The 144,179-nt window shown below is 40.5% G+C and overlaps 2 protein-coding genes and 1 pseudogene across 38 annotated transcripts; 1 reads left to right on the top strand and 2 right to left on the bottom strand.

The window, feature by feature from the left end:
• Positions 1-25,294: 25,294 nt before the first annotated feature.
• Positions 25,295-27,594, bottom strand: LOC141407667 (serine/threonine-protein kinase tousled-like 2 pseudogene; annotated as a pseudogene).
• A 9,191-nt stretch (positions 27,595-36,785) lies between these two features.
• ZNF248 (zinc finger protein 248) lies at positions 36,786-66,684 on the bottom strand. Of its 16 annotated transcripts, none has more exons than XR_012417584.1 (8): positions 66,632-66,684; positions 65,064-65,161; positions 64,925-64,966; positions 45,827-45,953; positions 45,448-45,543; positions 40,854-40,942; positions 39,064-39,144; positions 36,786-37,365 (listed from the first exon to the last, which is right to left on the bottom strand). XR_012417584.1 is itself a non-coding variant. In XM_065520572.2 (7 exons), the coding sequence occupies exons 3-7, from the start codon at positions 64,937-64,939 to the stop codon at positions 39,115-39,117; spliced, it is 357 nt and encodes a 118-aa protein (XP_065376644.1). In that variant the 5' UTR covers positions 64,940-64,966; positions 65,064-65,161; positions 66,632-66,684; the 3' UTR covers positions 36,786-39,114. The 16 variants fall into 16 exon arrangements, 13 of the variants coding, with proteins under 13 accessions (XP_065376644.1, XP_005565065.1, XP_073857568.1 ...); XR_006689603.3 differs by lacking the exon at positions 66,632-66,684 and adding an exon at positions 65,804-66,226; XR_012417583.1 differs by lacking the exons at positions 65,064-65,161; positions 66,632-66,684 and adding an exon at positions 65,804-66,226.
• Positions 66,685-78,372: 11,688 nt separating this feature from the next.
• On the top strand, positions 78,373-117,349 carry LOC102139307 (zinc finger protein 37A-like). 22 transcript variants are annotated; one of them, XM_074001455.1, is made up of 7 exons: positions 78,373-78,514; positions 80,702-80,760; positions 102,498-102,628; positions 102,900-102,995; positions 104,982-105,199; positions 112,765-113,007; positions 113,482-116,550. In XM_074001455.1, the coding sequence occupies exon 7, from the start codon at positions 114,368-114,370 to the stop codon at positions 115,652-115,654; it is 1,287 nt and encodes a 428-aa protein (XP_073857556.1). In that variant the 5' UTR covers positions 78,373-78,514; positions 80,702-80,760; positions 102,498-102,628; positions 102,900-102,995; positions 104,982-105,199; positions 112,765-113,007; positions 113,482-114,367; the 3' UTR covers positions 115,655-116,550. The 22 variants fall into 22 exon arrangements, with proteins under 22 accessions (XP_073857556.1, XP_073857553.1, XP_073857562.1 ...); XM_074001452.1 differs by having other exon boundaries at positions 104,982-106,462; XM_074001461.1 differs by lacking the exon at positions 112,765-113,007 and adding an exon at positions 100,507-100,604 and having other exon boundaries at positions 104,982-106,462.
• The last annotated feature ends 26,830 nt before the right edge of the window (positions 117,350-144,179 follow it).

Here is a 144,179-nt window from a genome sequence, read left to right as displayed (position 1 = left end):
GAGCGAGACTCCATCTAAATTAATTAATTAATTAAATTAAAAACCCACCTGGATGAATAGAAGAAAAGTTTGGAAGGCAGATGTATAGTGAGGTGTATTTGGGAATGACTAATTTTCTCCCTTTCGGAGAGCTCTTAAAAAATGTATACTAGGGCTGGGAATGGTGGCGCATGCCTGTAATCCAGCATTTTGGGAGGCTGAAGCTGGAAAATCACTTCAGCCTGGGAGTTCAAGACCAGTCTGGGCAACGTAGGGAGACCCTGTCTCTACAAAATAAAAAGTTAGGCCGGGCACAGTGGCTCATACCTGTAATCCCAGCACTTTGGGAGGTGGAGTTAGGCGGATTACGAGGTCAAGAGATCAACATGGTGAAACCCCATCTCTACTAAAAATACCAAAATTAGCTGGGCATAGTGGCACATGCCTGTAGTCCCAGCTACTCGGAGGCTGAGACAGAATTGCTTGAACCTGGGAGGCGGTGGTTGCAGTGAGCCAAGATGGCACCACTGCACTCCAGCCTAGTGACAGAGTGAGGCTCCATCTCTAAATAAATAAATAAATAAATAAAATTTTAAAAAAATTAAAAAAAAGTTAGCCAAGTGTGAGTGTGCACTCCTGTAGTCCCAGCTACATGGGAGGCTTAGATTGGAACATCGCTTGAGCCCAGAAGGTCAAGGCTGCAGTGAGCCATGACTGAACAACTGCACTCCATCCTGGGCAAGAGAGTAAGACCCCACTATCTAAAAACAAAAATGTGTACTGGAAGCATACTTTAGCTCTGACAGTCAGGTTCCCACGTTGAGGTTGAAAAATGGCCTATGTTTTTGTTTTTCTTATACTTTGTTATTTCCTTTTTTTTTTTTTTCTGAGATGGTGTCTCACTGTGTCTCCCAGGCTGGAGTGCAGTGGCATGATCTCAACTCACTACAAGGTCTGCCTCCCGGGTTCACATCATTCTCCTGCCTCAGCCTCCCGAGTAGCTGGGACTACAGGCACCTATTACCACGCCCGACTAATTTTTTGTATTTTTAGTAGAGACGGGGTTTCACCGTGTTAGCCAGGATGGTCTCAATCTCCTGACCTCGTGATCTGCCTGCCTCAGCCTCCCAAATTGCTGGGATTACAGGCATGAGCCACTGCGCCCAGCCTTTGTTATTTATTTCTACAGTATTTTATTGGCCATTTATTATGCTAGATGTGAATACACTGATACAAAAATGTGAGTAAAACCTTGGCAGTTTTAGCACACTATTAGTTTCAGGTATATATGTTTTCAATATATTTTGTATGGGGCTTTTTCTGTTTTTCATATACCAGTTGAAGAGGTGGAGATTAGCTTCTGGCTTATCTGATGAACTTGAAATAGCCACCCCACAATAGGGAGGTGGGAGACAGATGGATTTCAATGGGATGTCATCATTATGAAAAGCATATAACCTTCTCCAAATAATTAAAAGCAGTAACAAAAGACAAAAAGAAGAAAGACATTTGAATAAAAATTAACCTTATAAATGTAATAAACATTCTAATTCCTTTAACAACAAAAGATTAGGAGCATGTTGAAAAAACCCAGTAGCCAACCTAGGTCTTCAGATGTTTGACCAGCCATAAGACAGTTTTTCATTTTCTAATCAACAGTTTCCATATTAAAGTGCAATATAATAAGTGATAAAAACTGGAATGAAAAATTAACATTAACTACAGATTAAAGATTTTAAGAATCATGCCTTTTAAAGATTAATATAAATAAAAAACCTTAAAAATGTACAATTTTAAAATAAGTGTGTGAAAAAATACAATAAATGTGTATCCAAAATTGTACCAGAGTTATTAGAAAACCAGAAAAACTATAAACCAACTACGAAATCAAATTAGTAATCAAAATCTATCTTTAAAGGTACAGAAAACACAAAAGGTATAATGGACATCAAAACTTAAAAAAAAATTTCTCCTGGCAAGTAAGGTGTAGGAAGAAACTTACATAACAGGATAGTGAATATAGACTCCAAGCCTACAGAAAGTATTCCAGTGTTGGCCGGGCACAGTGGCTCATGTCTGTAATCCCAGCACTTTGGGAGGCTAAGGCAGGCAGATCACGAGGTCAAGAGATCGAGACCACCCTGGCCAACATGGTGAAACCCCATCTCTACTAAAAATATGAGATTTAGCTGAGCGTGATTGCGCACGCCTGTAGTCCTATCTACTTGGGAGGCTGAAGCAGAATTGCTTGAACATGGGAGGCAGAGGTTACAGTAGGTTGAGATCACGCCACGGCACTCCAACCTGGCGACAGAGCAAGACTTCGTCAAAAATAAAAAAGTATTCTAGTGTTTGCTAACACTTCCTGAGTTATCTCTGAAAATCAGGTGCAAGGTAAGGATGCCAGCTGTCACTCAGTAAGACCAGTAAAAAGGGTGAGACAGGACAAGACGAACCTAATGGAGAATTAATTAAGGACGAATGGAAGAAAAAATACACAGACATAGTAATACATGTAATGATAACTGTGGCATTATAATTCACTGGAGAAAAACGCTAATAACTAGGGTTCGCTGCAACTGGTATTATGTGGAAAAAAGTAAAATTAGATTTGTCTTCATATTATCTACAATAATGAGTTTCCGATTGAGTCAAGACTTAAATATTTTTCTAGTATTAAAAAATACTAGAAGTAGGCCAGGTGTGGTGGCCCATGCTTGTTTTCCCAGCACTTTGGGAGGCTGAGGTAGGAGGATTGCTTGAGCCCAAGAGTTCAAGACACACCTGAGCAACATAATGAGACCCTGTCTCTGTTGAAAATAAAAATAAAAAAAGAAAAGAAAGAAAAAAGAAAACACTAGAAATAGTATATTAATTTAAAAATTTTAAAAACTTTTATTTTAGGTTCACGGGTACATGTACGGGTTTGTTATATAGGTAAGTTGAATGTCATGAATTTTGGTTTACAGATTATTTTGTCACCCAGGTAATAAGCATAGTACTCCACAGGTAGTTTTTCGACATTCACCTTCCTCCTATCCTCTACCCTCAAATAGTCCCCAGTGTCTCTTGTTCCTTTCTTTGTGTTCATGTGTACTCAATGTCTAGCTCCCACTTATAAGTGAGAATATATAGTATTTGGTTTTCTGTTCCTGTGTTAGTTCACTTAGGATAATGGCCTCCAGCTCCACCTTTTGTTGCTGCAAAAGACATGATCTCATTCTTTTTTATGGCTGCATAGTATTCCATGGTGCATATGTACAATATATTCTTTATCCAGTCTACTATTGATTGGTATGTAGGTTGATTCCATGTCTTTGCTATTGTGAATAGTGCTGCAATGAACATACATGTGCATGTGTCTTTATGGCAGAATGACTTATATTCCTTTGGGTATATACTCACTAATGAGGTTGCTAGGTAGAATGGTAGTTCTGTTTTAAGTTCTTTGAGAAATCACTAAACTGCTTTCCACAGTGGCTGAACTAATTTACATTCCCACCAACAGTGTATAAACATTAAACAACGTTTTTTCTTTTTTCTTTTTTCTTTTTTTTTTGAGATGGAGCCTCGCTCTGTCACCCAGGCTGGAGTGCAGTGGCATGATCTCAGCTCACTGCAACCTCCGCCCCCCAGGTTCTCCTGCCTCAGCCTCCCAAGTAGCTGGGATTACAGGCATCTGCCACTACGCCCAGGTAATTTTTGTATTTTTAGTAGAGACGGGGTTTCGCCATATTGGCCAGGCTGATCTCAAACTCCCAACCTCAGGTGATCTGCCCGCCTCAGCCTCCTAAAGTGCTGGGATTACAGACGTGAGCCACTGCGCCTGACCTAAACAACATTTTTTTGAAAAATATCATTATATTGGCTGGGCATGGTGGCTCACACCTGTAATCTCAGCACCTTGGGAGGCCAAGGCAGGCAGATAATGAGGTCAGGAGATCGAGACCATCTGGCTAACATGGTGAAACTCCATCTCTAAAAAAAATACAAAAAAATTAGCTGGACGTGGTGGCATGCACCTGTAGACCCAGCTACTCAGGAGGCTGAGGAATGAGAATCCCTTGAACCCAGGAGGTGGAGGTTGCAGTGAGCTGAGATTGTGTCACTGCACTCCAGCCTGGGTGACAGAGCAAGACTCCGTCTCAAAAAAAAAAAAAAAAAAAAAAATCATTATATTGAATTAAATAAGAACTTTAAAATAAGATTTTAAAAACTCAAATACAAAAAAATCAACAGATCAGCCTAGATAAAAACATTCTCATAAAGCCAAAGGCACTGCATAAGTAAAATACAAGAGAAAAACTTGGAGAGTTGGTAACAAATATAATACACAAAGAATTATTCTCCAAAATATATAGAAGAGCCTTAAAAATAATATAGAACCTTATACAAAAATTAATTCAAGATGGATTAGAGACTTAAATGTTAGACCTAATACCATAAAAACCCTAGAGGAAAACCTAGGTAGTACCATTCAGGACATAGGCATGGGCAAAGACTTCATGTCTAAAACACCAAAAGCAACGGCAACAAAAGCCAAAATTGACAAATGGGATCTAATTAAACTAAAGAGCTTCTGCACAGCAAAAGAAACTACCATCAGAGTGAACAGGCAACCTACAGAATGGGAGAAAATTTTTGCAATCTACTCATCTGACAAAGGGCTAATATCCAGAACCTACAAAGAACTCAAACAAATTTACAAGAAAAAAACAAACAACCCCATCAAAAAGTGGGCAAAGGATATGAACAGACATTTCTCAAAAGAAGACATTCATACAGCCAACAGACACATGAAAAAATGCTCATCATCACTGGCCATCAGAGAAATGCAAATCAAAACCACAATGAGATACCATCTCACACCAGTTAGAATAGCGATCATTAAAAAGTCAGGAAACAACAGGTGCTGGAGAGGATGTGGAGAAATAGGAACACTTTTACACTGTTGGTGGGATTGTAAACTAGTTCAACCATTATGGAAAACAGTATGGCAATTCCTCAAGGATCTAGAACTAGATGTACCATATGACCCGGCCATCCCATTACTGGGGATATACCCAAAGGATTATAAATCATGTTGCTATAAAGACACATGCACATGTATGTTTATTGAGGCACTATTCACAATAGCAAAGACTTGGAATCAACCCAAATGTCCATCAGTGACAGACTGGATTAAGAAAAATGTGGCACATATACACCATGGAATACTATGCAGCCATAAAAAAGGATGAGTTTGTGTCCTTTGTAGGGACATGGATGCAGCTGGAAACCATCATTCTTAGCAGACTATCACAAGAACAGAAAAACAAACATTGTATGTTCTCACTCATAGGTGGGAACTGAACAATGAGATCACTTGGACTCGGGAAGGGGAACATCACACACCGGGGCCTATCATGGGGAGGGGGGAGGGGGGAAGGATTGCACTGGGAGTTATACCTGATGTAAATGACGAGTTGATGGGTGCTGACGAGTTGATGGGTGCAGCACACCAACATGGCACAAGTATACATATGTAACAAACCTGCACGTTATGCACATGTACCCTAGAACTTAAAGTATAATAATAATAAAAAATAAATTTAAAAAAAATCAAAAAAAAAAATAATATAGAAAAATGATTCAAAAATAGTAATCTGTTCACAAAAAAACATAAATATAGGATATATAAGCTCATTAGTAATCTGAAAAATGCATATTAAAATGACAGGGTTTTCACAGAAGTTACATTGGCAAGAAGTCTAAAGTCTGACAACACCAAGTGTCAGCAAGGAAGCAGAGTGAGTGGCAGTCTCACGTGTAGTACCACAGATGAAGGGAGGGAATTGTTCAAGCAGAGCTATGTTAAGGGCATGCAGACCATTCAGCCTTCTTCTGGATACTCTGAATCTTATCTCTGGATGAAGCAAGACCACTGAAAAACTGTCCACTTGAACCCCAATGTTTTCTTCTCCTGAAAGACTTTTCTTTGAATTCTCTTTTGCTGTCAGAAAGATCAGAGGCAAATCTGCAGCTCAACTTGGATAATCTGGGACATTACAGGACCTGCATGTATCGAAAACTGACTTTGCTCAGTTACTGACCTGCTACTTTATAGTTTCCCTGATGTTGAGTTTTATCTATTTCTATTTTCTTCTGTTTTAATTTCTGTCCCCTTATAAATCTCACAAAGTCCATTGTAAAACAAAGTGAGAATAAACAACTCACCTGAGGTCCGTTCGTTTCTTCTTACTCATGGAGAATGGAAGAGAATTATAAAGGTAAAACTGGAGAAGAAGGAAAGAGAATGAGATCCTGTGCAGCCTGGCTGCCATGCAGCACACAGACTCACCTGCCTACAAAACTTGCATGCAAGGCCCCTGGGGGCAATGTCCCTTTAACCCTAAGAACAGGAAAGACCCTGTGGAGTAACACCCACATGTCCATGCTGACTCTGACAGGTCACCAAAAGTTTAGACATGCAATTCTTCATTAAATCAGTGTAAATATTTCCTACTGATTCATAAAAAATGCATGTTCCCCTCCCATTGGCTAAAAGAAAAGTTTAAAACAGCAGACAGTCAATTAAGCAAATTACAATACAGAAAAGAAAGACTGAGCCGTCATTAAAACACTGGAAAAAATGCCCTGGCTGTACTGTTTCTCAGCCTTCTTAATGATAGCACTTGTCCCTTCAGTTAGAAAATCCTCCTCAACATTTCCAGAAAACAATGGGGGTGCTTTAATTGTTTATTTCAACTCAGTTGCAGTTTCTCAAAAGGATCTTTTAATTTTAAAAACTTGATGTGGCTTAATTGTTTAAGACTGGATGGCACTTAGACTTTTTTGTTTTTTGTTTTGAGACAGGGTCTGGCTCTGTTGCCTGGGCTGGACCACAGTGGCACGATTCACAGCTCACTGCAGCCTTGAACTCCTGGGCTGAAGCTCAAGTGATCCTCAAGTCACAGCCTCTTAAGTAGGAGGACTACAGGTACGCACCACCACAGCCAGATAATTTTTTTTTTCTAGAGACCGGGTCTCACTATGTTGCCCAGACTGGTCTTGAATTCCTGGGCTCAAGCAGTCCTCCCACGTTGGCCTCCCAAAGTGCTGGGATTACAGGCATGAGCCACTGAGCCCAGCCCTAATGAGTTATTTTCTGAGTATGCCACTAACAAATGACATGATTAAATAAGTCATATCTTCTAGGCCCATTTTTTCACCTTTATACAACACTGTCACTTGATTTTTGTAACATCAGAATAGGAACAATGATGCATCTCTACAGGCTTCAAAGACAGTGAGTAGACAGGAAGGGAGCAGCAGGGACGAGTTCCCCATCTAGGCGATGCCTTCCCCAGACTGTGTTCTCACAATCCTCACAGTGGGCAGTGACATGTCCTCTCCTGTGCTGCCTGCCCCTTGCTCACGCTGGCAGCTAATCTCCTCCTGAAAGCCCATTCACTGGACAGTCTGCCATGGTTTCCGCATGTGCTGACATCACCAAGTGTTACTTAACTGTACAGGAGCAGCAAGAATGTCTTCAGTGAACAGGCAGTTCCGGACATGTTCCTTCCTGGCCCTTTCCACTCTGCTCTCAGGCTCTGCTGAAAGGTCTCAGATCAGAAGTGTGACCCTCCACGTGGGTTCTTAGGAACTACTCCTTGTTACCTCAAAAGCTTCTTTGTTCCAAGGATGCTGGGACAAGGGGACAAAGTAAATTCAGTTGGAATCTTCAACCTGACCTTCAGATAACATACTTTCTCTGGGAATCAAGGCCTGGGCCATCTACGAATTCAAACAGAATCCCTCAAGGACAAATGCTGGACAAGGCTTACCTGGCCTAGAAACTTCAATCATACTGCCTGACCCTGGAGCTCAGAAGAAACATCAAGAATCCCAGAAACACACGGGGCCACGTTTCCTGTGAAGGCACATCAGTGCCCAATGCTGTGAATAACGATGCTGGGTTTTAGACACGGTGGATAATTAAAAAGAACAAGGAGACATGGAGAACAGAGTTCAAACTAGGTTTCTGCAGCTGCTGGTTATATGATCTTGGGTAAGTCAGTTCACCTCTCTAAACTTGTTTTCTTTTCTTTTTTTTCTTTCTTTCTTTTTTTTTTTTTTTTTTTTTAGACAGGGTCTCTCTCTCTGTCTCTGTCTCTGTCTCTGTTCACCCCGGCTGGAGTGCAGTGGCGCCATCTCGGCTCATCGTCGCCTTCGCCTCCCCGGCTCAAGCGATCCCCCCGCCTCAGCCTCCCACCCGTTTGCATTACTTGAAGCCCACGCACGCCTCCCGCGACAGAGACGCCAATGCCCCTGGACCCTCGCCCAACCCTCTGGGGCTCACCCGCCCCTCCCTGCTCCCCAGTGGTGTGGCCCAGCCCCTGAGGGGAGTCAATTTACCAACAAGTGGCGGGAGTGCGCGCGCGCAAAAGGAGCACCCCCCCCCCGCGCCAATACCAGAAAAAAAGTATATTTCCCATAAGCCTGTGCACTCGCTCCTGCTCCCTGGGAAATGTCAGCGTTTCCAATTTATTTTAAAGGTTTCTGTTACACGGTGCCCTTCTAAACACCGCCAAGTTATGGATGCGAATGTGACTACTGACATAACAAGTCAAATGCATAGTTTTGTATTGGATATGGTGTAAGCAAATCAACTGTAAAAGACATTTTAGGAACAAATAGGATAATTTTTATTAAAATTGAACTATTCATAATATTAAGAAATTATTGTTATATTTACTGGCTGCGATACTAATATGCATTGTGGTTCTGTAAAAAATGTGCTTAACTTTTAGAGATGCAATACTTAAGAATTTCAAATGTTTTGTGCAAAAAGTAACAACAAATATAGCAAAATATAGGGTTTAATCTAGGCAATGAAAATATGCCACGACTGGGCGCAGTGGCTCATGCCTGTAATTTCAACACTTTGGGAGGCCAAGGCGGGCAGATCACTTGAGCTCAGGAGTTCCAGACAAATTCGGGCAACATAACAAGACCTCCTCTCTACAAAAAATACAAAAACTTAGCCGATCATGATGGTGCGCTCCTGTAATCCCAGCTACTGGAGGTGGGGCAGGCGGTGATGGGCACTGAGGTGGGAGAATTGTTTGAACCCACGAGGTGGAGGTTGCAGTGAGCCAGGACGGCACCACTGCATTCAAGCCTGGGCGACAAAGGGAGACTCTGTTTCATAAAAAAAGAAAAAAGAAAAAGAAAAGAAAATGTGTTCTGTGAAATAATAGGCATATTATTTCTACTTTATGTTTGAAGATTTTCCTCAGAAAAAAATCCAAATGAATTCTACATACACCAGTTAGGTGCATAGAATACCCATATGTTTTAAGACTAGTTTTCCCCATAAGAATATACCTTAGAAATGACACATCCTTAACATATACCTACAACCACGGTAGCATATTATTTAATATTGTTTTTTAATTTGGGCATTAATTTGGATATTTCAGAGTGCAATCTACTATATTAACTGTACCTGAGGGTGGTGGTTTGAATATCTATCTTGTTATAACATCAAACTTCAGTTCATAAATTGAAGATTTTCAGGAATACTTTTTCAGCCTTGTAACTAGCATTACTACTTAATTACTGAGTAGAAAACATAATTATATATTATTGAAATGATTATTTGAATTATAATAGTGAATCTTATTTATTTATTTATTTATTTGAGACAAGGTCTCACTCTGTCACCCAGACTGGAGTGCAGTGTTGCGATCTCGGCTCACTGCAACCTCTGCCTCCCTGACTCAAGTGATCCTCCCACCTCAGCCTCCCGAGTAGTTAGGACTACAGGCACCTGCCACCACACCCAGCTAATTATTTTTTAATTATTTGTAGAGACAAGGTCTTGCCATGTTGGCTAGGCTGGTCTCGAACTCCTGGGCTACAGTGATCCACTCACCCTGCCTGGGTTGCCCAAAGTGCTGGGATTATAGGAATAAGCCACTGCATCCAGCCTGATATTAATAATGTGAATCTTAATATCAAGGATGAGTTATCAAATAAAGTTTCCAAGTTCATAAAATGAGAGTATGGGTCATTCATAAGCATAAAGTAATGGAGTTCATTCTTCTTTAATAGCTAAATAATTTTATAATGATAATAAACATTATTTATACTTTATTTTGTATATCAGCTTATAAATTCTGATTCATTACAATTTTATTTTAATTTGGAAGTGTAGGGTCCAGCCCCACAGGGTCGGTGGGTTTTTCTCCCCGTGTGTGGAGAGGAGAGATTGTAGAAATAAAGACACAAGACAAAGAGATAAAAGAAAAGACAGCTGGGCCTGGGGGACCACTACCACCAAAACACGGAGACCAGTAGTGGCCCCGAATGTCAGGCCGCGCTGATATTTATTGGATACAAGACAAAGGGGCAGGGTAAGGAGTGAGAGCCATCTCCAATGATAGGTAAAGTCATGTGGGTCACGTGTCCACTGGACAGGGGGCCCTTCCCTGCCTGGCAGCCGAGGCAGAGAGAAAGAGAGGAGAGAGAGAGAGAGAACTTACGCTATTATTTCTGCATATCAGAGACTTCTAGTACTTTCACTAATTTGCTACTGTTATCTAAAAGGCAGAGCCAGGTGTACAGGATGGAACATGAAGGCGGACTAGGAGTGTGACCACTGAAACACAGCATCACAGGGAGATGGTTAAGCCTCCGGATAACTGCGGGAGGCCCTCCAGAGGAGGTGGAGGAGTAGAGTCTTCTGTGAACTCCTCTGGAGAAAGAGAGACTCCCTTTCCTGGTCCGCTAATAGCGGGTGTTTTTCCTTGAGACTGACGCTACCGCTAGAACACGGTCCGCTTGGCAACGGGCGTCTTCCCAGACGTTGGCATTACCGCTAGACCAAGGAGCCCTGTGGTGGCCCTGCCCGGGCGTAACAGAAGGCTCACATTCTTGTTTTCTGGTCATTTCTCACTATGTCCCCTCAGCTCCTATCTCTGTATGGCCTGGTTTTTCCTAAGTTATAATTGTAGAGCAAGGATTATTATAATATTGGAATAAAGAGTAACTGCTACAAACTAATGATTAATGATATTCATACATAATCATATCTATTATCTATATCTAGTATAACTATTCTTATTTTATATATTTTATTATACTGGAACAGCTCATGCCCTCAATCTCTTGCCTCGGCATCTGGGTGGCTTGCCGTCCACAAGAAGGAATCATATTATGTCATTCTGTGTTCCACTCCTAAAAAAAGATATAGTTACTAAGTTGTATTAGGCCAATGCTCTCACTTCAACACCTGGAAAAAACACTAGACAAATAATAACAGTTGTATTTTTTGTATTTTCAAAGACGTCGGAGAGTGGTAGAAGTAATGAGGATAACAAAAATTCAATTCTAGAGAGGAGGAGCCCTGCCTGGGCACTCTGAGGATTTCTAGCTTTTTCTTCACTAGGTCATTTACCATTTCTCCACATGAGCTGAACCTAGGCAATTGTACACTATTGAGTTGCCAATGTAATTCAATGGGAAAATAGGATCTGTACAATAAATGATGCTGGTACAATTTAATATCTGAATGCTAGTACTAATGAAAAGAAACTGGGGATAGCCAATTAGTTTCAGATAGAGCAGACTTTAAAGCAGGTTATCAGAGATATATGATACATGCTCAACCAATCAGAAGCAGCCAACTAACTTACATAACTAGGGACTTTCTAATGGAATAGACCAAATAAGGCAACTGTACAACTGTAACCCATCAAATATTTTATTTCCACATTCACTCTGTAAAAACCTGTCCCTTATGCTTCTTTTGGTTTGGTGTTTCTTGATTTACAAATTGCTGTTTGCTCAAATAAACTCTCCAAAATTTTTCATCATGTCTCAGTTTTTCTTGTAAGAGGCGTATATAAGGGATCATTGGGTCAATATGCATGATGGAGCCATTCTCTGGGATAGGGAAATTGTATACAAATATTCTCACTTAATAATACTCCTTTTTATATTTTTGCATCATTGTAAAAAAAGTGTTGGGTGGTTACCTACACAACGTTAAGAATATTCACCAATAGCATATTATATAGAGAGATACACACACACATGCATATGTGTGTATACATACATATGGTACAGTATTCAGATTTTTGCATTTGCAGGACAAATATGAATACACACAGTACAAACATGTACATTTGAACATTTGTGTACAAGCATTTGAGTATCTGTTTTCATTTCTCTTGCGTATATTTCTAGGAGTAGAATTGTTGAGCAAGATGGTAAAATTATGCTTAACACTTTCAATCTGAACAATATTGCATTGTATGAACATACTACAATTTGTTTATCCATTCATCCATCAATGGACACATGGGTTGCTGTCACTTTTTGGCTTTTGTGAATAATGCTGCCATAAACATGGATGTGAAAATATCTTTCAGATTCTGCTCTCAATTATTTTGAGTATATACTCAGAAGTGGAATTGCTGGATCATATAGTAATTCTATTTCTAATTTTTTGAGCAACTGCCACAATGGCTGCACCATTTTCCACAGCAGCTGTACCATTTTACATTCCTATCAACAATGCACAAGAGTTCCAACTTCTCCACATCCTCAACTACACCTGATATTTTTAATTCTTATCTCCTTTCTTTCTCCCTCCCTTCTGTCTTTTGATAGTAGCCATTCCATTGAGGATGAGGTGGTATCTCATTTTGGTTTTAATTTGCATTTCCTTAATAACTAGTGATGTTGAGTGTCTTTTCATATGTTTATGGGCCATCTGAATATCTTTTTTTTTTAATGTCTACTCAAGTCCTTGGCCCATTTTTTAATCAATTTGTTCATTTTGTTGTTGTTTTTAGGAGTTATCTATATATTCTGAATATTAATCTCTTATCAAATATGTGTTTTGAAAAATTTTTCCCATTCTGTGTGTTGCCTTTTCATTGTCGATAGTGTCCTTTAAAAAAACATAAAGGTGTTACAAATTTTGATAAAGTAAAATTTGTCTATATTTTCTTTTGTGGCTTGTGCTTTTGGTGTCATATCCAATAAATCATTGCCAAATCCAGTGTCATCAAGATTTCCCCCTGTGCTTTCTTCTGGGAGCTTTACAGTCTTAACTCTTACATGTAGGCCTTTAATCCATGTTGAGTTACTTTGAGAATATGGTGTTAGGTAAGAATCCAACTTCATTCTTTTGCATGTCAATACCCAGTTTTCCCAGCATTTTTTTTTTTTCTTTTTTTGAGATACAGTCTCACTCTGTCACCCAGGCTGAAAGGCAGTGGCCCAGTCTCTGCTCACTGCAAACTCCACCTCCAAGGTTTAAGTGATTCTCCTGTCTCAGCCTCCTGAGTAGCTGGAATTACAGATATGTGCCACCACGCTCACCAGCATCATTTTTTTAAGACTGTCCCTGCCATTGAATGGTCTTGGTACCCTTGTCTAAAACCATTTACTCATACTTTTGAGGGCCTCTTGGCTTTCTATATTTTTCATTGTTCTATACATCTGGCTTTATAGCAGCACCACACTATTACACTGTTATGATTTATAGCTTTCTAACAACTCTTAAAATCAGGAGGTGTGAGAGCAGGAGGTGCGAGATCTCCAATGTTGTTCTTTATTAAAATTATTTTGACTATCAGGGGTCCCTTTGGATTCCATATAAGTTTTTGGATATATTTTTCTATTACTGCAAAAACACCTTTGGTATTTTGATAGAGATCGCACTGAACCTGTAGATTGCTTTGGGTAGTACTATATAATATCTTAACAATATTAAGTCTTCCTATCAATGTACATGAATCGATTTATACATCTCCATTTATTCTTTAATACAATTCAGCAACATTTTGTAGTTTTCAGTGTACAAGTCTTTTGCCTCCTTGATTTATCTTTTTTGATGCTATAGTACCTAAAATTGTTTTCTGAATTTCCTTTTAGGATTTTCTATTGTTAGTATATACAAACACAAATGATTTTTGTGTGTTGATTTTGTATTCTGCTCCTTTGCTGAGCCTATTTATTCTAAGCATTTTTAGTGGATGGACTCTTTAGGGCTTTCTACATATAAAATCATATAAGAACACACAAAAAAAATTACTTCTTTCCAATCTGTATGCCTTTTATTTATTTTTTATTGCCTATTTGCTCTGGCTAGAACTTCCATATTATGCTGAATATAACCTTTCAGTCTTTTACTCCTGAGTATGACATTAGCTGTGTATTTTTAATACATGGTTTTTATTACATTAACGTAGTTTCCTTCTATTTCTGTGTGTTGATTTATCACATGTGGATTGCTTATCATGAAAGAGTGTTGAAATATGTCAGTGGTTTCTCTCTTCATCAATTGACATTATGTTTTTCCCTCCATTCTATTAATGTGATGTATTACATTAGTTGGCTTTCATATGTTGAGCCATCCTTCTATTACAGAAATAAACAGAAAAAATTCCTGCTTGGTCATGGAATATAATCTTTTTTCTTTTTTTTTTTTTTCTTTGTTTTTTTCTGAAACAGAATCTCGCTCTGTCGCCCAGGCTGGAGTGGAGTGCAATGATGTGACCTCAGCTTACTGCAACCTCCACTGCCTGGGTTCATGCAATTCCCCTGCCTCAGCCTCCTGAGAAGCTGGGATTACAAGCACACCCCACCACACCTGGCTAATTTTTTGTATTTTTAGTAGAGATGGAGTTTCGCCATGTTGGCCAGGCTGGTCTCAAACTCCTGGCCTCAAGTGATCCACTTGTCTTGGCCTCCCAAAATGCTGAGATTACAAGCAGAAGCCACCATGCCCAGCTGGTACATATTTTTAATATGCTGCTGAGTTCAGTTTGGTAGTATTTGTTGAAGATTGTTGTTCATAAGGGATACTACTGTTCATAAGTGTTAGTGTTCATAAGGGATATTACTGTGCAGTTTTATTTTCATATAGTATCTTTGTATGGCTATGATATCAAATTAATACTAACCTCACAGAACAAATTTGGAAATGTTCCCTTCATTTTAATTTTTTGGAAGAGTCTAAAAAAGACTGATGTTAGTTGGTCTTTAAATGTTTGGTAGAATTCACCAAGGAAGGCATCAGGTCTGGGGCATTTCTTTGTCAAGAGTTTTTTGATTACTGATTCAGTCTCCTTATTAATTGTGTACTTATTTCTTCATGAGTCAGTATTGACTTATGTCAATGATACTGTGTTCCTAGATATTGAGCCATTTCATCCATGTTATTCAATTTGTTATAGTAAGTTTTCTTAGTACTTTCTTACATTTTATTTCTGTAGAATCAGTCTTTATATCCCTGTCTTCATTTCTGATTTTCGTAATTTTTTTTTTTTTTTTTTTTTTTTGAGACGGAGTCTCGCTCTGTCGCCCAGGCTGGAGTGCAGTGGCCAGATCTCAGCTCACTGCAAGCTCCGCCTCCCGGGTTTACGCCATTCTCCCGCCTCAGCCTCCCGAATAGCTGGGACTACAGGCACCCGCCACCTCGCCCGGCTAGTTTTTTGTATTTTTTTAGTAGAGACGGGGTTTCACTGTGTTAGCCAGGATGGTCTTGATCTCCTGACCTCGTGATCCGCCCGTCTCAGCCTCCCAAAGTGCTGGGATTACAGGCGTGAGCCACCGCGCCCGGCCTGATTTTCGTAATTTAAGTCATTTTCTTAGTCTAGTTAGATAAGGGTTTGTCAATTTGGTTGATCTTTTCAAACAACCAATTCTTGGTTTAATTGATTTTCTCTATTGTTTTTCTATTCTTTAATTTTTTTTTGTCTCTGTCCTTATTTCCTTCCGATACCGTTGAGCTTTGTTTGTTTGTTTGTTTGTTTGTTTGTTTGTTTGTTTTGAGATGGAGTCTAGTTCTGTCACCAATACCGGAGTGCAGTGGCATGATCATGGCTCACTGCAGCCTCCACCTCACAGGTTCAACTGATTCTCCCACCTCAGGCTCCTAAGTAGTTGGGATTACAGGCACCTGCCACCATGCCTGGCTAATTTTTGTATTTTTAGTAGAGACAGGGTTTCACCATGTTGGCCAGGCTGGTCTTGAACTCCTGACTTCAGGTGATTCACCCGCCTCAGCCTCCCAAAGTGCTGGGATTACAGGCATGAGCCATTGCTCCCAGCCTTTAGTTAGCTCTTTTTCTGGGTCCTTAAGACGTAATGTTAGATATCTGATTTGAGATTTTTCTTCTTTTTAAATGCAAGCACCTATAGCTATAAATATCCCCTTTAGCACAACTTTTGCTGCATCCCGTAAGTTTCTGTATGTTTTGTTTCTGTTTTCAGTCATCTCTGAGTATTTTTCAATTTCCCTTGTGATTTTTTTCTTTTACTTATGAGTTGTTTAAAGGTATATTATTTAAATTATTTCCACAAATTTATAAATGTTCCAGTTTTCTTTTTATTATTTTCTAACTTCATATTGTTGTGGTCATAGAATATACTTTGTATAATATCTATATTTTAAAATCTATTGAGACTTAATTTGTGACCTAACATATGGTTTACCCTGGAGAATAACTAATGTGCATTTGAGAAGAATAGGTATTCTGTAGTAGTTGTTGTTGGATATAGTGTTGTGTATTACTTGATCCTAAAAGGGAGTACTGAAGCAAATTTTTAAATGCAGATCAGGTCTGGATAATCCTAGAGCAGACAAAGCCAGTTAGGCCCTAAAAATAACCTTAACCTTGATTGAACTGCAAACGTAATTTAATTTAGATGTCTGTTAAATCAAGTTGGCTTATTGTGTTTTTAAGTCCTGTGTTTCCACCTTCTATCTCACTGTTCTATCCATTATTGGAATGACATATTGATGTTTCCAACTATTACAGTAGAACTGTCTATTTTTCCCTTTAGTTCTGTCAATTTTCACTTCATTTATTTTGATGTTATCTTATTAAGTGCATAAATGTTCATTATTGCTGTATCTTCTTGCTGTATTGAACTTTTACTAACATACAATATCCTTCTTTATGTCTTGTGACCTTTTTGATTTAAGGCCTATTTTGTCTGATGTTAACATACAGTTGACCCATGAACAACATGGGTTTAAACTGCATGGGTCTATTATACATGGAGTTTTTCCAACATATTGGAAAAGTTTTTGGAGATTTGTGACAATTTGAAAAAAAAACTTGCAGATAAACCATGTGGCCTAGAAATAGTGAAAAAATTAAGCAAAAGAGGTATGAAATAAATGTATAAAATATATGAAGATACTAGTCTATTTTATCATTTACTATCCAGAAATATACAAATTTCCTATAAAAAGTTAAAATTTAATAAAACATGCACAAATAAAGACTGTACATGGTACCATTAGCAGTCAAGAGAAATGTTAACAGACGTGAAGAGGTAGTATTAAATCATAACTGCATAAAATTACCTGTAGTATATAGTATACTACTATAATAATTTCACAGCCAAGTCCTGTTGCTATTGTGGTGAGCTGAAGTATCCACTTAAAATATCATGTAAAGCTAATCATCTCTGTGTGAGCAGTTCATTTCTCCAGTAAACTGCATATGACAGTAAAAGTAATCTCTTACAGTTTTCACATATTTTTCATCATTTTTAGTGCATTTCCATAAACACTGAATAACACTATTGGACCCATATGAAGTGCCACTAGTGATGCTGGAAGTGCTCCCAAGATGCAGAGAAAAGTCATGATATTACAAGAAAAAGACGGATTGCTTAATATGTACTGTAGATTGAGGTCTGCAGCTGTGGTTACCCACTATTTCAAGATAATTGAATTCAGTGTAAGAACCACTGTAGAAAAAGAAAATTTATGAAGCTGTCACTGCAGCTGTGCCACAGGTGCAAAAACTTTGCACTTTTAGCAAAATACCTTGTAATCTCATATTGAAAATGCATTTTTTATGTGGCTTCAGGATTGCCATAAGGCATACCTATAGACTCTAATCCAATTTGAGAAACAGTGAAGTTATATGACAACTTAGAGCAAAAACAAACAAACAAACAAAAACATGAAGGATTTAAAGCTGGAGAATTTAAAGCCAGCAAAGAATGGCTTGATAGTTTTAGAAAGATGTTTGGCGTTAGAAATTTCTAGGCAGGGCGCAGTGGCTCATGCCTGTAATCCCAGCACTTTGGGAGGCAGAAGTGGACAGACTGCTTGAGCCCAAGAGTTCAAGACCAGTCTGGGCAACATGGCAAAACCCTGTCTCTACAAAAAAAAAAAAAAGGCAGGTGTGGTGGCATGACCCTGTAGTCCTAGCTGCTTGGGAAGCTGAGGTGGGAGGATTGTTTGAGCCAGGGGGGTCAAGGCTGCAAGTAAGCTGTGATCAAGCCACTGGACTCCAGCCTGGGTGACAGTGAGACCTTGTCTCGAAAAATGTAAACAAAAAATAAAAATGTCACAATAACAGAAGTATCTGCTTCTGCTGACCAAGAGGCAGCAGACAAGGTCCCAGATGCCATTAAGAAAATCACTGAGGGTTCGGCGCAGTGGCTCACATCTGTAATCCCAGCACTTTGGGAAGTCAAGGCAAGCAGATTCCTTGAACCCAGGAGTTCGAGACCAGCCTGGGCAACATGGCAAAACTCCTTCTCTACAAAAAATACAAAAATTAGCCAGGCATGGTGGCACATGCCTCTAGTCCCAGCTACTCGAGGGGCTGGGGTGAGAGGATCAATTGATCCCAGGAGGTCAAGTCTGCAGTGAGTCATGACCACTCCACTGCACTCCAGCCTGGGTGACAGAGCAAGACCCTGTCTCAAAAAAAGGAAGAAAGAAAATCATTGAGGAGGAAAGATATCTGCTTGAACAGGTCTTTAATGTAGACAAAAGTATCTTTGGGGAAGAAAAAAAAAGTGCCACAAGGGACATTTGTTATACTAAGGAAGAGAAATGAACACCAAGATTAAAGGCAGGAAGGGAAAGGCTACCTCTACTTTGGTGCAAATGCAGCTGGCTTTATGATTAGGTCTGCCCTTTTCTATAAAACTGCTAACACCCAGCCTTGAAGAGAAAAGATAAACATCAGCTTCCAGTCTTTTGGTTGCACAATACAAAGGCCTGCACAGTGAGAACCATTTTTCCGGATTGGTTTCATCCATGCTTTGTCCCTGAAGTCAGGATATACCTTTCTAGTAAGGGACTGCCTTCTGAAGCTCCTTTGACATTGAGCATGCCCCTGGCCACCCAGAACCCCATCAGTTCAACACTGAAGACATCAAAGTGGTCTATGTGCCCCCAGTGTCTCTAATTCAGCCTCTAGATGAGGAGGGCATAAGGAACTTTAAGTCTCATTACAATGGTACTCCAGGGAAAGGATGGTTAATGCTATGGAAAAGAACCTTGATAGAACATCATGAAAGACTGGAAGCATGACACCACTGGCACTGAAGATGGCATGACTGTCAAAGAAAAAGCCATAGAAGTCATTGACCCCAAAACAATAAATTCCTTCCGGAGAAAACTATATCCAGATGTTGTATATGACTTCACATAATTTATGACAGAGCCAATCAAGGAAATCATAAAAGAGATCGTGGATATGGCAAAAAAAAAAAAAAAAAAAAAAAAAAAAAGATGGTGGAAGCAGGAGAGTAAAGATTTCAATATATGGATCTTGGAGAAATTCAAGATCTAATAGACATCACACCAGAGGAATTAACAGAAGATGACTTGATAGAAATGAACACTTCCAAAGCCTGACTATGAGGCATAAGACGTAGAAGGCCGGGCGCGGTGGCTCAAGCCTGTAATCCCAGCACTTTGGGAGGCTGAGGCGGGTGGATCACGAGGTCAGGAGATCGAGACCATCCTGGCTAACATGGTGAAACCCCGTCTCTACTAAAAATACAAAAAACTAGCCGGGCGTGGTGGCGGGAGCCTGTAGTCCCAGCTACTCGGAGGCTGAGGCAGGAGAATGGCGTGAACCTGGGAGGCGGAGCTTGCAGTGAGCCGAGATCGCGCCACTGCACTCCAGCCTGGGTGACACAGCGCGAGACTCCGTCTCAAAAAAAAAAAAAAAAAGACATAGAAGACGTACAAGTAACAATGTCATAAAACAAATTGCTATTAGATAATCTGGCAGAAGGTTTCCAATTATTCAAGAATGCTTTTAACTTCTTTTATGACATGGACCCTTTTGTAATACAGGTGCTAAAATTAAAACAATAGGACTGTTACTGTATAGATACCTTTTTAGAAAAGCAAAAAACATCAGACAGAAATTATGGTGTAGTTCTGGAAAGTTATACCAGGTATGCTTGCCTCTCCTGCCTCCCTTCCATCTTCTCCACTTCTTCTGCCTCTGCCACCCCTGAGACAGCAACACTGACTCCTCCTCTCCCTCCTCCTCATAGGCCTGTTCAATGTGAAGATAATGAGGATGAGGACCTTAATGATGATCCACTTGCACTTAATGAATAAACATATTTTTATCTTCCTTATGATTTTCTTAATATCTTCTTTAGCTTACTTTATTGTAAGAATACAGTATATAATACATATACATAATACATGTTAATTAGCTATTTATGTTATTGGTAAGTCTTCTGGTCAGTAGGCCACTAGCAGTCACATTTTGGGGGAGGCCAAAGTTATGTGCATGTGCATGTGTTTGTGTGTTTCTGTGTTGGGGGTCAGTGCCCCTAACCCACCACCAATTGTTCAAGGAGCAGCTGTACTCACTCCTGCTCTTTTTACAACTTGCATGGGATATCTTTTTTCATTCTTTCACTTTTAACTCATTAATGTCTTTGGACACAGATCAGAACCTGCATCTCTTGTAGACAGTACTGTTCAATCACATTTGGTTTTATTTAATCCGTTCTGCCAATCTCTCTTTTGAAGCATTTAAGCCATTTACCTTTAAAGTAATTACCAAAAATGAAGGATCTACATCTATCATTGTGCTTTTGTTTTCTATGTCTTACAGCATTTTTTCCCCTCATTTCCTGAATTACAGTTCTTTTCTTTTTAGTAGATTTTTGGTACTAAATCTTTTAATTCCCTTCTCATTTCTTTTTGTGTGTATTCTCTATAGCTGTTTTCTTTGTTACATTTAACATCCTAAAGTCATAACACTGTAAATTAAATTTATACTAGCTTAACCTCAACAACACACACAAAAAAACTTGGCTCCTACATAGCGCTGTCCCCACCACTTTTTAAATTATTGATGTCACAAAATGACCTCGTTATACATTGTGTCCAGAGACACAAATCCTTTTTATGCATTAGTCTCTCAAATCATGTAAAAATCATCAAAAAGTGGAATTACCAACCAAAGTTACAGTAATACATCTTTGTATTACAACTGCCTGTGCATTTCCCTTTATCAGATATCTTCATTGCTTTTATGGCATTAGTTTCTGTCTAGTGTCCTTTCAGTTCAACCTGAAGGACTCTTTTTAGCTTTCTTGCAGGGCAGGTCTACTGCTATCAAACTCCATCAGCTTTTGTTTATCCAGGAATGTCTTAATTTCAGCCTCACTTTTGACAGAAAACTTTACCAAATACAGAATTGTTTGCTGACAGATTTTTTTTTCCCTTCAGCATTTTGAACATTTCAACCCACTGCCTTCTGGTCTCCAAGATCTGATAAGAAGTCTGCTAATAACTGTATTGAGGATAGCCTGTATGTATGTATGTTATGTATATGCTGCTTCTTTCTTGCTGCTCTAAAACTTTGTCTTTGGCCTTTGACAGTTTGATTATAATGTGCCTCAGTGTGGGCCTCTTTAATTTTATATTACTTGAAGTTTATTGTGTTTCTTCTAGGTTTATATTCATATATTTCATCAAATTTTATAATGTTTCACCAATTATTTCTCCAAATTATCTCTATGCTTTCTCTATCTGGCACTCCGAACAATGCATATATTCATCCACTTGATGGTGTCCCACACGTCTCATAGGCTTTGTTCATTTATTTTTTCAGACTTTTTTTTTTGAGACTGAGTCTTGGTCTGTTCCCCAGGCTGGAGTATAGTGGCGTGATCTTGGCTCACTACAACCTCTGCCTCCTGGGTTCAAGTGATTCTCCTGCCTCAGCCTCCCAAATAGCTGGGATTACAGGCACACACCACCATGTATGGCTAATTTTTGTATTTTTAGTAGAGACAGAGTTTCACCATGTTGGCCAGGCTAGTCTCAAACTCCTAACCTCAGGTGATCTGCCTGCCTCAGCCTCCCAAAGTGCTGGGATTATAGTCATAAGCCACCATGCCCAGCTTCAGTCTTTTTTATTTCTGTTCCTTAAATTTGATTTCAATGACCCTATCTTCAAATTCACTCATTCTTCTGCTTGCTCAAATATGCTTTTAAATCCCTCTAGCAAATTTGTTGTACTTTTCAGCTCCAGAATTTTTCTCTATATTTATTGATGTTTCCATTTTGTTTATAGTTTTCTTGACTGTCCACATCATCTTTTAACTCTTTAAACATCTTTAAGACAGTGTTTTTAATTTGTCTGGTAAACCCACAGTCTGGTCTTTTTCAGGGGCAGTTTCTTTTCTTTTTTGCTTTCAATTAGTCATACTTTCTTTATTCACCTTGTGATTTTTTTGTTGTTGTTGAAAACTGGACATTTGAAATTTATGGTGTGGTATCTCTGGAGATCAGATTCTGCTAGGCTTTTTGTTCTCATTCATTTAGTTTAAAAAAATAGTTACAGGGTGTCTGCATACTAAAGATTAGCCTGAGATGTAAACTGAGGCTCTTCTGAGTTCATTTCTAAGCCTGGACCTTTTCCTGGGCATGCATGGCAACTGTCTAAATTTTTCCTTATATGTGGTTGCCAAAGGTCCCAGTCCTTACATTTCTGGTTCCCAAAATGGAAAAAAAAAAAGAGAGAGAGAGAGAGAGAGAGAGAGAGAGAGAAATGAAGGGGAAAAGCACCAAGTCTTTAAATCCCCAGGAACTCACTTCATCTAAAACAATTGCACTAGAAAGAACCATTTCACTTTCTCCACCCTAGGCTCTGGGCGTGGCTGAGACATTTTGCCAAGGAGGTGGGGATGAGGGACAGGGGAAAAGTAATTCATTAAATCAAAAGAGCATCTCTCCAGTGAATAAGGGCAAGGGCTTGCAACAATGGCAATGAGTTGCAATAGCTGCTCACCTCTGTGTTTATACCTCCGTGTCTGCACCTCCATGATCAGAAGGAGCAATCAGTGACTAAAGCACGGTTCCCCAATATTTGCAGAACAGGGCCCTAATGCCTATCCTGGCTTCTGCAAGCTGCTTCAGGAACACATACAAAGCTGCTGGGGGTAAGTGATGGGTAACCACTACCATGTTCAAAGCTAAAATTAACCACATGTAACCACAATTTGCCACACAAGCCTTCCTACAGGAACAGCCTTTGAGGTCAGTATTGGAGGTTTGTTCTGGCACCACGGGGGCCTATGATTAGTCATCTCTTTCCTTGGTTCACCTCTGGTAAATATGTGGCCTATGTTTAGCTTGGATCTCTCACTGAAGCTGTCAGCTTCTTGTTTTCCATCAAAATCTTGTTTTTGAGTGCCCTTAGATTTGACCTTTCCTGTACACTCATTCAAATAACGTCAGTTCATTAGCAGAGCTTTTGACCTCTTGATTTTACAAATTGTTTTCCCCATTCGATGAAATCTCTGAGCCATGCCCCAGAGGCTAGGGTGGAGTAATTATTTCTAGGAATGATTATTTCTAGCATCCATGTTTTAGGAGAAGGGTGCTGGGTAGGGAGGGTAGGAAGGTGATGGTCTTCTTGGCTTTCCTCTTCTGGCTTGGAACCTCCACCCTACTGAGTCAAAGTAAGGGTAACTGGACCCCTATATTCTCAGGACACCATGCCTGAGATAGAGCCTGTGTCAAGTGAATGGGGTCTGGGTGGAAGGGAGTCCTGGAATTCTCCTCAGCTGTACTGACCTGCAATTTAGCCTCTTAAACAACTTGTAGATGTATAAGAAATACTAGCAGTCTGCCCCTCCCATGTAGATGCCACTGCCCTCAAATGGGAGCTGGGAGGCAAGGGAGCTCTGTTTTCTTGGCTGCACCCACCTAAAGTTTGTCATATTGACCTGGGAGGAAGACGGGGTGGAACTAGTTGTGGTTCAAATACTACAGATACTCACTATTCCTAATGCCTTTAAATTTTCTTGAATAAGTAGTGCTTAGTTGCTGTATTCCCTAAGAACCACTTCCAAAGACCTATTTGATTTTCTTTTCTTTTTTTTTTTTTGCATGGATGAACCTTTATTTTTTTAAAAAATAGCATTTCAAATAAATTAAAAGGGACCACCATCAAGTGTTCAAATTGTGAAGAAACAGTTGAAAACCTAGAGAGACTCCAAGTTGCAGTCTTCTAACCTCATTCTTTGTCCAATGGCAAAAACCCACACATCTCAGTACTCCCACTCATTTTTTCCCTACTGAGACGAGGGAAGCAGTTGCAAACAGGAGACCAGACGGAGGAGAAAGCTGCATCTGATTGGAATGAACATTGCCATGTACTTGCTAATACGGGTTTCACTTTACAACCAAATGTATTCTTTCAAAAATAAAAAAGGGGTGAGGGAATCTGTATGTTTTTAAAAACTGCAATTATTTAGGGATAAAACACTAACTCTAGTGCCTTTAACAGGCAACAGCATTTTTTTTCCTCCAAAGTCAAACACCATCTGCAGCTCAGCCTTTGTGCTACAAGCTTTTCAGAAGATGTTACCTAAACTTTATTAAAAGAAAAGAACAAGTTTAAATATAGACACGGGACTAGTGTGTATTTTCTTTCTTTCTTTTTTTTTTTCTTTTTTCTTTTTTTCTTTTTTTTTTTTTTTTGAGATGGAGTATCGCTCTGTCGCCCAGGCTGGAGTGCAGTGGCGTGATCTCGGCTCGCTGCAAGCTCTGCCTCTTGGGTTCACACCATTCTCCTGCCTCAGCCTCCTGAGTAGCTGGGACTATAGGTGCCCATCACCACGCCTGGCTAATTTTTTGGTATTTTTAGTACAGACGGGGTTTCACCGTGTTAGCCAGTATGGTCTCGATCTCCTGACCTTGTGACCCGCCTGCCTCAGCTTCCCAAAGTGCTGGGATTACAGGCGTAAGCCACCGCACCCAGTCATCTAGTCTGTATTTTCAAGTCCACATTCTTCATCTGAAGCACTGTATCAGGGACCCCCCTGAGTCTGCATGTTTTCAAATTCACAGTACATGGAACCAGTTTTTCTTTTTAATTTTTTCCTCAGTCAGAGCAGCCACACACAGTGGCCACTGACACCAGAACCTTGGGCGGGGCCTTTTCCTACCAGGCCTGTCCAGAGCTGCCCATGGTGTCTCCTTAAAAAGAATTCATGCAGTCATGCTCAATGGATGGGAAAAAAAGCAAGAAAATAAGCACCTGGTTCAGGTTTCCTCAGATCCATTCAAAATTGCTATGTTCCAAATCTGCTGCTAAATGCCATTTGTCCACTTTGTGCGTGTTGAACAGTCTGTGACCTTGGAGTCGGTCTCAATTCGAAGAACTGCTATTGGACGCCCCAAAGGTTGATGCAATAGCAGCTCCAGCAGGGCTACTCACAGAGACCAATTTTCAGATACGATGCAGCAAGTAGGGGGTCACACGCCAGTTGCTGGGCATCAATGGGGTCCTCTTTTCGGTAGGCCAAGCGTCGTGGAATAAACGCCTTTGCTTCAAGTGTTACTACTCATTTTGGTGGGAACTGCACTTCAGCAGCTTTACAAATAGTATTCTCTTGCAGGATGTCTTGCTGAGACTGGTTATGGCCAAAAGGCTTCCCTCCAGAAAAACACTGATAGAAGATCACACCCACCGACCACACATCACCTTTGAGATCTTTGGTGGTTCTTTCTCAACCACAAAACACTCTGGTGGTAAACAGCAATAAGTACCAGCACCTTGTGATGTTAGCTCCATGCCACCCACTGAATTGTAGCTATCATCCATGATCTTCAAAAGGCCAAGCTCTGTAATTTTTCTCTCTCCACACGCTGTACCATTTACTAAAAGAATATTCCCTGGTTTGAGGTTATAGTGTATGACGGGAGGTTTTCTTTTATTTAAGTACTTTAAAGCATTCACAATCTGCATGATAATGGACCGGGCCTCTTTCTGTGACATTAATTTGTGCTGTTTCAGATAGAAGTTCAGATCATTCCCCTCACAGTATTCTAACACTGTACAAAACGAATCAGTATCCAGAGAAAAGTAATCATACAGCTTAATTATTCTGGGATGATCCAGTTCTTTATGAATCCGGTATTCCCTACATACACGCTTGTGGTAATTCTCCTTTTTCTCCTCTCCAGTTTTTATTTAACTGGTGAATTTTTACAGCTATGTATCTTGGCTCTGTCAGTTCAAATGCCTTGTAAACTTCACTGAAACCTCCTCTACCCAAAAGACGTAACAACAAATATCTGTCATTTAGTGTTGGGTGATATTTAAATTGTGAGTTATTTTCATTATGTATCCTTTTTAGTTCCCTGATATATAGATTTCTAACCCTTGCTAGCCTTTCCAGCTCTGCGTGGATCTCTGCTTCCTCCTTTTTAAGATGACCTAACCTGAGTTTGAAGATTTCTTCTTGTTCATGGTATTCTGCTATGTTAACGTTTCATTTTCAGCTCCATTGGTCTTGCTTTTCCGCTGTTTCTGCTCACTGGTTGCAGGAGGGTCCTGACTCATTGCAGGAGGTTTCTGTTTTGCTAACATTTTCCATTGTATATCTCTTCCCTCTGTGAATTTATCCTTTCCTGTTGCTTGATAAGATTCTGAAAAGCATAACCATCTGTCCACTGTTCAGTAAAAGAGGTCCCTTGTCAGACAGTAGAAAAGTGGTCCAAACTCAAGTGGTCTTGCATGCTCTTATCTCTACATTCCATCTTCTCTTTTTGACTTTTCTATAAGGACTTTCTTGCTCATTGTCACACATCTATTTAATCTTCCTTGTATCTCTGTAGCATCTTTTGCTGTTCATCAATCTGTGTCAAATCACAGTTGGCTCTTAATAAATCATCTATTCTTCCCTCCTTCTTAAGTCAGAATTCTTAACTGTTTTCTAGTGCAGATATTTTTTCTATTGTGAGGTCGGACTGGGTCTGTCTGTGCCAGATGGAGATCTGTTTTTGGGAGCTGCAGGAATGCTCCGTGTTGCCAGATCCCGTAGATGAGGGACTGTTTTGCTGAGCTGAAACAGAAGTGAAGCAGAGGCCAGCTCCCCTTTGTGCCAGCTGCTCTGTGTCAAGCCGAGGTTTTGTTATCATTGCTGACATGAGGCTGTTGGCAGAGCAGACTGCTCCTCCATCACCTCCTTTGTGGCGCTGCCATCTAAACCACAGAGGGGCTGTTCTAGGCATCGCAGTAAGGGACTGGATAAGGAATGTTGCAGTGAGAATTGTGCAACTGGTGGAACACTTCTGTCAGGGCTGGTTCCTGGCCCGCTTCCCCCAGCAAACTCAAAGTAATCACTAATTTTATGTACACTAGTAGTGCCTTTCCCTTGGCTAGTTTCATATGGTTCAGCTTTTCTTTTCAGCTTTCGCTGGTCATTCTGCTTTTTCTCAGGAGTCTCTACTTCTTTATCACTCAAGGATCCCACACTGCATAAGCTCTGGTTGGAAGACTTACTATTAAGTGGTCCCTTTCGTTATATCTGATGTACTCTCCTTCATTTCGCCTTTTGTTTCCTGATTTTCCAACTCTTGAATATTTCCCATTCTTCTGTTTTGCAATATATTTATTTCTTCTTGCATCGATTTATTGTTTTTTCCTCTTCTTTTCTAGTTTTCCTTACTAACACCTACTGTAGTAAACCTGGCCTCCAATAATTCCTGCCGTTGTGGGTCCAGGCTATACAATTCTTCCATCACTTCTGGCTGGCAGAGCGTCTCCAGGGACTAAAGGTGCTCTGGGATCCCAAAGACCTATATAATTTTCATCAGTTATGCTCACTTTACTGAGAAGTAGGTCTACAGAGGTCCTCATCCTGCCATTGTGGAAGTCATGGTAACTTTTTATATTTATTGCCTCACTAGAAAATAAGTTCTATAAAAGCAGAGAGTTTTGTCTGTTTCATTTAGAAATAACTCCTAAGCAACTATGAAAATGACTTATACCTATTGGTTGGATGAATATATTTAGGATTTCCTTGGTTATCTTATTTAACTCTCAGAATAACCCCACAAAGTGGGTACTACTACCATTCACATTTAGAAAGGAAGAAACTGAGGTTTTCAGTAGTTAAATTACTTGTCCAGTCACACATGTGTTAAGTGTGGTGGATGTATATGCAGGCCTCACTGACTCCAAAGTCCGTGCTCTTGAACAGTGTGCTTTACTATGGACTGTTCACACCTCTCAGTCCAGCTCTTACTAGATGGCCTTTAACAACTCTTCAATCACATTCAAGAGCCTCACTCCCCAGTATAGACAGCTGCAGAGATGCAGTTCTTCTGGAATTAAGGCCTACACATTTTACTGAACATACTTGGCCACTTACACAGGGAGCTTTCCTCAAAGAAAGCAACAAATGCAACCACAGCCAACCCACTGCTCAGTCCCAGTCCCTACCCTTACTCCCTCTTCAACCCTGATCCTGGAGCACAGCCTATCATCAAAGGCCTTTACCTACATCCAGGACAGGCTTGAAAACCCAAGATGCTAATGGACACAAATGACAGTCATTTGGAGTTTTGGATCCCATCTACTATAAGCTAATCTCACCTTTTCTAACCACTAAATACCACCGAACTCCCCTCAAACCAATTCCAATTGTGCACAAACTTCCTTTCCAGTTCTCTGCCCAGAACCAGTTCTATGCCCAGAACCAGTTCTCCAAAGGATAAAGGCTGAAGACTGGAGCCTCAGTAATCAGCTCCCTCAGAAGCTGAAGACAACATAAGCCCCACACAAGGGGCTATGCCTTCCCCTCCCTGTGTCGTCAGAGGCCCAAATCATCACATTGCTGAATTTAGTGTCCCATGAGCCACTGTAGACACTCGGTAGCAATCATTCCAAAAGTTGTAATAAGTTGGTGCTGCTCAAATTAATCTCCTCTCCCTGGAGGCCTTGCCCCTTCAGAATCAAACAATGGACATGGTCTGGAGTCATCTTAAATAACAGCCTGTGTCTACGTAGAAAACTACCACAAACTGTTTATCAATTTCACTTGTGAACACAGAAAAAACATTTAAATAAAGCTGAAAACGAGACCAACAATTAAAGTGTCATCTCCATGACTGTTTTTTTCCCAGGTTGCAAAATATATCAACTTGGAAAAATTACATATATATTAAACAAAAAAGAAAAAAAATCAGAAAACATAATCTAAAAGAAATGATTCATCCTCTCCATTCACTTTAAGTGCAAAGTCTGACATTTTTACAAAAGGCATGATGCTTTGTGATAATCTCTTCACTGAACTATGTACCACGAGAATCTTCAGTAGTAAATATACATGTATTAAATACATATTAATAAAATACCTCTGTTATATTCATTATAATAATATAGTCAAGATCAGGGGTGTCCAATCTTGATCAGGGGTGTCCAATCTTTTGTCTTCCCTGGGCCACAATGGAAGAAAGAAATGTCTTTGGCCACACATGAAATACATTAACACTAATGACAGGTGATGAGCTAAAAAAATAAAAGTCACACAAAAAAAGCTCATAATTATTGTGGGAACTGGCCAGCAGTCCGCAATGCAACGGGGCTCTCTCTTTGCTCCCAGGCAGATCGGCAGGTCGAGAAATAACAGACACACACAAAATAGTGAAAGCTGGGTCCAGGGGGGTCACAGCATTCTGGTCCCGTGGTGCCAACAATGCCCTGGATATGCCAGCATTTATTATTGAGTTTAGTGAGGGCGGGGGTACGTTAGTGAGGGATTTAGGGTTATTTGATTATGTGGTGAGATGGTCACATGGGGATGAAGTAATTCTTTAACATAACATCTGTACAGAGAAGTACAGTATACAGAGATAAGAATTTACAACATAGTGTGCGCATCAGTAATTTCCAACAGAGCCTTAAAACAGGAACAGCAGTAACAGTTACAGCAAAAGCTCATTACAAACAGTTCATAGAAACAGGAGGTGAAGTTTAATTTCTAACAGAGCCTTAAAACAGGAACACGGTCTTTCCATAACCTATGATTAGCAAGATATTAATCAACAGTAACAGTTGCAGCAAAAGCTGGTTACAAACAATTCATAGAAACAGGACCTGAAGTTAGACAATCAGTTAGACCAGAAATTCTCAGAAGGGAGTATGAACCCTAAAGAGGCCTAGAAGAGCCACGGCAAGATAAGGGCATTTATAGCCCTATCTTATCCATATGGACAGATGCCCCCCATGCGCCTGTTTATAGGTTTTCCACGAGGGTCGCATTCCATTCCCACAGCTATAAACATCTGCTTTTCCGGGATAGGAATCTTGGTGTTGTGAAACCTCCCTGACTGCGCGTCCATTCATAGGCTCTCTGCAGGGGGAAGCACATCACGTGCTGTTGGCTCATTCTGACAGTACAACCTGGCATAGTCTTTACACAATCCCGCATGCAATTTTGAATTTACAATAATCAGAAGCATTTCATCTTTTATTCCGTAGCAACAGTTTCAGGGGGTCTCCCTACACATGATGTTTTAAGAAAGTTTACAAATTTGTGCTGGGCTGCATTCAAAGCCATCCTGGGCAACATGCAGCCCATGGGCCACAGGTTAGACAAGCTTGATCAAGATGCTTCCATGTGCTAAAAAATATCTAGAATTAAATAAATATGTGGTCTATGTGAAGGAAACTATAAAACTTGGTCAAGATGTTTACATGTTCTAAAAAACATATAGAATTAAATGTGCAGGCTATGTAAAGGAAACTATACGTTTATTGAATGACACCTTAAAAAATGCAAATAGTGGCCGGGCGCAGTGGCTCATACCTATAATCCCAGCACTTTGGGAGGCCGAGGTGGGCCAATCACGAGGTCAAGGGATCAAGACCATCCTGGCCAACATGGTAAAGCCCGGTCTCTACTAAAAATACAAAAATTAGCTTGGCATGGTGGCATGTGCCTGTAGTCCCAGCTACTCGGGAGGCTGAGGCAGAAGAATCGCTTGAACCCAAGAGGCGGAGGTTGCAGTGATCCAAGATCACGCCACTGCACTCCAGCCTGGTGACAGAGCGAGACTCTGTCTCAAAAACACAAAAAACAACAACAACAACAAAACAAAACAAAAAGCAAGTAACAGGAACTAATCATTTTTTTGAACAAAAAAAATTATGCACATTATGTCACAACATTCCAAACAAATTCTCAACAACGTTCTGTATTTTCAAATCTTTTGTACTGCTGCTAGAACAAATGTAAATTTTATGTGAAATAATGAGGGGGGTCGAGAATTTTGTGAAGATACAGACCAAAGCTTAACTAGAGATCTTTTTTTTTTTTTTTTTTTTGAGACAGTCTCGCTCTGTCGCCCAGGCTGGAGTGCAGTGGCATGATCTCAGCTCACTGGAACCTCCATCTCCTGGGTTCAAGCGATTCTTGTGTCTTAGCCTCCCGAGTAGCTAAGACTACAGGCACGTGCCACCACGCCTAGCTAATTTTTGTATTTTTAGTAGAGAGAAGGTTTCACCATGTTGGCCAGGTTGGTCTTGAACTCCTGACTTCAGGTGATCCACACACCTCGGCCCCCCAAATTGCTAGGATTACAGGCGTGAGCCACCGCACTGGGGCAAAGATGCATCTTTAACGGCTAGAATAAACTAAGTATTTCAGAGTCTGAAAAAAAAAATATGTAAAGGCCTAAGATCATGTAAGAATTCAGTATGTGATAATGGTGGCTATGTCAGTTTTCCAGAAAAATGGAACCAATAAGATGTACATATAGACAGAGCTTTATGATAAGGAATTGGCTCACCTGATTATGGAGGCTAGCAAGTCCCAAGATCTGCAGGTTGAGTTACCAAACTCGAGGCCCAGGAGGACTGGGAGTATTGTTCCAATCTGAAGGCTCAAGACCCAGGAAAAGCTAATGTTTCAATTGAGTCTAAAGGCAGGAAAAAGCTGATGTCCAGTTTGAAGGTCACTGGTAGGAATTCTTACTCAGGGGTGTTGGCACTTTTGTTCTATTCAGGCCTTCAATCAATTGAATGAGTCCCACCCACGTTCATCTGCTTTACTTAGTCTACTGATTTAAATGTTAATGTCATCCAATACCCCCTCACAGATATACCCAGAAGAATGTCAGACCAAGCATCTGGGCACTCCACAACCCAGTCAAGTTGACATATAAAATTAACCATCACAATGACATTTCAAAGTAGACAGAAATAGGCCTATTTAATAAATGGTGTTGGGGTAAGTGGTTCTCTCTGTAGATCACATGGTATGTGTAAATGTTTACCTCACATAATAAATATACTTCACATGGAATATAAAATTTAAACTACCAAAGCGTTTAAAAATTATAATGAGCATTTCTAATCTTAATGTTAAGACTGCATACCAATTGCAGGGGGAAAAAATTACTTAAAAGTTTTTTTTGTTTTGTTTTGTTTTGTTTGAGACGAAGTCTCACTCTGTTGCCCAGGCTGAAGTACAGTGGCGCGATCTTGGCTCACTGCAAGTTCCACCTCCCGGGTTCACACCATTCTCCTGCCTCAGCCTCCCGAGTAGCTGAGACTATAGGCACCCACCACCACGCTCAGCTAATTTTTTTGTTTTGTTTTGTTTTGTTTTAAGTAGAGACGGGGTTTCACCGTGATACCAGGATGGTCTCGATCTCCTGACCTCGTGATGTGCCTGCCTTGGCCTCCCAAAGTGTTGGGATTACAGGCGTGAGCCACTGCACACAGCCAAAATTACTTAAAAGCTTGAAGTAATTTGAAAACTTAAAAAATATATATATTCCCATAGATAAATTTTAAAGTATACCTCCCAGAAATGAGAAAGACTATCCTGTTGATATGTTGTTCATAAAGTAAAAAAAAAACAAGTTTCCATTGTTCCTGTAAAAAGGTAAACTATGTACTTAGATTGGTGAGAGCACATAAACCAAGAAAATCTTAATAATCTTCCATGACTAGCTATTATAAAATGATGAGCACCTCAGTTAAAGTGAGCCTACTGATATAAGCCAACATCAAGAAAGTGAAGTGTAATCAATATTTTTAAATTGTTCAATGTCTGTAGAAAATTTAGAAATTAAAATGTTTAAGAACTATTTTATCATGTCATATTAGTAAGGTTGGAATTTTTTTAACAACAAAAAAAAAAGAACAGCACCCACTGTGGCAATGGTGGGCCCACATTTCTGAACTTTTTCTTTTGTTTTTGAGACAGGGACTTACTCTGTCACCTAGGCTAGAGTGCAATGACACAATCACAGCTCACTGCAGCCTAAACTTCTCAGGCTTAGGTGATTCTCCCACCGCAGCCTCCCAAGTAACTGAGATTACAGTGCACCACCATGCCCGGCTAATTTTTTGTATTTTCTGTAGAGAAAGGGTTTCACCATATTGCCCAGGCTGGTGTTGAACTCCTAAGCTCAAGCATTCTTCCCACCTTGGCCTCCCAAAGTGCTGGGATTACAAGCATTAGTCACCCCACCCAGCTGTCACATTTCCAAACTTTGAATGGGAATGAAATCCATACAGACTTCCTGGAGTCAATTTCATTAGAACCCCTATTATCCAGAGAGTAGACTCTGAGAAATTAATTTGAAGACAACTTGGTGGTTGTGTGTCTGTGCAGATGGGGGGAAAAAAAAGGGAGAGAGAGAAAAAACTTGGACAAGCGTAGAAAGGTATATGCTCAAAGGTGTACCTCAATAATGTTCATTTGTAAGAGTAAAAATATGGGAAACTACCTAAAAGTGAGCCATTGGTAGGTGTAGATAAAATATTGTAGATAAATGATTGTTGAGAAATTTTAAGTAGTTGTTAAAAATGGTGAGGTAAGGGTAGGAAAACTAAGATGGAAAACTGTTATGTACTGTAAATGAGTTCACCATATACATTATACTTCTATTGTGTAAGTGTGTGTGTGTATCCTAAAAGGACACTGAAATATAAGAAGTCAAACCAAAAGCCCCTGACAAAACTAACACACATAACAGAAAGTACTATTTTCCCCACTCATTTTCTCATATAAATAAGTGGAAAAATGCATTTTCAGAGAGTATAACCCTATGACTTCTGTGGTAAAGTCATGTCAGTGATTTTAATGTCTATATTCTGAGTATTATTTCCTCATCATTACCTACTAAACTAACTCCCTGTTGTTTCATGGTTAAAGTTCTTCACAGCCTTTGATAGCATCTGACTGCTCTTCTAAAGTTATTGATGTTCAGGTATGTTTTTCATCACTACCACTAACATTACCAGTTTGAAAACTTAGGCAACATTTCTATAGGAACTTTAAAATATATTTAACTGTAATAACGTAACAATAATATGTGTACACATCACCAAATCATCTGAGAAAACTAAAAACCACACATAATAGTAGTATCAATTCATCTAAGGTTAATTTCCTGTGGCTGAGCTGATACTACTATTTATTTCTCTTTAGAAGCAATTAAAAATACAACTTACAACTCTCCAGTCATGCCTGGATCTAATTAAAGGCAAATCTCTTATGATTTTGTATGTATTCTAGCATTTGATTAATATTCTGACCATATTTCTTGATTTTTAATACTCAAATGTCCATAAAACTCCAGTATGTTATAATTTCTCTACAGGCACATATATATTGGTTACAGTGCATGGAAAAAGGCCCAGACAGAACTAAAAACCAAGTTACTTTAGGGAAGTGAACCAATATGTGAGTGAGGTGGGTTGAAGAGAACTCATCTGTCAAATTCCAAAGAATATTTATTCTCCCAATATCGGCAACTGGTGCAGACATCAGCACAGGGGAATCTAGGCCTGCGAAAGCTAAGGAAGTCCCACTATGTCATGGGCACCAGTCACAGCTGCCAAGTTTCTCCAAGTTCGTTTTCTGTTTTAAGGGATGTTATCAGAGATCCACAAGAATAGGGTAAGCCTTTACAAGGGGTCTGAGTTGAAGAAATTCTGAACTCCTCTCTTCTTTTCTGAGGTCCTGAGCTTCCTTTAGGGGATTGGTAAAGGGAGAATTTTTGGCTATTACTGAAAGCAAGCTTACGGTTAAGGCCCACTTTTGTAGAGAGGATAACTACCCCCATTCTGTAGATAAAGAAACCAATAACAGACAGCATTGGCCATACGAAAGTATGGACTCCAAACATGGCATAGCTTCATATTAGTCATCAATTCTCACCTTCCAAAGTATCTGAGACCTTGCTCTTCATAACTGCTGTCTAAGAGAAGACATTGGTTTTTTGTTGTCTGAAAGAGAAGCCTGGGAATGCAAGATCTGAGAAGAGAGGTAGGTTGGGAAAAGGGAGTTGGAGTTCCTCAGACAAAAGGAGGAGGTTGAGTGTGCAGTGTCCAGTCACTGGGTGACAGATGAAGACTCAGTGGAAAAACAGGAAGGAGAATAGGTAAGTCTTCCTCAGAAAAGGACAGATATGATGAAAGGATCCAGGGCAGTCACAGCTACAGTCTCTGGCTGCCAGCAGCAAACAGGGGTAGGGGTTGAAGGCATCAAGGATACCCATGGGCTGAACCCTACCAGAAGCAATAGTTCCACATTTCCCTGCTAAATACAGGTAGGGTGTGAAGTGACAGGGCCCACTAGACCAGAGAAAGGCAATTTCAAGACAGAAAGTAAGCCCAGTTCCAAAAACAGGCTCTTAGGAGTTTATCAGAAAACTATTTCCAGGCACTGGGAGTGATTAGTCATTTCAGAAATCACAAATCTATGACCCAGCAATTCTCATCCTGGTTTAAACATGAGTGCACTGGAGGATAAACTGTTGATTGTGAGATCAGTTTAGTATATGGGAAAAAGTATTTCTTTTAATAGAATGCAGTATAAGAGAAAATATCAACAAAGTACATTATAGGTAATTAGGGTAAGGATCTCATAAAACAGAATCTTAAGTTTTTGGTGTTAATCTTAAGTTTGCATGTGTTAGAGACACACATGTGAACACACTATTCTTCGAGATACTATCCACATCACTCCTCCCTCAAAGTAGCCTGCTCAGTGAGGTCTTTTCCTCTCCATCCTATCTAAAATCAAACCTTGTATCTGACTTTTCCTATTTTGATTTTTCTTTATGATGCTTATCATAGCCATCTTCTTTTCTTTTTTCATTTTTGTGTTGCAGACTGACTTTCAGTAGATTACAGAGCAAATGTACTTTGTCAACATGACTGCTGGAAGCAATAAGGACACAAACTCTCTGGTCTACAGTGACCTCCCAATAAAAATATTCTAGGATGGCTTGTCACTGGCCTCTTTTGTAACAAACTACTATTTCTGGATCAATACAAATGTGGAGGACATGAAGACATAGTACTCTGTGGAGCCAGGATTGGGGTAAATGCCACCCCGTGATCACTATGACAGGTTCTATTACTAGAAGAATGCAGAAAAGTTGCACTGAGCAGTCAAAAGCAATACTCATAACACATATTTAAGTACATAATAAAAATGTATCAAATTAACACAAGAAAGGGTGAATTAATCAAACAGTGCAGGGACAACTGGCTATTTATTTGGAAGGATACAGAGCTGCTTACCTTACACCACATACAATAAGAAACACCACAGGGACATATGAATAATGTAATTTAATATAATGTCTGCTTCACACATGTTGAAGGAGAGACATACCTGCGTGGTTCCAAAGGGAGTTTACTTATGCCAATAGGAAAGGAGAACAAACAGAAACACTTAACTTGCAACTAGTAGAGTAACTTTATTTCTAACACTGAGCCTTCTACATAGGAATTTACAGAAATGAAAAACACTGTGCTGCTTATTCTCCATTTCTCTTCCCAGATTCTCTCTCCACCCTTCTCTGTGCCCACCTGAGCTCTCCCGCAGATGTATCTGGTTGGTTTCTCCAAAGAGAGGCACCAGCAATTTGGCACCACAGTTCTGGTAGTAATGATGTCTCTTACAAGGTGGCCCCTCCTCCATGACAGCAGTTCTTACTGGGCTCTGGTAACACTGTTTCCATCCTTGCCCTTCAAGGCTCAGAATGGTAATGGCTTCCTGCTGATACAAGTCTCTGGGTGTTTCAGTGCCCCTTGTTTCTGGCCCACACCACTGTAATCAGTCTGCCATTAAAATCTTTTTAGTTGGAGAATTCTGTTTTCCGCCAGAAAGAACCATGGCTGATACAAACAGCCATCCGTATATTAACTTGTCAAAAGAAATAATTCTTCCCCCAATTACCATATAGAACATTAACACTTAGAAAAATATTCCTCTGTGCCAGCTGGAATGCCTTCAGCTCTTAAGTATCAGATAGCCCTAAGACCAAATAAAAAACAGTTATTGAGGGTTATACGAAGTCCCAGTGGAGAGCAGGTACAGAGAGCAGAGTAGCTCGGCAACATCACCTCTGAGCTGGTTTTTCCCACCTTGTACACTGTTATCTTCAGCCTACTGCCCTTCAGATACAAACGATAAGCCAATAGCATGTACAGACATGAAAAAGCCCAGTAGAAGAGACAAAGTCTCTTCTCATGTCATGACAATGTTGTATCAAGGAGATCTTTCCCAGAAGGACTACACAATAATTCCCAAACATCTCACTGCTCCCAAGTTCACCCCAACAAAATCATTAAAATGGAACTCCCATGATTAGCTTTGACTAATTTGGACTTACCACTTAAGTCATCTGGGAGAAGAATGCACAAAAATAAAAAATTTAGCTCAGCAAGGATGAAGTAGGGAATGGCCATCACATGGGCAGTGTCTATTAGAACTGCTCACCACTGTGTTCCAAGAGGGGGGCAAAGGAAACAACAGGACAAGGGAAGCAGAGACACTCTAAAATACTAATACACAGAACTAGTGTCACATAGGCCATGCCTAAACAGATACATAATGAAATAACAAGGGTATGAAAAGGGCCTTTCATTACATACCGCCACTTTTTATTTGAGGAGTGCAGTATTACTGTTTGTTAACCTTTGCATAATTTATGTAAAAACCATTCTTAACAGCATTTACATTACAGAATGACCCAGAGGTAGCTGAAAAACCTCAGAAAACTACTGTTTAACTTCTTTACTCAAGTGACAGTTCAATAATGGCCATATTCATGCATATATGCCAGGAAACAGTCAGAGGAAAGGTACATGATATAGTTCTTTGTGAAATAATATTTCACTAAAAACACATACTGGCCAAACTACAAAGGGACTCTGGTAGTATTTAGAGTAGGACGGATTCAGAGGTAGTTAAAAACCTCACGAAAATATTTTTGGCTTCTTTCTTGAAGATGCGGTTCAGCTGTAAATGGCCATAGCCATTTATTTACGTCAGGAAAGAGAAGGGGTACGCAGTTTGTATTGCCAAATACGTTTTCATATATACACAGTGATGTGCTGTAAATATTTGACAGCAGGTTATCTGAGAAAATTAAAACCCTGATTTATAGTTTGTCAATTTCCATGGTGTAAACACTCCCACTAAGTCCAAGCTACCAACAAGACAGCACTGCATGTCGAGTTGGGAAGAGACAGATGTGCAGTGCACACTATATACAGTATTTTCATCACACAGATTAAATAAGTAAAACAACAAAGGTAATAGTGAAATGTAGCAAAATAATTAGGAAGTGATGAGTGCTGAGTATTTATTACCTTTGTTTTTAATTTAACTGTAAGTTTACATATTTTAAATAATGACTGTTTTTAATAACTGGCTCACAAAATTCCTTAAAATTTAACAATCAGCAGAACTTTTAAGTCAGTATGAGGTTATACTAGCACATCACTATATTTAAGTATATGTGTAGAAATATATTTACATATCCATACAAACATATGTACATACACATATATATCAACCTATAAAGACACCAATGGTATTTAGTGTGGAAAATATTAACACATACCATAGTAGTTACTCAATTAAGGGTACGTACTTTCTCATCACAATCATGTTGAATTCCAATATACAAACCAAGCATACTCAAATTTATTATATTAGCATACTCACATAAGGTCTACAAACATCAGGGACTCTTCACATGTATGTCTAATGCTGTTGTCATTCAACTTTTACAAGCTTCAGATCCCACTGTGAATATGGGTATAAATGAATATTGTCCATTATATTTGCAATACAATTTTGGTATCACATCTGGAATACAACACTAAACAGCATAAATTCTAGATAAATATTTTCACCATATTACTTAGGTGAACAGAATTCCCCTCAGTACAAATTTTCTAATGAAAGGTTTTAATTTTTCTTGAAAGCTTTTACATATTCAAACAAGAAGTCATTTTCTACAAATGTCTGACATTCTTTGGCTTTCTCTAATCTCTTTTGAAACTGTATAACCAATTTCACAGGTGTACGAAGGCTTCTAACATTCAGGATGTTGAAAGAGCTTTCACCCTCGTATGAATTCTCTGATGTTTGGTGAGCACTGACCTCTGACTAAAGGTCTTCCCACATGCATTACACTCATACGGCTTCTCCCCTGTATGAGTCCTCTGATGTTTAGTGAGAGCTGATTTTTCACAGAAGGTTTTCCCACATTCATTACACTTATAGGGTTTCTCCCCAGTGTGAGTTCTTTGATGTACAATTAGGTTTGACTTCACACAGAAGGATTTTCCACATTCATTACATATAAAGGGTTTCTCCCCTGTGTGTGTTCTCTGATGGACAGTGAGGGCTGATCTGTGGCAGAAGGATTTCCCACACGCATTACATTCATAGGGTTTCTCCCCTGTGTGTGTTCTCTGATGTTCAGTGAGGTTTGACTTCACGCAGAATGTTTTTCCACATTGCTTACATTCATATGGTTTTTCTCCAGTATGTGTTCGCTGATGGTTGGTCAGGTGTGGCTTCTGGCAAAAGGCTTTCCCACATTCAGTACATTCATAGGGCTTCTCCCCTGTGTGTGTTCTCTGATGTTGAGTAAGGTTTGACTTCTCCCAGAAGGTTTTCCCACATTCACCACATTCAAAGGTTTTTTCTCCTGTGTGAGCTCTCCGAAGCTGGGTAAGATGTGACTTCTTGCTGAAATTGCTGCCATTTTCATTATAATCATAAGACTTTCCCCCCATGTGTACTATCTGATGTTTTAAGAGAGTTGACTTTTCCCAGGTTTTGTCACTCACTTTATATTCATGGAGAATCTTTCTTGTGTAAGCTCCCTGATGGATAATGAAAGCTGAATTGTCACAGAAGATTTCCCCATATTCATTATATTCATAAGGATTGTCCTTTGTAAGAGCTCTCTGATGTCCGAACCTTAAATTCATGCAGAAGGACTTCCCACAAATACTGCATCCATACGGCTCCATTTCCAAATGAGTTCTTTGAGATATATTGAGCTTTAAACTTTCAATGAAGGTTCTTCCACATTCGTTATATTTACAGACTGTCTCTCCCATCTGAGATCTCTTATTTGTAAAAAATGCTGCCTCATCATGGAAGCCTTGTCCATTTTTATTATACTCAAAAGGTTGGCCAAAACTTGGCTGACTGAGATCCTGGTGATAATTAATGGCATTCCTTTTTTGATCATATTTATAAGACTTCTCTCCAATAGGGATTTTCTCATGCCTAATATCAAGGAGCAATCTCTCACATACATTAAACTCATCAGGCTTCTTTCTGGAACAGTTCTTTTTACTAATAATTAAGCCCGAAATATTTTTCAAACTCATTTCACATGAGTCACATATTTTATAGGGATAATTTCTTAAAGAAACAGGGTCTGTGCCCAAATTGAAAGTTTTGCCTCCTTTGTCTCCATTTTCTACACTTACTGTTTTGTTGTGGAATAGAAGCTCCCAAAAATGGTCATCTTCATTTTCCTGGTTGCTCTTTAACATGTCATCAACTTTCCATTTCCTTTCTAGAAATGAGAAAAATAACCACATCTTATGAACCTTAGTACATTTCTGATGGAATTGGACTTTTACACAAACGCCCTATCATACAGTCAATTCTTTTGTTTTAAATTCAGTTTACTGGTGTGAACTGAGTTCAAGTGTACATTTTCATTACCCACCAGGGTTTAGGTGGAAAACATAAACATGCTTCAGTGGAAACAGGGAGAGGAAATTGGCAATGACATTTAACACTTTATAAATATAACCTTCAAAACTGAAAAGAAAAGGTGAAATAAAATTCACAGCACAGAGAACTAGAGTGGCTGATTCAGAAATAGAAAAACTCGGAGAAAATGGGGTGAACCCAACAGAGACAATGAACACTGAATAAAGAGATGGTGAAGATTAGCACACAAGGGGTTTCAGAGGATGAATTAAGTTTGGTGGAGACAAAATAGAGCTTGGTCCTAATCCTCTCACACACAGTTTTCTGGGGTAGAATTCCCACCAGAGTACACGCTTCTTTCTTTGAATCAACAAGAAAATTAACATTCTGAAAACATCAACTTCCTTGGGTTCAAAAGAATAGTCCTATATAGCCCAAGATCCAGTGTTTTCTTTAAGTTTTATTGAGAAGAAATAATTTTTTTTAACGCCGTAGGAAAAGCATACTAGGGAAGGTGAAATAAACTCAAGACATGATAAATAGGAGATAGAGATATTCTGAGAGCTGTTTTTTCAAAGAGCAGGAAATGCACAGAGAATGAGTTCAAGGGAGTTGTTTTTTTAAAAAGGAAATAGAGTGAGTGGTAGTGAGAAACATAAGAATTAAGTTCGGCAGAGGTAAAGCATGATTTATACCCTCATCTTCTCAACATCATGCAAATCTATTAAAAATATTTCTGTGCAGTTTGGCTAGAGATTAGACTCTCAGAAATTGCTCATCCCCAACAACATACCTTCCACTCAGCTAGAAACATTCTATCCTTATCTCTCCTTAGATCCTGGATATCCTTCAGTGAACTGCTACTTTAACTTAAAAACAAAAACTAATAATAATAAAATAATGATAGCAAAAATCTCTATAACATCTCTACCATTTTAAGGCTCCACTTGATCCATCCTTTAGAAGTTACTGTCTATATAATTCATTGTAACATAAAATAAATCCCTTGCTCAATGCTATTGCCTCTATTGTGACCAGAGTCCAGATCTTGGCAGGTGTTACTACAGTCTTGTTTCCTCTGCCCCCACTGAGCAAACTGTACATTATTCTTATAAAGCAACATGCACTGAATTATTTTCAACCTGTACCTGATCAGCTATAATACATGAGGACAAAATATGGGGATGTGTATTTAGAAAGAGTACTATAGAATACTTTCAGAATGTATGAAAATGAATGCTCTCTCCTAAATCTGGCTACACAGATAATCAACAAAGTAATTATCAACATATCCAAATTAGTAAGAGAGGCCCTTCTCTTTTGGAGAACAAAAATCTCAATACAGAAAGAAACCCTAAGCAACCCTAAGCTATATGAACAGGTCTGAGTTTTTGGCATACAGCCACTGGTGAGTTAATGTCATAAAATCTGGGCTATTTAAGTTTCAGCTAAAAATTAAGTTCTAACTTAAAACAAGTTAAATAATAACAAGCCATTACTATTCAATGTCTAAACACTTTACACACACAGTATGAATTACCTGAAAAAAGGCAAGGCAAACAAGAATGGAAGTTTTTCAATAAATGAGAAAGCATTTGCAAATAAAATTTAAGACATAGAATAGGATGGGATTTGACATAAATTTTAGGGAGCAGAAACAAACAAATTTAAGACAGGTAGCAAACGACTACACTATCATAGTCATTGAAAGGGAAATTTACTGAGCAGCTCCCTTGCTGTGATCTATTGAAAGTCAGCCCTTGACACAAGTGTTTAAAATTTAAAAAAGAAAAGAAAAGGAAATTTAATTTATTAATAAGCAGCAACTTTAGGTTCGTTTGTTAAGCTAAAGGAAGATAAATTGAATAATTTAGGCTAAAAAAAAGAGAAAAGAACCAACTAGGAATTAGAAATTAGACAACTAATAATTAGACTGAGTCAGGAATGAGAGAATACAGACATGGTTTTGCTTTTGAGTTATATCAATGAAAAGTGAGAATATAAAGGTATGTAGAAGATAGTTTTAAATGAAAAATAACAATAGGAACAAAGAGACCGGTAGGAGATATTAACAGGTTTATTAGCACAGCAATGCCATGGTTGCCATTCAAGATAGCAGTAACGTGGAAGAATGTACCTTATCTGACTACAGGAAACCAGGCTCTCTGGTTTTTGTGTAGCTCAGATTGTTATTCTTCAATATCCTCTATGGGATGAATTTAATACTTACCAAAAGCATTTTTGTCCCAGGACTACTCTCACCTACATACAATCACACTCTAGAAAAGGGGTTGGCATATAACTACAAGACAATGGCCCTTGAGCTAAGAATGTTTTTTAAGTTTTTAAAGGGAAAAAGCTGGATGAGACAGTAGAGAAAAGGGAAGAGGAAAAGAGAGGAGAGAGAAAGAGCAAGAGGAGAAAGAGAAGGAATAAGGAAAAGAAAGAAGATGAGGAGGAGCAGCGGTAACCACAACCATATGTGGCCTGCTAAGCCTCAAACATTTACTATCTGGTCATTTACAAAAAAGTCTGTTGACTTCTGGTCTTGAAGATCTCATTCTGCCTCATTCCTTTAACATCATCTAAAGTTGATGCCTTTCAAATGGATACTTCTACTTCTGGCCTCAACCATGTACTTACACATATCCAATCTCCTAGTCAAAAACAGCCTTGATTCTAACAGTTATCTCCAACTTCTGGTGTTCAAAATTAAATCCGTGATAACTCCCTTATACATCTCCTCTCTAATTTTTCTCTGTCTCAGTAAATGATAACCTAATTTATCTAGCTGCTTGAGACAAATTATCGGGGTCACACTTGATTCCCCTTTCTCTCATATACAATCTGACAGCAAATGCTCTTGGCTCCATCTTCAAGATATTTGTACAAACCTACCACTTCTCAGTACCTCTGGCACCTCCAACACAGTCTCAGCCACTATCCTCTCACCTCTGAAGCACATATGGTACCCTATCCCTACTCATGCCACCCATAACCACCCACCACACTATATACACTGCACAGATGTCAGAGAGATCCTTTTAAACTGTAAATCAAATCTGAAACTTAAGCTGATTTACATTTACTCAAAACAGTTTCTCATAGCACCAAAAGTAAAATTAATGTATCTACCATAGTTCATGTTACTTCTCATGACATTATCTCCCACCAGTCTCCACCATGCCCACTAGCTTCCAACCACAGTGGTTTCCCTCACAGTGTTCAAACATTCTAAGAACACATCTGTCTAAGAGGTTTGGTATCTTATGTTCTCTCTGCCTGGACTACTCTGAATCCACATAACTCACACTTTCATATTATTAAAGCCTCATCTCTAATGTGGGAACTCCTCAAAAAGGTTTTCTCTAACCTACTTGCCAAACAAGACTATACCGTCATTCTTCATCCTCCTTTCCCGTGTGAATTCTCTTCACAGCACTGACCATGACCTAACAGTGTGTGTGCACCTATATACACACACATATGCACATGGGTGTGTACATATATACACACACACAGACATGTGCACACACACGCATTTTTTTGTCCTTTATTGTAATACACACTAGGATACCAGGGACATTATTCTGTTAATTACCTAAAACATAACAGACATAGTAAGTGCTCATCATATGTTGTTAAATGAAAATATGGAAGGATTGCATGAATACCTGTCAGCTAACAAAAGGTGTCCAAGACAACAGAAGGAAGGCAAACAATTTTAAAAGATAAAGACAAACTAACCAAGAAAACATATCTAAAATGAAGCCAACTGGTTTGGATTATAGGTATAAGTAAAATACTTCAAAATGTCAAAAAAATAAAAGAAAGTTTTTTGTTGTGTTTTTTTTTTTGTTTTTTGTTTGTTTGTTTGTTTTGAGACAGTCTCACTCTGTCACCAGGCTGGAGTACGGTGGCGCAATCTCAGCTCACTGCAACCTCCACCCCCCAGGTTCACGATTCTCCTGTCTCAGCCTCCCGAGTAGCTGGGACTACAGGAGCGTATCACCACATCCAGTTCATTTTTCGTATTTTTAGTAGAGACGGGGTTCCACCATGTTGGCCAGAATGGTCTCGATCTCTTGACCTCATGATCCGCCCGCCTCAGCCTCCCAAAGTGCTGGGATTACAGACATGAGCCACTGCACCCAGCCAAGAAAAGCATTTATGAGTGAGAATAACATATGGAGGAGTGATTAAGGTAACAGGGATGTGGGCCAATTGTTTTTGATCATTTCCAAAGGTCTGGAGCTAAAAATAGACATTTCTAAAAAATATTCTAAAGGTGACAAATTCTAAACCAATTACCTAAGTTCTAATTTCCTCTGGCTTTCATCTGCCTTGAAATCACTAACTCACCTGGGTGGCACTGGCTTGGGAATCCTTTCTCTAATATCCAGGGCTCTTCTCCTTGCTCGATCTTAAAGACCACTTCTGGTTTAGTAATGCAATACCCTGTTAAGATAAAATAACACAGGACTGGAGCTAAATAGCTTTGTTTCAGGGGCTCTGAATACATGATGGGGAAGAAAGGCACGGCTTCACCAGCTATTCAAAGAAGGTGCACAAATGAACCAATCCCTGAGGAAGGAAGAGCACCTTTATGGTGGCCAAATGAGATCAGTCATCTCAGAGACTTCAATCTCAAGCTTTAATTTAGAAAACTACAGGGCATTCACGTTTCATCAACTAGTAAATGCATGCTATTGATAGTCATGTGGGGAAAAAAACTCCTTACCTACTGAGACAAGATTGCTATAATTTTCCAGGATCACATCTCTGTATAGTATCTTCTGAGCAGGGTCCAGCAGATACCACTCTTCCTGAGTGAAGTCCACACATACATCCTTGAATGACACTTGTTCCTGTAATAGTATAGTCTTTTTACATGAAATGGTCAGAACTAGATGATATAGAAAAGATTTAAGAGAACTAATATCTTTAGAGTTTACTAAAAAATGACAGATAGTTTACCTCCCTCTGTGCTATACTATATAGAAAACAAAATATCTTGTATAAATTGAGTTTTTATTAAGGGTCTGGAATTGTGCTAGGTGCTGCAAATCCTACTGGTGAAAACAGACAAACATGGTCCCTGTTCCCAGAGTGCTTATGACCTGATAAGGAGATACACAGAATAACATTTATTAAGTTGCACACTGCAGGAACTAGCAGTGTGTACCAAGGAGATTGAAGTTACAGAGGAAGTATTCGTTGTTTCATATTACCTTTTACATTATCAAGTTAACTGTCATCAAGGAAGTAAAACTTTGTTATTAAAATAATAGGACTGAAATGAATATGAAATGAATATGACCAAGCTCAGCACATATTGATTCAAGTGACTGCCCCGCAGTCTACATGCTCATCAGAGAAAAGGATGAATCCTCTCCGCTCAACAAGATCATCTTCTGGAGCTTCCACCAATGTTTCCAATGTTACTGTTTTTAAACACAATATTTGGCATCTAGTAAAAAACTTCAAGGTATGTGAAAAGACAGAGACAATAAAAAAAAGACAAAAGCAAACTCACAGGTGACTGAGATAGTAGAATTAACAAACAAGAACTTCAAAATGAATTAACATGTTCAACAAAACAGAAGAAAATATCAACAAAATAAATGAGAAAATGGGAGAAGTTCAACACATACATGGTATGTGTGTTATACAGAAAAAGGTTAACACAGCAAGCCTGAGACTACTAACCTTTGAAAGGTCTGCTACAAAAGATCACCGTTGATGGGCATTTGGGAGCTTGGATTTCAGAAAGGTTCTGACCTTAACCTTCTCTGATAAGAACGGCTCACTGAGCCTGAGCTGTTTGTATAAGTAATATGGTTTATACTCGACATGTGCATTGCTTCTGGGAGTCTAGAATTTGGGTACATGATAGGCAGACAGTACCTATGTGACCAGCCTCTAATAAAAATTCTGGGCACCAAATGTCTAGTGAGTTTCCTTGGTATACATTTTACGTGTATTGTCACATGTCATTGCTAGAGGAGTTAAGCGTGTTCTGTGAGACCCCATTGGGAGAAAACTCTAGGAATTTCGCTGATTTTGCTTTGTATCCTTTTACTACAATAAATCATAGCCATAAGTATGACTATGGATCTACAAGAAACAATACATCAGTAACAACAGGCACACCTAGCACCCCAATTTTGGTTTCTAATGCCATGCTCCAAAATATGCTGAGTCATCCTAGGGCATCATTAATAACCTGGGCGTGCTCTCAGACACCTCTTACACATGTATACACATACCCACACATGCACACACACACATACATACATAAAATGGACATTCTAGAGCTGAAAAGCACAATATCTGAAAGTAAGAGCTCATTGCATGGGTTCAAAATCATATTAAAGAAGACATAATCTGAAATATTTATGCATTTAACAAAAGACTATCAAAATACATAAGGCAAAAACTTGGAAATATACACCACAATTGGAGGCTTAACACCCCTGTAAGTACTGATGGATCAACAGGCAGAAAATCAGTAAGTACATAAATGACCCAAAATAGCACTATCAACCAACTTGATCTAAGTGACATTTATAGAATACTTCTTCCCAAACAATAAAATATACATTCTATCATTCTGTTCATGTTCAACATAGAACGTATTTTGGGCCATAAAACATACCTTAATGAACTTAACGCAATAGCTATCATACAAAAAACATGTTCTCAGACTACAATGGAATTAAATAAAACCAATAAGCAAGAGACGGTTGAAAAATCCTCCAAATACCTAAAAGCTAAACAACATACAACCTATAGATCAAAGAGAAAGTCTCAAAAGAAATTTTTTAATGTTTTAAATGAAAATACTCCTTATCGGCTGGGCGCGGTGGCTCAAGCCTGTAATCCCAGCACTTTGGGAGGCCGAGACGGGCGGATCACGAGGTCAGGAGATCGAGACCATCCTGGCTGACACGGTGAAACCCCATCTCTACTAAAAAATACAAAAAACTAGCCGGGCAAGGTGGCGGGCGCCTGTAGTCCCCAGCTACTCGGGAGGCTGAGGCAGGAGAATGGCGTGAACCCGGGAGGCGGAGCTTGCAGTAAGCTGAGATCCGGCCACTGCACTCCAGCCTGGGCCACAGAGCGAGACTCTGTCTCAAAAAAAAAAAAAAAGAAAAGAAAATACTCCTTATCAAAATTTATGGGATGCAGAGACAGTAGTTCACAGAGAGAAATTTATAGCATCAAATTCATGTTTAGCTCTGCAAAAGATGCTTCTACAAAAATGAAAAAAACAGACCACAGACTGAGAAAAACTATTTGCAAACACTTATCTAAAACGGTGTTAGAACCAAAATATGCAAAAGAACCCTCAAAACTCAATAATAGGAACACAAATTATGCAACTTGAAAAACAGGCAAAAGATCTGAATAGACACGTCACCAAAGACAGACCAATAGCAAATACACATACGAACAAATGCTCACCATCATGTGTCATTACAGAAACAAAAATGAGATACCATAACATTTATTAAAATGGTTAAATCCAAAACAATGACAATATCAATTTCAGGTTCAGATGCAGAATAACAGGAATTTTGATTCACAATTGGTGGGAATGCAAAATGATACAGCACCTGTGGAAGACAGTTTGGCAATTTCTTACAAAGCTAAACAATCTAAATTCGTCAGGTATAGTGGCACACACCAGTAATCCCAGCTACTCGGGAGGCTGAGGAAGAAGAATTGCCCAAACCGGAAGGCAGAGGTTGCAGTGAGCTGAGATCATGCCACTGCACTCCAGCCTGGACAACAGAGTGAGACTCCGTCTCCAGAAAAAGAAAAAAGAAAGAAAGAAAACCAGTGCTCCTTTGAAAACCAGCTGCTTCTAGGGCTGGGGCAGACCACGTATATAATGAGCCTGAAATCACTTCTGGTACCAGAAAATGAGAAAGTACTCAAACGAAAACACGATAATGGGCTATGTCAAAGGGACACAGGAACCAACTGAAAACACAGCCTCATGGCCAAGCTGAAGCAGTTGGAGCAACAAAATGAACAAGGTAGTGTTGGATTATAACCAAAGTATAAGATAACTAGCAATGAGTTCATACTAATATAAATAAATGATTAAATAAACACAAGAGAACAGACAAATCTCCTGCACAGAATTCCTAATAATTTATATGGATACTCTCCCATCAAGGAGGTGTAGCGTAATTCTCCAGTTCATTCCAAAGAGTACAGCTGAAAACAGAGGACAAAGGAGTAAATTTACAGTGGAGAAACATGACCACACTAACTCCACCAGGTAATCAACAGTGATACATCAACAGTGATAAATCATGCTCATAGCATTTTCCTTTGATATGACGTGACTGAATGACACTACCTCTGTGGTCTTCCTCTAAGAAACCCTAACCTCAGTCTAATCATGAGGAAGACAGTAGACAAATATCAACTGAGGGACATTCTACAAAACACCTGACTTGAACCCCTCAAAATTGTCAAGGTTATCAAAAACAAGGAAAGTCTGAGAAACTGTCACAGCCAAGAAGAGTCTAAGGAGACATGATGACTAAGTAGAATGTAGGCATCCTGGAACAGAAAAATTACATTAGGGAAAAATTAAGAAAATCCCAATAAAGTGGTCATTACTTAATAATATATCAATATTGTTTCATTAATTGTGACAAATGTACTACATTAATATGTTAATGATAGGGGAAACTGTGTTTATGGGATGTATATGGAAACTGTTTGTACTGTCTTCACAACTTTTCCATAAATCTAAAACTCTTCTAAAGCAAAAAGTTTACATAATAAGAAAAAAACATGTAAGAGTACAAAATTAATGAAGTGGAATTATGTCAGCATAATGGAGAAGTAGGCGGCACCAAGCTCAGGTCCCTCAGAGACATCAAAAAACAAGCAGAAACTATCAGAATAAACTTCGTCAGAATTCTGAATAGGTCAAAGGCTGACCGCAACCAAATAGACACCAAATCAGAAAGAAAAAAAAAAAGGCAACTTCAAAACGGTAGGAAAGCTCTGTGGCACTTCTACTTGCCTTTAACCCAACCCTCCTTGGCTTGGTGACAGCCTTGAGACAGCAGCCCGGCGTTCCAAGTGTGGGTCCCTGGTCCTTGATTCTAGAGGGACCAGAGCAGACTTTACTTACAAGGAATTGTTTATCTGTTCCAACTATGTGGGAAATACCTGAAGGACTGATGCAATATGCTTGTCTCTGTTTCACCTAACTCAGAACTCATTTAGCATAGAAAAAAAATAATCCTTGCTCTAAAACACTGTAAGGAGAACAAAATATCTGCAGTTGTCTGCAGCAGAGGATTATGGTTGAGACATATAGTATACCACTTAAGGCCTGAGAAGAAAACCTGGAGAAGGTATCTTTGGGAAATTTGGGCTTTCAAAAACCCCCACATATACTGAGAAATTTAGAAATCCGGACACATATCCAAGGCAGAATGTATACTCACAAGCCCTAAGAAGACCATAAGCTTTCACCTCCAGCTATTCTCAAGGTTCAGTGCAATCAGGACATGATGGCTAAAGCAAGGTTGTAAACAGCCTGGCTAAATGTTAAAGAGTACCCCAGCACAGAGTCAATGTGCAAAGACTGGGAGAAGTGTTTATTTGTTGTCTTTAGCACCAGGGATTCAAAGAAATCTCTGTAAAAACATTAGCTGAATGCAAACTAAGGAACAGAGACTTCAGTGACACACATAGAACGAGGAAACCAGACTATAAAAATAGCATGGTGGCTGAGCACAGTGGCTCATGCCTGTAATCCCAGTACTTTGGGAGGTCAAGAGGTCAAGACCATCCTGGCCAACATGGTGAAACCCCATCTCTACTAAAAAAAAAATACAAAAATTAGCTGGGCGTGGTGGCGCATGCCTGTAGTCCCAGCTACGCGGGAGGCTGATCTAGAATTGCTTGAACCCGGGAGGCAGAGGTTGCAGTGAGCCGAGATTGCAACGCTGTACTCCAGCCTGGTGACTGAGCAAGACTGTCTCAAAAAAAAAAAAAAAATAGCATAGTAAGGTACCTGAACAAATAGACAACCGCAGCCTTCAAAAATGAAAAACAGCAAACCTTGGGGAAGGGTAAAAATCTGATTTCCAAAGCTACCATATTAAAATATTCAAATGTCCAATTTCCAACAAAAAAGTAGAAGGTATTCAAAGACACAAGAATATAGAGCCTACTCAAGGAAAACAAATTCCTTCCTTAAGAAAGCCCAGATATTGGACTTAGTAAACAAAAATTTTAAATAAATTATCTTAAGCGTCATCAAAAATTACAAATAAATAAAAGAAATGAGGACAACAATGTCTGAACTAAGTTGGAACCTTTAAAAAGAAACCAAGTAGAAAATCTAAAGCTGAAAAGTAAAATGACTGAAATTTAAAAATCCACTAGAGGTTTTAACAACCCATTTGAGTGGACAGCTGAAAGAATCATGAATTGGAGGATATAAAAATTGAAGTAATCTGGTATGAGGAGCAGAACAGAAAAAAAAAAATAAAGAAATGTGAATAGAGCCTAAGGGACCTGTGGGACAACTTTGAGTGGACTATCTATCATACAATTACAGGAGTCCTAGAAGGAAAAAAGAGACAGAAATGGGAAGAAAGATTACTCAAAGAAATAAGGGATAAAAACTGCCCAAACTCTATGAATAACACAAATTTTACATCCACAAAGCTCAACAAACTCCAAGTAAGAAAAATTCAAAGAGATCTACTGAGGCACATTATTATCAAACTATCAAAAGCCAAATAACAACCACAGAGGTCAGACACCACAGAGACCAGAAGGCAGTGGGATGGCATCTTTAAAGTGTTAAAGAGGGGAAAAAACAAAAATGAAAAATCCTGCCAGCCAGGAATTTGTAAACCTGGCAAATCGATCCTTCAAAAATGAAAGATAAATTAAAACATTCCAGATAAAAGCCAAGAGAACACATTATCATAAACCGTGCCCTACAGAAAATACTAAATGGAAGGTTGAAATGAAAAGATCTTCATAACTCAAAGCTGTATGAAGAAATAAAGAGCTCCAGTAAAAAATTATGTAAGTACAAAAGCCAGCATTTTGTATTTTGTAACTCCAACTCGTAGTTTGTAACTCCAATCTTTATTTCCTAAAGAAGTGTACCACAAATGCATACACAGTAACTATAAATCTATGTTATTCAGCCACAATGTATAAAGATGTAATCTGTAGCAACAACAACAGCAGGAGAAGGCAGCTGTATAGGAGCAGAGTTTTTGTATGATACTGAGACAAAGCTGGTATTTAAACTAGATTGTCATAAATATGGAATGTTCACTACTAATCTGGTAAACACTAACAAAATATCTTAAAAAACACACAAAAGGAAATGGGAAGTAAATAAAAATATGCTACAAAAAATCAGCTAAACAGAGCAGTGAAAGAAATGAACAAAAAATTAGAAAGAAAAATATAGCAACTGGCAGAAGTCAGTCCTTCCTTGTTAGAAACAACTTTAACTCTCTTCTTTCCTTTCTTTCCTTTTCTTTCCCTTTCCCTTCCCTTTCCCCTCCCCTCCCCTTCCCCTTCCCTCCCTCCCCTTCCCTCCCTCCTTCCCTTTCCACTCCCCTTCATTCTTCCCTTCCCCTTTCCTTTCCCTTTCCTTCTTCCCTTCCCTTTCATTTCCCCTTCCTTCTTCCTTCCTCTCCCCTTTCCCCTTCCCTCCCCCTCCCCTTTCCCTTTCCCTTCCCTCTTTCCCCTTTCCTTCCTTCTCCTTCCCTCCTTCTCTCTCTTTCTTTCTTGTTTTTGGGAGATGGGGTCTCACTCTGTGGCTCAGACTGGAGTTCAATGCCTCCATCTAGGCTCACTGCAACCTCAGCCTCCCGGGGGTTAGCTCAAGCGATTCTTCCACCTGAACTTCCTGAGGAGCTGGGACTCCAGGTGCACGCCACCACACTGGGCTAATTTTTGTATCTTTTGTAGAGGCAGGGTTTCACCATGTCAGGCTGGTCTTGAACTCCTGGACTCAAGCAATTCACCTGCCTTAGCCTTCCAAAGTGCTGGGATTACGGGCAAGAGCCACCATTCCCAGCCAACTTTAATTCAAAATAGGTTAAATTCTTCCAACAAAAAGGCAGAGATTGGCAGAATGGATTTAAAAAAAAAAAAAAAAAAACTCATGAAAAAACTTAAGTCACATTCACAGAGTTCAGTGGATCTTAAATAAGAATAAATATAAGCTAAAACAAAACCAAAACAGAACTTTAAAAGCAGTCATATAAAAACCCAAAACATTATGAAAAGACAACTTTAAAGTGAAAGGAAAAAACACAAACAAACTCAAAGGTAGAATTCTATACATAGCAAAAATAAAAGTTTAAGATTACTCTGTTTATGATTTCCAAATATCTTTGGGATTTTTAGTAGAGACTGGGTTTCACCACATACAGAGTAAACATAAACAGAGTAATAAAAACCAACAGATATGCATTGTAAGAAACATCAAAGGGAGTTTTCATGAAAAGGAAAAATGACCCAAAACAGAACTATGAAAAGAAAGGAAATAGTGAAAAGCCTAGAAATGAAGCAGGATAAATGCAGTCAACATGTTTCAGAGTTACGGGTTTAGGTAGTACAATGAATAGTTTGTATTTCATTATATGTCAAAAATGCTCGCTTTAACTTCTAGGATAACCACAGAAGACTACCACAACACACCCAACAGAAGAGCAAAAATAAAAAATAAAATACCAAGTCTCAGGATGAATGTGTGGAGTAAGAACACGCATGCACTGCTGCTGGCAAAGTAGACTGGTACAAACCTTGGGCAGCTGGCGAAATCAACGTATAACCTTCGTGTACTGATGTATGATTTTGCCTGTAACTTCTGCTTTCCTGTAATGTACCATTACCTTTAAAAACCCTTGCTTATAAGCCAGGGATCACAGGTCTTAGGCGTTAACCACCTAATTCTCCTTGCCTGATGCCCTGCAATAAATGCCTCCATTTCTCTTGCTGCAAATCCCAGTGTCCGTTTTAGCTTTTTCTGTGTGCTTGGTGAGAGTACCCAAGTTTGATTTGGTAACAGAAAGAGGAATTATAGAATTCAAGTATCACCATTTTGCAATCTTTAATGAATTACTAAACTTAGACAATAATCAGTGACTTTCAAACATTACAAAAAGACAATGGAGCCAGGTGCAGTGGCTCATTACTGTAATCCCAACACTCTGGCAGGCCAAAATGGGAGTATTGCCTGGGCCAAGGAGTTCGAGACCAGCCTGGTCAACGGACCTGGTAGCAGGACCCTGTCTCTACAAAAAAAAAATTTTTTTAATTGGACAGGTATAGTGGCATGCACCTGTAGTCCCAACTACTCAGTAGGCTGAGGCAAGAGGATCACTTGAGCCCAGGAATTCAAGGCTGGAGTGAGCCATGACTGAGCCAATGCACTCCAGCCTAGGGGACAGAGCAAGATCCTGACTCAAGAAAACAAACAACAACAAACAAAAGGACAATGAGATGTTATGTGGCCCTGAGGTAAGTACACAACACAATCTATGATAAATTCTTACCAAAACCTAACCATCAGTCAGGATTAAGTTCAACTACTTAGAGAAAAATACAGGGATCACAGAAACACGTTAAACATAACCACAGTGATACAACAAGGAAAATCTTCAACAAATACACTGCAGTAAATAAAGATATAGAGAAGAAACATACAACTCACAAAACCTTAAAGATAAAAGACATTTCAACCATATTTGAATCCTGATTTAACAAATGTAAAAAAATGCAAAAACTGGAAAACACTGATTATACATTAAGAAATTTTCAAATTTTGTTGTGGTAACTGTATTGTGGTGTTTTGTTGTTGTTGTTGTTTGAGACAGGGACTCACTCTGTGGCCCAAGCTGGAGTGCAATGGCACAATCTCAACTCACTGCAACCTCCACTTCCTGGTATCAACTGATCCTCCCACCTCAGCCTCCTGAGTAGCTGGGTGCAAGCCACCATGCCCAGCTAACTTTTTATTTTTATTTAATTTATTTATTTATTTATTGAGACAGAGTTTCCCTCTGTCACCCAGGCTGGAGTATGGTGGCTCAATCTTGGCTCACTGCAACCTCCACCTCCCTGGTTCACGCAATTCTCCTGTCTCAGTCTCCTGAGTAGCTGAGACTACAGGTGCACACCACTATGCCCAGCTCATTTTTGTATTTTTAGTAGAGACTGGGTTTCACCATATTGGCCAGGCTGGTCTCGAATTCCTGACCTCAGGTGATCCACCCGCCTCAGCCTCCCAAAGTGCCAGGATTACAGACGTGAACCAACGTGCCTGGCCTTCATTTTTATTTTTGTAGAGATGGGGTTTCACCATGTTGCCCCGACTGGTCTTGAACTCCTAAGCTGAAGAGATCCACCCACCTCGGCCTCCCAAAGCATTGGGATTACAGGTTTGGGCCACCACACCTGGACAGTATTTTTTTTAAGTTTCTTGAACCAATTTTTTCCTCCATGTTGTTATACTTTATCAATTTGAATTTAAAAAGTTAGGTTCACTTATTCTATTTGTACTTAATTTTAGAATTTGCTTTTTCCATCTTTTTAAATTTTTTTGAACATGTGAAGCATTTAACATGATTCAAAAGTCAAAGCTATATATAATGATACAGCATCCACCAAAAGAGTCTTGATGCAGTAACATCATGTGGGCACTGAAGGCACTTAGAGCTTGGTTTCTAAATAACAGTTCACTGTAAAAGGAAGCACCACTCCAGGGAAAAACAACAGATTCCATGCCTGGGGCTGGGAGATACAAGGGAAGTTTGTGTATCTCTGTTCTTTTTTTTTTTTTTTTTTTTTTTTTGAGACGGAGTCTTGCTCTGTAGCCCGGGCTGGAGTGCAGTGGCCGGATCTCAGCTCACTGCAAGCTCCGCCTCCCGGGTTTACGCCATTCTCCTGCCTCAGCCTCCGGAGTAGCTGGGACTACAGGCGCCCGCCACCTCGCCCGGCTAGTTTTTTTTTTTTGTATTTTTAGTAGAGACAGGGTTTCACCGTGTTAGCCAGGATGGTCTCGATCTCCTGACCTCGTGATCCGCCCGTCTCGGCCTCCCAAAGTGCTGGGATTACAGGCTTGAGCCACCGCGCCCGGCCTGTGTATCTCTGTTCTAACAGACAACAATAAAGGCTCAAAGACTAACAAGGATATAGAGGAGCCACTTCGAAGGAGTTCCACTAACTACATGAGGACAATATGAACATCAAAAATAATAACAATAAATGAGACTAAAAAAAAAAAATCCATGAATCTGAAGTGATACCAAAAAAAAAAAAGGTATGTGTGTGAGTGGGGGTAGGCAGGAGCTCTTTTTTACAGAAGAAAGGGAGCTAGGCCAGGCACAGTGGCTCATGCCTATAATCCTAGCACTTTGGGAGGCCAAGGTGGGCAGACTGCTTGAGCCCAGTAATTCAAGACCACCCTGGGTAACATAGTGAGACCCCATCTGTACCAAAAAAAAAAAAAAAAAAATTAGCCAGGTGTGGCAGCATGCACCTAGAGTCCCATCTACTCAGGAGGCTGAAGTGGGAGGATTGCTGGAGCCCAGGAGCTCAAGGCTGCAATGAGCCGTTATTGTGCCACTGCACTCCAGCTTGGGCGACACAGAGAGACCCTGTCTCAAAAAGAAAAAACAAAAACAAAAAAAAAGCCAGCTAATGTAGAAGGAGTAGAAAATGTGAGAAATCATAATTCTGCAACCACCAGTAGAACAGGTGATTCGGACAAGTATCAACGGATGTTAAAAACAGTGGATGAATGAAAGGTTGTTAGGCATACTACCTTTGAAATGAAAACACAGTACATCACCTTTGTAGCATTCCAGACACTAATTTTTAACATGAAACAACTATGAAGATGTAATCAGAGGAGTTCAAATAGTCAACACTCTTGTAAAATGTCAATTTCAGGCCAGGTGTGGTGGCTCACGCCTGTAATCCCAGCACTTTGGGAAGCCAAGGCGGTTGGATCACCTAAGGTCAGTAGTTCAAGACCAGCCTGACCAATATGGTGAAACACCGTCTCTACTAAAAATACAAAACTTAGCCGGGCATGGTGGCGGGTGCTCGGGAAGCTAAGATAGGAGAATTGCTTGAACCCAGGAGGTGGAGGCTACAGTGAGCTGAGATCGTGCCACTGCACTCCAGCCTGGGCAACAGAGCAAGACTCTGTCTCAAATAATAAATAAATAAATAAATAAATAAATAAATAAATAAAATGTCAATTTCAGGCTGGGCATGATGGCTCATGCCTGTAATCCCAGCACTTTGGGAGGCCGAGGCAGGCAGATCACTTGAGGCCAGGATTTCAAGACCAGTCTGGCCAACATGGCAAAACCCTGCCTCTACTAAAAGTACAAAAATTAGTGGGGCATAATGGCACATGCCTGTAATTCCAGCTACTTGGGAGGCTGAAGCATGAGAATTGCTTGAAACTGGGAGGTGGAGTTTGCGGTGAGCCAAGATGGCACCACTGCACTCCAGCCTGGGTGACAGAGCAAGATTCTATCTCAAAAAACAAAAAAAAAGAAAAAAAAAGTCAATTTCAAGAAAGACAAAAGAGGCAGCATCTGCTCTAGATTATAGAAAATTAAAGGGCATGAGAACTGGACATAATGTGATATCACTCACTAGATACTGACTTGGAAAAAAATATAAAGTGTATTTTTTTAACATCTGGAGATACATCATTTCATAGTGTACACTAAGATTATCATCTCCATACAGGGAAAACATTCTTTTTCTTAGGAGAAACATGCTGTAGTATCATGGATGCCTACAAAACTTATTTTCAAATGATTCTGCAAAGAAACGTGGAATAGATAAGAAAACAAATGTAGTAATTAGTTAACAATTGGTTAATAGAGATGAAAAGTAGACACGTTTTCACTGTATTATACTTTCAACTTTTCTGCAGGTTTGAGATTGTTTTAAGTAAAAAAATGGGGGAGATATTTTTAAATGATTACTGTACACTTGGTTGGATATGGTGGCTCGTGGCTGTAATCTCAGCACTTTGGGAGGCCAAGGCGGAAGGATCGCTTAAGCCCAGGAGTTCAATATCAGCCTAGGCAACACAGCAAGACCTCATCTCTACAATTAAAAAAGAAAAACAAAAATTAGGCATGGTGATGCGTGCACCTGTAATCCCAGCTACTAGGAAAGCTAAGGCAGGAGAATCACTGGAGACTGGGAGGTCAAGAGGTTGAGGCTGCAGTGAGCCATGATCACAACACTGCACTCCAGCCTGGGCAACATAGCGAGACCCTATCTCAAAAAAAAAACAAGATTACTATATACACGTGCAAATTTTGTAGATATGGTTCCTCACCACAACCTCCTCCACTAATATCCTAGTTATTTCTTATTTTAAAACACTATCTCATTTTGGGAAACTTTAAAGTACAAGGGATTTAGGTAACAGTGTGAATTACTGCTCATTTTCTTAGCATGATTAATTGTATTGTGGTTAGATAAGTAAATGTCCTTATGGTGAAGAAATTCATACCAAGTTATTTAGGGATAAAGTGCTATAATGTGGGTAACTTATTTTCAAATATATTTCAGAATAAAATGTACATACAGAGGAGAGATAAAGCAAAAAAGGCAAAAATGTTAACTGATGAATCTAGGTAAGAATTATATAAGTGTTTATTTTGTTTGAAAATTTTCATATTAAAAGTTAAGAAAAAGGCCTCAGCTTTCAGAGATACTTATTGATATGTTTACCCAAAAAAAATTATCTTGAATTTGAGTCAAAATAATCTCAGCAGGAATGGGTCAAAGTAAAAGTGAGACAGCCCTGAGCTGATAACTGAGGAAGCTGAGAATGGCTAGGTACATGGAGGTTAATATAGTATTTTATCACTTTTGTGTAAGTTTGCAATTTTCCAAAATAAAAAGCTAAAAGAAGAATGCATACTTCTAGTCTGAAATACATATTTATCTATCCTAACTCCAAAAATATCAGTGAAGAAACATAAAAGAGGCAGTGTGCAGTGGCTCACGCCTGTAATCCCAACACTTTGGGGGGCTGAGGCGGGTGAATCACCTGAGGTCAGGAGCTTGAGATCAGCCTAACCAACATGGCAAAACTCATCTCTACTAAAATACAAAAAAAAAATTAGTTGAGCATAGTGGCATACACCTGCAGTCCCAGCTACTCGTGGAATAGGTAAGAAAACAAATGTAGTAATTAGTTAACAATTGGTTAACAATTGGTTAATAGAGATGAAAAGTAGACACGCTGAGGCAGGAGAATCGCTTGAACCCAGGAGGCGGAAGTGGCAGTGAGTCGACATCACGCCACTGCACTACATCCAGCCTGGGCAACAGAACAAGACTCCCCTCGAAAGAAAAAAAAAAAAGAATACAGCCAGGCACGGTGCCTCATGCCTATAAACTGAGCACTTTGGGAGGCTGAGATAGACAGATCGCCTGAGCTCAGGAGTTCAAGACCAGCCTGGACAACATGGGGAAACCCCGTCTCTACTAAAAACACAAAAATTAGCCATTCATGGTGGCCGGCGCCTATAATCCCAGCTACTCGGGAGGCTGAGGCAGGAGAATCACTTGAACCCAGGAGGCAGAGGTTGCAGTGAGCGGAGATCACATCACTGCACTCTAGCCTGGGTGACAGAGCCAGACAGACTCCGTCTCAAAAAAAAAAAAAAAGAATACTCCCGGGAAGGGAGTATTCCCCCCTCAGCAGAAGAAACATTTTGAGTAATTTCTGAAAGACACAGAATGGTAAGACCAAACAGAAGTCAGAGGCAGGAAGTCCATTTCAAGCACAGCCATAAGCTTGGAGATATTCTGGGTTCCTGCAAGAAACCTGCTGGATTTTTTACCAATTATGTTTCCTTATCAATTCACCTACAATCCTTGAATCGGCCTTTCCATTGTGGGAGACAGTAGTAATAGAGGACACATTTCTCAACAGTTGAGTGAATTCACATTAGCTACCTGTGCTGATCAAACTAGTTCTTCACTTTTAAATATGAATGGAAAATAAAGATTTACTAGATATTTGAGGAAAAGCAACAGCATAAAGCATACTCACCAAGATGACTAGAAATGAATGCTAAGAAACCAAATCAACATAATAGAAATGAAAAATTAATTCTAATATCTTCAAACAGATTTTTAAAACTATTCCTTCCATAAACCAAGAACACACTGCCATGGTAAGAAGCCTTCAGGGAGAAAGAAAGAGCAGTAAGAAATTAAAAACAGGCCAGACATGGTGGCTCACACCTATAATCCCAGCACTTTGAGAGACTAAGGCAGATGACCTGAGCACAGGAATTTGAGGCTGCAGTGAGCTATGACTACTGACTATTACACCACTGTATTCCAGCCTGGGTAAAAGAGTGAGATCCTGTCTCTAAAGAAAAAAAAAAAAAAAGGAAAGAAACTAAACAACACAGTGAAATTGTAAAATTTTCACAAATGGTGAAAACTTTTTAAAATTTCAAAGAACTGGCAGGGCACAGTGGCTCACACCTTGTAATCCCAGCACTTTGGGAGGTCAAGGCGGGCAGATCACCTGAAGTCAGGAGTTCAAGGCCAGCCTGGCTAACAAGGTGAAACTCCATCTCTACTAAGAATACAAAAAAAATTAGATGGGCATGGTGAAGGGCACCTGTAGTCCCAGCTACTAGGGAGGCTGAGGCAGGAGAATGGTGTGAACCCGGGAGGCGGAGCTTGCAGCGAACTGAGATCATGCCACTGCACTCCATCCTGGGCAACAGAACAAGACACTGTCTCAAAAAAAAAAAAAATTTTCAAAGAACCTTTAAAGATGTTTTAGAAATAGAATGAACGTGGAAAATAGTACAAAAGAGAAATAAAAATAAATATAAAGAGGTTCAGGGGGCTGGACGCAGTGGTTCACGCCTGTAATCCCAACACTTTGGAAGGCCAAGGGATGTGGATCACAAGGTCAGGAGTTCAAGACCAGCCTGGCCAAGATGGTGAAACCCCATCTCTACTAAAAATACAAAAATTACTCAGGTGCAATGGCAGGTGCCTGTAATCCCAGCTACTCAGGAGGCTTAGGCAGGAGAATTGCTTGAACCGGGCAGGCAGAGGTTGCAATGAGCTGAGATCACACCACTGCACTCCAGCCTGGGCGACAGAGTGAGAGACTCTGTCTTTGAAAAAAAAAAAAAAAAAAAGGCTAACAAGCGCACTTCAGGCTTGTTTTCCTCTACCCCAAATGCCCAGCTAAGGCAGCCTAAAGCTCCTTGTATACTAAACAGCCATCACATTACAAGTGAGCAATTCAAACTATAGCAACTCTCTTTGAACAGTATTTGCAATTCAACAAGATTTAGTAAGACAGAACGTCATAAATAGCTGCTAAATGAATGAATGACTAGATTAAGAAAGATACCAAAAAAAATGCTAACTTCAGGTAAAGGAAAGATATTTGCTGAAAAAATGGCAGAGTCAGTCAAAAAAAAATCTTACCCTTAAAATCAGTATCTTGATGAAATTCCTATCAAAATCCCAACAAGGATTTTTATAAGCACAGTGAAGCTTATTCCAAAACTTATAAAAAAGGCACAGATGCTAAGAAGAGCTAAAGCAACTATGAAGAAGAATAAAGTAAAAGGAATCACTGTGTTCAATATTAAACCTTACTGTATGGTCAGTCATCAAGATAACATGGTATTAGCAGAGACATAGACACATACACTAACGGAACACAGAAGATAACCCAGAAATAGGTCCACACAAATATACTTAAGTGATTTCTGACAAAGGTACAAAAGCAGTTCAGTAAAATTTTCACAAATTTGTTGAAAAAAAAGTTTTAACAATTGGTACTACAAGTAATTGTACATCCATAGGCAAAAACAGCCTCAATCTAAACCTCACACCTTATACAAGGTGAGCCACCACACCCGGCCAAGGCTGAGAATTTTTAAACTGACAAGGATATCATACCTTAGAATCAACTCCCGCCAAAATACTACAGGATAAAGACAGAGAAAATCAAACCAAGTTATATTAAGTAACAAGTGCTGAAAATCAAAACAAAAGAGAAAATCTCATAACCAACCAGAGGGAAAAAGATCAATTGCCTTCAACGGGGAGGATGATTTAAGACAAAAACAACAACAATCCAGAAGTCATCGGAATGGTATCTTTAAAGTGCTAAAAAGAAAAGGGAAAAAAAAAGCTCTCACTCCAGAATTCTGTCTTTAGTGAAAATATCCTTCAAAATGAAGAAATATAGACATCTTCAAACAAACAAACAAAAAAAAAGATGAGAGAATTTGTCACCAAAAGATCTGCACAAGAAACAATAAAACTTCTTTGGGGTAAAGGCAAATAACTGTAGATGAAGCATGATACCGCAAAAGGGAAGAAAGAGCACAGGAAAGGGCAATTATTTCAGCAAATACGAAAGCCTACCCACTCTCTAAAGTCGTAATACTAAAGATACCTTGTGGGATTTAGAACACAAGGAGAAGAAAGCATCAAAACAACAGTACGCATGTGGGGATGGAGTAAATGGAATGATAGTGTGGTAATTTAATTAAGTTCTTACATACAAGTAAACTCCAAATGGATTAAAAATTTAAACATAAAATGCATAAAAATATTAGAATACATGGGCAGATTCTTTATAATCATGACGTGGGAAGGACTTTCTAACTATGTCTCCAAATGCTGTCAGTCCAAAACCACAAGGAAAAGATTAATAAACTAGACAACAAAAATAACAAAAATAACCACATATTTCTGCATAGAGAAAAACACCATGAACAATTATCAAAAGACAAATGATATACCAAAAAATAATGGCTTACAACTCATATAATAAATAGGGGTAAAAGACATTGGGAGGAAAAAAGACCAGAAAACCCAAGAGAAAAATAGGCAAAAGATATTAACCATTAAGTTCACAGAAAAATAAATATAAGACACCCTTAGACACAGGAAAAGGTATTCAACCTCACTCAGTGAAGAAAATCACAGATGCAAACTATATGAAATACCACTTTTTATCTATCAGTTGCCCCTAATCCAAAAGTTGAACCACATATTCTATGGGAGGAGCTGTGAAGAAATAAGCATTCCCATGCATTGCCAATGGGAAAACAAAATAATACTATCCCTAGGACAGGCATGCCCACTAAGTTGATTAAGTTCTGGGAATTCATCTGATATATAAACATATACACACAAAATTATAAATGTACAAGATTATTCATTACAACATGGTTTGTCACAGCAAATGGCTGGAAGTAGTTAACTATAGACTTGAATTAGTATGCAATTGTGACAAAGAGAGAAAATGCCATTCATGTTCTGTCATAGAAACATCTGCATGCTGTTAAGCGAAAAAAGGAATAATGGAAAATAGTGTATACGTCAAGCATCAGAATCAGCTTAAGCTAGAGGTTTATCAGAACTTCAGAATCAAGGACCCCATCCATAATCCATAGCTACTAAATCAGAACCTGCATATTAAAAAGATTCCGGGATGCACAATCACATTTAAGTTTGATATGCCCTAGAGATAACAGATTCCTTTTTAAGTAAACTGAGGAAGCAAATAAGAATATACATACATATTTTATTTAAACTGGATAAACAAACACTGGCAAAGTAAACCAAAAACTAGAAAAAAAATAGACATCTTTGGTAGGGTGACCATGTATTCCAGTATGTCTGGGATTGTCCTAATATATGCCAGTTGTCTCTGCATAAGTATTTATAAAACCTCTCACTCTCAGTGAAAATGTATCAGTTTGAATGATAAATGTCACCCTACCTGGAGAAACTGCATGAACAGAGGGAGTGTGAATATGTATGTACATCTTTTGTTATCACTTACTTTTTAAAAAGTAAAAGTAATGTATTATTATGTTAACGTATTATTAATTCAAAAGCACTTTATTAAGGAAAAAAAAATAAGACCAGTCAGGAAAAACAGATCAAGAAGAACCTAAGTAGGCTAAGGATGGAAACACAAGGAAAAGCAATGCCTGGAGCAAAAAGAAAAGATGCCTTCATGACGACTAGGGAGGGAATCAAAGTTAGGAAAGGACAGTTCAGAGGGTGGCATTATACACACCAACAGAGGAGACTCTCCAAACAAAGACCATGGTTAACAATATATGCAGCAGACCAGGGAAGTAACACAAAGGCAAAAACATCCACTGGCCTTGATTATGATTTGGTGGCCTTTGCCAGAACTGATTCAGGTGAGTTTAGGTGAGGGAACAAGGTTGCATTCATCAGACTGAAACACAAATGAAAAACACAGAAACAAGTCGGAACTGTCAGTGATTCAACCTAGAAATAAGAACAAGCTGACACAAAGAGTTAGGGGAAACTGTTCTGAGGACTTGCAGTCCTTCCATTCCTCCACATCGTCAAGGTTTTATTCCTGGATCAAGCAGGACCATCAAACCTCAGTGTCTGGTCTCCTGAAAAGCATATGCACTGAGTTTTGCTCTGTAACTGTGTTCTTTGTTTCTACCAAGAAACACTTCTAGACAACTTACTGCATTTATTTCAGAATTTTTATTAGAACAATCACAGATAACATTACAATAATTTGGATAATTCTGCAAAATTAAAAATCCTGCATCTGATTTGCCAACTGCACTATTTTGGATTTGCTACTTCAGTTTTATTTCCCTTAATGTCAATTTTTGCCTATTTCTATTTTTCCATTTTCAAAACATAAATCCTTATAAACTTCAGAAATCCATTTTAAAACAAACTGGGAATAAAGAAACAAGAATCTCACCTGGGATTTGTTCATTTTCTGCTCTTAGTGGAGGAGGGAGAGCTGAAGGATTAGAAAGGAAGAATGTCAGGAGAGCCTTGGCCAGCCTTGCAGTTCGGAGATTCACCTGCCTATACAGCTCCACACACAAGATACTTACGTGTCCATGTGTGGCTCCGATATATGCTGAGCTCAGACATGACACTTTTCACTGAGTGAATGTAAATATTTCTTACTGATTTATTACCAATTTAGGTTCTGTGACACAGAAAAATTAAAAACATGAAAAGATGAGTTTAACAAGTAACAATAATCTAAAGGAAGAAACACTATGGGTTTGTCAAAATTCCTTGTAGGGAAAAAAAAAATTCAGGCCATATTGTTTACCTATTTACCTGTTAACACCATTAACGCCCTGAGGTCAGACAATGCAAAAAACCTCTAAAAAAAGGGATGCGGTGTTTAACCAAGTTTAAAAATGTTCTAACTTGCTAACAATTCCTCAAAAGGATCTTTTAATGAGAAACTGTGACATAGAGCAACAAAATAGGAAGCAGTGGCTAGGGAAACTGCAGACTTGACTTCTAATCTCAGTCTGCCTCTAACGAATGACAAGATCTGAACTAGTCACCTCCTCAAACTCAGTTTTGTTTTCCCGTTTTCAAATAAGATCAAAACAGATAACCCAAGTAGGACCTGCCTGCACTACCATCCGGCGGGGTATCAGGCCAGGAGAGGAGGAAGCTCAGCAGTTCATATGGATGTGCCGGGTGTTCGCGGAGTGGTGATGACAGCATTTCCTTCGCTGTGGCCGTGAGCCTTTCACCCGTCCCTACCCTCAGACTCTCCAGAGGTGACACTCCTGTTAGCCTGCGCGCCCACCCCTCAACTCCAGCTCACCTCTCTCTTCTTAAACTTGTCCCAGACCTTGCACCGGCACACAGACTCCGACGGCTTCAGGATACTGTGCCATGATTACACATAATACATAAACGAACGCGCAACGTGTAAATAATTACTTGGGATACGAGGGCGGTCAGAGCCAGAAGGGGCCCTGGTGGGCAGCTAGGCCAGCCCCTTTGCTCCTGCACTCCACCCGCAGAGGCCCTGGGGCCGGTGCAGGCGCCGTCTCCCCCGGACTCTCCCAGGAAACGCACACGCAGTAAATACAGCACCTAAACAACGAAAGTGCTCAAAACAACCCAAGGCGGCAAGTATTCCTGATATCCGCAATTTACAGAGAGGAAAACCGAGTCTCCCGTGGGTAATTGTGTCTAATTCATTTGTCGCGCACCCGGCGCAGTCGTTCTCCCCCGCAGCCCCGCCCCCTCCCCGTGGGCCCAGCGCACAAAAAGCACACACGCAGATATCAAACGCCATGCGCACGCGCACGGCAAACGTCACACGCTACGCACGCGGGCTGTTCCCCCCGCCCCACGGAGCCAGTTCCCTCCCCTTCGGGCTAACGGGCACTATCCATTCGCTGCTACAAGACTCAGCTGGAGGCCAGGCGCAGGGACTTGACGCATAAGGACCCCCGCGAGCCCCGGAACTCACGTTCCCACGCCAGACCTCATCCTTTTATGATAGAGACGCCCTCGCCCCACAGTCCCTTCAACGCCGCAGGCGCCAGGGATCCCTCCCCACCTTCGAGCTATAGCCGCTGCCCGCCCGCCTTTGGGGCAGCGCGGGGACCCCCTGGCCCTCGCCCAGTACTCCGGGGCTCACCCGCCGCTTCTCGCCGCGTGGACCCGGAGGCGAGGGGTTTCCCACAACGGACTGGAGGCCGAGGAAGGACACGCCAGAAGGGGAAGGCGGGGATGCACATGCGCAGAGAGAGCGGCCGAGCGCCCGAGTTAGGCTGGTGGCTGCGGGGCATGGAAGCGGCGCTACCTCCTAGAAGCGAAGCCCCAGGAGGCTGTTGGTCTGCTCTGGCCGCAGCCCTCAATTGTAAAATGAGGCTAATGATAGTGCCTAGCTAGTAGGAGTTTTATGAGAATTGGAGGGGCTTACGTTGTAAAAGCACTTAAACCGGTGTCTGACACATACATTGTTCAGTATATTTCTCAAGATTCCCCATTTTGTATCATGCTGGTCATCATAAATGAGGCTTTCCTACAAAACAGCCTTGTTTAGTGGGTTGAGAGATTACTGTCTCAGTTACCCACTCTTGCTTGGAACCAGGATTCTGTCAGTACCCCCAGAGGTTGTGGATCAAACCAATGTGCCTTTTAGACACAAGCCAGGAGAAGGAAAGGTGTGCTTGAATTCATTCACGAACATGCATGTTAATGTTTAACTGAAAGACTAGAAGAGAATAACGTCTGTGACCAGTATGGTTATTCTCTGGAATAAGGAAAAATAGAAGCTAGCAATTCAAGACCCAAACATAAAATTGTTTATATGTTTAAAAAAAAAAAAAAAAAAAACGTGTTTGAGTAACGTATTTGAAGAAAAAGCACGCTCTTATTTTACCCAAAACTACGCATACATTCTTTCATGTGCATATCTGGCATTTTCAGCACACTATGAGCATATGGGTGTGTTACAACTTTTCATTTAAAAAATCAACTCCTTGGTCATTGTCCATTTTTTTTAAACTTTTCATTTGCTCATAATTTCAGATTTACAGAAGAGTTGCAAAGATAGTTCCCATATGCCTTTCACCCAGATTCTATTAGCGTTAGTATTTTACATGACCATGGTATATTTATCAAACTAAGAAAATACCACGGGTATAAACTGCAGAGTTTATTCAGACTTAAGCAGTTCTTCCACTAATGCCCTTTTTCTGTTCCAGCATCCAATCAAGGATATTGTTACCGGGGGTCCTTGCTCCCAGAGCGCCCAAGATGGTGCTTGGCCACTTCCAAGATGGTGGCAAACCTCGTGTTCTCTGACCTGGGTTTCTTTGCCTCACAGATTCCAAGGAATGGAATCTTAGGCTATGCAGTGAGTGTTATAGCTCTATTAGAAGCCGTGGGTCATGGAAGAGAACTGAAACCCAGTGACTAGTGTTCAGCTCGATTAGGACAAACCCGGGACTTAGCTGTGCAGAAACAATGGCAAACCTTTAGCCAGACTGGAGCAGCAGTGGGCGCCTCGCTGGATCAGGAGCACAGCAGATGACCTGCCTTTAGCCCAACTCGGGAGCGGCAGTGGGCGCTTCACTGGATCAGGAGCACAGCCAACACCCTGCTGGATCCAGAGGGATGGAAGAAAGCGGGTGGGTCTGCAAAGGCGGCAAACAGCAGTGATGGATGAAGCTCAGTTGGAGCCATAACAAACACGTACCAGAAGAGAGTGCAGTTGCAATATTTAATAGAGTGAAAACAGCTCCCATACAAAAGGAGGGGACCCAAAGAGGGTAGCCCTTGTGGGCTGGAATGCCTGGATTTATATCTGGCTTATTGTCCCTCCTGCTGTTCTCTCAGGCAATAGATGATTGACTATTTATTTCTTTACCTCCTGTTTTTGCGTAATTAGCATTTTAGTGAGCTCTCTTTACTACCTGATTGGTCAGGTGTGAGCTAAGTTGCAAGCCCCATGTTTAAAGGGGGATGTGGTCACCTTCCCAGCTAGGCTTAGGGATTCTTGGCCTAGGAAATCCAGCTAGTCCTGTCTCTCAATATCACAGTACATTTACTTGTCATGTCTTAGCCTTGGCCAATTTATAATAGTTTCTTGCTCTTACCTTGTCTTTCATGACCTTGATGTGGAGACGAAAGCATGCTCTCTTGACTTCAGTCCTCCTACCTTGGCTTCCCAAAGTGCTGGGATTACAGGAATGAGCCACCACACCCAGCCTATAGTTTAACTTTAAAACAAGAATGATAATGATCCGTTCCTGAAACTAACCCCCTCCTTGTTTGGGGACAAAAAACACCTTTGTAAAACTAGTGGAAGTCCACAAGTTTAGAATTATGATAGGGACCTGAATTCTGTAAGATGTAGGCATAAACCTAACCAGTTATTGCTTTATAACCTGCCTTTTTGTGACTGCTTACTACTCCAGAGTCACATAGCCAGTGGTCACAAGATTTATAACATCTCCAATTGTCCCTATAGATAATGTCACTATTGTAAAACTTAAAACTAGTATTTGAAATATTTTTCAGACTTTACATTCTGATGGACCAACTGGTGCCACTGGGACCAGTAACCCACAGCAAAAAATGGACTCAGCTGATCCTGTGACCCCCTTCAGGAACTGATTCAGCCCAAGAAGACAGTTAACACCACTGTGATTTCATCCCTGACCCGCCCAATCAGCATTCCCCATTCTCTAGCCTCCTGGTGGGCAGAAGGCTAGAGAGGTTCAAAGTTTTTCATCCTTGAAAAGCTGTAGCCTCCAAATTCTCAGGAAGGTAGATGTGAGAATTGTCTCTTATCCTACTTGCTTGGCCACCCTGCAATTATTAAATTCTTTTTGTGCTGCAATCTTATCGTTCTCAGTTTATTGGCTTTTTTCTAGGCAGCAGCCAAGAATAACCCAGTTAGGTGGTAACATTCTCCTGATTAGATTGAGGTTGTGAATTTTTAGGAAGCACCCCACAAACAGTATGTGGCTTTCCCATAGTGTGATATCAGATGGCATGATATCAACATGACTTTTTACTGGTTGATTGACCATGATTACAAGTATTAAATTAATTTAAATTTGTACTGAGGCTGCCTCCCTACCTTTAGGGCCGATGTAAGGAATCGCAACCTACCTTGGTATGTAAACAAACAAAACCTAGCTTGTTTTCTATCTACAAATATTCCCTGCCCACTTTATAGAGTTCTCTGAACCTCTTCTAGTTCTGAGTATTGTCTGATTCAAGAATCTTTCTTTGCTGAAATGAACTCGGCTAAACTTAATTTTCTAAAATTTGTCTTTTAACACTTGGTTAAGCTGGTGTCGGATAGGATTCTCCCTATTTTTCCGTTTCCAGTCTGTATGTGTAAGTGGGTCTGTATGTCCAGCCCACACTCAGTTGGAAAGGAAATAAGCTCCATTTTAAATTTGTGGTTACATTTTTAAATTACCACACTGATTAGTAAATTCAGGGAGAGATTCTTTGAGACTATGTAAATACCCTATTTCTGCTTTTCCACTGATTTTAGTTATCATTGGTGGATCTTGGCTGCAACCATTATTACTGTGGTGTTCCAAATGGTGATTTCCTGTGTGAACTATGAAAACTTGAGACAGGTCTCAGTTAATTTAGAAAGTTTGTTTTGCAGCTGGGTGCTGTGGCTCACGCCTGTAATCCCAGCACTTTGGGAAGCCAAGGCGGATGGATCATGAGGTCAGCAGTTAAAGACCAGCCTGACACTCTGTCTCAAAAAAAAAAAGAAAGTTTGTTTTGCCAAGGTTGAGGACGCAGGCCTGTGACATAGCCTCAGAAGGTCCTGACATGTGCCCAAGATGGTCAGAGCACAGCTTGCTTTTATACATTTTAGGGAAACATGAGACATCAATCAACATATGTAAAATGAACATTGGTTCCGTCCAAAAAGGCGGCAAAAGCAGGACAACTGGAAGCAGAGAGGGTGCTTCCAGGTCAAAGGTAGGTGAAAGACAAATGGTTGCATTCTTTTTGTTGTTGTTGTTGTTGTTGTTGTTGTTGTTGTTGTTGAGATGGAGTCTTACTCTTATCACCCAGGCTAGAGTGCAGTGGCGCAATCTCAGCCCACTGGAAACCTCTGCTTCCCAGGTTCAAGCTGTTCTCCTGCCTCAGCCTCCTGAGTAGCTGGGATTACAGGCACTTGTCACCATGCCCAGCTAATTTTTGTACTTTTAGTAGAGACAGGGTTTCACCATGTTGGCCAGGCTGGTCTCAAACTCCTGACCTCAGGTGATCCACCCACCTCAGCCTCCCAAAGTGCTGGGATTACAGGTGTGAGCCACCGTACCCAACCTTCTTTCTCTTTTTTTCCCTACACAGTATCTTCTCACAGAGCAAGAAGTTTCAATTTTAATAAAGTCTAATTTATCATTTTTTTCTTTTATAAATTGTGATGTTTGTGTAAAATTTAAAAACTCTTTGCCTAATCAAGGCCACAAAGACTTTCTCCTACGTATACATCTGTAAGTTGTAGAATTTTAAGTGTATTTAAGCCTATAATTCATTTTGAGATAATTTTTTATGACATTGAAATATAAGTCAATATTCTTGTTTGCTTGTTTCTTTGCATATGTATTTTTCTTTTCTTTTCTTCTTTTTTACCCCCCGAGACAGAGTTTCACTCTTGTCACCCAGGCTGGAGTGCAGTAGCATGATCTTGGCTCACTGCAACCTCTGCCTCCCGGGTTTAAGCGATTCTCCTGCCTCAGCCTTTGGAGTAGCTGGAATTACAGGCGCACACCACCACACCCAGCTAAGTTTTGTATTTTTAGTAGAGACAGGGTTTCACCATGTTGGCGAGGCTCGTCTTGAACCCCTGACCTCGTGATCCACCTGCCTTGGCCTCCCAAAGTGCTGGGATTACAGGCATGAGCCACTGCACCCAGACTGCATATGTATGCTTAAATGTTCCAGTACCATTTGTTAAAAAGACTATCCTTTCTCTACTGAATTGTCTTTGCACCTGTGTCAAAAATCAAATGACCACATTTGTGCGGGTTTATTCCTGTGCTTTCTATTCATTCCATTGATCTATGTGCTATGGTTTGGATATGTTCTCCAAACTTCATGTGTTGGAACCTTTATCTCCAATGCAACAGTATTGAGAAGTGGGACACATTAAAGGTAATTAGAGGCAGAGCCCTCATGACTGGATTAAGACCCTTAACTTGGTAGTAGGTTCCTTTTAAAAAGATGAGTTCAGCCTCATTTCCTGTCTCACCATATGCTTATTCTGCCATGTTGTGACACAGCAAGAAGGCCCTCACAAGATGTGGCCCCTTGATCTTGGACTTCTCAGTATCCGGAACCATGAGCCACATAAACTGCTGTTCATTATAAATTACCCAGTGATGTAGTTCGGATATTTGTCCCCACCCAAATCTCACATTGAAATATAATCCCCATTGTTGGAGGTGGGTCCTGGTGGGATGTGTTGGGGTCATGGGGGCGGACCTCTTATGGCTTGGTGCTGTTCTTGCAATAATGGGTGAACTCTCATGAGATCCGGCTGTGTAAGTGTGTGTGGTACCTCTCCCTCAACTCTCTCTCTTTTGCTCCTGCTTTCACCATGTGACATGCCTATTCCCACTTCACCTTTTCCAATGATTATAAGTTTCCTGAGGTTTCCTTAGAAGCAGATGCAGGTCCTATGCTTCCTGTAAAGCCTGCAGAACCATGAGCCAATTAAATCTCTTTTCTTATAAATTATCTAGTCTTGGGTATTTGTTTATTGCAATGTAAGAACAGTCCAATACGCCAAGTCTGTGGTATTATGTTAGAGAAGTATGAAATGGACTAAGACAGAATAGTGGTGCTAGAGAGTCAGTTGTTATAACAAATACCAGTAAATGTGGAAGCAACTTTGGAAGTGGGTAGTGGGTAGACGACAGAAGAATTGGGAGAGAGGTTAGAAGATTCTATATTGCTATGAAATGAACATTAAGGGTAATTCTTGTGAGGGCACAGAATACAAGAATAGCTACAGGGAAAGTCTGAGTCTTCCTAGAAATTACTTAAATGGTCATGACCAGAATGCTGTTAGAAATATGGATGGTTGTGATCCCAGCACTTTGGGAGGCCAAGGCAGGCAGATCACGAGGTCAGGAGATTGAGAACATCCTGGGTAACACGGTGAAACCCCGTCTCTACTAAAAAATACAAAAAATTAGCCGGGCGCGGTGGTGGGTGCCTGTAGTCCCAGCTACTCGGGAGGCTGAGGCAGGAGAATGGTGTGAACCCGGGAGGCAGAGCTTGCAGTGAGCAGTGATTGCGCCACTGCACTCCAGCCTGGGCCACAGAGCCAGACTCCGTCTCAAAAAAAAGAAAAGAAAAGAAAAGAAATATGGATGGTAAAGGTCTTTATGATGAGGTATCAGAGAGTAATGAAGAATACCTTATTAGAAACTGAAACAAAGGCTATCCTGTTACAAAGTGGCAAAGATTTTGACTGAATTGTGTTTGTGCTTAAGGTCTTTATGAAAGGCAGAATTGTAAAGTAATGAACTAGGACATCTGGTGGAAGAAATTTCTTTTTTTTCTAGAGACGGAGTTTTGCTCTTGTTGTCCAGGCTGGAATACAGTGGCACAATATCGGCTCACTGCAACCTCCACCTCTCGTGTTCAAGTGATTCTCCTCCCTCAGCTTCCCGAGTAGCTGGGATTACAGGCAACCGCCACCATGCCTGGCTAATTTTTTGTACTTTTAGTAGAAACGGGGTTTCACCATGTTGGCCAGGCTGGCCAGGCTGCTCTCAAACTCCTGAACTTAAAATTTCGAAGCAAAATCTCAAAGGAGCTTCATGGATACTTTTTTTTTTTTTTTTTTTTTGACATGGAGTCTTGTTCTGTCCCCCAGGCTGCAGTGCAGTGGTGTGATATCAGCTCACTGCAACCTCCGCCTCCTGGGTTCAAGCGATTCTCCTGCCTCAGCCTACCAAGTAGCCTGGATTACAGGTGTGAACCACCATGTCTGGCTAATTTTTGTATTTTTAGTAGAGACGGTGTTTTACCATGTTGGTCAGACTGGCCTTGAACTCCCGACTTCAGGTGATCAGCTCACCTTGGCCTCCCAAAGTGCTGGGATTACAGGCATGAGCCACCACACCCAGCCTAAGCTGCATGGCTACTTTGTTGTTGTTTTTTTTGAGATGGAGTCTCGCTCTGTTGCCCAGGCTGGATTGCAGTGGCGCGATCTCTGCCTCCTGGGTTCAGCCATTCTCCTGCCCCAGCCTCCCGAGTAGCTGGGACTACAGGTGCCTGCCACTACACCTGGCTAATTTTTTTGTATTTTTAGTGCAGATGGGTTTTTGCCGTGTTAGCCAGGATGGTCTTGATCTCCTGACCTCGTGATCCACCCACCTCAGCCTCCCTAACAGCACATAGTAAGATGCAAGAATACAGAAATGATTTAGAGACAAAATTTATAATTAAAAAGAAGAAAAAAGCAGAGTAGAAAGATTTGGAAAATTTGCAGCCTGGCCATATAAAGAATCCAAAGGCATCTTTAGGAGGGCCAACGAAGGGTGTGGCCAAATGACCATTTGCTAAGAAGATTGGTACTGATGGAAAGGAGCCAGGTGCTAGTCACTAAGGCAGGGGGAGAAAGACTGGGAAGGCATTTGAGAAATCTCTGAGACTGCCTCTCTAATCTAGGACCTTTAGGACCAGGTGTCCAGAGGGCACCCACAGCACCTCAGCATTTGCTGCCCTGCACCACATTCCCGTGCACTGGTCCTCAGTCACTCCAGCTACTGTTCAGATGGGCCCAGCAGTAAACCTTGATGGTGTTCACATTTTGCAGATGGCAAGGTGGTTATATAGGTTCTAATTCTTCAGATGGTAAGGTGACTACATAGGTTCACCTCAAGCATTAAGTACTGTACCAGATGGCAAAAGCAGTAAGCCTTGATGATGTCCACATTCTGCAGATGACAAGGTGGCTATGTAGGTTCTAATTCTTCAGACAGCAAGGTGGCTACACAGGTTTAGCTCCCCCCAGGTCCTACTGACACGAGGGGTAGAAAAAAAGTGGAGCACTGACTTGCACTATCTTGTTTGGTCTCACTGATGCCAGGTGGGGATGGAGGCTTAGCTTGGCACTCTAGCCCTTTGTCATTATCTTGGCAAGGGAATCAAAACACTGCCTGCTTCCACGAGGTGAGATTTGGAAGATTAGTTCCTGGATCAGTCCATTAACACTATTCCAGGAGGTCAGCTGGAGCACCTTCTGCTTCTTGATAAGTAGGGATAGAAGATCAGCTCCCTGCTTGGGTTGCCAATATCACCCAGCAGGGGAACTTGGAGCATTGCCTGCTTCTACCAGGAAGGGAATGGAGGATTAGTGGGGAAATCAGAGCACCACCACCGGCTTCCACAGGGCAGGAGAGTGGATGGGTTCTGTTAGGCTACTCTTTTTCTGGTCCTTTGGCTAGAGGAAAAGGCTCTTTAGGACCTTTATTTATTTATTTATTTATTTATTTATTTTTCCTGTCTTTTGGAGGCTTCTGTAGTGCTCTATGATATTTGGGAGGCAATAAGAAAACCCATGGAATTCATCATATTGCTGAAGACACAAGGTCCCTGGGCAGACTGCCTTCTTCTTTCTGTCAGTTTGTTTTGTTTTGTTTTGTGAGACAAGGTCTGGCTCTATCACCCAGGCTGGAGTGCAGCGATATGATCTTGGCTCACTGCAACCTCTGCCTCCTGGGCTCAAACCATCCTCCCACCTCAGCCTCCTGAGTAGCTGAGACTACAGGCAGGCACCACCATGCCAGACTTATTTTGTATTTTTTGGTAGAGACTGGGTTCTGCCATGTTTCCCAGGCTGGCCTTGGCCTTGCAAAGTGCTGTGATTACAGGTCTGAGCCACTGCACCCAACCTCTACCTTTCAGAGTCTTTCTATGCATGTCTGCTGTGTTATATCTAGGGCATTTTTTTTTTTTTTTTTTTTGAGATGGAGTCTCGCTCTGTCACCCAAGCTGGAGTGCAGTTGCGTGATCTCAGCTTACTGCAACCTCTGCTTCCGGGTTCCAGTGATTCTCCTGCCTCAGCTTCCCAAGCAGCTGGGATTACAGACGCGTGCCACCATGCCCAGCTACTTTTTGTATTTTTAGCAGAGACGGGAGTTTCATCATCTTGGACAGGCTGGTCTTGAACTCCTGACCTCGTGATCTACCCGCCTTGGCCTCTCAAAGTGCTAAGATTACAGGCGTGAGCCACTGTGCCTGGCCTTTTTTCTATTATTAGTAGAGATGGGTTTCACCATATTGGCCAGGGTGCTCTCGAACTCCTGACTTCAGGTAATCCTCCTGCCTCAGCCTCACAAAGTGCTGGGATTACAGGTGTGAGCCACCACAGCTAGTCTCTTTTTTTTTTTTTTTTTTTTTGAGTCTCACTCTGTCACCCAGGCTGGAGTGGAATGGCGTGATCTTGGCTCACTGCAACCTCTACCTCCCAGGTTCAAGCAATTTTCTTGCCTCAGCCTCCCAGGTAGCTGGGATTACAGGCGCATGCCACAATGCCTGGCTAATTTTTGTATTTTTAGTAGAGACAGGGTTTCACCATGTTGGCCAGTCTAGTCTTGAACTCCTGACCTTGTGATGCCTGCCTTGGCCTCCCAAAGTGCTAGGATTACAGGCGTGAGCCACCACGCCCGGCCTGCCTTACATATTCTTGTTTGAACTTACAATTTTGATTTTAAAACATGCTGTGGAAACCACCCCCACCTGTGAGTTAGTACATCCACATCCGTACTTTTAATGGTGATCTACTTTATCTTCACATTGCTTTCAATTGTTTGTTGTTATGAACTCATTTGCAAGGTATATGTGATGGTTAATTTTATGTGTTAATTTGGTTAGACCACAGTGTTCAGATATTTGATCAACATTACTCTGGATGTTTCTGTGAAGGTGTTTTTGGATGAAATTAACTTTTAAATTGGTGAACTTTGAATAGAAAAGATTAACAAAGACTGACCTCCCCTGAGCAAGAGAGGATTCTGCCAGTGGACTGCATTGTGACTCAGACTGCAACTCTTCCCTGCTGGCCTACGCTGCAGATTTTTGGACCAAGGAAGCCTTCACAATTATGTCAGCCTTTTCTCTGACAACTGACTAATGTATAGAATCACTTGACAATTATATTATTGGGATTATTTTAACTGTAAGATTGCTAAAGAAAATTCTCATGTTGAAGTATGATACAAAGAAGCTTTTAGAAAGTTTATACAACTTAATACAATTTGATAGAAGTAAACATTTTTTCCCACATCTACATCAAGCTTGAATATTTCCCAGTATTTAAATTAAGCTTTTCATATAAGTTTTAAAATGTTTTCCAGTCTTAGATGTCATGGTATATTATGTGATATTTTAAATATCTGCATTTCTTTAATTTTTCACAATATACTTTTGACTGGGAATATGGTTTGGATCTGTGTCCCCACCAAAGCTGCTGTTGAATTGTAACCCCGAATGTTGAAAGTGGGGCCTTTGGGAGTTGATTGGATCATGAGGTGGGTTTTTCACGAATGATTTAGCAACCTACCCCCATACTGTTCTTGTGATAGTGAGTTCTCATGAGATCTGATCATTTAAAAGTGTGTGGCACCTGCCCTTCTCTCTCTTGCTCCTATTCCAGCCATGTAAAGTGCTTGCTCCCTGTTTGCCTTCTGCCATGATTGGAAGTTTCCTGAGGTCTCCCCAGAGGCTGAGCCAGATGCCAGCATCATACTTCCTGTACAGCCTGTGGAACCATGAGCTAATTAAACCTCTTTTCTTTAAAATTACCCAGTCTCAGGGATTTCTTTATAGCAATGTGAGAACAGACTAATACAATTGGGTTGTTTCCTAATTGTTGAGTTTTTAAAATTTTTTCTGTGGTAAGGACATTTAACATGAAATCTACTCTTAGCAATTTATCTGTGTACAATACATTGTTGTTGAACGCAGATATTATGTTGTATAGCAAATCTTTAGGGCTTATTAATCTTGCTTCACTGACACTTTATGCTTGTTGATTAGTAACTCCCCATGTTCCCCACTCCCTTGACCCTGGCAACCACCATTCAGCTCTTTGTTTCTATGAATTTGACTACTTTAGATACATCATAGATACATCATATAAATGAAATCATGCAATATTTGCCTTTCTGTGATTAGCTTATTTCACTTATAATACATCATAATGGCCTTATAATTCATCCATTTGTCACATATTGCAGAATTTCCTTTTTTTCTTTTTCTTTTTTTTTTTTTTTTTTGAATCAGGGTCTCACTCTCTCCCAGGCTGACGTGCAGTGACGTTATCATAGCTCACTGCAGTCTCCAGCTCCTGAGCTCAAGAGATTCTCCCCTCTCTGCCTTCCAAAGTGCTGGGGTTACAAGCATGAGCCACCACAACAAGGGGCAATAGACTTTTCAAAGAGTTTCTTCTTACCTACCTCTGGATTTATTTTTATTTGACATTTGAAGCGCCAACTTGCTTACATTTTTCACTGCTGAGAGACACGCTATGATTTTTCCTTTTATGTTGTTTTTGTTTTTCAATATTTATTTTTCTATTCAGGGGTACATGTGCAAGTTTGTTACACAAATATGTTGCGGACTGGTGGGGTTTGGGCTTCTAGTGTACCCATCGCCCAAATAATTTCTCTTTTATTGTTTACTTTTTAACACTTTTTATTTTATTACTAGTATTTTAATTTTCTAGTCTTCAAATTAACTTTCCCATTCTTATTCGTAATTCACACTGATGTACCTCTTCGCTTCCTTCCGCACGCTGGCTGGGAAGGTTCCGACTTTCCCTAAGGTCGTGGACCAGCAGGCTTCTGGGAAACGGAGTCGCAAGTTCTTGGGCTCAGCGCGCATGCTCATGGGACAGGTCTCTGAGGCTCCTTCTGTGCAGGTACAAGTGGCGTAGGCGTTCCTTCTGGGAAGATTCTTCGGCTTCAAGTGGGAGACAGACCCCAAACCCCCAAGTCTATCCGCCGCTCAGGTACGGCTTGGATTGGGAGCGGCGGGCGAGCCGGCGGGATGGGAAGTGCTGCGCAGCTTGGGCAGCGGGTGGCAGGGCAGGCAGGAGGCGGTGGGCGCCCGGCGGTGGGAACACCAGCGCCTGCGCCTGAGCCCGGGAGGAACGGCGGGGTGGGGGCGGCATGGTCGAGGGAGGGGTCGGAGGTCAGGCGTGGGGAACGCGGGGGCGCGGGAACCCGGGGATGCGGGAGGCCGCGGAGTCCGAGTGTCCTACTCCTGGCGGAGCGGGCAGTGTGGACCAGGCGGCCGCGGGAGGGGTCGGGGGAGCCTTGGTGCCAGGCGGCACCGGGTGTGAAAGAACTGTCCAGTGAGAGAGATGAGTGAAATCAAGGTGAGACTTGATTTCCTCACGTGTGAAACCGGGGAATTAATACCTCCTCAGGGGGTTGTGCGGAGGATTCGGGAACGTGGTGACTGTGCCCGCAGTCAGTCACAGCGGCTGCTGTTAATGGAAACATGTTTCTTAGTAGTTTATGCTCATAACCTCGTTCTCGGGTCAGTATAACTCCTGCTCTAACAAATAAGGAAAGGAGACCGAGAGGAAAGTGTTATGCCTAGAGTCACACAGCTAGGTAGCAGGTAAACACGCTAGAGGATGAACTCAGACATTTCTTTCTCCAGATGCCGTGGTCTGATTTACTGTCCTGCTTATAAAAGCCAGCGTTGCATCCTTCGCAGCAGTTAGCAGAAATAATTTGAAGGGTTGACTCTTACCACGTAGCAGTTCTCTTTTTCAGAACTGATTTCCCCAAATGTGTCTTCGGAGCCCTTGGGACAGACAGCGTATTCCGGAGTTGGGTCTGCGCAGTCCAGACTGGTCTATGTTCTCAGTAACTTTGTTTTGTGTTTATTGAAGGTCTCATCTGAGAGTCTATGGAACAGGAAAATTCAGAGTTAAACTGTGGCCTTGAGTGAGGATTTAAGTTAACATGAATTTGTCCTTTAGGTGCATTTCTTATCTTCCTTGGAGCAAAGCACCTCTTGTGAAATAAGACATCTTGAGGAACAAGATCCACGTGGAAAAGAACCACTCCAAATCGGAGTTTCTGAGCAGAGGCACTAGCTCCCAGAAAGGAGCAGATACTAGTTTTGCATACAATGCTCAGAATAAGTAAGATTTGGATGATGTTGCCACATCAGAAGCCACGCCACAGGGAAGGTCTGCACCAGATTTCAAAAGAGAGTAGGAAAATGGACTTAGAAGAATGAAGGAGGGGTTAGGCCATGCAGGAAATATAGCTTCACTGGAAGGGTTTGGGAGACATGCTGTGGGTAAAGTGGTTTTAGAGCTAGAGCTGAGTAAATGCCATCTTCACCAATCCCAGTGTAGCCTCCACTGTTATTTCACTCCCTCTTCCCAGATCCCAAGATCTTTGCACTCCATGAATCTGGCATCAAAAGATAGGCTGATGAATTCCTTTCTTCTGATATTGTACGACAGTAGTACTAGAAAGGTTTTCTGTTTGTCTTGATCGAGGTTGGGAAAAATTGACCTGAGAGTGTAAGTGAATTTCCCTGGCTTTGTGTTAGTGGCAGAGCTGAGAGTAGACGTTGAGTCTCCTGACACCCAGGCCAGTGCTAATCACATTATCACTGTTAAAACAGACATCTTTAAAAGGCAGCCTTTTGAGAAACTACATATACTGTAGAAAAACAGCTTAAGTGACCTTATCTTAAAATTGCCTCCAATCCTTTTTTCATAGCTTTGGGTGAGTTCTTTTAACTTAAGGAGTAAAATGAGGAAAAAGAAATCTATGTTCGATGAAACTTCTGATGAAGGCTGACATAGCTTTACTTCATTTAGTGTGTTGTAATTTGTTTAATCATTTTTGTTATAATTGTTTTATTTAAGAACACAAAGTGGTACATACGTTTTAAAAAATCAGCTGAAAACAGTTATATCCACTCAGTAAAAAAAAAGGACACATCCAAGCTCCATGTGATCATATAACTGTCACCAATAGACACACATGGATGCATCTTCATGGGTTTCTTCCTGCCTCTTTTCCAGGTTGAAAGCGATGTTCTCCCACAGAGAGACGTTTTACCGCCGACCCCCTGCCGGTGATGCTTGCAGTTTTTTAAGTAGGCAGATCCAAAACATTTCATATTTCTAGTGACTTGCTTCATTTTTTTTTTTTTAAACCAGGTAAATCTTCAGAGATTTCTACATTTTTCCAGGATCAGCAGAAAATGAAGAAATCCTATGTGAGTTGATGAAGTAATTCTGTACTTTGTTTTACAGTGGATCTTAGCAGGTTGACTCTTACACTTAAATTGGAAAAGTCGAAATAGATACAATGAACTTCAAAGAAACAGGGTTAACACAATGATTCTCAAACTTTAGTGCATAAAAGTAACCTGGAAAGTTTGTTAAAACAGAACAGGGCCCGAGAATTTTCATTTTTAACAAGATTGCAGGCGATGATGCTAGGGTTCAGGTCTATAGGCCAATAAATAGCATTGGAACAGTAGATCAGAAGGGCAAAGTTGGCTTATATATGTCACATATATGTGTATGTATATGTGTATATATACACATAACTATGTATATATGTGTATATATACACGTATCTGTATGTATTTGTGTATATATACACAATGTATATACACATACAGAGGTATTGATATCTGTATATATGTGTGTATATATGTGTGTGTATATATTGATATATATACACACGCACATGTCATGTGGAGTTAGTTATCAGATTTGAGTTGCAAATATTTCTGACCTTCCTGGTAACTATGGCAAAGAGAGATGATCTGTTAATGGCTTTCACTGCTGATGAGAATGAAGCTACCTGGTTCCTTTTGGTACGTATGTGAAGCCTGATACTGGAAGCTGAAAAAAAAATATTTTTCTGCTCTTTTTTTTTTTTCCTGTTTTTTGAGACAGAGTCTCGCTCTGTCACCCAGGCTGGAGTGCAGTGGCGCGATCATGGCTCGCTGCAACCTCCGCCTCCGGGGTTCAAGCGATTCTCCTGCCTCAGCCTCCTGAGTAGCTGGGACTACAGGTGAGTGCCACAATGCCTGGCTAATTTTTTGTATTTTTAGTAGAGATGGGGTTTTACCATGTTGGCCAGGCTGGTCTTGAGCTCCTGACCTCGTGATCCGTTCACCTCAGCCTCCCAAAGTGCTGGGATTACAGGCGTGAGCCACCGTGCCGCCTTTTTTTTTGCTTTTTATGCAGTGATGGACAGCCTTCTGGTGGCAACCATGAAATAAATACCTGTAATTATTCTTTAGTGAATGCAAAAAACAAGGTACTGAGCAACACTGAGTTAATGAAGTTTTTTAGGGACCACATTACTAGAGCCCATGTAAATCGCTTTCAGATAGGCTTGTTTTTTGTTTTTTTCTGGATAAAACTTAAAACATATAGAGAATAAATTGACTGTATGTCTTTAAAATAACTTTCCAAAAATCTTAGTCTTGCTTCATCTGTAGAATATTCAGTTAAGAGATTATTTTCTGGCAAATGTTTCTGCACTTAATCAAATTTTCAACCCATGCTTCATGCAGAATGGATTATTTCCTACCATTTGTTGGAATTTGATCTGTGAACATCACTAATGATATATTTGTTTATTGTGGTAAAATATACATAACATAAAATTAACAATTTAAAGTGCACAATTCAGTGGCATTTAGCATAGTCCCAATGTTATGCAACTATCATCACTATTTAGTTCCAGAGCTTTTCATCATTCCAAAAGGAAACCTATACGCCTTAGAGTCACTTTCCATTCACCCCTGAGTGCACTCCCTTGCAACCACTAATATACTTTCTGTCTCTATGGACTTGCCTGTTCTGTATATTTTATGTAAAGGTAATCATACACTATGGGTTTTGCTTTTTTTTTTTTTTTTTTTTAATAGAGACAGGGCAGACTGGAGTGCAGTGGGTCAATCATTGCTCTCTGTAACCTTGAACTCCTGGGCTCAAGAAGTCCTCCCACCTTCGCCTCCCAAAGTGGTGGGATTACGGGAATGAGCCACTATGCCTAGCCAATATATCTGTCTTTCACCTAGTATAATATTTTCAAAGTTCATCTGTGTTATGGCATGTATCTGGCCTCATTCCTTTTTATTGCTGAATAATCTCTTACGTTGATGCACCTCATTTTGTTTATTCATCATTTGATGGATTTTTGGGTTGTTTATACCTAATAGCTATTGTGAATAGTACATTTATGAATATATGTGTATAAATTTTTGTTTGAACACCTGTTTTCAGTTTTCTGGATATATACCTAGAATTAGAATTGCTGGATCATATATTTTGTCTTTTACTGAGGAATCACCAAACTTTTTCATAGCACTGCATAATTTTACATTTCCACCAACAATGTTTGAGGATACAGTTTCTGTACATCCTTGACAACATCTGTTATTGTTTATTTTTTAAATTATAGCCATTCTAGTGTTTGTAAAGTGGTATCTCATTGTGGCTTTGATTCGCTTTTTCCTAGTGACTAATGCATTTGAGCACCTTTTCATGTGCTTTCTGGCCATTTGTATATCTCTTTTGCAGAAGTGTCTATTCAAGTCCTTTGTCCATTTTTAAATTGGGTTTATTGTAAGAGTACTTTCGTGTACTAGACCCTTATTAGATATATGATTTTCAAATATTTCATTCTATGACTTTTCTTTTCATTTTCTTGATAGTATCCTTTAATTCATAAAAGGTTTTAATTTTGATGAAGTCTGGTTAATCTATATTTTCTTTTGTTGCACACTTTTGATGTCATATCTAAGGATCCATTGCCAAACCTAAGGTCATGAGGTTTACTTCTATATTTTCTCCTAAGAGTGTTATGGTTTTAGCACTTACATTTAGGACTTTGACCTATTTTGAATTAATTTTTGTTTATAGTGTAAGGAAGTGGTCCAACTTCACATTTATTTGCCTGTGGATATCCAGTTATCCCAACACCAATTTTGAAAAAACTATTCTTTCTCCCATTGTATTGTCTTGGCACCTCTGTTGAGAATCAGTTGACCATAGATGTATGCGTTTCTTTTTGGACTCTTAATTCCATTCAATTGATCTGTATGTCTTTCTTTGTGCCAGTTCCATACTGTTTTGTTTACTGTAGCTTTGTAGAAGTCTTGAAGCCATAAAGTGTGAGTCCTGATTTGTTTATCTTTGTCAAGATTGTTTTGGCTCTTCAGGGTCTCTTGCAGTTCCATGAGTTTGATGGTCATGTCCGTTTTTGCAAAAAAGGTTATTTGATTTTGTATCGAATCTGTAGAACACTTTGGGAAGTATTGCCTTCTTAACCATATTAAGTATTCTATTCATGAACAAGGACTATCTTTCCCTTTATTTAGGTCTTTAATTTCTTTCAGCAAAAGTTTTATGGTTTTTAGTATGTAAGTCTTAGACCTCCTTGGTTAAATCTATTCCTAAGTATTCTTTTGATACTATTGTAATTAGAATTATTATTTTTAAATTATAAATTATTTTTAAAATTTACTTCTTGGATTGTTAATTGCATAGAAAGACAGCTAATTTTTCAGTGTTAATCTTGGTCTTACAGCTTATTGAATTTCTTTTTTTTCTTTTTTCTTTTTTTTTTTTTTGAGATGGACTCTTGCTCTTTCGCCAGGCTGGAGTGCAGTGGCGCAATCTTGGCTCGCTGCAACCTCCACCTCTTGGGTTCAAGTGATTCTCCTGCCTTAGCCTCTGGAGTAGCTGGGACTACCGATGTGCACCACCACTCCCAACTAATTTTTGTATTTTTAGTAGACACAGGGTTTCACCATGTTGGCTGGGATGGTTTCTATCTCTTGACCTCGTGATCTACCCACCTCTGCCTCCCAGCGTTCTGGGATTACAGGTGCGAGCCACCGCGTGGACCTTGAATTTCTTTATTAGCTCTAATGGTTTCTTTGTGGATTCTCAAGGATCTTCTGTTCATAAGACCGTGTCATCTACAAGTAGAGATAGTTTTACCACTTAACAGAGGTGAAAGATTAGGGCCTTCTCAGGTCTTTTCTGAACATGGGCCTTGTCCTAGATATATGTGTCATCATCGGGATTCCCAGGAGTATATGGAAGCTTTTCCAAAGCCCAAAAGCATCTCACTCTTCCACCCAGGCTTATTTTTATGTATCTGTTGTTGACCCCAATTGATATCCTTTGCCCCAAAGGCCACAGCTGGCCTTTAAACGATTTACCTTTAAAGGATTTCAATAGGTGCCTGCTACATAGTCATTTCTCTGTCTGAGAGTTCTTAGCACTGTTCGTTACTCTTTCGGCCACTACCAGACAGAGCAAAACAGACAACCCCAGTTGTTTGAGAACCAGCTCTATTCTGCTCCTTCAAGCACTGGGAACTCACACCAGGAATACAGGATTTCATCTTAAAGACTGTTACTGAGTCAGTGTTATGGGTTGAATTGTGTCTCCTGCAAATTTCATTCATTGCAGTCTCCACCCACAGTACCTCAGAATGTTGCCTTATTTGGAGATAGATTCTTTACAGAGATAATAAAGTTAAAGTGAAGTCATGAGGGTGGGCCCTCATCTAATATGACTGGTGTATTAATTAGTCCATTTTCACACTGCTGTAAAGAAACACCTGAAAATGGGTAATTTATAAAGAAAAGAGATTTAATTGGCTCATGGTTCTGCAGATTGTATGGGTAACATGGCTGGGGAGGCCTCAGGAAACTTAAAACCATGGAGGAAGGCAAAGAGGAAAGAGGCACTTCTTGCATGGCCAGAGCAGGAAGAAGAGAGTGAAGGGGGAGGTACTACATACTTTTGAAAACAGCCAGATCTTGTGAGAACTCACTATCATGAGAACAGCAAGCGGGAAATCCGCCTTCATGATCCAGTCATCTCCCACCAGCCCCTTCTTTCAACATTGGGGATTACAGTTTGACATGAGATTTGTGTGGGGACACAAATTCAAACCATATCAATTGGTGTCCTTTTCAAAGGGAAATTTGGACACGGAGAGACATACAGAAGGAAGACCATGTAAAGACATAAGGAAGGTGACTGTTTGCAAGCCAAGGAGAGAATCCTAGAACAGATCTTTCCTTCAGAGCTTTCAGAAGGAAGCAGCCCTCCTGACACCTTGACTTTGGACTTCTAGCCTCCAGACTGTGAGAAAATACATTTCTGTCATTCAAGCTGCCCAGTCTGTGGTACTTTATTATGACAGCACTAGCAAACTCATAGAGCTTGTGAGGGGAATGGGGCGAAGGTGAGTTAAAACAACGTAGATCTTTCCTGCCAGGTTTCAGCTGCCATTCTCCTGATTAAGATTTGCTTAGTTGCTGTAAACCTTTGTCTATATTCCAGAATTCTAATAAAGCTGCTCTGACATTTTTTTTCCCGTATTTCTGTGGAGGGATGGGCCCTGGGAGTTCCCCTCTCTGCCATTTTCCCAGACTGTGGTCTGTCACCAGTATTTTGCAGGTTTTGAGTTAGTTGACCTTTCTGCAGCACCAGACCCTACTGCCTGTTTTCTGCACAGCCTTTGCTGCTGGTTCCTGTGGCACCATACCACCCTCTTCTCTTACCTTCCTTCTAATGACATCTCATTCAAGGAATCTTTTCAACTTCATGGTAAATAACATATCCCCCATGTATTGGTTTCCTATTCCTGAATGTAGCAAATTATCACTAATGTGGTAGTGTAAACCACACATTCATTATCTTAGAGTTCTGGAAATCAGGAGGCTGAAATTAGTCTTATACGACTAAAATCAAGGTGGTGGTGGGACTGGTACCTTCTGGAGACTGTGAAGGGGGATCCTTTTCCTTGCTTATTTCAGGTTATCATGGCCCCTTCTTCGATTTTCAAAGCATGTGATGACTTCAGTCAGCCTTTGCCTGTAAAATGCCTTCTCATCTGTAATCAGATGTCCCTCTGACTCCCTATAAAGACATGTGATTACATTTATGGCCCACTTGGATAATCCAGGACAGTCTCCACTTTTCAAGTTTCATAATCACATCTGCAAAGTCCTTTTTGCCATTTACGGTCATAGTCACAAGTTCCAGGGATTAGGACGTGGATATCTGTGGGGCCATTGTTCAGCCCACCACATCTGGGTTTTGATCTGTGACTCCCTGTTCCATCCTATTTACATACATGCATTGGCTTCTTACTCTCTTTGTATAAGTACATGGAGATGTATGTTTGTATCATGGAAGAGTATACATTTTTGTTTATATGATTTTTAGAATTATATAGCCCATCTCAATTGGTATATATGTTACTGCAGCTAGTAAAAAAAATTAATATTGCACTGAAGATCTATCCAAGTTGATTAGTTTATTCCTTTTTATTCCATATATTCTGAGACCATACTGCATTTTATCCATTTTTTCATTGAAAGGCATTTAGGTCATTTCCATTTTTCCTTATTGTGTGTAATACTTCAGTAAACATTCTTTACTTTGTCTGCATAAAGAGAAAGGATTTCCAGACTGGGCACAGTGGCTCACACCTGTAATCCCAGCACTTTGAGAGGCCAAAGTGGGAGGATTGCTTGAGCCCAGGAGTTTTTGAGCAGCCTGGGTAACATAGGGAGACCCTGTCTCTACAAAAAAAAAAAATTTAATTACCTGGGCATGGTGGTGCATGCTTCTAGTCCCAGCTAATCAGGAGTCTGAGGCAAGAGGACAGCTTGAGCCCAGGAGTTCAAGGCTGCGGTGAGTTGTGATCAAGCCACTGCACTCTAGCCTGGGCAACAGAGCGAGAAAGGATTTCCAGAGTTACTTGGTGCTACCAGTTTGTCTACCAAGTTACCATACCACAGCCGTTTATGAGAGTACCATTTTCTTTATCTTCTTCCTAGCAATCGATATAGTCATATTTTAAAATTATAGTCAATCTGGTAGATAAAGAAAACCTCATTGTTTTGATTTGAATTTCTCTGATTGTAGGGTTGAGCCTTTCAGTTTTCTTTTGTTCATATCCCTTACATACTTTTCTATTGATTTGGTTCTGTATTTCTTACTAATTTATAAATTTGAAATTGTGTATAGTAATCTTTGTGTTATTTTTCTTTTTTTTTTTGAGAAAGAGTTTCGCTCTTATTGCCCAGGCTGGAGTGCAATCGCACAATCTCTGCTCACTGCAACCTCCGCCTCCCTGGTTCAAGCGATTCTCCTACCTCAGCCTCCCGAGTAGCTGGGATTATAGGCATGCGCCACCATGCCCAGCTAATTTTGTATTTTTAGTAGAGATGGGGTTTCTCCATGTTGGTGAGGCTGGTCTCGAACTGCCGACCTCAGGTGATCTGCCTGCCTCGGTCTCCGAAAGTGCTAGGATTACAGGCGTGAGCCACTGTGCCCGGCTTATTATTATTATTATTATTATTACTGAGGTGGAGTCTCACTCTGTCACCCAGCCTGGAGTGCAGTGGCGCCATCTTGGCTCACAGCAACCTCCGCCTCCTGGGTTCAAGCAATTCTGCTGCCTCAGCCTCCTGAGTAGCTGGGATTACAGGCGCCCACCACCACGCCCTGCTACTTTTTTTTTTCCCCTAAGACGGAGTTTCGCTCTTGTTGCCCAGGCTTGAGTACAATGGTGCTATCTTGGCTCACTGCAACCTCTGCCTCCTGAGTTCAGGTGATTGTCCTGCCTCAGCCTCACAAGTAGCTGGGGTTACAGGTGCCCACCACCATGCCCGGCTAATTTTTTCTTTTTTTTCTTTTTTTGAAGTAGAGATGGGGTTTCACCATGTTGGCCAGGCTGGTTTCAATCTCCTGACCTCAAGTGATGCTCCCGCCTCGGCCTCCCAAAGTGCTAGGATTACAGCCAATTTTTGTATTTTCAGAGGAGAGGGGTTTCACCATGTTGGCCAGGCTGGTCTGCAACTCCTGACCTCAGATGATCCACCTGCCTTGGCCTTCCAAAGTGCCAGGGTTACAGTTGTGAGCCTCCGTACCTGGCCTTTTTTCTTAATTTGAAAATCTGTATTCCAAAGGGCATTAACATGATTATTTGCTTTATCCTGTAAAACATGATATACCAAACTAACAATACCAATATTATTGTTAACAAAATATTTTTGAAACCAGTTTAAGATTTATTTTGCAGTTCTTTTGTCCTTAGGGCACAGCCCCATTGTGACATACAATTAGATTCCTTTGTTTTAAATTTAGCAGAAATAATTCTCTGAATGGTATGGCATCAACTTTAGATATAATTATATTTATTTGTTTCATTGCTGTTTGTTTTTAGGGTTTTATTTTGAGAATAATTTTTTATAATTATGAAAAATATTTAAATGTTTGCAAAGACAGATCTGTAAAGCAAAGTATATTCAGAGATCAGTCTGGGATTCATCCCTTTCCCTCCATCTGATTCCTTGTTCCTTTTTTCACCTTATGAAGAATGATTCATTTTGTTTTATGACTTATCTTTTTATTGTTATTTTTAATATAAGTAGATCTGTATGTAGATACACATATTTTCCTTTTGTATATAAAAGCTGCCACATTATACTTGATTTTCTCAGACTTCCTTTGATCATATAATAGAACCTGGAGTTCACTCTGCAGTGGGATATGCAGGTCTTCCTTATGTCTTATTTCAGTCGCTTAGCACTCTGTAGTGTGAATGTACAACATACGTTCAACCAATTGTTTACTAATCAACATTTGGGTTGTGTCTAGTCTTTTGCAAATATAAATACTGCTGTAGCTTTGTGCCTACATCTTTTCAATTTTTTTTTTTTTTTTTTTTTTTTTTTTTTTGGTGGGGGGAGACGGATTTTCGCTCTGTTGCCCAGGCAGGAGTGCAATGGCATGGTCTCAGCTCCCTGTAACTTCCACCTCCTGGGTTCAAGAGATACTCCCTATCTCAGGCCCCCAAGTAGCTGGCATTACAGGTGCCCACCACCGTGCCTGGGTAACTTTTTTGTGTGTTTTTAGTAGAGATGGGGTTTCACCATATTGGTTAGGCTGGTCTTGAACTCCTGACCTCAGGCGATCCGCCTGCCTTGGCCTCCCAAAGTGCTAGGATTACAGGTGTGAGCCGCCGCGCCCGGCCCCATCTTTTCAATTTTTGGCTAATGTGTCTTTGTGGTAGATTCTTAGAAGTGGGATTTCTAGGTCCACTGGTAAATTCATACATATATAATGTAACTGAATACTACCATATTTCACTTCACAGTGGCTGCTTATTTTGTATTCTCACGAGCAGGATATGAGTATGCTTTTATGCCTATAGCAAACCAAACTAAGTGTATGTGTTATTCTTTTGGGTTTCTGCCAGTCTGATAGGAGTGAATGGTTCAATGCAATTTTTACTTACATTTTATTTTTATTTTTTTTTTACTTTAAAGGGTAATCTTTTTTTTTTTTTCAGATGGAGTCTTGTTCTGTCGCCCAGACTGGAGTGCGGTGGCGCGATCTTGGCTCACTGCAACCTCTGCCTCCCGGGTTCAAGTGATTCTTCTGCCTCAGCCTCCTGAGTAGCTGGGACTACAGGCGCCTGTCACCACGCCCGGCTAATTTTTTTTGTATTTTTAGTAGAGACGGGATTTCACTATGTTGGCCAGGATGGTGTTGAATTCCTGACCTCATGATCCACCCTCCTCAGCCTCCCAAAGTGCTGGGATTACAGGCGTGTGCCACCGTGCCCAGCCAATTTTTGTATGTTTAGTGGAGACAGGGGTTCACCATGTTGACCAGGCTGGTCTCGAACTCTTGACCTCAGGTGATCTGCCTGTCTGGGCCTCCCAAAGCGCTGGTATTACAGGTGTGAGCCACCGCGCCCAGCCTTTCCTTCTGTATTTTTAGGAAAGCTTTGCCTTTTCTTTGTCATGTAAGTTACAGGTACTTATTCCCAGTTTGTCCTTTTTTTTTTTTTTTTTTTGAGATTCTGTCTCAAAAGAAAAGAAAAAAAATAAGTACAATAAACACCAGTTTACCTAGATTCAACAGTTTTAAGTATTCTTCCACATTTTCTCTCTCTATATGTAATTTTTCCAGGCCAGACAAAGTGGTTCATGCCTGTAATCCCAACACTTTATGGGGCAAAGGTGGGAGGATTGCTTGAGCCCAGGAGTACAAGACCACCCTGAGTAACATAATGGGACCCCATGTTACAAAATATTTTAAAAAATTAGCTGGACATGGCTGTGTACACCTTTAGTCCCAGCTACTCAAGAAGCTGAGGCAGAAGGATCACTTGAACCTGGGAGGTCAAGGCTGCAGTGAGCTATGATCGTGCCACTGCACTCCAGCCTGAGTGACAGAGTGAGCTACCATCTCAAAAAACAAAACGAAATCTCCATTTTCCCCAAAAATGTCCTCTGTAGCTTTGCTGGGCCCAAGAGCCAATCAAAGATGATGTTTTTTTATTCCTTCATCATAATGAACATTTAAAATATGTCCTGGTCAGGAGTCTTGTTGAACAGTTATTCTTGAATTTAACTGCTTTTCAGAATCATTTGGAGCTCTTTAACTATTCCTATACCTAGGTGATATGCAACCATGCTTAGAAGCACTGTTGTAGACTGCACATCTGTATTTGACTGATTTATTTTTCCTCACAATCAGATTCATATTATACTTTTTTTTTTCTTTTTTTCTCAAGAATGAATCTAGCTCTGTCGCCCAGGCTAGAGTGCAGCGGCACGATCTCGGGTTACTGCAAACTCCACCTCCCGGGTTCAAGTGATTCTCGTGCCTCAGCCTCCCAAATAGCTGATGTCACCATGCCCAGCTAATTTTTGTATTTTTAGTAGAGATAGGGTTTCACTGTGTTGGCCAGGCTGTCCCCAAACTCCTTACCTCGTGATCCATCCGCCTCGGCCTCCCAAAGTGCTAGGATTATAAGCGTGAGCCACCGCGCCTGGCATATACATTTATCTTTTGCCAGTTTATTATGTACTTTTTATATGGTCTGTTTGTACCACTATTTGTAATGGTACCAAATATCTCCATTTGAAAAGTAGACTTTCTTTTCCTTTTTGTAAACTAATAATCTTTGGGTGGAATACGGAGACTATGTGAAAATCCTCTTCCCAATAATCTTTGCCAATGGTTGACTATTTAGGGTGAGCACTTCTCAGCATGTTTATTGGCCATGTTAGTGTTGTCTTTTGTGAAATGACTGTTCAGATATTTTCCCCCATTTTTCTATTAGGTTGTCTTGCTTGTATTGATTTTAGAAGTATTTTATATATTCTGGGTATAGTCCCTTTAAAAGTTGGATATGTTGTCAATATTTTCTTCTCTCTGATTTGCATTTTTTTTGCATTAATAGTATCTTTTGATTAATCGACATTCTTAATGTGGTCCAGTTTATTTCAGTCTTCTTCTTTATGGTTAGTGCTTTTGTATCTTGCTTTAAAAAAAACTTTGCTTGTGAATATAGTTTCATGTTATCTTCTTGAAGTTCTGTTGTTTTTACTCATCATATTTTAACCTGCAATTCATCTGGAATTGATTCTCACATATTGTGTGGGATTGAAGTCAAGTTTTCCCCAATCAGCATAGCTTATTGAGACTGTCCTTTTTCTCACTGCTCGGCTATGAAACTTTTAAAAATATATCAGGTATCCATGTTTGTAGGTCTGTTTCTAGACCATAATTTTTTTCTATTGGTCTTTCAATGTATTCTGTCACCAATACCACACTGTCTTAAATTACTCTATAATAAATTCTTATATGCACTAGTGTGTTAGTTTTCTAATGCTTCATTATAAGTTACCACAAAGTTTGCCACAAAACAACACAAATTTATTACCTCAGATTCTATGGATCAGGAGTCTGGGAATGGGTTAGTTAGGTCCTGTGCTGAGGCATAAGGCTGCAACCAAGATATTGCCTGAGACACTTAATCTTAATGGAGGCTCAGAGTCCACCATACATATGTGGCAGAATTCATTTCCCATAAATGAGAACCCATAATGGTTTGCTTCTTCTTAGAGGCCAGTAGGAACTTTTCTCTGATACTTTACCTTCTTTTTTGAGACAGAGTCTCACTCTGTCACCCAGGCTGGAGTGCAGTGGCACGATCTCTGCTCACTGCAACCTCCGCCTCGCAGGTTCAAGCGATTCGCGTGCCTCAGCCTCCTGAGTAGCTGGGATTACAGGCACGTGCCACTCTGCCCAGCTAATTTTTGTATTTTTAGTAGAGACGGGGTTTCACCATGTTGGTCAGGCTAGTCTTGAACCCCTGACCTCGTGATCTGCCTGCCTCGGCCTCCCAAGGTGCTGGGATTACAGTTGTGAGCCACCGCAACCGGCCACTTTACCTTCTTTGTAAGGACTCGCCTGATTGGGTAAGGCCCAGCAAGACAATCTTTCTTTTGATCAACTCAAAATAAACTGATTAAGGTATCTTAATTATAGCTGCAAAATCCATTTGCCATATAATGTAATATAATCTTTACTGGAGCCACAAGATCTCTCCCACACTAACGAGAGGAGATTATATAAAGATGTAAGTCATCGAGGCTCATCTTAGAATTCTGCCAACCACAATTAGTGTGAGTTCACACATTTGTTTTTTCTCTAAGACTGCCTTGGCCATTCTTGGTGGTTTAAAAAAATTTTTTTTTTAGTTTTAAAAATATTGCTTCCATTTTTATTTATTTATTTATTTATTTGAGATAGAGTCTAACTCTATTGCCCAGGCTGGAATGCAGTGGCGCAGCCTTGGCTCGCTGCAACCTCCACCTCACAGGTTCAAGTGATTCTCCTGCCCCGGCCTCCCAAAGTGCTGTGATTGACAGGCATAAGCCACCACTCCCGGCCTTTTGCCTTCATTTTATGATGATGAGAACATTCTTAGTTCTTTGAATTTTTTTTTTCTTTTTGAGACCTGTTGCCAGGTTGGAGTGCAGTGCATGATCTCGGCACACTGCCGCCTCTGCCTCCTGGGTTGAAGCGATTCTGCCTCAGCCTCCTGAGTAGCTGGGACTACAGGCACGCACCACCATGCCCAGCTAATTTTTGTATTTTTGGTAGAGATGGGGTTTCACCATGTTGGCCAGGCTGATCTCGAACTCCTGACCTTGTGATCCACCCACCTTGGCCTCCCAAAGTGCTGGGATTGCTGGCATGAGCCACCGCACCCATCCGGTTCTTTGAATTTCTATAAAGCTTCAGAATCAACTTGTCAGTTTCCACAAAAATATTTGCTAAGCTTTTGATTGGGATTACCTTGAATTTATAGGCCAATTTAGGGAGAACTGAGAACTTTGTAATATTGAGATGTCCAATCCGTGTATATAATTAGTTCCTTTATTTTTAAAGATATTCTGTTTTTTTATTTTTTATTTATTTATTTTTTATTATTATACTTTAAGTTCTAGGGTACATGTGCATAACGTGCAGGTTTGTTACATATGTATACTTGTGCCTTGTTGGTGTGCTGCACCCATCAACTCGTCAGCACCCATCAACTCATCATTTACATCAGGTATAAATCCCAATGCAATCCCTCCCCCCTCCCCCCTCCCCATGATAGGCCCTGGTGTGTGATGTTCCCCTTCCCGAGTCCAAGTGATCTCATTGTTCAGTTCCTACCTATGAGTGAACATGCGGTGTTTGGTTTTCTGTTCTTGCGATAGTTTGCTGAGAATGATGGTTTCCAGCTGCATCCATGTCCCTACAAAGGACACAAACTCATCCTTTTTTATGGCTGCATAGTATTCCATGGTGTATATGTGCCACATTTTCTTAATCCAGTCTGTCACTGATGGACATTTGGGTTGATTCCAAGTCTTTGCTATTGTGAATAGTGCCGCAATAAACATACGTGTGCATGTGTCTTTATAGCAGCATGATTTATAATCCTTTGGGTATATACCCAGTAATGGGATGGCTGGGTCATATGGTACTTCTAGTTCTAGATCCTTGAGGAATCGCCATATTGTTTTCCATAATGGTTGAACTAGTTTACAATCCCACCAACAATGTAAAAGCATTCCTATTGCTCCACATCCTCTCCAACACCTGTTGTTTCCTGACTTTTTAATGATTGCCATTCTAACTGGTGTGAGATGGTATCTCACTGTGGTTTTGATTTGCATTTCTCTGATGGCCAGTGATGATGAGCATTTTTTCATGTGTCTGTTGGCTGTATGAATGTCTTCTTTTGAGAAATGTCTGTTCATATCCTTTGCCCACTTTTTGATGGGGTTGTTTTTTTCTTGTAAATTTGTTTGAGTTCTTTGTAGGTTCTGGATATTAGCCCTTTGTCAGATGAGTAGATTGCAAAAATTTTCTCCCATTCTATAGGTTGCCTGTTCACTCTGATGGTAGTTTCTTTTGCTATGCAGAGGCTCTTTAGTTTAATTAGATACCATTTGTCAATTTTGGCTTTTGTTGCCATTGCTTTTGGTGTTTTAGACATGAAGTCCTTGCCCATGCCTATGTCCTGAATGGTATTACCTAGGTTTTCTTCTAGGGTTTTTATGGTATTAGGTCTAACATTTAAGTCTCTAATCCATCTTGAATTAATTTTCGTATAAGGAGTAAGGAAAGGATCCAGGTTCAGCTTTCTACTTATGGCTTGCTAATTTTCCCAGCACCATTTATTAAATAGGGAATCCTTTCTCCATTTCTTGTTTTTGTCAGGTTTGTCAAAGATCAGATGGCTGTAGATGTGTGGTATTATTTCTGAGGGCTCTGTTCTGTTCCATTGGTCTATATCTCTGTTTTGATACCAGTACCATGCTGTTTTGGTTACTGTAGCCTTGTATAGTCTAGTTTGAAGTCAGGTAGCGTGATGCCTCCAGCTTTGTTCTTTTGACTTAGGATTGTCTTGGCAATGCGGGCACTTTTTTGGTTCCATATGAACTTTAAAGCAGTTTTTTCCAATTCTGTGAAGAAACTCATTGGTAGCTTGATGGGGATGGCATTGAATCTATAAATAACCTTGGGCAGTATGACCATTTTCACGATACTGATTCTTCCTATCCATGAGCATGGTATGTTCTTCTATTTGTTTGTGTCCTCTTTTATTTCACTGAGCAGTGGTTTGTAGTTCTCCTTGAAGAGGTCCTTTACATCCCTTGTAAGTTGGATTCCTAGGTATTTTATTCTCTTTGAAGCAATTGTGAATGGAAGTTCATTCATGATTTGGCTCTCTGTCTGTTACTGCTGTATAAGAATGCTTATGATTTTTGCACATTAATTTTGTATCCTGAGACTTTGCTGAAGTTTCTTATCAGCTTAAGGAGATTTGGGGCTGAGACAATGGGGTTTTCTAAATATACAATCATGTCATCTGCAAACAGGGACAATTTGACTTCTTCTTTTCCTAACTGAATACCCTTGATTTCTTTCTCTTGCCTGATTGCCCTAGCCAGAACTTCCAACACTATGTTGAATAGGAGTGGTGAGAGAGGGCATCCCTGTCTTGTGCCAGTTTTCAAAGGGAATTTTTCCAGTTTTTGCCCATTTAGTATGATATTGGCTGTGGGTTTATCATAAATAGCTCTTATTATTTTGAGATACGTTCCATCAATACCTAATTTATTGAGAGTTTTTAGCATGAAGGGCTGTTGAATTTTGTCAAAGGCTTTTTCTGCATCTATTGAGATGATCATGTGTTCCTTGTCTTTGGTTCTGTTTATATGCTGGATTACGTTTATTGATTTGTGTATGTTGAACCAGCCTTGCATCCCAGGGATGAAGCCCACTCGATCATGATGGATAAGCTTTTTGATGTGCTGCTGGATCTGGTTTGCCAGTATTTAATTGAGGATTTTTGCATCGATGTTCATCAGGGATATTGGTCTAAAATTCTCTTTTTTTGTTGTGTCTCCGCCAGGCTTTGGTATCAGGATGATGTTGGCCTCATCAAATGAGTTAGGGAGGATTCCCTCTTTTTCTATTGATTGGAATAGTTTCAGAAGGAATGGTACCAGCTCCTCCTTGTACCTCTGGTAGAATTCAGCTGTGAATCCATCTGGTCCTGGACTTTTTTTGGTTGGTAGGCTATTAATGATTGCCTCAATTTCAGAGCCTGCAATGGTCTATTCAGGGATTCAGCTTCTTCCTGGTTTATTCTTGGGAGAGTGTAAGTGTCCAGGAAATTATCCATTTCTTCTAGATTTTCTAGTTTATTTGCGTAGAGGTGTTTATAGTATTCCCTGATGGTAGTTTGTATTTCTGTGGGGTCGGTGGTGATATCCCCTGTTTTATTTTTTATTGCATCTATTTGATTCTTCTCTCTTTTCTTCTTTGTTAGTCTTGCTAGCAGTCTATCAATTTTGTTGATCTTTTCAAAAAACCAACTCCTGGATTCATTGATTTTTTGGAGGGTTTTTTGTGTCTCTATCTCCTTCAGTTCTGCTCTGATCTTAGTTATTTCTTGCCTTCTGCTAGCTTTTGAATGTGTTTACTCTTGCTTCTCTAGTTCTTTTAATTGTGATATTAGAGTGTGAATTTTAGATCTTTCCAGCTTTCTCTTGTGGGCATTTAGTGCTATAAATTTCCCTCTACACACTGCTTTAAATGTGTCCCAGAGATTCTGGTATGTTGTATCTGTGTTCTCATTGGTTTCAAAGAACATCTTTATTTCTGCCTTCATTTCATTATGTACCCAGTAGTCATTCAGGAGCAGGTTATTCAGTTTCCATGTAGTTGAGTGGTTTTGATTGAGTTTCTTAGTCCTGAGTTCTAGTTTGATTGCACTGTGGTCTGAAGGACAGTTTGTTATAACTTCTGTTCTTGTACATTTGCTGAGGAGTGCTTTACTTCCAATTATGTGGTCAATTTTGGAATAAGTGTGATGTGATGCTGAGAAAAATGTATATTCTGTTGATTTCAAGTGGAGAGTTCTGTAGATGTCTATTAGATCCGCTTGCTGCAGAGGTGAGTTCAATTCCTGGATATCCCTGTTAACTTTCTGTCTCGTTGATCTGTCTGATGTTGACAGTGGGGTGTTGAAGTCTCCCATTATTATTGTATGGGAGTCTAAGTCTCTTTGTAAGTCTCTAAGGACTTGCTTTATGAATCTGGGTGCTCCTGTATTGGGTGCATATATATTTAGGATAGTTAGCTCTTCCTGTTGAATTGATCCCTTTACCATTATGTAATGGCCTTCTTTGTCTCTTTTGACCGTTGATGGTTTAAAGTCTGTTTTATCAGACACTAGTATTGCCACCCCTGCTTTTTTTTGTTCTCCATTTGCTTGGTAGATCTTCCTCCATCCCTTTATTTTGAGCCTATGTATGTCTCTGCATGTGAGATGGGTCTCCTGAATACAGCAGACTGATGGGTCTTGACTCTTTATCCAGTTTGCCAGTCTGTGTGTTTTAATTGGACCATTTAGTCCATTTACATTTAAGGTTAATGTGTTATGTGTGAACTTGATCCTGCCATTATGATATTAACTGGTTATTTTGCTCGTTAGTTGATGCAGTTTCTTCTTAGCCTCGATGGTCTTTACATTTTGGCATATTTTTGCAATGGCTGGTACCGGTTGTTCCTTTCCATGTTTAGTGCTTCCTTCAGGGTTTCTTGTAGGGCAGGCCTGGTGGTGACAAAATCTCTCAGCATTTGCTTATCTGTAAAGGATTTTATTTCTCCTTCACTTATGAAACTTAGTTTGGCTGGATATGAAATTCTGGGTTGAAAATTCTTTTCTTTAAGAATGTTGAATATTGGCCCCCACTCTCTTCTGGCTTGGAGAGTTTCTGCCGAGAGATCTGCTGTTAGTCTGATGGGCTTCCCTTTGTGGGTAACCCGACCTTTCTCTCTGGCTGCCCTTAAGATTTTTTCCTTCATTTCAACTTTGGTGAATCTGGCAATTATGTGTCTTGGAGTTGCTCTTCTCGAGGAGTATCTTTGTGGCGTTCTCTGTATTTCCTGAATTTGAATGTTGGCCTGCCCTACTAGGTTAGGGAAGTTCTCCTGGATGATATCCTGCAGAGTGTTTTCCAACTTGGTTCCATATTCCCCCTCACTTTCAGGCACCCCAATCAGACGTAGATTTGGTCTTTACATAATCCCATACTTCTTGCAGGCTTTGTTCATTTCTTTTTCTTCTTTTTTCTTTAGATTTTTCTTCTCGCTTCATTTCATTCATTTGATCCTCAATCGCTGATACCCTTTCTTCCAGTTGATCAAGTCAGTTACAGAAGCTTGTGCATTTGTCACGTATTTCTTGTGTCATGGTTTTCATCTCTGTCAGTTCGTTTATGGCCTTCTCTGCATTAATTATTCTAGTTATCAATTCTTCCACTCTTTTTTCAAGATTTTTAGTTTCTTTGCGCTGGGTACATAATTCCTCCTTTAGCTCTGAGAAGTTTGATGGACTGAAGCTTTCTTCTCTCATCTCGTCAAAGTCATTCTCCGTTCAGCTATGATCCGTTGCTGGCGATGAGCTGCGTTCCTTTGGAAGGGGAGATGTGCTCTTATTTTTTTGAATTTCCAGTTTTTCTGCACGGCTTTTTCCCCATCTTTGTGGTTTTATCTGCCTCTGGTCTTTGATGATGATGACGTACTGATGGGGTTTTGGTGTGGGTGTCCTTCCTTTTTGTTAGTTTTCCTTCTAACAGTCAGGACCCTCAGCTGTAGGTCTGTTGGAGATTGCTTGAGGTCCACTCCAGACCCTGTTTGCCTGTGTGTCAGCAGTAGAAGCTGCAGAAGATAGAATGTTTCTTAACAGCGAGTGTACCTGTCTGATTCTTGCTTTGGAAGCTTCCTCTCAGGGGTGTACTCCACCGTGTGAGGTGTGGGGTGTCGGTCTGGCCCTAGTAGGGGATGTCTCCCAGTTAGGCTACTCATGGGTTAGGGAGCCCCTTGAGTAGGCAATCTGTCCCTTCTCAGATCTCAACCTCCGTGTTGGGAGATCCACTGCTCTCTTCAAAGCTGTCAGACAGAGTCGTTTGCATCTGCATAGGTTTCAGCTGCTTTGTTGTTGTTGTTGTTGTTGTTTAGCTGTGCCCTGTCCCCAGAGGTGGAGTCTACAGAGACAGGCTGGCCTCCTTGAGCTGCTGTGAGCTCCACCCAGTTCCAGCTTCCCAGCGGCTTTGTTTACCTACTTAAGCCTCAGCAGTAGCAGGCTCCCCTCCCCCAGCCTCGCTGTTGCCTTGCCCTTAGATCACAGACTGCTGTGCTAGCAATGAGGGAGGTTCCGTGGGCGTGGGACCCTCCCGGCCAGGTGTGGGATATAATCTCCTGGTGTGCCCGTTTGCTAAGACCCTTGGTAAAGCACAGTATTGGGGTGGGATTTTCCAGGTGTTGTGTGTCTCAGTTCCCCTGGCTAGGAAAAGGGATTCCCTTTCCCCTTGAGCTTCCCAGGTGAGGCAATGTCTCACCCTGCTTCAGCTCTCACTGGTCGGGCTGCAGCAGCTGACCAGCACCGATCGTCCAGCACTCCCTAGTGAGATGAACCCAGTACCTCAGTTGAAAATGCAGAAATCACCTGTCTTTTGTGTGGCTCGCGCTGGGAGCTGGAGACTGGAGCTGTTCCTATTTGGCCATCTTGCTCCGTCCCCCGATATTCTGTTTTTTTAAAGATATTCTTTTGTTTTTCTCGAGAATGCTTTATGATTTTATGTGTAATTGTCTTAGAAATGATTTGTTACATTTGTTCTGAGGTATTTTTTTTTTTGAGACAGTGTCTCGCTCTGTCACCCAGGCTGCAGTGCAGTGGCGGGATCTCGGCTCACTGCAAACTCCGCCTCCCGGGTTCACACCATTCTCCTGCTTCAGCCTCCCAAGTAGCTGGGACCACAGGTCCCTGCCACCATGCCTGGCTAATTTTTTGCATTTTTAGTAGAGACGGAGTTTCACCGTGTTAGCCAGGATGGTCTCAATCTCCTGACCTCGTGATTCGCCCACCTCCGCCTCCCAAAGCACTGGGATTACAGGTGTGAGCCACCACGCTTGGCCAGTATTTCATGTTTTTGATGGCACTGTAGGTGGTACTTTGAAACAATTAGTTGCTGGTATATAGAAATCCACTTGATTTTTTTGTTTGTTTGTTTTTGAGCTTTGCCCAGGTTGGAGTGCAATGGCACGATCTTGGCTCACCGCAACCTCTGCCTCCTGTGTTCAAGTGATTCTCCTCCCTCAGCCTCTCAAGTAGCTGGGATTACAGGCATGTGCCACCACGTTCAGCTAATTTTGTATTTTTAGTAGAGATGGGGTTTCTCCATGTTGGTCAGGCTGGTCTCAAATTCCTGACCTAACGTGATCTGCCCACCTCAGCGTCCCAATGTGCTGGGATTACAGGTGTGAACTACTATGCCCAGCCAAAATCCACTTGATTTTTTAAATTTATTTATTATTTTTGAGATAGAGTCTCACTCTGTCATCTACCCTGGAGTGCAGTGGTGCGATCTCAGCTCGCTGCAACCTCTGCCTTCTGGGTTCAAGTGATTCTCCTCCCTCAGCCTCCCGAGTAGCTGGGGCCACAGGTGCATGCGACCAAGTCTGGCTAATTTTTTGTATTTTTAGTAGAGACAGGGTTTCATTGTGTTAGCCAGGATGGTCTCCATCTCCTGACCTCATGATCCGCCCTCCTGGGCCTCCCAAAGTACTGGGATTACATGCATGAGCCACTGCGCACGGCCTCCACTTGATTTTTATACATTGATTTTGTATCCAAAAACTTACTGAATTCACTTCTTACTTAAAATAATTTGTAGATTCTCTTGCATGTTCTTCATGCAGAATTATGACATCTGCAGATACTGATAGCTTTATTTATTCTCTTCTAATTCTTATAACTTTTTATATTCTTTCTTGCCTTTATTCCACACAGTTTTACACTCTGACCTATTTTTTTCCCCTATTTTCCAGTTCTCAGTATATGCTATGAACATTTACCAGCTGTTTGTGTTGCTAACCTGGGAATGGTACTTCTTTCTCTCTCTGCTGGTTTGTGTCTACTTACTGGCTCCCCACTACCCACAGCAGTCAGTTATCTCTGAGCTAGATGAGACAGTCCATTGGATTAAAGAAGAAAATATTCAAATGCCTACCTACATGTATTATAATCTAAGAAAAAGAGTGAAATTTAATACATAGATTGGCAATATGTTTATAATTGATAAATTAATAAAAAGGTTACCCAGGATAGGGCTAGGCGCAGTGGCTCATGCCTGTAATCCCAGCACTTTGGGAGGCCAAGGCGGGCAGATCACCTGAGGTCGGGAGTTTAAGACCAGCCTGACCAACATGGAGAAACCCCGTCTCTACTAAAAATACCAACTTAGCTGGGCATGGTGGCACATGCCTGTAATCCCAGCTACTCGAGATTGTGCCATTGCACTCCAGCCTGGACAACAAAAATGAAACTCCATCTTAAAAAAAAAAAGTTACCCAGGATTGAAAAATGGCCAGATATTTTAGATACCCCTAATTCTATAGGAGCAAGTCCAAAATTACTCAATAATGTTTCCTGAATACCTCTACAGCTCTTTATCTTATCAGGGTCCCAAACAATACTAATCTATGTGCTAATTGTTACTCCTTTAACTACATATGTTAGCCGTATCCATTCTTATGCTATTGCCTGGGTTCATGAATAACACTCTAGTTGTTTAAGAATTCAAATCTTTACCTCCTCAATGAAACCCAACCAAATAGCAGGAACAGAGGTTCCCCACCCCGCTTTGTAAGCTTAGATAACTTTTTACATCTTTTTACTATAGTACCTTATTGTAGTTATGTGATTATATGTTTGCCTCTGTTTATCAGATTATATTTTCCTTGAGAATAGTAACATTGTTTTAGTTGTCTTCATATTCCCCTAAAGTAGGAGAATTCTTGGTGACACATAGGCACATGGTGGGACACCAATTACTTATCATGGTGGTAGAGTATATCTGTTATGATTTATCTTTTCAACTAAGTACAGTGCAAAAGTAGACATCTTATAATGCATTTTCTGATTAACTGTGAATAGTGAACATTATAATAATTCTCTTACAGCACTTATGTCTTTAAATTCTGATTGCTTAAATTCGAATGGAATGTACTGTTTCAGGGATCCTTGTCATTTGAGGATGTGACTGTGGGCTTCACCCAGGAGGAGTGGCAGCATCTGGACCCTGCTCAGAGGACCCTGTACAGGGATGTGATGATAGAGAACTACAGCCACCTCGTCTCAGTGGGTAGGTAGGAACTGTTTTTCATGTAGACTCCTAGTGTGTACATCTTTTCTTGGTTGCTAAAACTTGTGGAAGTTTTGTTGGGGTTAATTATACTAAACTTGATATTCAGGGTATTAAGCAGAAGAACTGTTTAGGGTGCTATAAAGAATGTTGTTGTTTTCTTACTTTTTACACACATGGTTGAAATTGGCTTCTGAAGTTTCATTTTCTCCCTCTTTCAGATGCCCTAAAGTACATTAGCCTCACCCAGTTTCTATGTCATTTCCCATTCACAGGATATTGCGTCCCTAAACAAGAAGTGATCTTCAAATTGGAACAAGGAGAGCAGCCATGGGTATTAGAGGAAGAGCTCCTAGGCCAGAGATACCCAGGTGAGTTAGCATGTATTAAGCAGAAGGATGCCAGTGACATGGTATGAATTCTTTTAATTCTGAAGAGTTTGCATGGCCAGGCACAGTGGCTCAATGCCTGTAATCCCATCACTTTGGGAGGCCAAGAAGGGCGAATCATCTGAGGTCAGCATTCGAGACCAGCCTGGCCAACATGGTGAAACCCCATGTCTACAAAAATACAAAAATTAGCCGGGCATGAGGACAGGTGCCTGTAATCCCAGCTACTCGGGAGGCAGAGGCAGGAGAATCGCTTGAACCAGGAAGGTGGAGGTTGCAGTGACCTGAGACTGCACCACTGCACTCCAGCCTGGGCAACAGAGCGAGACTCTGTCTCAAAAAAAAAAAAAAAAAAGAGTTTGCTCATATGTTCATTCCTACTATGTGTCACTCAAGTTTTAGGTGCTGGAAATAGAGTAGTGAACTGAATTTTATCCATGACCTTATGGAGCTTACCTTCTGATTGGGAGAAAAAGATAAGGAACAAAAATGACAACACTACCACACATGCACAGATATGCCAAGTGGTCATGTAAAATAGTAAGGAAATTAAAGAAGGTTAAGAATGATGGAGTGTTAAACTTTAGAAAAGTGGATCAGGAAGGACTTTTGGATGCTGTGAAATTGAATGATATGAGGGTGGGAGTTGGGGTTAGTCCTGATAGCAGGGGAAGAATCAAGTGCAAGGCACTGATACAGGAGTGCGCATGTGGTCTTTGAGGACACACAAATATAAGTGTGGATTGAAAAGAATGAGTGAGGCAAGAGTGGTATGAGTTGATGTTGGAGAGGTAATGGGAGCCCAAATTATCTAGGGCCATATGGGCCATGATAAGGACTATTATTTTATTTTGAGTAAAATGAGAAGCTATTGGTATGATTTGACCCAATAAGGAACATTTGCTGATTTGTCTTTTAAATGGATATCTCTGGCTGCTAAGCAAAGAAAATACTATTGGGGACAGAGGGATGAAGCAAGAACATGAGTCAGGAGAGTATTTCAGTCTGCAAAAAGGCAATAGTAGCTTACACTTTGGAATGGTGGAGATTATTAAAAGTGATTGGCTTTTGGCCAGGCACAGTGGCTCACGCCTATAATCCCAGCACTTTGGGAGGCCAAGGCAGGCAGATCACCTGAGGTCAGGACTTCAAGACCAGCCTGGCCAACATGGTGAAACCCCGTCTCTATTAAAAATACAAAAATTAGCCAGGTGTGGTGGCATGTGCCTGTAATCCCAGCCACCCAGGAGGCTGAGGCAGGAGAATTGTGGAACCTGGGGGAGCAGAGGCTGAGGTGAGTTGAGATTGCACCACTGCACTCCAGCTTAGGTGACAGAGCAAGACTGCATCTCAAAAAAAAAAATTAAGAAGTGGTTGGCTTTTCGATATGTTCTGAATGTGGGACCTCTAACATTTGCTATTGAGTGGGATATGGAACATGAAAGAAAGAAAGGAGTCAAGAGTGACTCCAAACATTTCACCCAGAGCAGTTGGATAAGTGGGTACCAGTTGGGGGATATTGAGGATAAACAGTTTTGGAGGGATTGTTACGCATTTGGTTTGCACACATAAAGTTTCAAGTGATTATAAAATATCCAGGTTTACATGGCTAATAAGCGTTTGGGCACATAAGCAGGTAGTTTGGTGCAAGTCCAAGTGGAAGATATTTATTTGGAAATTATCAGCTTATGGCAGTAGTTAACAGTTTTGAAGTTTAGTATTTAAAGCTGAGGGATTAGATAACCTCTCTTTTGGGGTAGGACTGGAGGCTATCCCCTGGGTCATTAGCTTTCAGAAGTCTTGAAAGTGAGGAGACTGAGCAAAGAAGAAAGAAAAAGCAGTTTGGGGATGAGTGGAAAACAAAGAATGTAGTATCCTGCAGCCAAGGAAGACAATGTTTCAAGGAGAAAGTGAGCTTCTCTGAAGTGGGATGTGTAAAGTAAGCATTTTCTCTGTCTCTGTCTACAGATCATCCAGAAACAATAACGAAAAAGAACAACACAAAGTTTATCTCATGACAATAGAGGATATCTGAAACCCCAAATCAATACAAGTGGAAATGCTACCAGAATCACTGAAAAATTAAGGAGGGCCATATGTACCAGCAGATGAAAAGAAACAAAAACATTTCTGGTGCTTGAAGGAACTGGTAAAATACTTTAGAGAGACAACGTACATACTCTGAGGTACAAAGCTTAAATCTCTCTTGGAATAACATCAGTGCTGTGCGCAGGACAGCTGGAGCTCCTTTGAATGCAGTTTGGTTCTGTGAAGCTGATGTAGGGTTAAGTATGGAAACAGACACACAAGTCATGTTTTTCAGTGACACTCTGTGACAATGCAAGAAATGAGACTTTCCATTTCAGAAAAAAATGTTACAGACACCTGTGTGAGGGGAAATAAACTTGCATGCTATCTTAGCTTGTATTCCTGTAAACAGTTTGAAGTAAAAACTTGTCAGGATGGGCAGACCTACTACAGAAGTGAGGAAATGGGGAGTAAGGCTGGTTAGGACGAAGAGAAAGTACAAGAGGGTAATAACAGAGCAAGCCATTACTAAGGCTACTCTGGCAAGAAAGGAGCGACAATCTGGGTTGATGCATAAACTGAGTTTGGTATATGTGCAAAACACTTTTTCATAAGCTCTCTCGTTAGATTAAGACATGCCTCTGTTCCCTTTACCTAGTAAAACTGATGCAGTGTAAAAGCTCATGTCCTTTGAAGCTGAGTAATCCAAAAGGAACCAGCATAAAATGCCCCACAAAACTACTGCAAGAATAAAGGGTTGAAAAAGATTAGAAAAAAAAAAGTAGGTGATAAAATGTCACCTGATCAACGTGTACATAAAGTACATAAATAATTGGGGCAAATAATAAACCATGAATTTCAAAAAGGACTAATTGAATTGATTGCCTGCATGATATGTTAAGGCAACAGTATAATGTTTTAATTCATTTAATAAAATGCATTCTGGGATGTCAGACCGAGAAAAGAATTGTAAGAGAAAATAAGAATCACAGTAAAGAAAGCAAATTGGGGCCAGGCACGGTGGCTCACATCTGTAATCCCCATACTTTGGGAGGCCAAGGCCAGTGGATCACTTGAGGTCGGGAATTTGAGACCAGCCTGGCCAACATAGTGAAACCCCATCTCTACTAAAAATACAAAAAATTAGCCGGGAATGGTGGCACACCTGTAATCCCAGTTACTTAGGAGGCTGAGGCAGGAGAATAGCTTGAACCCAGCAGGCAGAGGCTGCAGTGAGTCAAGATCACACCACTGTACTCCAGCCTGGGCAACAGAATGAAACTCCATCTCAAAAAAAAAAAGAAAGAAAGAAAGAAAAGCAAATTGGAGAATTCCCAAAGAAGAATAGGCATTGCTGAAATGTAGATTAGAAATAAATGTGGAAGGCCTTTCAAGCAAGAAGAAACTGAAAAAAATAAAAGGTGAATATTGCATAAAGAAGATAGTATAAAAGATATTTCACATATATACTATACATATAGTTCATTCCCCAAAGTAGAAAATCAAATAAATAGAACCAATATTGAAAATACTCCAATAACATTTTTTGGGGAAAAGAAGATACGATTGAATCTACATAAAAAAGATAAACCATCCCTAAGGAAGGCAGACCAAAAATGATCAACATCATGCTATATTCCTAATAGCATTACTAGATTTCAAAGATAAAGAATCATTTTGACAGCCAGTCAATATAAGAAAAACGTCCAGCTGATCTCAACCTTTTCCATAACAAAATTTGCTAAACAAAACTGCTAAAAGTCTGTAGAGCAATTGCTACAAAATCCTTAGGGAGGGTCAAATTAAGAACTTTATACTAGGTTAAAGAGTGATTCTTTAACAAAAAAGAGGAAACCTTTTTTTGAATAGGCAAGAATTCTGGGTCCTTTGTCCCTAAGACCTTTTATTAGAAGATGAATATCAGATAACCAAGAAGTGACACAAAAAGCATGGTAAAAATACTGGTAGTAGCCTCTGAATTTAATTGAGGAACTAATTCTAAAGCAAATGTGAGAGTGTGTTGTTGAAAACATGGGCATTATTGACTGTATTTAATTTGATTAAGCGGAGGCTAAAAACAAGTGGGAAGAATGACGGTATTCTAATAAAGTGAATTCTGTTAAAATGCAGTGTATACATTCCTAAGAATCACTGCTCTATGCAAATGAGTACAATAAAAATCATAGGACTAATGGGAAAATGCAAGGTCTAACACTCAAAAACTTTCTCACTGTGTCAGTGATACACAACACTGAAGTCTTCAGTTGCAATTTTGGATTTAATTTCTCCTTTTGAGTCTTTTGGTTTTTGCTTTATGAATTTTGGAGCATTACTAAGTGTATACATATTAGGATCCTTATGTCCACTTCATGAATTAACCACTTAATAATTATGTAATGTCTCTCTTTATACCTAGTAATACTCTTTGTTCTAAATGCTACTTTGATATTAATTTAGTTCTTCCAATTGTCTTTTAATTTTATTTACCTTTTTCCATACTTTTAATCTCTTTATATTTAAAGTGAATTTCCTTTTTTTTTTTTTTTTTTGTTGAGATGGAGTCTTGCTCTGTCACCCAGGCTGGAGTGCAATGGCGCAATCTCGGCTCACTGCAACCTCCGCCTCCTGGGTTCAAGTGATTCTCCTGCCTCAGCCTCTCAAGTAGCTGGGATTAAGGGTGCATGCCACCATACCTGGCTAATTTTTTGTATTTTTAGTAGAGATGAGGGTTCATCATGTTGGCCAGGCTGGTCTTGAACTCCTGCCCTTGTGATCCACCTGCTTTGGCTTCCCAGAGTGCTGGGATTACAGGCATGAGCCACTGTGCCTCGCCGTGAATTTCTTAAAATAGCATGTGGTTGGGTGTTGCTTTTATAACTTGTGTGAAAACTTCTACTTTTTTTGGGGGGCGGGGGGATGGCATCTCACTCTGCTGCCTGGACTGGAATGCAGTAGCACGATCTCAGCTCATTGCAACTTCTGCCTCCCGGGTTCAAGCTATTTCCAGCTAAGTTTTGTACTTTTAGTAGAGACAGAATTTCACCATGTTGACCAGGCTGGTTTCGAGCTCCTGACCTCAAGTGATCGGCCTGCCTCGGCCTTCCAAAGTGCTAGGATTACAGGTGTGAGCCACAGCGCCTGGTCTTACTTCTACTTCTTAATTGTGACGTTTCAACCACTTATATTTCATGTAATTTGTTAATGTTTGGATTCACATAATTTTGCTGAGTGTTTCCTCCTTGCTCATTTTGTTCTTTTTCCTTTTTTTCCTCGTTTTCTCTCATTTGGATTGGTAATTTTTATTTTGTTTTATCTCCGCTGAATTCTTATTAGTATTACAGGTTGAGCATCCCTAATCTGAAAATTTGATATCTGAAATGCTCAAAAACCCAGAACTTTTTGAGTGCCAACAGGACACCACAAGTGGAAAGTTCCACACCTTATGTGATGGGGCACAGTCAAAGTGTAGGGACACAACACATAGTTTATTCAGTGTCCCTAAGGGAAAAAAGACTCTCCCAACCCCCTTTAGCTGTGATATCTCTTCGTTTGCATGCATAGTATATTAGTCCTTGCATTGCTATATGCATTCTTGCATTGCTATAAAGAACTACCTGAGACTGGGTAATTTATAAAGAGAAGAGGTTTCATTGCCTCACAGTTCTGCAGGCTGTATAGGAAACATGACTGGAAGGACTCAGGAAACTTGTAGTCATGGTGGAAGGTGAAGGGCAAACAGGCACATCTTATGTGGCCAGAGCAGGAAGAAGAGAGAGAGGTGGGAGGTACCACACACATTTAAATAACTATATTTCTTGAGACCTCTGTCATGAGAACAGCACCAAAGGGGGGAAATCTGCCCCCATGATCCAATCACCTCCCACCAGGCCCACCTCCAGCACTGGGGATTACAATCCGACATGAGATTTGGGCAGGGACATGAATCCAAACCATATCACCTAGATTCACTCACACATGTACTCCCTCAAAGGACAATATAAAAATATTCCACAATCTGAAAAAATAAAAAATCCAAAAACACCAGGAATCAAAAACACTTCTGGTCCCAAGCATTTCAGGTAAGGGATACTCAGTCTATAGTTCTTTCTTAAATTTTGTTTTAAGTGGTTGCCCCGTGATATACAATAAGCATTATCAGTTTATCACAGTCTCCTTACAAGTGATATGATACTATTTCACATATAACCATAGAATCTTACAACAATATAAAATTTAAGATTTGATATAGCTCCATTCCGTCCTCTCTCTTTTTTTTTTTTTTTTTTTTTTGATACGGTTTTGCTCTGTCGCCCAGGCTAAAGTGCAGTCACACAATAACGGCTCAACTTCCTGGGCTCAGGTGATCCTCCCACCTCAGCCTCCTGAGTACTTTGAACTACAGGACGTACCACCATGTCTGTCTAGTTGTTTTTTTAGTAGTGATGAGCTCTCACCATGTTGCGCAGGCTGGTTTTGAGTTCCTGGGCTAAAGCCTTCCTCCCTTTCTATGTGATATTGTAGCCATATGTTTTTACTTAGAGACCCCACAATGTATCCGTGGTATTTTTGCTCTGTAAAGCCAGTCGTCTTTTATAACGATTTAAAAGTCTTTTATGTTTGCCCCCCATTTAAAAAACATTTTAGACATTCTTAATATCTTTGTGTATCTTCCTCCTTTTGTGTAAATAACTCCCTTTAGTATTTCTTAAAGCAAAGCTCTGTTGGCAGTGAATTTTCTCAGCTTTTGTTTGTCCAAAAAAGACTATCTTTATTTGTAAGATTTTTTTTTCCTCTGGGTATAGAATTCTAGATTGACATTTTTTTCTCCATACATTAAATATTTCATTCTGTTGTCTTCTCACTTAGATATTATTTCCTGCTGTAATTTAAAAAGCTTTGTTTCTCTGCATTTAATATCCTGTTTTCTCTGGCTGCCTTTAAGATTTTCTTTTTATCCTTGGTTTTTAGTTGTTTGGCTATGATATTTATGGCCAAATATCTGTGTGTGTGTGGTATTTTTCTTTCTTGCTGTTCTCTCGCTTGTGGTTTGATGTTTTTCATCATTTTTTCCCTGGATCTCCAGTTGCTTGTATATGTTTGTTATCCCATAGTTTTTAGATATTTTGCATTAGGAGAATTTTCCCTATGCTTCTCTGTGTTGGCTGTTAGCTATCCCTCTTAAGCCTGTGTCTCCCTGCTCTTGCCCCTCTGCCAGCAATAGGCTGCTGCTCCCTGTTACTCTATGTCATGCTTGTGGTGGGGGCAGGGGTGTTCTCTGTTGTTCTAACACAGCCTTAGTCATAGGCAGGCCCTGTGTGCCTGGGCCTCTGCATGGGGCTTTCACCGTGTACAGTCAGCCCTCTGTATCTGCAGGTGTGTCAGGGCTAACTGTGCAACTTGATCATCTGTGGATTTTGGTATCTGAGGGAAGTTCTGGAAACAATCCCCTGCAGAGCCTGAGGGACAGCTGTACCTGCTTCTTCCTCAGTGTTATGAGACCTCTACTTTTCTGTCAGTAAAGGATCCTGAGCCCAATATAGTTCTGCACTCCTGCTGTAGTAATAGAGGGCTTTCTTGTACCCTTATTCTCCTATACTCCCACACTAGAGGATCCAGACTCTAGGCCGTCACCTCGGATTGGTAGCTTGCTTTAAGGAAGGGAAAAGAATTCCTCTCAAGGATAAGCATCCCCAATATTCTCACTTACAGTTAAACGAAATATGAGCTTAAAACCAAAACCTGAGGAAATAAATCATTTGTGAGAGTAAACAAGTAATGGAAAATATGTTTTCAAACACCCATTAATTAAGACCATGGATGTATTGGTAAGTATAAAACAACCATGTAAGACACATTCAGAGTAGTAAAAGAGGAAATAAAAGGAGTAAGGAAGAAGGAATGTCTGTCATCGCAGATTACTGAACCCTACATTTAACTTTTAAAAAAATTAAAATTGGATCGATACTGCAATAAATTATAAAAGCCATACCTTTTGCATAATTTTTTTAGTAAAATTCTAATAGCAAATACAGGAAGAGAGAAAATGAACCCTAAAAGAATGCTTGAGATGAGAGTATTGGTAAATAAGTGATAGGAAATTAGGAAACATAGGTCAATTTAAATTATGTTTGTATAAAATAATAGTGATACTTAATTTGTAGTGCTAAAAAAGACACAATTATATAATAAATAATAATTACATATAAATGAGGTGGGGATAATCAAATTGTGTTTCAAAATCCTTCTGTAATTCAGAAAAGAGGTTTATGATATTAACTCACTTTGGTATATAGCATATAATAGATATTGTATCGTTACTTAACTAACTGAATCTTGATGAATGAGAGCTTGGTAAAATTTAATGGGTAGCCAACCATTGAGAAACTGGTATAGTATAACTTCCAAAGATGTAAAGAAGAAAAAATGGGAAAATATCAAAAAAACAAAGTACAAAAAGAAGAAAGGTGCAGTAGATGTCATAGTAAAACTCTGACAAATACAAGATACCAACTAACATTTAGGAGACAACTTGATATGTTTTCAGTAATCACCATAAATTACCTGTTGAAAAACAATAAAATTGAATCTTCAAAAAATAATAAGCTCTTGCTATATCCATGATATAAAGTTTTGGTCTGACGACCTTCCCCTTTCTATTTCCAGTGCCTTTGGCCATTCATACAGTGTTTTACCTGCAGTCAGGAGTCTGGGAGGATGTTCTGATCCCTGCAAATTGGCAAGAACTGAAACTAAAATCATTACTGACAAATCATAAGTCTTCCTCACTTATCTTTTTTGTTACGTTCTATAAGCCTGCTGCTCTCACAGATGACCCTCATAATGTTATTTTATTTTTGTCTTTCTGTCATCCTTTCTTAATGATGTTAAGTAACTGTCTGTTATTGGGATGGGTGTGGTGGCTCACACCTGTAGTCCTAGCACTTTGGGAGGCCGAGGTGGGTGGATCATTTGAGGTCAGGAGTTTGAGACTAGCCTGACCAACATGGTGAAACCCCATGTCTACCAAAAATATAAAAAATTAGCCGGGTGTGGTAGCACACGCCTGTAATCCCAGCTAATCAGGAGGCTGATACAGGAAAATCACTTGAACTGGGGAGATGGAGGTTGCAGTGAGCTGAGATCATGCCACTGCACTCCAGTCTGGGTGACAGAGCGAAACTCCATCTCAAAAAGAAAAGGCCAGGCACAGTGGCTCACACCTGTAATCTCAGCACTTTTGGAGGCTGAGGGGGGTGGATCATCTGAGGTCAGGAGTTCAAGACCCACCTGGCCAACATGGTGAAACCCTGTCTCTAATAAAATACAAAAATTAGCTGGGCATGGTGGCAGGTGCTTGTAATCCCAGCTACTCAGGAGGCTGAGGCAGGATAATTGCTTGAACCCAGGAGGCAGAGGTTGCAGTGAGCTAAGATCGTGCCACTGCACTCTAGCATGGGTGACAGAACCAGACTCCATCTCAAAAAAAAAAAAAAAAAAAAAGTATATTACTGTTTTACTTTTGTAAACTGTCTTCCAAATATTTTTGTATTTTATGTTTTCACTTTCCACTCATACCACCTGAAACACCACTACAACCCCTGCCTTTGGGTTCAAGTGATAGAAGAACACTATTTAAAGCTTGATATGTTTCATTCAAATAAACCATTCCTCTGACATTTTTCTTCTCTTTTTTCTTTTTCTTTTTTTTTTCTTTTTGAGACAGAGTTCGCTCTTGTTGCCCAGGCTGGAGTGCAGTGGCGTGATCTCAGCTCACCTCAGCCTCTGCCTCCCAGGTTCCAGCAATTCTCCTGTCCAGCCTCCCTAGTAGCTGGGATTACAGGCATGTGCCACCATGCCCAGCTAATTTCAGTAGAGATGGGGTTTCTTCATGTTGGTCAGGCTGGGCTTGAACTCCCAACCTTAGGTGATCCTCCCTCCTTGTCCTCTCAAAGTGCTGAGATTACAGGTATGAGCCACCATGCCCAGCCTCCTCTGATATTTTTCTAGAACACTCTTAACTACTAGTTTTCCTTGCCCCTCTCATTCTCTGCATGTCCCATTTCTAGATTAGCCATTTTTATATTTATATTATTTATTTTATATCTTTAGTATCATTTTTATATCTAATGTTTTATGTCATTATTTGTGTCTATTCTGTATTCATTGTGCTTTATGGTTATTTGTAACCTCTGTGTTGTTTTGAAGTACGTATTTATAAGTTGCCCATTGTGTGTTCTAAATTTCCACCCTACTTTCCACATTATAAGGTTTCTTGTTTATTTTCTTCTAGCCAAAGGGCTAGAGGAGATTAACACTTTTTGGATTACTTTATTCCAGGAAACTAAGTCAACTATATATAAAAGCGCGTTTGTATGTAAGTGTAAGTTCATCACAAATATCACAAGACTTATAAGTTACGGTTATTTTTTCTTATTTCTAGAAGTCTGCAAAGTTGATGACCAACTGGAGCGCTGTCAGGAAATCCAGGACAGACATATCTGGCAAGCTCCATATATCAACAACCAAATACTGACTATAGAGAGAGGTAACATATTAGGAAAAGTGTTTGATTTCAGCATAGACCCACTTCCTTCCATAAAAATACCTTGTAAATGTGACTTATGTGGTATGAGTTTAAAATACATTTCAGATTTATTTAGTAGTAAGAAAAATTATTTAAGAAAGATGCCTCATGACCTCAGTGCATATAGAAAACTATTCCTCAATAGTAACCATGAAAAAACTCATATGGAAGAGAAACGTTATGAGTTTATTCAAATTGGAAAATGCCTCAGTCATAAGGAGGACTTCATTTCATATCTGAAAATTCAAAATTTAGAGCAATCTTGAATATAAGGAATGTGAGAAAGATTTCTATGGAAAGGCAGTTTTCATTACATATAAGCAAGCTTACACAGGAGAGAGTCCTTGTGTACATAATGAATGTAATAAAGTGTTTTATAATAATCCAACTCTCACGGTCCATAAAATGTCAGAAAAAAGAGAAAACTTTTATGAGTTTAATGAATATGAAAAAACCTTTGAGAAGTCCACTTTCTTGAAACATAGCGTTCATTTGGAGGTGAAACATTATAAATATATTGAAAGTGTAGGTAATTTTAACAGATCAAGCTTTCCTAACACAAGAGAGAAAACATTTGAAAGTAACAAATCAGGGGAACCTTTGTATGAGAAGTCAGTACTTAATGTAACTCACAGAACACACAGAGGAGAGGAAGTCTATGGATGTGAGCAATGTGGAAAACCATTCTATGAACAGTCAAAGCTAACCAAACATCAAAGAATCCATACAGGGGAGAAACCCTATGAATGTAATGAATGTGAAAAATGTTTTTCTAGGAAATCTCCCCTCACTTTACATCGGAGAGTCCACACAGGAGAGAAACCCTATAAATGTAAGGAATGTGGGAAATGCTTTTCTAGGAATTCACACCTCATATTACATCAGAGAACTCACACAGGAGAGAAACCCTATAAATGTAAGGAATGTAGAAAAAGTTTCTTTCATAAGTCATATCTTACAGTACATCAGAGAATTCACATGGGAGAAACCCTACGAATGTAATCAATGTGGAAAAACCTTCATAAGCAACTCTGTCCTCATAATACATCATAAAACACACACAGGTGAGAAACCCTGTGAATGTAATGAATGTGGGAAATCTTTCTCTAGGAGTTCATATCTTATAATACATCAGAGAACTCACACAGGCGAGAAACCCTATGAATGTAAGATATGTGGCAAAACCTTTTGCCACAAGTCTGATGTCACTAAACATCAGAAGACTCACATAGGGGGAAAACCCTATGAATGTATTCAGTGTGGGAAAACTTTTAGTCATAACTCAGGCCTAAAAGTACATCAGAGAACACATACAAAGGAGAAACCCTATGAATATACTGAGTACGGGAAATCCTTCTCTGAGAAATCAGTCCTTACAGTACATCAGAGAATACACACAGGGGAAAAACCTTATAAATGTAATGAATGTGGAAAAACCTTCTACAATAAATCAGACCTAACCAAACATCAGAGAACACACACAGGTAAGAAGCCCTATAGATGTAAGGAATGTGGGAAATTCTTCTCTAGGAATTCATACCTTACAATACACCAGAGAATGCATACAGGAGACAAACCCTTTGTGTGTAAAAAATGTGGGAAAACCTTATACCATAAGGCAGACTATACAGTACATAAGAGAACACACAGAGGGGAGAAGTCTTATTACTGTAATGAATGTGGGAAAACCTTTATTTGCAACTCAGTCCTCAACTCCCATCAGAGAAAACACATGGGGGAGAAGCCCTATGGGTGTAATGAGTGTGGGAAGTCCTTCTCTGAGAAATCAGTTCTTACTGTACATCAGAGAATACACACAGGGGAAAAACCTTATAAATGTAATGAATGTGGGAAGTACTATCATAAGTCAGATCTCACTAAACATCAGAGAACACACACAAGGGAGAAACCCTATGAATGTAGTCAGTGTGGGAAAAGCTTCAGTTGCAGCTTAGGTCTCAAAGTATATCAGAGAAGACACACAAGGGAGAAACCCTATGGATGTAAGCAGTGTGGGGAAACCCTCTGAGAAATAAACTCTCATAGCACATCCAAGGATACACATGGGAAAAAGCTTATAAATGTAGAAATGAGAGAAATCTTTCTCAAGCAATTCATACCTCAAAATACTTAGGAGAAATCAAATAGGACATGACCCCTGTGAATGTAAAGAACTTGGCAAACCTTTTACCATAAGTCATCTTCCAAAGTAAATAAGAGAATAGCATAGGGGAAATTCCTAATAATGTAATGAATGTTTGAAAATCTGCTGTAAGAGACAACTACAAAGTAACTGAATACATGTAGAAGAAACACTACTGATCCATGTAGAGAATATGGGGAAATATTTTGCTATAATTTGGAATTTATTAAACAAAGAACTTCCATAGGAAATAATCTAATGACTCACATGGATATATGAAAATGTTCTTCCAGAGAATGACCATTAATAAAAATAAGATAAACCACATTTAGAGAAAACTGTCAACATTCTGTTTCTTTTCACAACTTTATGTACAAGTTTTACTCATTGTATATTAAATAAATAATAGGGAAGGTATTCAAAGAATGCAGCAAATGTAGTTGAGTCTATATCAAGAAATGTCATTTTACTAAGCAAGATAATTCATACTGAGTTAAAGTCATAACAGATATTTTGAATGTGAAGACATTAACAAATACCTAGACTTTATTATATCTGAAGATTGTGTTAAAGGAAATGTGTCAGTTTAGGAAATAATGAATAGAAATTTTCTTCTAGATACAGTATTATCCTGAAAGTCATGTTTTTAAAAAATTAGTCATATTTTGTTCTGATCCCAAATTTTTAAATAGAAATGTAACTGTAAACAGAATTCTATACAAATAGTAACTGTAGAGTATGAAGATTTTTTTAAAGCACAAATAAATTGAATAACCTTTTCAGTCTCTGAGTCCACTTTTGGGGAAAGAGTGTTACCCCATGGCCCTTTCTGTCATGAGCATATCCTGTCCTTGATTAGTCTGCCCTCCAACTATACTGTTGCCTCTGCATTTTCTGCCTAATGGACCTACCCTTAGGGGAGCTCAGGATGGACCACCCTCTTACCAGAACATACATTGGGACCAGCCAGAGGCAGTGGGATATAGGTTGTCCTTGAGGCTGCATCTGCCCCTCTTCCTAGGTGCAGAGACTGGAAACCACATTAAGTGTGTGTACAAAGCTAGAGGACCACCTAGAACCTTTAGCCCATGTGAGTTTTGTCTCCAATTCAGAGCCACAGGAAGCTCAGTATAGCTTACTTTTTAAAATCCAAGCCTATTGACTGAATTTTAGTGAACCCTTTTAGGTGGGCTGGTGTAGTTTTAGTGAAATATTTCATAACATAACCATCAGTGTACACATTGCAGCTTGGAAGTAAAGTATTGCAAAAGTAGTTGGAGTATCTGCATGTCATTCCCAAATTTCTTTAACTTCCTATAACCTTTACCACCTTTAAGCCTTATTTTAAACTTGGTTTTTATTGATACCATGTCTCATTACTTTCATTCTTTATTTCCATATATACACATATACTATTGTGGATGTACAATAACATATTTTGTTGTTTTGCAAGTATTTGCAAAAGTTAAAGTTATTCAGCTTTTGTCTTCAAATGCATGGTTTTGACCTTTTTACCTGCTGATATGTTTAGCTTTACTTATTTTAATAAAGTATAATAAATAACTTTGTGTAACTATAAAACATTGTCTATTTTCCTGTTTATGAAATTTCAAAATTTTGTTTCATTATTAAAACAATGTATGATAATTTTTATAAATCAACTTAAGTATAATTTAAACATGGTAAAAGACATCCTGTTTTGCCAATTTTATGAGTGATGTGGTTTGGGGCTCTGTGTCCCCACCCAAATCTCATCTTGAATTGTAATCCCCATGTATTGAAGGAAGGACCTGATAAGAGGTGATTGCATCATGGGAGTGGTTTCCCCCATGCTGTTCTCATGATAGTGAGGGAGTTCTCACAAGATCTGATATTTTCAAAAACATCAGTTTCCCCTGCACTCACTTGCTGTCTCCTGCCATCCTGTTAAGAAGGTGCCTGCTTCCACTTCGCCTTCCACCATGATTGTAAGTCTCCTGAGGCCTCCCCAGTCACTCTGAACTGCGAGTAATTAAATTTCTTTTGTGTATAAATTACCCAGTCTCAAGTAGTATCTTTATAGCAGTGAGAACACACTAATACAATGAGTTTTTACAACAGTATACCCTCATGTAGTAACTACCACACTTAAGATACAGAGCAGAATCTACAAAGAACTTAAATTTACAAGAAAAAAACAACCCATCAAAAAGTGGGCGAAGGATATGAACAGACACTTCTCAAAAGAAGATATTTATGCAGCCAACAGACACATCAAAAAATGCTCATCATCACTGGGCATCAGAGAAATGCAAATCAAAACCACAATGAGATACTATCTCATACCAGTTAGAATGACGATCATTAAAAAGTCAGGAAACAACAGATGCTGGAGAGGATGTGGAGAAATAGGAATGCTTTTACACCGTTGATGGGAGTGTAAACTAGCTCAACTACTGTGGAAGACAGTGTGGCAATCCTTAAGGATCTAGTACTGGAAATACCATTTGACCCAGTGATCCCATTTCTGGGTATATACCCAAAGGATTATAAATCATGCTACTATAAAGACACATGCACATGTATGTTTATTGCGGCACTATTCGCAATAGCAAAGATTTGGAACCAACCCAAATGTTCATCAATGAACCCCACAGGCAGTCTAAAGCCTCCTGCATTCCTAAAGTTTTGGGTTTCTTCTTGATGGACGTTCCATCAAGTGTTTTTGCAGTTTTGGAAATCCTAAAAATTCCTACAATCTTATTTTTTTAACAAAATATTTTCTCTATTTTGTTCCTTAACTTGAACACTTTCCAGAAGAAGACATACTTGTGGCCAAAAAGCATGTGAAAAAACGCTCAATATCACTAATCATTAGAGAAAACAAATCAGAACCACAGTGAAATACCATCTCACAATAGTCTAAATGGCTGTTATTAAAAGTCAAAAGCGAACATGCCAGTAAGGTTGTGGAGAAAAGGGAACACCTATATACTGCTGATGGGAATGTAAATTAGTTCAGTTATTGTGGAAAACAGTGTGGCAATTTCTAAAAGAAATTAAAACAGAATTACCATTTGATCCAGTAATCCCATTATTGGATGTCTACCCAAAGGAATAGAAATCATTCTACCTTAAGGACACAGGCTATCACCCCTGTTATTAAATATAGTATTGGAAATTCTAGCGAGGGCAATCAGAAAAGAGAAAGATATAAAGGGCCTCTGACTTGGAAAAGAAGAAATCAAATTATCATTGTTTGCAAGTGATATGATCTTATATTTGGAAAAACCTAAGGACTCCACCAAAAAACTGACAGGATTAAAAAATTCAGTAAAGTTGCAGGATAGAAAATCAGTAGCATTTCTATATGCCAACAGTGAACAATCTGCAAAAGAAATTTAAAAGGTAATGCCATTTACAATAGCCACAGATAAAATTAAGTACCTAGGAATTATCAAAGGAAGTGAAGAATCTCTGTAATGAAAACTATAAAACACTGATGAAGTTGAAGAGGACACCAAAAAATGGAAAAATATCCCATGTTCATGGATTAGAAGAATCAATATTGTTAAAATGTCCATACTACTTAAAGCAATCTACAGATTCAGTGCAATTCCTATCAAAATACCAATTACCTTCTTTGTAGAAATAGGAAAAACAGCCAGGCACGGTGGCTCACGCCTGTAATCCCAGCACTTTGGGAGGCCGAGGCGGGTGGATCACCTGAGGTCAGGAGTTCGAGACCAGCCTGGCCAATATGGTGAAACACCATCTCTATTAAAAATACAAAAATTAGCTGGGTGTGATGGTGGGCCCCTGTAATCCCAGCTACTGGGGAGGCTGAGGCAGGAGGATCACTTGAACCCAGGAGGCAGAGGTTGCAGTGAGCCAAGATCACACCACTGCACTCCAGCCTGGGAGACAGAGTGAGACTGTCTCAAGAAAAAAAAGAAAAGAAAAGAAAAAATAATCTTTAAATTTATATGGAACCACAAAAGACCCGGAATAGCCAAAGCTACTCTAAGCAAAAAGAATAAAACCAGAGGAATCACATTACTTGACTTCAAATTATATTACAGAGGTATAGCAACTGAAACAACATGGTACTGGCATTAAAACACTTAAGCCAATAAAACAGAATAGAGAACCCAGAAGCAAATCCACACATCTACAGTGAACTCATTTTTGACAAAGATGCCAAGAATGTTTACTGGGGGAAAGACAGTCTCTTCACAAATAGTGCTGGGTAAACTGGATATTCATATGCAAATAATGAAACTAGACCCTTATCTCTCATCATATACAAAAACAGATCAAAGTGGATAAAAGACTTAAATCTAACACCTCAAACTGTGAAACTACTACAAGAAAACATTGGGGAAAATCTCCATGATGTTAATCTGGGCAAAGACTTCTTAAGCAATACCCCACAAGCACAGGCAACCAAACCAAACATGGACAAATGGGACCACATCAAGTTTAAAAGCTTCTGCATAGCAAAATATACAATCAACAAAGTGAAAAGACAACCCACAGAATTATAGACAATATTTGCAAACTACCCCTCTGACACAGGATTAATAACCAGAAAATAGGCCCGGCGCGGTGGCTCATGCCTGTAATCCCAGCAATTTGGGAGGCTGATGCAGGCGGATCACAAGGTCAGGAGTTCAAGACCAGTCTGGCCAATATGGTGAAACCCTGTCTCTACTAAAAATGCAAAAATTAGCCTGGCATGGTGGTGGATGCCTGTAGTCCCAGCTACTCGGGAGGCTAAGGCAGGAGAATTGCTTGAACCCAGGAGGTGGAGGTTGCAGTGAGCTGAGATCATGCACTGCACTCTAGCCTGGGCCAGAGAGCAAGACTCTGTCTAAAAAAACAAAAAACAAAAAACAAAAAAACAGAAAATATATGGATCTCAACTCTATAAAAAAAAAAAATCTAATAATCCAATCAAAAATGGGCAAATGAGTTGAATAGACATTTATCAAAAGAAGACATACAAATGGCAAACAGGCTTACAAAAATGTGCTCAACATCATTGATCATCAAATAAATGCAAATCAAAACTACAATGAGATATCTCACCCCAGTTAAAATGGCTTATATCCAAAAGTCAGGCAATAACAGATGCCGGCAACAATGTGGAGAAGAGAACTCTCATACAGTCTTGGTGGGAATGTAAATTAGTACCACTATGGAGAACAGTCTGGATGTTCCTTAAAAAACTAAAAATGGACCTACCACATGATCCAGCAATTGCACTTCTGGATATATACTCAAAAGAAAGGAAATTATTATGTCAGAGAGATATCTGCACCCCTGTGTTTGTTGCAGCACTGTTCACAGTAACCAAGATTTGGAAACAACCTAAGTGTCCCTCAACAGATGAATGGATAAAGAAAGTGTGTTACATATATACCCAATGAAGTACTATTTATCCGTTAAAAAAATGAGGCCCAGTCATTTGCAACAACGTGGATGTAACTGGAGATCATTATGTTAAGTGAAATAAGCCATGCACAGAAAGACAAACGTCACATGTTCTCACTTATTTATGGGCTCTAAAAGTCAAAACAATTGATCTCATGGAGATAGAGAGTAGAAGGATGCTTACCAGAGGCTTGGAAGGGCAGTGGTGGGGGATTAGGGGGTGAGGGAGGTGGGGATAGTCAATGGGCCCAAAAAATAGAATGAGGCCAGGCCCGGTGGCTCACGCCTGTAATCCCAGCACTTCGGGAGGCTGAGGTGGGCAGATCACGAGGTCAGGAGTTCGAGACCAGCCTGGCCAATATAGCGAAATCCCATCTCTACTAAAAATACAAAAATTAGCGGGGAGTGGGGCATGCGCCTATAGTCCCAGCTATTCAGGAGGCTGAGGCAGAAGAATCACTTGAACGTGGTAGGCGGAGGTTGCAGTGAGCCGAGATCAGGCCACTGCACTCCAGCCTGTGCAACAGAGTAAGACTCTGTCTCAAAAAAAAAAAAAAAAAAAAAAAAAAGAATAGAATAAATAAGCCCTACTATTTGATAGTACAATTGGGTGACTATAGTCAATAATAAATTGTACATTTTAAAATAACTTAGAGTGTAATTGGATTGTTTGCAACTCAACAGATAAATGCTTGAGGGGATGGATCCCTCATTTCCCCCGATGTTCTTATTTCACATTGCATACCTGTATCAAAACATCTCGTGTACACCATAAATATACACACCTACTAAGCACCCACAAAAATTAAAGAAATTTTTTAAATCTTAAAGAAAATACGTGCATGCATATGTTCATTGCAGCACTATTCACAATAGCAAAGATGTGGAATCAAACTCCCATGTATGGTAGACTGGATAAAGAAAATGTGGCAATATACACTATGGAATATTACACAACCACAAAGAAGAAAAAGATATCCTTTGTAGCAACATGGATGGAACTGGAGGCCATTATTCTAAGCAAACTAATGCAGAAACAGAAAAGCAAATACCACATGCTCTGATAAGTGGGAGCTAAACATTGAGTACATGTGGACACAAAAGGTAAGTATCAGCACCAGGGACTACTTGAGGGTGGAGGATGCGATGAGGGTGAGGGTAGAAAAACTACCTATAGCCTGGCGCAGTGGCTCACACCTGTAATCCCAGCGCTTTGGGAGGCTGAGGCAGGCGAATCACTTGAAGTCAGGAGTCGGAGATCAGCCTGGCCAACATGGTGAAACCCCATCTCTACTAAAAATACAAAACTTAGCCTGGTGTGGTGGCACATGCCTGTAATCTCATCTACTCAGGAGGCCGAGGCCTGAGAATCACTTGAACTGGGAGGTGGAGGTTGCAGTGAGTGAAGATTGTGCCACTGCACTCCAGTCTGGGGTGACAGAGTGAGACTCTATCTAAAAAAAAAAAAAAGAAAGAAAGAAAGAAAGAAAGAAAAACTACCTGTGAAGTACTTATTACCTGGGTGAGAAAATAATCTGTACAGCAAACCCCTGTAACATGAAATTTACCTATGTAACAAACCTGTACCTGTACCTCTGACCTAAAATAAAAGGTTAAGAAAGAAACGTGGTATATAGTAATCCAATTATATCAATAATCACTTTAAATGTGAATCGTCTAAATACAGCAATTTAAGGAACTATCAGAGTGGACCATAAAACAACTATAAGAAGCCCACATTATATAGAAAGACAGATAAATTGAAAGTAAAGAGACAGAGCAAGATATACCATGCCAATATTAATCATAAGAAAGCTAGAGTAAGTATATTAATTTCAGTCAGAGTAGACTTTAGAACAAGAAAAATTATCAGGGATAAAGGAGGGGCATTACACAATGATAAAGCGTTCAACTGTCCAAGAAGATATAACAATCTTGAATGTGTATGCACCTAACAAGAGAGTGTCAAAATACATGAGGCAAAAACTGTTAAGAACTGCAAGGAGAAAGACAAATTCACTATTATAATTGGAGACTTCAGCACTCTTTCATCAGTAATTGATCCAGGAGACAGAAAAACAGTAAGAATATAGTTGAACTAACCAATTTACATTTACAGGATATTTCATATAACAACAGCAAAATACACATTCTTCTCAAGCTCACATGGCATATTCACCAGGATAGATCACATTCTGGACCATAAAATATACAACAAACTTCAAAGGATAAACATCCAAATATGGTTTCACAACACAATGGAATTAAACTAAAAGTCAATAGCAAAAAGAGAGGAAATCCTAAAGTATTTGGTGATTAAGTAAGACACTTCGGGTCAGTATCGCTAATCATCAAAGAAGTACAAATTGAAACCATAATTAGATATTGTCTCACACCTTTTAGGATTACTAAGATTTAAAAAAGGAACATGTTTTGGCAAGGATGTGGAGAAATTGTAACTGTTTTTCACTGTTGGTGGGACTGTAAAATGGTGCAGCTACTATGGAAAACAATATGGAGGTTACTAAAATAATTTAAAATAGAACTACTATATGATTCAGCAGTTCCACTTCTGGGTATGTATCCTAAAAATTGAAATTAAGATCTCAAAGAGATATTTGCACTCCCATGTTCATTGCAGCATTATTCACAATAGCCAAGAAGTAGAATCAGCCTAAATGTCCATTGACAGATAAATTTTTAAAATATGGTATATACATAAAATGGAATGCTATTGAGCCTTAAAGAAAGGTATTCTGCTATATGCAACAACATGGATGAATTGTAAGGACTTTACACTAAGTGAAATAAGACAGTTACAGGAGGACAAATAGGGCATGATTTCAGTTATATTGAGGTACAGGAAGTCTTAACATCATTGACAGGTACTTGGAAAATGTAACATTAAGCTAAAGGACATATAACAAAGCCAGTTTTTTTTTCCCCCATCAACATTGTAGGGGAACAACTATTCAAGAACCTTCTGTACCTCGGTTCACTTAAAGTCACAGTTCCAAGAACCTATCAATGACATTGAAGACTTACTGTATCTAAAATAGTCAAATTTATAGAATCAAAAGAGTTGAATGTTTTTTGTCAGGGTTTGGGGATACGGAGGAATGAGGAGATGCTATGCAGCAGGTTCCAGGTATGCAAGACGATTAAATCCTAGAGCTCTCCTATGCAACATTGTGTCTACAGTTAGCAATACCATATTGTACACTTAAAAAATCGTTGGCTGGGCACGGCGGCTCACGCCTGTAATCCCAGCACTTTGGGAGGCCGAGATGGGCAGATCATGAGGTCAGGAGTTCAAAACCAGACTGACCAACATGGTGAATCCCCGCCTCTACTAAAACTACAAAAATGACCCAGGTGTGGTGGTGCTTGCCTGTAATCCTAGCTACTTGGGAGGCTGAGACAGGAGAATCGCTTGAACCCAGGAGGCGGAGGTTGCAGTGAGCCGAGATCACGCCACTGCACTCCAGCCTGGGTGACTGAGCAAGACTTCATCTCAAAACAAAACAAAACAAAACAAAACAAAACAAAACAAAACAAATATGTTAACAGGGTATAGATCATGTTAAATGTTCTTACCACAATAAAAAGGTGTGTAAAAGAAATATACTTTACATTCTCTTACATGTATCTTACAATAACTAAGTTCATATATGCCACTGAAATTAAAATTTCGGCTGGACACAGTGGTTCATGCCTGTAACTCCAGCACTTTGGGAGGCTGAGGTCTGAAGTTCGAGACCAGCCTGGCCAACATGGTGAAACCCTGACTCTACTAAAAATACAAAAAATTAGCCAGGTGTGGTGGCAGGCACCTGTGATTCCAGCTACTCAGGAGGCTGAGGCAGGAGAATCCCTCGAACCCAGGAGGCAGAGGTTGCAGTGACCTGAGACTGTGCCATTGCTCTCCAGCCTGGGCAACAAGAGCAAAACTCCATCGCAAAAAAAGGAATAATTCATGAAGTAAAAAATAATAAAAGTAAGAACAACAGACTTCTAAATAATATATGGATTAAAAAATGTCTTATGAGAAATTCAAAACTATATTGAATTAAGTGAAAATACAACCTATCAAAATATGTGGAGTAACCAAAGATAATATTATATTCTTTGCTTTAAAGTCATACACATCTTAAATAAATCAAGAAGAAAAAAGCCCTTTTATATTTACCCAAACATGTACTGTTTCTGATGCTCTTTATTAGTTCTTTAAAATCTGAGTCTTTCTAATATCATTTCTTTTCATCTATAAGAACTTTCTTTAGCGTTTCGTATAGTGAAGGTCTGCTGGATATAAATTTTCTGTTTTCCTTTATCTGAAACGTCTGTTTTTAGCCTTCATTCTTTAGAGATACGTTTATTGGTTATATAATTCTAGATCAACCTTTTATTCTTTTAGAACTAAAAATATGTTTTTCCACTGTCTTCTACCTACAATTTAAATGTCCCCCTCCCCGCTTTTTTTTCAGTTTAACTCTCATATTTTTAGTTTTGGGTTTCTTCATATTCATTCATCTTGTTTGGGATTAAATATTATTTTTGTACAATTTTTTCTCTCCTCTCCTAGAACTCTAATTCCATATAAATTTAGACCTTTTGGTTGGTTCCAGAGTTAAATGTTCTATTTTTTTTAATTGTTTATTTCTATCTCTTCTTTACATTGGGCATTTTCTGTTGATTGTGCTTCAAATTTACTTACTCTTTTCTTTGCCATTTCTATTATAATATTAAATTTATTTAGTGAATTCTGTATTTTATATTTTTCTGTTCTAAAATTTCCAAATGGGACCACAAAACTCATCCCAAGAAGTAGATTTTCTAGAATTGTCTTCTAAGTCCCAGCCTAGGATTACTGTCCCGTTTTTACTGGGACTAAAAGCTTTCCTAAGACTCAGGACTTTCAGTGCTAAAACTGGAGAAGTTTTGACAAACTGGGCAGAGTTGAGTACCCTAAGTATGACACACATATGGCTGTCTTGCCCACCTATTTAAAGTGTGATATTCAGTGGCTTTTAGGGTATTTACAGAGTTGTGCAACCAGACCACTATCTAATTCCAGAACATTTTCACCGCCCAAAAAAGAAACCCCTACCTATTAACAGTTACTCCTCATTCCCTCTGCCTCTGGACCCTGGCAACCACTAATCGATTATACTTTCTGTCTCTATGGATTTGCCTACTCTGAGTAATTCATATAAATGAATCATACAGTATGTGGGCCTTTATGTCTGGCTTCTTCACTAGCTTAATGTCCTCAGGGCTTACCCATGTTGTAGCGTGTGTCAGTACTTCATTATGTGTTATTGCTGAATTATATTCTATTGTATAAATATGCCACATTTTCTTTATCCACTCAACAGCTGATGAATGTTTGGACTGGTCTCAGTTTTTGACCATAATCAATAATGCTGCTAATAACATTGGATCCATTTATTTATTTATTTATTTATTTATTTATTTTTTGAGACAGAGTCTCGCTCTGTCACTGGAGTGCAGTGGTGTGATCTCAGCTCACTGCAAGCTCCACCTCCCAGGTTCATGCCATTCTCCTGCCTCAGCCTCCCAAGTAGCTGGGACTACAGGCGCCTGCCACCACACTCGGCTAATTTTTTGTATTTTTAGTAGAGACGAGGTTTCACCATGTTAGCCAGGATGGTCTCGATCTCCTGACCTCGTGATCCACCCACCTCGGCCTCCCAAAGTGCTGGGATTACAGGCGAGAGCTACTGCACCTAACCAGATCCGTTTACTTTTAATTCATCAGACTCTGTTTTTGCCCTAAAGAGGTTACTGTGAGCTCCCATATGTCTGTAACAAATTTCCAGAAACAAAGAAAGCTACTGCCACTGCCAGATGCTCAGCCTGACAGCAAAATACACAGTCACTGACACTCAATATGATACCAGCCCTCTGCCTCTCAGGAATGAAGCTCTAGGTTATTATAACAAGCAAGCTACCTAGATCAGTTAATATGCTAGAAAATGGCAAGCCGAATCTAGAAAGGTTAGCCTAGGCCTTTCCAGCAAGACCCCATCTCTACAAAAATTTTTTAAAAAATTAGCCAGGAGCTGTGGTGTGTTCCTGTAGTCCCACATACTTGGGAGGCTGAGGTGGGAGGATCTCTTGAGCTCAAGGAGTTGAAGGTTGCAGAGGTTAAATGTATATACTGCATCCTGAAGGAGCGCACACAGACCCTGCAGGATATCATCTCCTGCTGATGAGCATCTTAGTCATCTCAGGCTGCTATAGCAAGTTACCATAGACTGGGTGGCTTAAACAACAATTTATTTCCCACAGATCTGGAGGCTTGGAAGTCCAAGAGCAAGGTGTTGGTAGATCAGATGTCTGCTGAGAGTCCACTGCCTTCATAGGTGGCCTTCTTGCTGTGACCTCATATGGTAGAAGGGGCAAGGGAGCTCTCTGGACCCTCTGTTATAAAAGCACTAATCCCATTCATGAAGGCTACACTTTGCCTTCCAAAGACTCCATCTCTAAATACCATCAATTGGGAATTAGTAACTTGGCCAAGGTTTGAAGAAGTCTTTCTAATCTTCTATTATGAAAGTATCTTTTGGATGATGGAGCCATGGACTCAATGTTGTCCTTCTTTTGCTTTGAAATGGGCTCAATGGTTAAGAAAATATAAATGGGAAGAGGGAGGTTCCAAGATGGCTGTATAGGAACACATCCAGCCTCCAGCTCCCAGTGTGAGTGACACAGAAGACAGGTGATTTCTGCATTTCCAACTGAGATACCAGGTTCATGTCACTGGGGCATGTCGGACAGTGGGGGCAGGACGGTTGTGTGCATCCCACCAAAGCAGGTCGAGGCATCACCTGACCTGGGAAGCACAAGGATGAAGGGAATTCCCTTTCTTAGCCAAGGAAAAATCAGGTCACACCCACACTAATACTGCACTTTTCCAAGGGTCTTAGCAAATGGCACACCAGGATATTATATCCCACACCTGACTCAGAGAGTCCCACACCCACAGAGCATCCCTCATTGCTAGCACAGCAGTCTGACATCTAACTGAAAGGCTGCAGTGAGGCTGGGGGAGGGTCGCCCACCATTGCTGAGGCTTCAGTAGGTAAACAAAGCAGCAGGGAAGCTTGAACTGGGTGAAGCCCACTGCAGCTCAAGGAGGCCAGCCTGCCTCTGTAGACTCCACCTCTGGGGACAGGGCATAGCCAAACAAAAGGCAGCAGAAACCTCTGCAGATTTAAATGTCCCTGTCTGACAGCTTTGAAGAGAGTAGTGATTCTCCCAGCACAGAGTTTGAGATGTGGGAATGGACAGACTGCCTGCTCAAGTGGGTCCCAGACCCCTGAGTAACCTAACTGGGAGACACCCCCAACTAGGGGCAGACTGACACCTCCCACCTCATACAGCTGGGTACCCCTCTGAGATGAAGCTTCCAGAGGAACGATCAGGCAGCAACAACTGCTGTTCAGCAATATTCACACTTCTGCAGCCTCCGCTGCTGATACCCAGGCAAACAGGATCTGGGGTGGACCTCAAGCAAACTCCAACAGACCTGCAGCTGAGAGTCCTGACTGTTAGAAGGAAAACTAACAAACAGAAAGGACATCCACACCAAAACCCCATCTGTATGTCACCATCATCAAACACCAAAAGTAGATAAAACTACAAAGATGGGGAAAAAACTGCAGCAAAGCTGAAAATTCTAAAAATCAGAGCACCTCTCCCCCTCAAAAGGAATGCAGCTCCTCACCAGCAACAGAACAAAGCTGGATGGAGAATGACTTTTATGAGTTGAGAGAAGAATGCTTCAGACGTTCAAACTTCTCTAATCTAAAGGAGGAAGTTCGAACCCATTGCAAAGAAGCTAAAAACCTTGAAAAAAGATTTGATGAATGGCTAACTAGAATAAACAATGTAGAGAAGTCCATAAATGGCCTGACAGAGCTGAAAGACATGACATGAGAACTATGTGACAAATGCACAAGCTTCAGTAACTGACTCGATCAACTAGAAGAAAGGGTATCACTGATTAAAGATCAAACGAATGAAATGAAGTGAGAAGAGAAGTTTAGAGAAAAAAGAGTAATAAGAAATGAACAAAGCCTCCAAGAAATATGGGATTATGTGAAAAGACCAAATCTATGTCTGATTGGTGTACCTGAAAGTGATGGGGAGAATGGAACCAAGTAGGAAAACACTCTGCAGGATATTATCCAGGAGAACTTCCCCAACCTAGCAAGGCAGACCAACATTCAAATTCAGGAAATACAGAGAATGCCACAAAGATACTCCTCGAGAAGAGCAACTTCAAGACACATAATTGTCAGATTCACCAAAGTTGAAATGAAGGAAAAAATCTTAAGGGCAGCCAGAGAGAAAGGTCGGGTTACCCACAAAGGGAAGCCCATCAGACTAATAGTGGATCTCTCGGAAGAAACTACAAGCCAGAAGAGAGTGGGGGCCAATATTCAACATTTTTAAAGAAAAGAATTTTAAACCCAGAATTTCATATCCAGCCAAACTAAGTTTCATAAGTGAAGGAGAAATAAAATCCTCTAAAGACAAGCAAATGCTGAGAGATTTTGTCACCACCAGGCCTGCCCTGCAAGAGATCCTGAAGGAAGCACTAAATATGGAAAGGAACAACTGGTACCAGCCACTGCAAAAACATGCCAAAATGTAAAGGCCATTGATGCTAGGAAGAAACTGCATGAACTAACAAGCAAAATAATCAGCTAACATCATAATGACAGGATCAAGTTCACACATAACAATATTAACCTTAAATGTAAATGGCCTAAATGGTTCAATTAAAAGATACAAACTAGCAAATTGGATAAAGAGTCAAGACCCATCAGTTTGCTGTATTCAGGAGACCCATCTGACATGCAGAGACACACATAGGCTAAAAATAAAGGGATGGAGGAAGATCTACCAAGCAAATGGAAAACAAAAAAAGGCAGGAGATGCAATCCTAATATCTAATAAAACAGACTTAAAACCAACAAAGACCAAAAGAGATAAAGAAGGCTATTACATAATGGTAAAAGGATCAATTCAACAAGATGATCTAACTATACTAAATATATATGCACCCGATACAGGAGCACCCAGATTCATAAAGCAAGTCCTTAGAGACTTACAAAGAGACTTAGACTCCCATATAATCATAATGGGAGACTTTAACACCCCATGTCAACATTAGATAGATCACTGAGACAGAAAGTTAATGAGGATATCCAGGAATTGAACTCAACTCTGCACCAAGCAGACCTAATAGACATCTACAGAATTCTCCACCCCAAATCAACAGAAAATACATTCTTCTCTGCACCACATCACACTTTTTCCAAACTGACCACATACTTGGAAGTAAAGCACTCTTCAACAAATGAAAAAGAACAGAAATTATAACAAACTGTCTCTCAGACCACAGTGCAATCAAACTAGAACTCAGGATTAGGAAACTCACTCAAAACCACTCAACTACATGGAAACTGAACAACCTGTTCCTGAATGACTACTGGATACATAATGAAATGAAAGCAGAAATAAAGATGTTCTTTGAAATCAATGAGAACAAAGATACAACATAGCAGAATCTCTGGGACACATTTATAGTGTGTAGAGGGGAATTTATAGCACTAAAGGCCCACAAGAGAAAGCAGAAAAGATCTAAAATTGACATCCTAACATCACAATTAAAAGAACTAGAGAAGCAAGAGCAAACACATTCAAAAGCTAGCAGAAGGCAAGAAATAACTAAGATCTGAACAGAACTGAAGGAGCTAGAGACACAAAATCCCTTCAAAAAATCAGTGAATCCAGGAGTTGATTTTTTGAAAAGATCAACAAAATTGATAGACTGCTAGCAAGACTAATACAGAAGAAAAGAGAGAAGAATCAAATAGACACAGTAAAAAATGATAAAGGGGATATTACCACTGACCCCACAGAAATACACACTACCATCAGAGACTACAATAAACACCTGTATGCAAATAAAGTAGAAAACTAGAAGAAATGGATAAATTCCAGGACACATACACTCTCCCAAGACTAAATCAGGGAGAAGTTGAATCACTGAATAGACCAATAGCAGGCTCTGAAATTGAGGCAATCATTAATAGCCTACCAACCAAAAAAAGTCCAGGACCAGATGGATTCACAGCTGAATTCTACCAGAGGTACAAGGAGGAGCTGGTACCATTCCTTCTGAAATTATTCCAATCAGTAGAAAAAGAGGGAATCCTCCCTAATTCATTTTATGAGGCCAACATCATCCTGATACCAAAGCCTGGCAGAGACACAACAAAAAAAGAGAATTTTAGACCAATATCCCTGATGAACATCAATGCAAAAATCCTCAATAAAATACTGGCAAACTGAATCCAGCAGCACATCAAAAAGCTTATCCACCATGGTCAAGTGAGCTTCATCCCTGGGATGCAAGGCTGGTTCAATACATGCAAATCAATAAATGTAATCCAGCATATAAACAGAACCATAGAAAAAAACCACATGATTATCTCAACAGATGCAGAAAAGGCCTTTGACAAAATTCAACAGCCCTTCATGCTAAAAACTCTCAATAAATTCGGTATTGATGGAACATATCTCAAAATAATAAGAGCTATTTATGACCAACCCACAGACAATATCATACTGAATGGGCAAAAACTGGAAGCATTCCCCTAGAAAACTGGCACAAGACAGGGATGCCCTCTCCCACCACTCCTATTCAACATAGTGTTGGAAGTTCTGGCCACGGTAATCAGGTAAGAGAAAGAAATAAAGGGTATTCATTTAGGAAAAGAGGAAGTCAAATTGTCCCTGTTTGCAGATGACATGGTTGTCTATTTAGAAAACCCCATCGTCAGCTGGGCAAGGTGGCTCACGCCTGTAATCCCAGCATTTTGGGAGGCCGAGGCGGGTGGATCACAAGGTCAGGAGATTGAGACCACGGTGAAACCCCGTCTCTACTAAAAATACAAAAAATTAGCCAGGTGCGGTGGCAGGCGCCTGTAGTCCCAGCTACACAGGAGGCTGAGGCAGGAGAATGGCGTGAACCCGGGAGGCGAAGCTTGCAGTGAGCCTGGGCCACAGAGCGAGACTCCATCTCAAAAAAAAAAAGAAAAGAAAATCCCATCGTCTCAGCCCAAAATCTCCTTAGCTGATAAGCCAATTCAGCAAAGTCTCAGGATACAAAATCAATGTGCAAAAATCACAAGCATTCCTATACACCAATAACAGACAAGCAGAGAGCCAAATCATGAGTGAACTCCCATTCACAATAGCTTCAAAGAGAATAAAATACCTAGGAATCCAACTTACAAGGGATGTGAGGGACCTCTTCAAGGAGAACTACAAATCACTGCTCAAGGAACTAAAAGAAGATGCAAACAAATGGAAGAACATTTCATGATCATGCATAGGAAGAATCAACATCATGAAAATGGCCATACTGCCCAAGGTAATTTATAGATTCAATGCCATCCCCATTAAGCTACCAATGACTTTCTTCACAGAATTGGAAAAAACTACTTTAAAGTTCATATGGAACCAAAAAAGAGCCCGCATTGCCAAGACAATCCTAAGTCAAAAGAACAAAGATGGAGGCATCATGCTACCTGACTTGAAACTATACTACAAGCCTACAGTAACCAAGACAGCATGGTACTGGTACCAAAACAGACATATAGACCAATGGAACAGAACAGAGCCCTCAGAAATAATACCACACATCTACAGCCATCTGATCTTTGACAAACCTGACAAAAACAAGAAATGGGGAAAGGATTCGCTGTTTAATAAATGGTGCTTGGAAAACTGGCTAGCCACAAGTAGAAAGCTGAAACCGAATCCCTTCCTTACAACTTATACAAAAATTAATTCAAGATGGATTAAAGACTTAAATGTTCTACCTAAAACCATAAAAACCCTAGAAGAAAACCTAGGTAATACCATTCAGGACATAGGCATGTGCAAGGACTTCATGTCTAAAACACCAAAAGCAATGGCAACAAAAGTCAAAATTGACAAATGGGATCTAATTAAACTAAGGAGTTTCTGCACAGCAAAATAAATTACTGTCAGAGTGAAAAGGCAACCTACAGAATGGGAGAAAATTTTTGCAATCTACTCATCTGACAAAGGGCTAGTATCCAGAACCTACAAAGAACCCAAACAAATTTACAAGAAAAAAACAAACAACCCCATCAAAAAGTGGGCAAAAGATATGAACAGACAATTCTCAAAAGAAGACATTTATGCAGCCAACAGACACATCAAAAAATGCTCATCATCACTGGCCATCAGAGAAATGCAAATGAAGATATCATCTCACACCAGTTAGAATGGCAATCATTAAAAAGTCAGGAAACAACAGGTGCTGGAGATGATGTGGAGAAATAGGAATGCTTTTACACTGTTGGTGGGACTGTAAACTAGTTCAACCATTGTGGAAGACAGTGTGGCAATTCCTCAAGGATCTAGAACTAGAAATACCATGTGACCCAGCCATCCCATTACTGGGTATATACCCAAAGGATTATAAATCATGCTGCTATAAAGATACATACACATGTATGTTTATTACGGCACTATTCACAATAGCAAAGCCTTGGAACCAACCCAAATGTCCATCAATGACAGACTGGATTAAGAAAATGTGGCACATATACACCATGGAATACTATGCAGCCATAAAAAGGGATGAGTTCATGTCCTTTGTAGGGACATGGATGCAGCTGGAAACCATCATTCTCAGCAAACTATTGCAAGAACAGAAAACCAAACACCACATGTTCTCACTCATAGGTGGGAACTGAACAATGAGATCACTTGGACACAGGAAGGGGAACATCACACACCAGGGCCTGTTGTGGGCTGGGGAGATGGGGGAGGGATAGCATTAGGAGATATACCTAATGTAAATGACGAGTTAATGGGTGCCACACAGCAACATGGCACATGTTTACATATGCAACAAACCTGCACGTTGTGCACATGTACCATAAAACATGAAGTATAATTAAAAAGAAAAAAGAAAATATAAATGGGATCCCAGGTCAGTCTATAAGGTACTTTGTGAGCCCTGCAATAGGGGTACCAGTAAAGGAACTGCAAATAGAAAAGGAAGCTGATACCTCAAATACTTGTAGTCCCAAGGATGATGAATTACTGTAGGATGGAAGGGGTCTGTTGTAATCAGCTTGGTACCCACTGTCTAGCTAGTGGCTCTTTGGGGTATGGTACTATACTGAGAGCTTGATTTCTGCTATTAGCTAGGTCAGATATATGGCAGCAGCCATGGCTAGATCAGCCTTGGTGAAGGAGAGTGCACGTTGTCAGGCCCACGTCCAGCCTCCATTTCTCCCACCATTACTATTCCTGTAACAGGCTCATTGTGCAAACCCTGGGGTGGCTGATGACACAGCTGGTTAATGCCTACTGGGTGAGCCATTCTGTTGTCCTAGTTGTTCAGTGTCTCCTCTCCTGTGAGTGCCTTCTGGTGGCAATAGACATAAGATACAAAGAACCATATACCTGTGCCCACTTCTATGAGTCACCCAGGCTACCCTGTTTCAATTTTCCAATCTTATTTTTCTTGGCACTGAGTCAGCAAATAATTTGTGTGTATTCATACTCCCAGCAATTTTTCCTACACCTAGTGTTGATGACAAAGTTTACTGTTGAAAGATATGCACACTGAGAGGACATCTCCTCACCACTCTCAGGTGTAGCCTTCTGAGGATTGTAGGACAGCAACAGTTCATTATCTAACCCTCAATATTCCATTGAATACATCCATCCATAAATTAGGCCTGGGTTTTTCCCTTCTCCATCAGCTGTCACAGGAAACCCCTACAGGCCACATGCCACATGTGTGAGTGTTAGGTAGGGGTGAGGCAGCAGTAGTAGGTAACGTGGACTGGGCCACCTCTGCCTAATGCACTCTGTGGACATGGATCAGTTCTGTATCCGTCCATTTTCACACTGCTGATAAAGACATACCTGAGACTGGGCAATTTACAAAAAAACAAAAATAATAAAACACACACACACACACAAAAACACAAACAAGCAAACAAACAAAAAGGTTTAATGGACTCACGGTTTCACGTGGCTAGGGAGGCCTCACAATCATGGCAGAAGGTGAAAGACATGTCTCACATGGCAGCAGACAAGAGAAGAGAGCTTATGCAGGGAAACTCCCTTATAACCATTCAGATCTCATGAGACTTATTCACTCTCATGAGAATAGCATGGGAAAGACCCGCCCCCATGATTCAATTACGTCCCACTGGGTCCCTCTCTCAACACGTGGGAATTGTGGGAGTTACAATTCAAGATGACATTTTGGTGGGGACACAGCCAAAGCGTATAAAGTTGTTTTCTGCTTTTGTTTTTAACACTGTTTTTGTTTTTTATTTTTTTGTTTTCAAATTATTTATTTGTTTTTGAGACAGTCTCACTCTGTGACCCAGAGTAGAGTGCAGTGGTGCCATCTCAGTTCACTGCAACCTCTGCCTCCCACATTCAAGCAATTCTCATGCCTCAGCCTCCCAAGTAGCTGAGATTACAGGCACATGCTACTTTGCCTGGCTAAGTTTTGTATTTTTTGTAGAGATGGCATTTCACCATGCAGCCCAGGCTTGTCTCTAACTCCTGGCCTCAAGCAGTCCTCCTACCTCAGCATCCCAAAGTGCTGGGATCACAAGCATGAGCCATGGCACCACCCCACCCTTTTTTTTTTTTTTTTTCTTGAGATGGAGTTTCACTCTTGTTGCCCAGGCTGGAGTGCAATGTCATGATTTCGCTAGCTGCAACGTTCACCTCCTGGGTTCAAGCAATTCTCCTGCCTCAGCCTCCTGAGTAATGGATTACAGGCGTCTGCCACTACACTCAGCTAATTTTTGTACTTTTGGTAGAGATGGGATTTCACCATGTTGGCCAGGGTGGCCTCTAACTCCTGACCTCAGGTGATCCACCCGCCTCAGCATCCCAAAGTGCTAGGATTACAGGCGTGAGCCACTGCACCTGGCGCCCCCATCCCTTTTTTTTTTTTTTTTTTTTTTTTGAGATGGAGTTTCGCTCTTGTTGCCCAGGCTGGAGTGCAATGGTGCAATCTCGGCTCGCTGCAACCTCCACTTCCCGTGTTCAAGTGATTCTCCTGCCTCAGCCTCCAGAGGAGCTGGGATTATAGGCATGTGCCACCATGCCCAGCTAATTTTTTTGTATTTTTAGTAGAGACAGAGTTTCTCCATGTTGGTGAGGCTGGTCTCAAACTCCCAACCCCAGGTGATCTGCCCACCTCAGCCTCCCAAAGTGCTGGGATTACAAGCATGAGGCAACCTGCCTGGCCTGCCCTCCTTTTTAATATAGGGTCTCACTCTATTGCCCATGCTGGAGTTTAGTGGTGTGATCATGGCTCCCTGCAAGATTGCCCTCCTGGGCTCCAGTGATCCTCTCATCTCAGCCTCCCAATTAGCTGGAACTACAGGCACATGCCACCAGCCCAGCTAGTTTTACTTGTTGTAAAGACAGGGTTTCACCATGTTGGCCAAGTTGGTCTCAAACTCCTGACCTCAAGTGATCCACCCACCCACATCAGTCTCCCAAAGTGCTGAGATTACAGGTATGAGCTACCAAACCTGGCCAAAATTGTATGTATTTATAGTGTACAAAATGATGTTTTGAAATGTGTGTGTGTGTGTGTGTGTATGTGTGTGTGTGTATACATATACACTTACATATGTGTGCATATATGTTTATATATGTGCATTTACACCCATACACATTGTAGAATGGCAAAATCAAACTAACTTGCATTGCTTCACATAGATATTATTTTGTGGCGAGAATACTTAAAATCTACTCTCTTAGCATTTGTCGAGAAGACAATATATTATTAATTGTAGTTATTGTGTTTTACAATCAATCTCTCTTTTTTTTTTTTTGAGATGAAGTCTCACTTTGTCCCCCAGGCTGGAGTGCAGTGGTGCGATCTTGGCTCACTACAACCTCTGCCTCCCAGGTTCAAGTGATTCTTCTGCCTCAGCCTCCCCAGCTAATTTTTGTATTTTTAGTAGAGACAGGGTTTCACCATGTTGGTCAGTCTGGTCTCGAACTTCTGATCTCAAGCAATCCACCCGCCTCGGCCTCCCAAAGTGCTGGAAGTACAGGCATGAGCCACCGCGCCCAGCCACAGTCAATCTCTTGAACTTACTCTTCCAAACTAACTGAAATTTTGTACCCTTTGACCAACATCTCCCCAACCACCTTCCAACCCCCACTGCAGCCCCTGGTGACTACTGTTTTATTCCCTACTTTATGAGTTCAACTTTTTAGATTCTGCATGTAAGTAATATCATGTGATATTTGTCTTTTGCTTAATGTAATGTCCTCCAGAATGTACTGTTTCCATCATACAATAAATTGCTGCTTTATCTACGAGCCCTATCATAAGGCTGGATGCCTCTAACAATACCCAGTGCATGATGGCAGTGTCATTGCAGAGTGACTTCTTGTGTTGGTCAGACGCTAAGAGTGCCATTAGCACTCCCAGAGCTGCTCTTCAAATGGAGGAGATTTTTCCATTTGAGGAAAGAACTAGCCATAGAAACCTAGGAGTTTGCACTGTGACTGTCCCTATTGTGGTTTCCAGAGATTCCAGACAGCATTCTTACCTAACAAAACCACTGGATCTGTCGTCTTCTGTGGCCTGAGTGGTAGGGTGGCTTACAGCACAGCCTGTTCCTTTCTGAAAGAGTCCTCTTTGCCTCATGGCAGGCAGTAAATGGGCTGATACAGTATTGCCAAGAGTGGTGCATGCTGTCTCCAAAGTCCAAAGCAGCCTGTCAATCGCCCTACCTCTTTCTTAGTAGTAGACAGTGCAGGTGCAGTGACTTGTCTTTTGCCTTGGATGAATGTCTCAGCAGGTCCCAGAACCCTGTATCTCTGAAAGCTTCACCGATGTGCTAAGCCCCAGACAATATTTAGCATCTCTTCCCCACCCTCTGCTGCTCCTGTTCTGTCTGCAGCATCTAGAGTACTTGCCGCTTGCTGTATCTCAGGTCAGATTTATATAATGTCATTAGTAGTTGGATCCTGATGCTCTGCAAAATTGCATGATAAGGTCCTTGAAGGATAATTTGTGATGGAGAAAAGGAGAGTTAACATAGTCATGGGACAAGACAATACGTATATATTGCTCTTCACCCAAGTGAAGCATTGTTGATCTTTTTCAGTTACATAAGCAATGTCCTCGCTGGCTACTGCCTGTCCCTGTAGTTGCCACTCTGGCCCTGCTGTCCTTTATACTATTTCTACCCACTTTGCTTTTGACTGTTAGTACTACCTAACAGAATTTTGTCATCTCCACTGGCATTTGGGAGACCATTCCACAACGCATCTAATGTCACTGTGAATTGTGGCCAATAGAAGACACTCACCGCACTTGTGCACTCCTTATCCTTTTGGTGTCCTCTGGGTCCTGTGGGTAACACGTCAGTCAGGAGTCCTCTACCCTTATGTAGTAAAACCATTCTAAAATGTCCATGACTAGAGTCATCTGACCCTCACCTCAATACAGTCCTCAATTTCATTTTTTTAGGATTAATTTAGCCAGTGAATTTATTTTCATCTGAAGGGCCTTTACAATTTAGCTTATTTTATCATTTGTTCCAAAGTAAAAAATAAATAATGGACCACACATTCTGGTAATTTTTAGCCATGGCTTTATTCTTGTAATATATTTATTCGTGATTAAGGATGTAAATATAGGAAATGGTCATCTTGTGATATCCCACCTTGTTTTAACCTGATTGTTTCTCTTAGCTGAGAGAGCCCGACAGAGTCCATTTTAGTTTCTTCACTCACAGCCCCCCTCCATTAAAGGCATAATGAGTGCAAACTGACCCCAAGCACATCCAGGAATGCACTTGCTGATAAGATATTGAGGCAAGCTGTACCAGCAGCTCCTGGAGATGTACTCCGTGGATGGTACCCAAAGCTCCTGCATTATCTCTTTGTGATAGTTTAAGCCCCTGCACCTGGAACTGTTCATTTTTCTGCAACTATCTCTGTAACCATTATTTTTTTAACTTTTTGCCTATTCTGCTTCTGTAAAAATTGTTTCAGCTAAACTCCCCTTCCCCTATTTAGACCAAGGTATAAAAAGAAATCTAGTCCCTTCTTCGGGGCGAGAGAACTGTGAGCGCTAGCCATCTCTTGGTCGCCGGCAATAAAGGACCCCTGAATTAGTCTCAGAGTGTGGCGTTTCTCTACAACTCACTCAGTTACAACATTTGGAGCGAGATGCGCCACTAGGTGAAGACCAGACTCGATTCGGGCTCCACCAGACAGATGGCAGGCTTATAGGGGAGGTGCCCCCTGAAGATGTTCCAGGGCTCTGTAGTCCACTGTCTTCTTGAGGGGAGTGGATCGACTGCTGGTGTGCCCAACCAAATTCAACTCCTGAGTCCTCAGTCTCTGGTCCCAGGAAGGTAAGTCAGATCTGACTCTGTTTCTCTGGGAGGGAAACGCCCCTGATGAGGGTCCTCCCTCAGACTCTGTCCACACTCCAGGATGCTGGTTTCTGTCAGGCTTCTCTAAGTCGAGTCTCTCTCTCTTTTTTTCTTTATCTCTTCTCCTCTCTTTCAGGTCTCTAGGAGACCTCTGTTTTAGAATGGGAATAAAAAATATTGTAATAAATTCTGTGTGAGTGAGTGAGTGAGTGAATGTGGAGTTCAAGGGCTTGTGCTTGAATTTCCAGTTCGTAGCTCCACGGCGAAAGCTACGGAGTTCAAGTGGGCCCTCACCTGCGGTTCTGTGGTGACCTCGTAAGGCTTAGGGCAGCATCGGGCATAGCTTGATCTGAGCCGGGGGTTTATACCGGCCTGCCAATGCCAAGAGGAGCCTAAGTCCCCGCAACGGGAGTGGCTAGGCAGGCATTCTGATTATCCCATCACGGGACCCCCTCCCCTTGCCTGTCTGTAAAAATTGGCATAATTGTTTATATACCCTAGTGTCTATTGTCGTGCTTTGCGTCTGTCTAAATTTCATATGTCTGTTCACTGAAACTGCCCATGAGGACTGGGCAAGGACTTATTCAAGGTCCTCAGCACAGATTTTCTATCCCAGGAGGTGAAATCTCTCATCAGTCATTTCGGCTGGCCATACCAGTCCTGCCTCTTCTGTCAGAAACAAATCAGGTGTTAGGCGGGAGGGGTGTGGAAGACATTTGCCTGTTTGGGATTTCTGGCATCATAAAGATTGCTGGCATTTAGATTGCCATACTCCACGTCCCAATGACTGGTCCACCGCCTCCTTAGACCAGTGATGGATTCAAAATAGCCACTCTGCAGACATCCTTGCTCACCTTTTCTGTCATCCCGTAACTTTTCCCGTGCCCTTAAATAAGGCACTATGCAGAGAAACCTATGCCTATGCTGCTTTACTCTGTCTGGACTCTTATTCTGTGGCCCCATGGCTACTCTCCTACCTTAGGAAAGATCCAAGTGGCCCCTTTCCTCCTCATCCCCATCCCTTACCCCACACATCTCATTTTCCTGTGTCACAGCAAGTCCAGCACCTCCAAGACTTGGCTCTGCTCTCCTTCCTAAAACCCTTAAAAGAAAGGGCCAAGCTTGAACTTTTTGCCTTTGAGTCATGGAGACACCAAAGATATTTGGGCTGTAAGTCAAAAAGGAGGGGGGGATCATGTAGGTCCCACTGGCCTCAGACCCGCCTCTTGTCCTCTGTCTAGATGTCAAAGCTTAAAGAGACAGAACTTATGTGGCAAGAAGTGTTGACTATAGTTGTTTTCCTACTTCCTCTGGTTATAATACTTGTGTTCTTCCGATGCTGCCACCCCCCAGGCTGTGAATATCTCTGTCCGTGCTAGGTTTAATATTTCTGCTTAAACCTTGTTAATTGCCTCCAGAATGGGAAACTTCTTCCTGGCCCCGTAGAGATTGGAGTCCTCTCCAGTGTACGTTGCAGAATTTCTCTCTGTGCTTCTCAGAGGATTACAGAGTCCGCCTTAAGAAAGGCAAACTCCAGACACTCTGTGAAGTAGAATGGCCACAGTTTGGAACCAGGTGGCCCCCAGAAGGTTTATTAAACATCACAACTGTTCGGGCTGTGTGGTGGGTCGTGGTTGGAACTCCCAGACACCCTGATCAGTCTCCTCACATTGATCAATGGCTAGATTTGGTCCAGAGCCCTCATCCATGACTCTGCTCATGTGCCATTCATGATCCCACCTCCAAGGTCCTTTTGAGCCAGACCGTACTTTTGCCCCAACCCTCAGCTCCCTTGGCTCCTCCTGTACTGCCTCCTTCTGAAGAAGAGGAAAGTTCACTTCGCCCATTTCCACCGCCCTATAACCCTCCTGCTCCCCAAGAATCTTCCCTTGTCTCCTCTACTACATCCCCTATGGCCTCTCTGCCTATAGCCACCCGATTATGGCATCAGCCGGAGGAGGTGGCCCCCCTCCTCCCACTGAGAGAGGCCCAAATCCCTCTGGGCAGTGAGTGCTCTGTTCCATTTTTAGTTTATGTCCTCATCTCTACTTCTGACCTGTACAACTGGAAGGCTCATAATTCCCCCTTTTCTGAGAAGCCCCAGGTCTTGACCTCACTGATGGAGTCCATGCTCTGGACTCACCGGCCCACCTGGGATGACTCTCAGCAACTCCTTTTAACCCTTTTCACCTCTGAAGAGAGGGACCATATCTGAAGAGAGGCCAGAAATATTTCCTCACATCAGCTGGTAGACCAGAGGAGGAAGCCTGGGACCTCCTTGAGGAGGCTTTTTCCTCTACCCGGCCTGACTGGGATCCAAACTCCTTGGGTGGGAAGAGATCTTTGGATAATTTTCACCAGTGTCTCCTTGCAGGTATCAAGGGAGCTGCTCTAAAACCCATGAATCTGTCCAAGACAACTGAAGTTGTCCAGGGGCCTGATGAGTCACCAGGAGCATTTCTAGAATGCCTCCTGGAGGCCTATTGGATTTACACCCCTTTTGACTCAGAGGCTCCTGAGAGTAGCCGTGCTATTAATTTGGCATTTGTGACTCGGGCAGCCCCTGATATTAAAAGGAAATTACAAAAGCTGGAAGGATTTGCTGGAATGAACACCAGCCAACTTTTAGAAATAGCAGAGAAAGTTTTTGACAATCGAAGAGTTTGAAAGGCAAAAACAGGCAGCTAAGGCAGCTGAAAAGTCTGCTGACAAAGCACCAAAAAGACAGGCAAAGACTTTAGTGGCTGCCACCCAAGGATCCAAGAAGGTAGGGCCCCCATCCCAGAGCACCGACCAGGGGACCCCAGGTACCCTCAAGAAAGGCCAAAAAGGTGTGTGGGCTCCCCTATAAAAAAGCCAATGCACTTATTACAAACAAATTGGACACTGGAGAAAAGAATGCCCATTAAAACCAGAGGAAAAACCAGAGAAGAAAAAGGTCCTCACCCTCCCCACTGTGGAGGAATCTGATGATTGATGGGGCTGGGGCTCCCTCTCCCTTGGCCCCCAGGAGCCCATGGTGACTGCCACAGTGAGGGGCCAGTCTGTATGCTTCCTAATTGACACCAGGGCAGAAGACTTAGTACTGCAAACACCCATGGTACTGCAAACACCCTCGGGCAGTGTCTCTAATAAAAAGGTGGCTGTGCAAGGGGCTTCATAAGCTTCATAAGCTGCTTCATAAGCTGCAGGCATCCATCTCCTTCTCAGTCCAACAAGCTCACCTCATGTTAGGGGACCCAACACCCCCTAGCACTAAGCTCCTGCTAACCACCCCTCTGTCAGAGAAATACTTCTTAGTTTCCCCCTCACAACCACAGGAGAATAAAACTAATCCTCTCCTACTGGATTTACAGACTCTCTTTCCTCGAGTCTGGGCTGAGTCAAACCCCTCAGGACTGGCAAGGCACCATCCACCAGTAGTTGTAGAACTCCTGGCCACTGCCCTGCCAGTCCAGGTAAAACAATGTCCTTGAGTCAGTGGGCTAGAGAGGGAATCAATCCCCATATTCAGCGACTATTACAAGCTGGTATACTCACACCATGTCAGACCACCTGGAATACTCCATTTTCGCCAGTCCAGAAACCTGGGACAAATGATTACCAGCCTGTACGGGACTCGTGGGAAGTTAACAAGTGGACAGTCACTGTCCATCCAACTGTCCCTAACCTTTATACTTTACTCAGCCTGCTTCCACCAGAACATACAGTATACATTATTTTTGACTTAAAGGATGCTTTCCTTGCTATTCCTCTGGCCCCCAAAACACAACCTATCTTTGCTCTTGACTGGATGGATCCTGGCTCAGGAGACACCACCCAATTAACCTGGACTCTGTTACCCCAGGGTTTTAAAAATTCCCACACCCTTTTTGAGGAAGCCCTCCAACAAGATCTTATACCGTTCCGAGCCAGTCATCCTAACTGCACTCTTCTCCAGTACGTAGATGACCTGTTATTGGCTACTGAAACCACTGACAACTGCCTGCAACATACTAGTGACCTACTTTTACCTCCTTCAGGAACTCAGGTACCAGGTCTTAGCCAAGAACGCCCAGCTTTGTCTTCCCAGAGTTTTCTTCTTAGGATACGAGATCAACAAGGGAAAAAGGGCCCTCACCAGTGCTCGAAAGGAAGCTATCCTGCAAATCCCCACTCCCACCACCAACAGACAGGCACATGAATTCCTGGGGGTCATGGGATACTGTCATTTGTGGATATTGGAGTTCACAGAAATTGCCAAGACCCTGTACACTGCTACTGGAGGGAATGGCCCATTAGTTTGGACTGACAAAGAAGAACAGGATTTTCAAAATCTAAAGAAGGCGTTAACTGAGGCCCCTGGTCTCGCCCTCCCAAATGTCTCAAAACTATTTCACTTTTTTGTTCATGAAAGCCAGGGAGTCACTAAAGGGGTACTCACTCAAAGTTTAGGAACTTGGTGACGCACAGTGGCCTATTTG

This window comes from Macaca fascicularis, chromosome 9 (genome assembly GCF_037993035.2).
Source record: "Macaca fascicularis isolate 582-1 chromosome 9, T2T-MFA8v1.1".
Lineage (NCBI taxonomy): Eukaryota > Metazoa > Chordata > Mammalia > Primates > Cercopithecidae > Macaca > Macaca fascicularis.
Note: the sequence above shows the minus strand (reverse complement) of the source record. Positions and strands in the feature narration are given on the sequence as shown.

Coding starts and splice junctions, on each gene's coding strand:
- LOC102139307 (XM_074001463.1), top strand. CDS start 114,368: ATGAATGTAATGAATGTGAAAAATGTTTTTCTAGGAAATCTCCCCTCA.
- ZNF248 (XM_005565002.5), bottom strand. Junction 45,544..45,826: donor TAGCAATCTTGTCTCAGTAG/GTAAGGAGTTTT, acceptor TTATCTTAACAG/GGTATTGCATTACTAAACCA. Junction 40,943..45,447: donor CCCAAGCCAGTGCCACCCAG/GTGAGTTAGTGA, acceptor TCTCATTTCTAG/AAAGGAAATGGAAAGTTGAT.